Source organism: Erithacus rubecula (genome assembly GCF_903797595.1).
Source record: "Erithacus rubecula genome assembly, chromosome: 5".
Classification (NCBI taxonomy): Eukaryota; Metazoa; Chordata; class Aves; order Passeriformes; family Muscicapidae; genus Erithacus; species Erithacus rubecula.
In genome coordinates this window covers 7,473,450-7,595,436 of record NC_136687.1, presented here as the reverse complement: position 1 = coordinate 7,595,436, position 121,987 = coordinate 7,473,450, and the positions used below count along the sequence as shown (strand labels likewise).

At 39.3% G+C, this 121,987-nt stretch overlaps 2 protein-coding genes across 4 annotated transcripts in view; one reads left to right on the top strand and one right to left on the bottom strand.

Annotated features, from left to right (window-relative positions):
• TNIP2 (TNFAIP3 interacting protein 2) overlaps window positions 1–4,499 on the top strand; it is a 7,391-nt gene extending 2,892 nt beyond the window's left edge. The window contains exons 3-7 of one of the 2 annotated variants that reach the window (XM_079305887.1): window positions 1,608–1,691; window positions 2,235–2,516; window positions 2,891–3,010; window positions 3,494–3,793; window positions 4,179–4,499. In XM_079305887.1, coding sequence (XP_079162013.1) covers window positions 1,608–1,691; window positions 2,235–2,516; window positions 2,891–3,010; window positions 3,494–3,775 — 768 coding nt within the window. In that variant the 3' untranslated portion in view covers window positions 3,776–3,793; window positions 4,179–4,499. Of the gene's footprint in view, window positions 1–1,607; window positions 1,692–2,234; window positions 2,517–2,890; window positions 3,011–3,493 lie in introns of both variants that reach the window. The other variant, XM_079305886.1, reaches the window with a different exon arrangement.
• Window positions 4,500–43,248: 38,749 nt separating this feature from the next.
• FAM193A (family with sequence similarity 193 member A) lies at window positions 43,249–119,900 on the bottom strand. Of its 2 annotated transcripts, XM_079305851.1 has the most exons (23): window positions 119,405–119,900; window positions 88,480–88,545; window positions 85,628–85,873; window positions 83,213–83,379; window positions 82,785–82,952; window positions 80,468–80,702; window positions 77,125–77,249; window positions 72,834–72,978; window positions 68,141–68,218; window positions 66,841–66,921; window positions 66,441–66,553; window positions 66,045–66,287; window positions 63,977–64,130; window positions 63,689–63,868; window positions 60,607–60,858; window positions 58,443–58,641; window positions 56,927–57,199; window positions 56,296–56,578; window positions 54,220–54,406; window positions 52,481–52,711; window positions 49,793–50,636; window positions 46,806–46,887; window positions 43,249–44,129 (listed from the first exon to the last, which is right to left on the bottom strand). In XM_079305851.1, the coding sequence occupies exons 1-23, from the start codon at window positions 119,636–119,638 to the stop codon at window positions 44,036–44,038; spliced, it is 4,680 nt and encodes a 1,559-aa protein (XP_079161977.1). In that variant the 5' UTR covers window positions 119,639–119,900; the 3' UTR covers window positions 43,249–44,035. The 2 variants fall into 2 exon arrangements, with proteins under 2 accessions (XP_079161977.1, XP_079161978.1); XM_079305852.1 differs by lacking the exon at window positions 66,841–66,921 and having other exon boundaries at window positions 119,405–119,898.
• Window positions 119,901–121,987: the final 2,087 nt, after the last annotated feature.

The following is a 121,987-nucleotide window of genomic DNA, read 5'->3' as shown; positions in this document are numbered from 1 at the left end:
GAAACAGCCCTTTAAATAATTTCATGTAGGGTGTTAAGAGTGCCATGGCAATGGTAAATCATTCTGCATATCTGAAATTTAGGATGGAAGCAGTTGTCTACAACTTCAGTTTTGGCCATCTCATCATCAGAGGCTTTTTTTGGAGAGAAGATCTCTTGAGAGATTTCTCCTCTCAAGAAACCTCTTAAGAGGTTTAGTCCAAGCTCAGCAATTCCATGATTACAGTTCTTCCCTCAATACCCAGGAGTCAGAACCTATCTTATACCACCCCTGCTTCTATGCAGCACTAGATGGTGCTGTGATTTTGAAACTGATCTCTCCTAATTACTTAAGTATCAAAATCACAAAACAAGGTAGAGATATTTCCAAGTAGTATTTATATTAAGAACTCTGTAACATGTGGTCGTCTCTGCTCAGGATTTGACTTTGCACATGTAGTGCAGACCTACAGAAAGTTGGCTGGGGAATATGACTCAAGGTGTCATACCTTTTTTTTTTTTTTGCTCTGGGATTCCCCCTGGCATCTGAGTGCAGGGCAGTGCTTCTCTTCAGGAGGGACGTTAAAAAAAAAAAAAATCATAATAGGACAGTGTCAGAAATGCTACTGCAGGGCACAATGAAACACCTGGATCTTGGTGTACTTTGCCAGTGGCTGTTGAGGCTTCAGTTAAAGTTCTCATCATGGGGCAAAGGTAGATCATTGTTCTATTGTTCCAGAAGTCCTGATGGCTGAGAGTCATTAGGTAATTCATTAAAACACCATAAGGACTGCCTCTAGTAAGAGGTCAGAGCATTGAGCAGGGTGCTACAGACAGTTCTCATGAAAAAGAGTAATTCTGACTTTTGCTCTTACTGCTACACCGTGGTAATGCTGCTTTTCACATGACCACTCATCTGTGCTGTTGTGATGAACTGTATACATACTCATGTCTGCTTTGTCAAACATCCCAGAAGTGTTTCCAAAGAAAACTTATATTAAAGTTACTTGTAAGAAATAGGAGTTGAGTAGATAGAAGAAAAAAGGACTTTTTAAGCATTTGGCATTACCATATTTAACGTAAAATTGATAGACAGGAAACTTGATTGACTTTGATATATGCAATAAGAAGCTAACCTTATACAGTGGGGACTTCCCTGTTGAAGAGGAGAAATTTCAGATGCCAGTACTAGCTGATTCTAGGGAATTTTGCACAAAAGTGTTCTATATTACTCATGTACACGGGGGTTTTTTTAAGCAGATGTCACAACTATAAAAAAGAGGTATCATTTTAGTCAATTATTTAGCAAGCAGGGTTTTTTCCCCTCCGTAATTTCTTCCTAGTACTGGCCAAAATTGACAGTAATAACAAAGCAAGATGAAGGCATATCTGTGCCCTTGTCATGCATTCTCCCACTCCAGAAAAGCAGTTTTGCAAGGAGTTTGTGTAAACTCTTAAATTCTGTTGTCATGAGGTCCATTTAATAGCAGTACCAAGGCCATAAAAACCTAGATGTATGTCATTACACATCACTTGAAAAAAAGAGATTACTTCCAGTTAACAGCACAGCCAGACAGAATCTGAGATTTTTATGTTAAAGTAACACCTGTCTTTATCTGAAAATTGCAGCTTTTAGACAATGAAACTTCACTTCAAACTCTTATTTGCAACCTACAAGAGGAAAACAGGATGTTAAAACAAAAAGTAGCTCACGTGAGTACTTTCATTTTGTTACAGTAGATTAGCATTTTTGAGTATTTTGTATTAGAGTAAATTTGGAATAGATAAGGTCTGGTTAATCTAATTATGGCAGTCTAAAGCAGGACAGTTTTTTTAAGTCCTTTCAACATGGCACATAGTTTTTGTTCCCTTAGCTAAGAAAAACTTACTACATATTTTTTAACATAACTGGATTTTTGTTGTGAAAAAGACAGTGCAGAAGAAAATTTTCTTATTCCTTCAATGGATCAGTATTCCACCCTAGAAGAGCAGCAGCAGGCCTAGGATGAGCACCAAGCCCTCCCTTCCCACGTTATTTAATACTGTCCCTTTGGACTGGGAGATGGGAAGGCTGCCCATGAAGAGGCTGCACCATCATCTCCTGCTCTCCTGGACAGTGACTTGCCACCTGCAGGGCTCAGTCAGCATGTTACACTATCCCCTAGAGAATTTTGGTCCTGCACATGTAGACACCCTATAAAAGCCTGGAAGTTTGTGTGTTCCTGTTCTTCATGCCTCTCCTGGATGACCTTTCAGGTGGAAGATCTAAATGCCAAGTGGCAGAAGTACGATGCCAGTAGGGACGAGTACGTGAAGCGGCTCCACTTGCAGCTGAAGGAGATGAAGTCACAGCTGGAGCAGCACCACAGCACAACTCCAGCACAGAGGAATTCTGACCTGATGCACAAGGAGATATTCCGGCTAAACAAACTGCTGGAAGAAAAAATGAATGAGTGTGTGAAAACCAAGAGAGAGCTGGAAGACATGAAGAAGGCTAGTGAAGGGGATAATGAGCGCATACAAATGCTGGAGCAACAGGTCATTAAGCTTCTTTTTCCTAGAAATGTGAATTCTTTGTCTCTTCCCAGATCACTGAAGTCCAAGGGGAAAAGGGAAAAGGGATTTATTTTTGGGACATTTGCCTGCCGATGCCCATTTGCTATATAGATACTTAAAAACACAGATTTAAAGGAAACTCACTACTTCAAGAACTCCATGCAGTTCTGCTAGCCTTAATACAGAATATGAAAGATCTGCAAAAGAAACACAAACACCTTTGAAATACAGATATGATAGAGAAGATAATACTGAGACTCTGGAAATAAATAACAAAGGAATCATAGTCTCAGCTTTTCAACCTAACCTGCCAATGTTCTAATTTATAAAATATTGACATAATAATTCTATTTCAGGTCCTGGTTTATAAAGATGACTTCACGTCTGAGAGATCAGACAGAGAACGAGCACAGAGTAAAATACAAGAACTTCAGGCAGAAATTGCATGTCTGCAACACCAGCTAGCAAGAAGACAGGTAAGAAAGCAGCATGCTTCTTTTTTAATTTAAACCTGTCAACAGAATTTGGGACTAAATTATACTTTCAAATATATTTTAAGCTACCTTATTATGTTTAGAACAGTTCCAGCTCAGTAAAGCTATCAAAAACTTAGATTGTTTCATAGTCAGTTCTGGTGGAGATGCTTCCCAGTTCAGATGTAATACCCCTTTCCAGTCCCTTTTTCTTCTACTTTTGGATCAACATAGGAAGGGTCAATTATTTGAAGGCAGAATCAGCCATGGCTCTTGGCATCTTAAAGTAGCACACTGGCTGTGTTCTGTGTTTTCTACAAACCTTCTTTATAACATTAATAACACTGCACTAACTGATTAATAATTAATTTACAAATCCTCAGATAAATATTTGAGTAGTGTTTCAGACTGAGTTGATAAAATATCACCCATCAAAGAATATATTTTTATTGCATCTTTTTCAAGAGCTCTTCTTTCTCTTTCTAGGACTCAAGAGACACAAGCAGTCATTTCAGAGTTCATGCTGGTAACCAAAATCATTTGTACGTTCAGACCAATGTTGAACACCTGCGAGGCAACAGCCCAGGCCAGACAGGCACCAGAAGAACAAACTCACAGTCTGAACAAGCTTCTCCTCCTGGGGACAATGGAAACTTGGGACCTGAAGGCAGGGCACAGGGTGAACTCAGATGCCCTCATTGCATGAGGTTTTTCAGTGATGAACTCAGTGATGAATTCCTCAAGCATGTTGCTGAATGTTGTCAGTGACCACAGGCGGTGAGGGGTGTAAGTCAACCACTACTTCTGTAACATAAAACTTGCTCTTTACATATCTCCTACAGTCCTAAAACAGAGTAATTCAAATGGAGAGCTCTGGGGAATTAGGAGGATGAACAATATCTACCTCTTGCTTGGTTTTGCCTTCTCTTGGACTGTGTGAAAGGCTTCAAGAGAAAGCAAAGTGTTTTTCCGAAGAATTATTTTTGACAGACTCAAGGAAGGCAAGTGTAATGGAGACTCTACTACAAACTAAACTGAAACTTATGGTGGTAGTTTAGCTTCAGAGTGCAGTTTGACTTTATTTGGGTCTAATTCTTTACCACAGTCTGATGGCTTGTGAAAAAAAAAATTACTGAAATTGAAATTTTCCTCCTCTTCCAAAAAAATTTAGGCTGAAGAACAGGAAGGAATATTTTGGCAGAAGATAGGAAAAATCTTACTGTGCTTTATGTGGATTAAAAGCGAAAGTATTTTCTTGACTCTTGAGGCTGAACTGTCAGACATCTCATCAGAAAATCCTTCTGTTTAACAGAAATCAGAAGTGAAGAAAACATAAAAGGGCTGGTTATTGACTAAAACTAGCCTGCCTTTTTTGCACAGAAACAAGGTACAGGGATATTTATATTTTCTGTGCCGTAAGTATCTATCTTACAGATTTGTAAATGTATGTTTGTGTAATTATTGATTGTATTCCTATTTGACCTAAGAATTATTTTTATAATAAAAGTGATTGTGCATTTGCTTTACTACATTAGTAAAGGGTTTGAAAAATCTCTTTTGGTGTAAGTATTTAAATGGAAATAGTAACTATACTAAGGATTAATTAAATGTCATGGTTTCAGATATGAGTTATTTCATTACTTTAGTTTTAACCAGCTGCTCAGACAATTTTCAAATATGTTCAAAAGAAAATCATCTCTGAGCAGAAGAATGACATTTCAGAGGCACAGGAGCACATTTAACCCCTCACCCTGCCACAGACATGTGACTGTCAATGCTAACTTAAACTTCTTATCCTGTCTGCACTGGAGAGAGCTTCAACAAACAGCAGGGGACTGTTTTGAGGAGTATCTGCAATTAAAGTGTACAAATATAAGAGTGACACAGGTTTTTGCAGCCTTAGCTCCAGGTGAAGCTGAAGTTGTTTTCTCACTGTGTCAGAGCAAGAGTTAAGGATGAGATAGAAAGTAAAGGTCTAATGCAACCATGACACTTCATAATTAAAGAAAACTTACTTTGTGTAACAACACTCCTGTCTTCTGCTTTGCTTCATTCCCTGTTCCACACTTCAAGAGGAATGTGGATATGTTTTGGATATTTCCTTTTTGGGATCCTGTTGTAGCCCCAAAAGAAGATGATGGTTTATGTCACTGTTGTCTTAGGTGGGATATTACCAAAGGCAATGCCTGGGCCATTGCATGCAGCAATGGTTACTGTTAATCTAATGTACAATAATTGCAATCCTGTGATTCACTACTAGCTTGTTCTTCCCACCACAACATGCACCAACATACAGAAAGTTTTATTTTTTCTTGTTTTTTTGTTTTGTAGTGACCATTTTTACATTGCCTTTTAAGGTCTCATAGATCAGATTCAGCCCAGAGAATATAAACTGAGAGACATGATTAAACTTCCTGTGGCATAAACTAATCTTACTTTTTTTGAGTGTTCTCATTAGTCAAGCTTGGTTACAGCTTCAGTGTGCATCAATATGATAATGCCAGTGATTGACACAGCAAAGCAGGGACTTGATTTTTGTACTGATTTACACTAGAAGACACTTAAGAAAACAAACATAGCAGTAAAGTAAGTTAGGTCTGGGCAGTACCTTTTTTAAATTGCATTGAGATGATTACTGCTTTAATATATATCAGAAGCTGAAGTCTGCTATAAGTTTCCATTTTTGTTAATTCCTGTGGGTATAGTTGGATAGACTGACCAACAATAAGAAATAATAATTTCTAATAAGAAATAGATGCAGGAGTTAGGAGAATATGCAGTACACAGAAATTAATAGTGCCTGTTCTTATGGATTTAAATTCTGTGAATTAGTCCTTAGTCAAAGCAGAGGTTAGTTTCACACTAATCCTGGGAAAGGAGAGCACTTCAGTGCTGTGAAACTGGATATGCCTCCAGCACTGGACCAACAAACAAAAACAAGTGAAGTTACAGATCAAGAACAGATTACAGCTACCACATATAGCAAGAAGTGCAATAAATGATAACTGGCATTTGACTACCTGTGGCAGAAATCTAGGACAAATCTGCTGGGTTTTTTTTGCAAAAATGCCTCTCTTCAGAGCTGTTTGACTTCACCTCACTGAGGCTTTTGGGTTTTTTTCCCCAGCTGATAAAAAACATGACTGTTTCTTGCTCTGCCTTAACCAAGAAATGTTATGCTATGCAGAACTACCACTGTCTTATATGCAAATGTTTGTTTCAGATGATGGGCCACAAACTATTACTGAGAAAAGTTGTCTGTTATGCAGTGCTTTGACTTTTATACCAAAGTCACTGGTAGATCTCTTGATAAAAAACTACAAAATCTTTACCTACCCTCCTCACCAGGCAAAGCACACACACCAAGGCATCCCCAGCAACTGCCAACACCCCCCACCTTCACAAGTCACACCTCTAACTTGTGGACCAGAATGCATAAAACCTGTCAGCTCCACTATCCCAACACTGAAGTGAAAGTGGCTGTGAGTTTCCAGCTTTTTTGAACCCTTTAAATTAAGAAAAGCTCCTTCTGGCCTCACACTGGTGCTCTCTTCTTGGTTGATGGTTGTCCAAACAGAGTGTCTTGCCTGGTTGAATGAGCAACCCAGCTCCTTTCCTAAAAGAAAGCAATAAAGGCAGAGTGAGTAAGAAAGTAACTGCCTGCAGTGAAAGGAACTTCAGTAGCACAAACTTTGTGAACTTTCGTTATCCATTTGTACTACACTCATTCACTGAAACACATATCATCTGTAAAACTGCAGAAAGACATCCTCACACAAGAGACTCTTGAAATCATACAGAAAAACTCTCTGACTGTATGGATGGGGCTCATTTCCTTTTTTGCTGTCTTGGTAACAAAAGGTATCCAAGAGAAATGAACCCTGTTTTCAGGCAAAGTTAATTCCTGTTTAGGCTCCTGTAGATCCCTCATCCAGCACTGCCTGTTCTGCAGTGAGATGCCAATACCAGACAGAAGGCAGACAGACACTGCAGCTCCACAGAGGCTGAGAGCAGCCAGGACAACTGCCTCTTCTTGTAGGAATGTGTCTTAACATATTAAAAGCTGCCAAGATGGATTTGTCCATTTACCTTCATGATTGGTCCCTTCTTCTAAAATTTCTCCTTCACCAAATGACTGTTCCTCAGTTTTGCTCTCCAAAACAACCTGAGTCCAGATCTAGGGCAGCTCAGCTCCTGAGGATCTGTCTCACCTCACCAGCAATGAGATTCTCAGACTGTACAATCTCCAGCTGCTGGCAAGCTTGTTCTCATTTCTCCTGGACATAATTACAACACACTTTGCAAGGGATTTTAAAGCAAAGGCTGTTTACTAATAACCATGCTGGTTGCCATGCAGAAGTGGGCCCTTAGCACACAATCACAGCAGCAGCTGTAGGCAACACTGACTCACTGCATCTTAGAAAATATAATTGCAACAAGCCTCAGAAGTTGGTCCCTACCCCAAAAGCCCCAAGGGAGAAAAAGGCTCCTTTTAAAAAAGGCTCTTTCCTGTAGCATGGGCAGTACAGACCCTAAAAGGTTTCTCAAATAATGTGCAACACCAATGTCTGCTTCAGGCTTCAATGATTTAGGATGTCACATATTTTAAAATAAATCTTAAATGATGCCTTAAGATAAGGTGCTCACTAATAATAAAACCAGCTACAAGAATAAAAATTGTTAGAGGCAGATACCTATGCTTTTTGCTTTTTTTTTTTAAAACTTCCATTTCCTGTGGCTTTGCTGCATGTGTATATATAGAAAGCAAGGGAAATTCCAAACAAGATGCCACACCATTATACTCAGAACAGCAGTGCTTCTCATTCTAAAAAAGGGAAGTCTCAAATGCTTTTTCTACAAAATCTATGTGAATTCAAAGTATGTTGTAGTAATATTTCAAAGTACCGTGCTCCAGCAGCAATCAGCTGGGACACAGAGGGTGTTTCAGCTGAAATCCTAAAGTGTAAGAAATGTTTTGAAGCACTAGGTCAGCCCAGCAGGACCTCAGCAGAGCAATGGGATTTAATGCTAAGCACTCCTGCCTTCTTACCTGATGCCTCAAATTCTCCTCTGAGGGCAGAGCACAGCCCAGCATCCTCACTGAAGCATTCCCTGAAGCAGCCAGCCCTGGGAGTCAGGGCTCCAGCAAGGTCAGTGGGGATTTACAGGAGCTCCTGGAAGCACCAGCCATCCCAAGTGGCACAGCACTTATGTCTCCACTCCTACTGCTGCTCAGTGCATTACTCCCCTTTCCTAGTAGTCCACTTTTTACCCCTCCTTTTACACTTATTAGTGAGAAGCTGCTGGTGCAGGAACACTCCACAGAATGTGAAGGGTGTATAGTGTCAGCAGAGGCCAACTGCCTCCCTTAGGAGCTTGAGACATCATTGCACAAGAGGCTCTGGTATGGAGAACACTGAATCAGATGGGGAGCTAAGAGACAGCTGATTTCTAATGGGTGTTTTTGGTGCCTTCTAGAAGTGTGTACTTAACCACACTCATTGCCTCACCACCCTTCTCCAGACCAACCCTCCAGCACATCATCTGGAGAGCTGGTGATGGCTGGGCCAAGCAGGGCAGCTGGCTGCTCATGCTGATCTTCACCTCCTCAGGGAAACAGGAACTCACCTTGTCTGAGGCTTTCAGCCTCTCATTTCTGAAGGAGTGGGAGGGAGCAAAGAGCAGTGGGACCCTCCTCTCCCATCCTGCACTCATCAAATCTTTGTCAAATCTGTCTTCATATAAAAATATTTTCTTTTTTTTTTTTTTTTCTTTTTTTGTTTACTCATAGGCAGATACTGTGGTTACACACAAATATCACAGACCATTTATACAGGAGGGGCACCAGCCTGGACTGTGCCCAGCAGCTCTTTGGCCAGCACTGGAACACCCCATACCTTGCTTAGCTTCTTGGTTGCTGCTGCAGCTAGGCTTCCTTCAGCCACATCCCAAAACTCCCCTGCACAGCCCAAAATGACACATCTGGACAGAACAGAGTTTCTCAGCTCCACAGCTGTCTGTGATACCCCGTTACTGGGTGATAGGCAGTTACCTTCTCTGCTGAGATAAGATCCCACACTATGGGAACAGTGCCTTGCTGGCACCAAGGCAGGGTGATGAGCTGTCATCTCCCTCCAGCTGTGCCCCCACAGCCCTCCCTGGGCTGTACCAGCTGCAATTTCAACCAGCCAGCCACCTGCACCTACCACCTGGGCCTCAGGCACAGACCAGCTCTGGGAGCAGCCCCACTGTGGCTGGTCCTGCTCACAAAACCCTGCTTCTTTCCTGCCCAGTGCAAAGCAGGAAGGTCTCAGACCATGCTGCAACAGGGCATGGACTCTCTCTCCATCTCTTTTGGGACTCACAGGTGGGGAAGCAAGAGATGCTCAGATCTTGGACTAATTGAGCCCAGCTGATACAACAGGGAAAATGAGCAAAGGAAGGAACTCAGACACCCACAGAAGAACCAGCCCTCATTCTATCACTACCAAATCTCAAGGAAATCCAGACCTCCAGAGAGGCATGCAAAGGTCCACAGATACTCAAGGAAAAACATCACCTACCAAGAGAAAGTGGGACCTGGAGGAATATAAAGAGACTCAGGCACACACAGCTGAGCACAGTCTAATAGAGCATCCTACTCCTCTTTCCCACCAGCTGAGCTTGTTCTCAGTGATGGAGATCTAATTTAGTGATTCTTAGCTCCTCTTCTGACCTCAGCACTGAGCACCTGCTCCACCTTCTGCAAAGCCTGTTCTTACCTCCCCAGGTGGAAGGACAGAGCCTGTGTCACTGCCAATGACAGCAGGCAGATGGGAAGCAGACATCTCTGGAGCAAAAAGCATCTTCCTTTAATCCTGGCTGCTGTCATAAGGGGTGTCTCTATCCTCCAGTCTCTCTCTCCTGAGCAGTCCACTTACTGATTACCAGAGCTCACTTTTGCCCTATTCCAATCCCAGCCAAACACAAAAATGATTCTTGGGGTATCAGTTCAATGTCACCCAGAGCCTGTGACACTGACCAGCCCAGTTGAGCGCCTCTAATCACCAAGCTTGGCCCCAAAAGCACCAATGCAATTGCCCTTCTTGCTACTTCAAGTGCCTCTTCTATTAAAGCAATGAGTGGTTATTGAAAAGCGTTTCAGCTCCAGCAGTAACATCATCACTTTCCCCTGTGGCACTTTTTCAGGGCCAGTCTTCCTGCAAGAGAGACACTCCAAAATAAACAGGGCACAGGTGCTTAGCCCAGGGGAGAGAGGACTCTGACAGCCCAGGAGGTTTCTGCCAAGTGCAAGCCAGGAATGGAGAGGATGGTTCTGGAGCAGTCACTGGAGCACTGAGCAGAGAGGGTCTGGAAAGGGGAATAAGACACAATTTGTTTTAAAGAAACACCAAGGCAAAGATACGGACTAGACCAGGGTGTTTTACAGAATAAAGTCTGTGGCTGAGACCAAGAACCAATGTGGGGTGCAGGGAGGCTTTCCCCTCCCACACAAGACCCATCCTTTGATAACCAGGTACGGAATCCCCTAAACTCTCAGCATGGTGACAGCTCCTGGGGACAGTGGAAAAAATTGATGAGCACAACTACGTCGTCACCCCAAGAATGAGCGACAGCTTGTTTGGTGAAGTGTTTTTAGGCTTTGTTTTGTTGCACCTACACACACCAGTTGCAAGGCATCACACCTCCTCCTTCAAAATGTCAGTCTTCAACTCCTAACAATAACCACTGCAGGGGAAAATAGTGTGTGCTGGCCAGGGTAACTCCTGTACAGTGGGGACTGCACTGCTCTGGCCTTTCTCCTCAACTCAGGTTGCCCCCACCTTGTCCTAAGTTTTCTCCTGGTGGCAGCTCTTTTGATAGGCAGGGGGCAAATATTAATTTTTGCTTCTGTGGTTTCCAGGTGACTCTCTCAGGGAAAGTTTACTGGAGCTTTAATCTTCCTGAAATGGCAGCAAGACTGAATAACCACTTCCTCTTAGCACAGCTGAGGAACTTGAAACGTGCAGTTGTTGCAAAACTGTATGAGGACACTCTCCCTCCTGCATGCACCAGTGCCACTTGTTACACACACTGGGCAGTAACAAGGTTGGGAAACACTTGGGCAGTAAAAGCCACTCTGACAGCCTGGAAAGGCAGGCAAGTGCTACCTTTTACTCTTCCCTGCAGTCAGCTTGTGCCTCTGCACTCCCAGCAAACAACCTTGACCAGGCAGTCACCAGACCTTTTTCACAGTCTGGGCAGCTGAATAATTTTGAGCCAAGCCCCAAAAGGATGTCTGCACTATAGGTACTTGCAAACACTTCTGTTTTGCTGCAACAATGCAAAAACAAGGAGCAAGAACAGACAATAACTTGCAACATGTGTTCACAAAACTGATCTCTTAGGTTGCTTCTATAACCAGAGGGGCACATAATGTGCCCAGCACCCACAGAAAAGGACCCCAATAGGGTCCTATAAAAGGAGCTAGACTTGTGTAACTCTTCAGCAGTTCTTCTGAATTTTTGAGTAATCTTCTACAAGCTGAGGTTCATGTTCTTGAAAGAGTTAATATTAAAATGGCTCATGTTTGACTGACTTGCAAAGTTCCAGCCTCCTCTATGCAACTTTCCACTTAAGGAAGGCAGAGGGCTGTGACTTGTTTAAGTTCTCCTTGTCACTTGTTAAGTGACAACACAGGGCAACCCTGAAGTGTTTCTAGAGATGGTGCTAGCACAAACCAGAACAAGCTTTGTGCAAACAGTGCAACTGTTTTGACATCATTCCAGTGAGACAGCCCTGTAATTTAATGGAAAAAGCCCTGAGACTGATACACTTGAAATCTCAGCCTCAGGTCACCTGTACAAATACCTTGTATTGTCACAGGATACAGACTCCATTGAGGCTCTTCTTTCCACATTATTGAACTGTTCCCTCCACTTGCATTTTTTGGCAGCCAGATTTGAAATGCCCAGGCTGAAGAGGCTACTCTGAGGCTTGATGCACAGTTGCAGTTTAAGGCTGTACCCACATTCAGAGATAGCACACTTAAACAATTACAGTGATCATGCAAGTTTTTAAGTGCACTATATAAATAACAAAACACAACCCCCCACCACCTTTGAAAGCTATAGTGACTAAAAATCCCAGCTACAGAACACAGAGCAAGTCTCCACTACACCCAGCCCCATCCTATCACTTGCTGTCCACTAACAGGATGTGGTTCAAGACATGCCTTAATATATATCAACACTTCATTAGCACCTGTTCCCAAGCAGGCATGGTTTGAATAGTGAAAGTTCAGCTACAAACGAGTTTAGGGAGCACCTGCAGTGGCAACACAGCCTGCAAGTCACCAACAAGCTGCTGAAAGCTTCAATGCACCAAACCAGTACAACCTGTAGCTACAGTTGTTTATCCTGGTGCAATTACTGCAATTCCTGATGCAATGGCTTATGAGTCAAGATGAGGCTGATCTACACAAGAGCCTGACAGACAAAGTAACAAATTCAGACTCCAGAGTAAGCAAATCCTTCCCATTTAAAAGCCAGAATCTCTTCCAAGTAATATCTGTGGACTACAGATTTGGAAAACACCTCTTTGTGTGTCCTGGAGTTTGGGATTTCCACTCCAGCTCTGCAAGTGAGAGGTCAAAGAGGGAAAAGAAGAATATAAACACAACAAAAGGCTATAAAAGCTTATGGATTTGGAAGCCAAGACTGGCCATAAAGGAAGGGACTTATAAACAGCAGAATATCTTTTAGGCATCCTTTAAATCAATAATGGAAAATTCTGTATGCATGCAAGAGTACTTCAGAGAAAAGGACAAGGGCATGGAGCCAGTACCCAAAGGAAACACAGAAAGAAACTTACTGGAACTTCTGAACAAAGACAACAGGTCTAGGCAAGAATTATTTGCCTAAGCCAAATTTATGACTGTCACACTCAATGGAAACTTCTCAAAATCCACAGAATAGCTGAGCTTGGGAAGAGGAAGGTTTGAAGATCATGCAGTACTGCATCCCCTACTCAAAGCAGGGTCAGCTAGAGCATGTTGCCTGGGGCTGTGGCCAGTTAAGGTTTTGACCACCTCAAGGATGAAGAGTCTACAGTGTCTCTACTCAACCTACTCCTGGTTCAATCACCCTCACAGTAGAAAAGGTTTTCGTTTTGTTTAAATGGAATTATATATTTCAACTTGTATCCCCTTGCTCTCTTGCTTTGCCATTGGATACCACTGAGAAAATTCTGGATCCATCTTCCATACTGCCCCCACATCAGGTATTTACACACATTTGGAAGATCCCTCTGAGTCTTCTCTTCTACAGGTTGGGCAGTCCCAGCTCTCACTTCTTGTTTGATGGATGCTCCAAGGCCAGAATTATCCTGGTGGTTCTTTGCTGGACTCTATCCATGTCTATCTCATGCTGGGGAGTCCAGAACCAGGCTGCTCCAGATGTGTCTCACTGGGGCTGACCAGAGGGGAAGGATCATCTTCCCATGGTGGCAATGCTCTGCCCAACAGCTGCCACCTTTAGTACAAGGGACACAACACTGGCTCATGTTCAGCTTCCCTTCCAAGACTCCTGGGTTAACTTGAGCTTGAGCTATTTGGCACTAGTCAAGAAAGGCAGAAATTAATCTGCTTTTTATCTTGCCTCTCCTCTCTGACCCAAATCCTGAGACAGATTTGATGTATTTATTTATTAACTATCACATTCACAGTATTCAAGATGTATATGTAAATTAAAAATGGAGATACAGAGGAGACACTAAAACCTCAGAAAAAACACTAGACAAAGACCATTTTCTCAGGAATCGGTGCTGAATAATCAGAAAAACATCACACTCAGCATGGCTTTTGAAACAAGCACTTCTGGAAGTATTAAATTCTTTCTTAGAAAACAGAGTCCATTGTTGGCAGGGATGGATGGTGAAGAGGAAGGAAAGTAATCTTCCACTTAATTTTGGCAGACTACAGAAATTCCTCAATTCAAATGAACAGGCTTAGTTTGAAAACTCAGCCAGAAGACTGATAGAAAATGAGAGAGCCTTGAAAACCTGGGAGGTCTAATGCAGGATCCCATTTTATAGCCAAGGTCCCCTAAAGCACAGCAAGTTAAAATCCTGACAGAAGGATTCACTACACATACATTAGAACATGTCCTTCTGAAACTCACATGTGTCCACATCACATTTAGGACCCTGGTATTAAACTGAGAGATGAAAACAAAAGGAAGGACTCTAAAGGACTGAAACCTGATAGAAGTGCAGAGTTCCTGCTGTTGTTACCAAAGTTAGCTGCAACAGAGCAGAAAACACAATAAGCACAAGTGATAACAAGGAACTATAAATTTAAACTAGGGATTCATTGGAAATATGAGGCTTTTCAAAGTAATTAGGCTGCTGCTAATCATCAGTAAATTTATAATAAAAAAAAAAAACTACATAAATTTTTTAAATTCCCAAAGAGACTCAGTCTTGTTTGGGAAGTAATGGATGAAATTCCACAAGCCCAGAAAGTACAAACACCTTAAAAATGACAACAAAATAACTTCAATCTCCTCTCAAAAGAACAAGCAGATGATTTTTAGTTGCCTACCTGACAATAAGGAGGTGATTTATTCTTGACAAATTCATGTTGGCTGCTATTCATGGTTGAACTGCTGACTGTTTGTTTCCTCCTTTTGCAGTATAACAACAGCCCTGGTGAGCAGAAGAAAAATAGTAGATACCATAAAATATAATGAGAGTTTCAATGCCTTTTTCACATGACATTTCAGTAAGTAAACTCTAAAAAAAAATCATCTTCAGGGATGCAAAAACTGATGTGGGAGAATATACCAGCAAGGCTCCTTAAACATTGGTCCTGAACATAACAATGAGATACTTTCATTACTGTTTGGGGATGGGACAGACATGTATTAAATGCACATGCAGACCCCAAATGCAAATGATGTGCCAGTGCACAGGTGAAAGGAATCAGAATGGCTTAGGCTAACAGATGGTTTGGAAAAAGCTGGCAATTCAGCAGGTACAGACACAAGTTTATACTGTTTGAGGATAGTAAACTGCCAATTATGTGACAAGGAATCATTAATGGGCTAATTCCTCAAAGAGGATCAGAGGCTGGATTGAGCCACAAGCTGCTGTGAATAAGCCAGACATGAAAGAGAATAAGGAGAAGAGCTGTCAGCTGAATGTGAAGAAATCCCTCTGCTCTGCTTGGGGTTAACAAAGCACAGCTGAAGTACCACACTGTGCTTTGAAAATTGTACATAAAAAAATTCTGGGGAAATTAATAATAATAATAATAATAATAATAATAATAATAATAATAATAATAATAATAATAATAATAAGTCACAGAACTTCAACAAAATAGTATAAAATATGACAACAGAGCAGAAGACTGAGGGAAGTCTGGCTACATCATTGTAGGAGGCAAGGAAATCATGCAATCCACCTCTTGTTTTTTTAGTACAACAAATGTAATTTGTTTCCCTGACTACCCTGAACAGAAAACTCCATGCAGTGTCCAGTTGGTCCCTAAAAAATACTCCATTTTCCTGCTCCTGTGCAGGGTACTTCCCTCCTCCAAGGAGCCTTTGCAGCCTGTGGAGCCTGCAGCTCTCTGCCAGCCCTGCCCTGCTCTGGGGGAGCATCTCCAGGCCAAGCACAGGCATTCCAGGGATGGAGCAATCCCTCCCTCCATTGGGAGGACCAAGGAGGAACTGAGGAAAATGTACATGAGCAGCTGCCTCCTGCCATCCTGCCCTCCTCAGACACAACTTTTGGTGTGCATCACAACCTTTGCAACAAATCAAAGAGAAGCTGTGCCATGCACTCCCTGCCACAGCTGCCTGCAAAGAATCTCCAAAACCCATGTGTATATACGTAGCAGGAGAGTGTATATGGGATTAAATCATGAGCATCTCGTGGTAGGAACCCTTCCTGCTGCAGGGCTGTTCAGGGATGCCTCCTCCATTCTGTCTTGATCAAGATTTTCCACTACATTCAGAAATCCTGACAGGGGCTCAGAGTACCTAGAAGGAGACCTGAAACTCACCTGACCTGCAGATGGGCCCACTCTTTACTGGTTCATACAGCCTCTTTCCTCTCTCTCTTATCTCCCCTGGTAGAATCAACAGTTCAACTGAGGTTGAGTTTCAAAAAAAGTTTTTTGGTTCTGCTAAGTTAGCTTGCTCCAAAACCACCAGATTTTCAAAACTCCCAGCTATCTCCAGACCATGTACTTTCACTTCTTTCAAAAATCTCATCCTGATTTCATGGATTCCTCAAATATTTTTATTTGCAAATCACTTGGTTCCATGTTTTGTGAAGTACATGTCTGGGAGCTGCATATATCCTCTAATCCAAAGACACAAAAGACAGACAAAAAGTTTAGCATCCTCATTACAATAGTCAGGACCAGAGCAATTAGAAAAGCCATGATTCTTCCAGCTTCCTAAATCCTACAGCTATACACATCCATATTGTGCTGCCAGCTCCTCAGTTCCTCTTTTTGCCCACCTCCTCCCTTCTCCACCCTTCCAGGGTTAACCTTTTGTTCTTTGTTTCCTTGGTTCCTGCACAAGCCTTTCCACAAAGCACCACCACCTTAGGGATGACTGAAATATGGGCTCCCATTTTTGGGCTCATAATTGTGTCATTTGATCAGTTTATATCTTCCTGCTCCTTGACACAGTGGTAATGAAGTCACCTCAATATTTAATCTGGGCTGGGCTTTAATCAGCACCAGTGACTAATGTAAAACAATTGGAAACTAGAAAGAGAAAAGAAAAAAAAAAGTACACTCCCTGTGCTACCCCTGGTATCTGGAACAAAAAAATTCCTGATCCCAGTGAGCAAAGTTCCTGGATTTTTAATTCTCAGGCTCCACTTTCTAGATATAAGCCTCACAGCAGCAGGCTTTAATAGGAGTCTCATAGTGCTTAAAGCTCCTAGTGCTGCCTTAAACACAGCTGAGACTGGAGTAACAACATCCAAGAAGCTTCCACTGCCAGGAGCTGCTGAGCAGCTCCAGCAGAGCAGCAGTGGGGCTCCACCACCCACAGTGTGGGGAAATGGGTCAGCATGCAGCAGCACACAGGCAGGTCTGCAACAGCAGAATATGGGCCAGTTTAGAGCTCCCAGTAACCCCAGCCTGCCCAGTTTGGTAAGGCTAAATACCAGCACGTATCATTGACCTTTAAAGTTTCTTTTTGTTTCTACATTCCCCCAAACCCACAAGTAGTTCAAACTAGTAAAGTCAAAGATTAAACTCCTCAGTTGCTGCAAAAATCACAGCATTTTCTACTCCTTAAGTGTAATTTAGGGAAGTATTTTGAAATCAAATTCCATGCATGCAAAACAGATTGGACTGTCAGGATCAATTTCCTGCTTTTTTTCAGCTCCTCTTACAATCAGAAGAAGAAAGTGATTTGCTTTTGCAATACTGGGAATTATTGATATTCTGAAGCAGAGCTTGGGTGTTTTCCTTTGGAATCAGAAAAGAAACAAAAACAACTTTAGTGAAGATTTTCCTTTCCATTTCTTAAGAGTTTGGAAGGGGAGAAAGGGAAGGAAGAAAAACAGGCATGGAGAGGACCAGTATAATAACAACAACAATATAAACCCATCCTCTCCCTCTCTGAAAAGTCAGCTTCTGTAAAAATCACAGGTCCTTGTCTTAACTGATATGGATTGGCACGCCACAACAAACAGAGCCTGAGCTGGTGCTTATAGGCAGAGTATCTCTTGTGAGTCATTCAGCAAACATCAAGTCTTTGGCTGTATCCAGGTTAGTTTTAAGCTCCCTGGAAAACCAGGGCAGGGATCAAGTGCCATGAAAAAGACAAAAAGCAGCTGGGAATAGGAGAGAGAAAGCAAAGACATTGTACTAACTTATAAATCCACATCTCATCAGCACCGTACAGCTGGGGTTGCCTTCTAATAAATTACATAAAGACAACATGCATCAGAAGGGGACCAAATAGATGCAGAAAGACTTTAACATAAGGAAAGATTAAATAAGCTCAAACTTCTTAAGTAGGAATTAAAATGACTGATGAGTGAAGTTTACCAAATCAGGACTGAGCAATGTGGTGAATGGAAGATTAGTACATGCTGCTTTTCATAATGCAGGGATTCAGTATCAAGTGAAAAGAAATTCCCAAACAAACCCAACCCAAAAGTTCATTTCATAGAAAAAGGTATAATCAGACTTGGGAACTCTCTGCCATGGGATGTTTTGGATGGCAAAAGGGTAAATGGATTAAAAAATGACCAGATGAATTGAAGGAAGAAAGGTCTATTTGCTTTTAGCACAAGTGTGGATGACAGGATCTGGCTCAGGAAGTCCTTAAATCACTAACTGACGAAAGCCAACAGGGAATCTTTAGGGAAATAAAATTAGAAAAAGAACAAATACACACTCATCAGTATATTACTCATTTTTGTTTTGCCCTCTGTCAGAGGCTGCTCCTAGATCCTTTATCAGTTTTTATATTCTGGCATACACAAAAAGGGAACAAAGCTCTGTACCTCTTCTTGTTCTGGGAGATTCCTACAGAAATTCCATCCTGGCCTGGGGTTTGTATAATTGATTTTAGTCCTGTTCATTCTAGCTGTATCTGGGGAACTGACATGAGAGATAGGAAACCAGATTCATAGATAATACAATTCCCTTTGATGACTGTAAATCACCTGCTGGTACTCATGTAACACCACTACAGCCCAACTACCTGAAGGACACTGTGAAATTACAAAGTGTCCAACAATGTGTAATGCTCTTCTGGATCCAGAGGCTCCTTTACCCAACTTATTTCTGTGAAACATACCAAAAGGTCTAATCCAATGGAAAGGATAGACATACCTATGGTACAAAACAAGCAGAAATAGCTGGTTTCAGGCCATTCATCTACCTTTCCTCCTTCCTTTAAAATCCCTTAAAGAATTCTAATATTTATTATAAAAAAACAAACATCTGAAAAATTACCAGTTATATTTTCCTTATTGCAAGCAACTTTCAGATAGTTTGTCCAGCAGAAGAAACATTTTGGTTAATGTTTCAGCATAGTGGTTCCTGGCACTATCAGCACAAAGCAAGGAGTCCAAAACCCTCCAGTTTTGTACCACTGCTTTTAAAATGGACTTTTTTGAGGAATTAATTGTAATAGCTTTGCTATAAATATATCCTTTGGTGAAGGTGCTTGGAAGTAGTGTCCTTTACAACAAGTATGCTTTGACTACAGCCTAACTATCATGGAGTGGTTTGGGTTGCAAGAGATCTTAAAGCCCATACAGTTCCAATGCCCTGCCACAGGGATCACCACCACAAGACCAGGTTGGTCAAAGCCCCATCCAGCCTTGAAGACTCTCAGGGAGGGGACACTCCTCTGGCCAATTATCTATCTTGATATCTCTAAAAAAAAAACCAAACAAAAAACCAAAACAGGAGAGTTCAAAGATACCTGTGGCACAACACCATATAACAGAGCTGTGCAGAATCTCTGATGGAATAGGGGAACCTAAACCTGAAATTTTTAGTATGTTCCTCACATCCTACTCCCCCCAGGATTTTTTCTGTGAATGCCCACTGAACAACCTGGAGGAAGACACACGTATTGTGGTTTCCCATCTCTGCAGCAAAGTGAAATTCCCTTTGGTTAACCAGCTGTGTAACGCGACGTTTGCTTCACAGTGAGCCGTAACCAACAGGCACACAGACACCACAGCTGTGCTGGGCTCACAAAACTCAGCCACTGGAGATTCTTGATGATGGAAATGCAGGGATTTGCTTGAGAACAGGAGCTGTTTCCTGCAGCTCTCTAAAGCTGCCCTCACTTCACCCCAGCTGTTTTACCCGGGTGTTTTTGGCCATGGCACACACAGAACCTTCACTTCCTTCTCGGGCCGGCTGAAATTCCCTGATTTCACCAGCGCTGCTCTCTGTGGCAGCCAGGACAGAGCGCAGGAAGCTGAGAAGCTCCCTTGCTAACGACAGCCCCAGCACAGCCAGCTGCCTGGGAAAGCACAACCAGCACTTGAATTTATTCAAACAGGATTTGCAAACAGCCGTGCACGTGCGTCTGCATAGAACACACGTATTTATCATGAAACCTGAGGGGACTGATAGAAGTGTTTACTGCCACAGCTACAAGCTTTTCCTAGAACATTGTGTTCTCAAACTTCCCACGTCACAAAAACTCGCTGGAATGGGGAGCTCTCACCCCATCCAGCTTCATTTTTATTTGACCATGGGTTTTCAAACAATCCCAGGAATGAAACTGCAGCACTAGAATCCCATTAGTGACTTCAAAACTATAATGCCTCCATTTTACTTAAATTGACATATATTGTATCTGTAATAAATAGGTTAAAAAAATTCCTTCTAGAGATTAGAATAATCACCTCAAGTGATGCATTTCACCAATAACATTAGGAACTGAAATACTGAACTGGGGCTGAGGAAACCTAAGAGTTGGGGTGGGTTTTTTTTGTAATTTTATTGTTGTTGGGGGTGGGGGGGGATGTCAGTCCCATTTAAACACATCTGCACAGTGAGTCAGAAGAGCAGGAGGCAGTCCTGAGGTGTTCACCTTTAAAAAGCAAACTACCAGCCACAGGAACCTCGTGCAGAAACACCATCTGATTGTGATATTACCCTGCTATCTACTGCTGAGCAGCTCTGCTCATGTCTGCTTAGAGAAACCAGGAACCAAATCTCAGCTGCTTGACTGGGAACACAGAAGCCATACACAGCTGTTCATTCCTGGAAGATAAAGTGCACCTCTGGAAGTGTTCCAATGAGCATCTCTAAACACACCAAGAAAATATAACATTGCAGGGGCATTTTCATTCACCCAGAGAGCTAACCAAGGCTCCTCCTCTCACCAACCCCCTCTGATTATACAGGAACAGGAGAGGATCTCCCACATTTCCTGCCAAGGAATGTGGAACATCACTCAAATCTGCTGCCAAGGTGTTCAAAATAAAATCCCTGTATGTTAAAGGCTGTTACAAAACCATCAACATTCATGTAACCCCAAAGGGCTGGCGTCACTCTGTATAAGCAAGGGGACTCACAAGCAATGTGGAAATTCCATCCTTAAGTCACTGACTGCGACATCCTCTGGCAGTTTTCATCACTGGTACCTCACTCATCTCACAGTGGCCTCTTTTATGGCTTGTTACTTGAACTCTTACATGTACAGGTTTTTTTCAGGTTCAGTGTGCAAACAGAGGGTCAAGAGGTTTCTTTTTTTTTCCGTTTAAGCAGATTTTAAAATTCTTCTGGGTTTTTCCCCCAGTGTCCCCATCCAGAAACTGAATTATGTACCTGCAGTCAGAGCTGCCTTGTGCCAGACATTGTCTTGCAGTCACATGGCTGTGTGGTTATGTCACCTCTCCTGAACAGATTTCTGGTGCTGCCTCTCCACTCTCTGTGACCAGGGAATGCTTGTTGAAAAATGCAGGACCACATATAGCAGAAGTACAAACCATGAATGGGCTTCAGATTATCTGAGATCATATTCAGACCATCTTTCTGAGCCCCAGACAGAGGTGTGAAGGCTGTAGAGATGTAGGGCAGTGAAAAAATTACAGACCATGGCTGCTACATTCACTACATCAAATCACACTTCTCCCACACAAATCTCTTCCTTCTGCTGCCTTGGGATTCTCATACGGTTTCCTTTATCACTATGGTATGAACTACTAGTCCAAGACAGAAATGCACCTTTAACTCTGCAGAAAGTCAAGGGGAAGGATTAGGGAGAAAAAAAAAAAAAGGAAACTTTGTGTTTTCTCTTCATACATGCACCACACATGTTAAGCTTCTTTGCTCCATGAGTGTTAAATCCAATTGTTTCGGTCATTTTCCTTACCAGCACAAGAGAAAATGAGACTTTGGAGCCTGTGGAACACACTCATGTTTCCACCAGAGCAAACATGACACAGAGGTGAGCTCCCACCTGCTGCCACAGTGACACAGGAGAGAGGAGAGGTTGCAGCCACTGTGTGTGGAGAACACTGATCTCCAAAGGTGCTGCAGCCCTGAGACAGTGAGGGTTGAAAGGTGTGCTCCAGCTCAGCAAGGTTTGGCCATGGGCTCACAGCTCATCACTGCTCATTCCTGCCCTGGGAGGCAAACCAAACCACCACCCCACCTCAGATTCTGCCTGTGACAAGCACCAGCAGGAAAGGCAGCCCTGCAACACCCACACAGCTGCTTTCCATCTCCTGGAGTGAAAGGAGAAAAGTTATGGTTCCAAGAAGGTACAGAGAAACAATAGAATAGACTGAGGAGAGGAAATAAACCCCTTCATGGAAATGGAAATTATTCAGCACACCAGAAAAAAATGCAGCATCATAGTGATCAGGCCTTAAGAGATTACAGAAAAGATATTAGTTATTATTGGAAATAAATACTAATTAAAAAAGGGTAGGAAAAGTGATTTGTTATGTGGTCAAGAAAAGAAGCAGAATTTGGCCTTCCATTAACTCTCTACAGATCTTGAGAACAGAGGGTGTCACCAGCTCAGAAAATGAGCTGTGAGTATTGGATAAATCAGAGGAAAGTTGGAAAATTCAGATAAAGTTGAAAAGTCAAAGAAAACCAAATTGATTAACGTGACAGCACAGGAAAAGAGACTTTCAATGGATAAGCTGGAGTGTCATGCAAAGCCAGCTTCTTAAAACCTCACTGTATTATCAGAAAAAAAGTTGTCTTACTGTTCCATGAGGATGTTGTAATTTCTGTAAAAATATTCCTGAATGCAAGAGAGAGGGGGAAAAAAAAGAAGGTGCTTGTTAACTTCTGGATAAGTCAGGATAGACATGTTTTATGTAACTCTTAGTTCCAGTTCTGACTTGGTGCTAACTTACTATGGTACCTCTTTTGGGTTTTGTTCAAATGGTTCCTTATATAATGAAAGGGTTCTTTAAGTGAAAAGGGATCTAATAAGTGGTTATAATCCTTTAGTAACCTAAAGAGTGAATACAACACAACTTTCTATGGGACAGGGAAAAGAGAAACTTTTGTTACTCCTGGTCCCATGGAGATTATCACTAACATCAGTGATGAATGTCTTTTTGTTAAAAAATATTATTTAAAATGAAATTATTTAATCAAATACGAAACTCACCATTAATGAAAAAGATATTTTCAGTGATCTTTTATTTGTGCTCAGTACATTACTAGCCAATAGAGCAGCATTATCTAAAATCAGAAGCAGCATGTTAAAAGGTAGCATTACCTTTCAGCAGAAAAAACCCCATCCAACCATAAAGGCTTGTGGAGGACAAAGATGAATAGAGAACATAAGCATGGATACCTGGCACACTCCCAAAGCAGGGCACCACTACTGTAAGTGGAAGGAATCCCCAGTTCTGCACTGATGTTAGATGAGCTGACATCCTAACAAATATAAAAGAGCCACCAGGCATGGGAAAGAAAAAGATGATGATAGTAGACAACAAATAGCAACTTCAAAAAGGTTCCAGATGGCAGATGAATTTTTGTCCACTCTAATCAAATCCCAGCATGATCAACATGTGATCTCTTCAGCACACACACAACCTGAACAAGAACTCCTGCCCTTTTGGAGCTCACTCTTAGGAAGGTAGAAGCAAAACCTCTTCTCTCCTCACCCCAGAAAAAGCATCTACCTCAGAGGAATTGACATGAGCCTAGAGAGCACAGGCCCTTTTTGAGGCAGAGATAGTGGAACATCTTGGGATTTCCTACCCACCGTGTGCATTCCCACTGCAAAGCACTGAAATTCTTAGGGCTGTGAAACTGTGCCACCTATGTGATCTCTGAGATGGTTTGGGGAGGGGGTGTGTGATAATTCTGCCACTGTGGTTTGGTTAAAGATGGTTTCCTGTGAGGCTGAGCCTTCAGCATACGAGTTTCAAGAGAGGAGAAGAAAAAGAAAACCAAAAAAACCCATAAAACTGACAAGCAAGCAAGACGCAAGTTTGGACTCTCCAGGAAACCACAAAATAACCCCTCTGAAGACTGCATGAAGTGCTATTTCTGTGCCTTTATTATCTTTTAAGGAGACAAGAATGGAGGAGGAACAGCTAGAGAGGAGAGCTGAACATGAAACCAGAGCTGAACACATGTTGAGCAACCATAGGCACTAAGGAAAGAACAACTGGGGAATGCCAAACCCTACTGAAACCATTGGGAACTTCAGCAGCAGCTTCATGGTGCTGGGGCCACATAGAGGGATGAAAATCCTTCTAGACAGGAACAAAGACAGACACTGACTGTCAGCATTGCAGCCATGCATGGGAATGCCCCTGTTGAGATGAGCAAGCAATGCATGAACGGTGTGCTGGAATTACCAAGGTGGTTTGAGTGACTGCAGGGTTAGGCCACCACAACCAGACTGTGGTTGAGGGATGCTGTTATTTTAATCAGGGAAGACAAATGAGGTGTGGAAATTGTCAGTGGGATACCATTTGTGCATTAGCTATACAAGCCATCACCACAAGGGGTTGGAAACCAAATGGTCAGAGATTGTCCTCAACCCTGCAGAGATGTTCTGTATCTACTCCAGCTCAAAAGCTGCCACTGGGAGACACATACCTTGAAAATGCAATATGGGAGTATGGCTCATTTTTTAATTTGGTTTTAATACTTAAATCTGAGCAATATTTCTAACAAAGATCATCTAGAAGAGGGAAAGTATTTATATGAGACTGATGGCTCTTAAATGACAACGACCTGACCTTTGTCTCTGCCGTGCCTCATAGTTCAAATTAATTTTCTAGCAGTGAAAAAAACCAAAGAATACTGCATTCATTAGGCTGAATTCCAGCTTTAAATTATACCTATGCTTCTGGAAACCACAGGCATCTAACAGTCTTCAAATTATGTTTGTTCTACTAAGCACTGGAGCAGAATCCAACCTTAATAATTGAGAGATGTCTGTTTAAAGATCATCTGACCAAGGTAAAACAATGCCTTGCTGGAACTTATGAGAAAGCTTTTCCCCATAATTTTCAAAATATTAAACAAGAAAAGCTCACCTAAAGAATGAAGTCAGAAAGTCCTCTGTAGCTGGTGACAGATCCGTGCTGTAAAAAATGAAGTGTAGAGCATTTTTCACCATAACTAACACTTCCTAATCATCTGTTTTGAACATCATCGTCTTTCAGTTAAATGACTGCAGTTCCAAATAGATTCACATTTTGCATTTGAATCACATGAAGTTTGTTTTAAACTTATATTCACAACCGTATTATTGGTAGCAAGGTAACTTCTGCTTTTTAAAAAATCTTTTGGTTCCAAGTGAAACAAAGCTATGGGGGGAGAGAAAGAAAAGCATCTTTTCTTAACAGGAAAACCCTCCTTAGGAATAATGATTAGCCCATATTAACACAGTCACCACTAACTTGATAGATGAGCAACCTCTGTGTTTCACTATTGTTACAAAATTATTTAGTCTGTGTTCAAATGGGTCTCTGGTTTGAACACAGGAATCCATTGATAAGACAGGGATGCTCTGACACTGACTACTGCTTTCAGCTAGTCATATACCTCTGTTTACTCTCCTGCTGACGTTACAAATGTCATGCATGCCCTCAGCGCCAATGTGTATGTGGAAAGTGCAATCTAAGAACAAAACAGTCTTATCAGACCACTTATTTTTTTGGTGCTTATTTACTAGCATGAACTACACTGAAAGGTTATTAGGGTTCCAAGTACAAGCCCTTTACAAGTTAAGAAATGACTCTTCAGCAAAGCATCAGTTCAGCTCTTTGACACCCATGCTATGGCTGCATTTTTATAACCATATCCAAACCAGGAGATTCTTGCTTCACTGGAAGTGTAATTGGACTTAGCTGGGGCCAAGACTACTGCAGTGAAGGAGACATTAGTACACCAGACAATCCCCACATGGAGGCATGCTACAGAGAAATAAGAAATCCTAGGAAAAATCCTTTCTCTCTGCTGGTTTTCATCTCCTGAAATAAAGAATTTGTATTTGTCTCAACTGAGGAAGACTGAATCAAGGCTGAAGCACAGGTACATTGGGCCTGCAGCAGAGAAGCCAACTGGGTTTGGGCTGCCTCTTGATTGCTTTGGCCTCTCACTCTTCCCATGGCACTGATATGTTCCCTGGCAGCTGTGCCTCCTTGGCCTCTGAGGAGGGGTCATAAGAGACAGGACAAAGCAGGCTCTACCTCTGTGCTCCTCTGCAGAGACCAGTGTGCCAGGTGGGATCAGACATACACAACAAATGCACCCCAAGTGCCAGGCAGGAGTGGAGGCACTCATGAGATATCCAGCTAATGCTCCAGGAGATCAGAGAATGCAGTGTAGCTCACAGGGTGAAGCTGGCTGGGCAGTGGAGGACATAAAGCTTAACTTGGCAGTGGGTGTGGAAGGGTAAGTCTGCACAAGAATGAATGAAGCCAAAGCTTGCTTTGATGGACCTGGGTATTTAAAGTTACTTTGGAACAAATACCCTGTTACCACAATATTGTCACCATTAATGCACATTGACTTCTCAGGTCATATTTTAAGGAGTCAGAAGATTAGTAAAATAGATAAAAAAATATTACTCAAAGAAGAGGAAAGGAAACAATGGTTTGCATGTGAAGTCTCAGTGCCTGTATAGAACATGACACAAACAGATAAAGACAGAGCATTGTTTACACCACAGATCAGAAAATGACCCCAAAACACTACTCTGGGAATCCTTAACAACAGAAAGAAGAAAAAAAACCAATTATGATTTCATCAAAACATACATGCCTTTAGATAAGTGGTAAACGGAGGAAATTACAGTAAGATATTCTTGTCCTGCCAAAGCATGTGAAAAGCTGTACTCCTTGTTAAAAAGGCTTTCACTAATAACATCTTCATGTGTGCCTAGTGAAAGACTGCATACAATAACATGGCACAGCAAGGCACTCCTTCCCAAGCTTTAACAGCTGCCACCAGATTCTGATCTATTTTATTGCAATGTTTTCACCACCATCAAGCCTTGTAAGACACACTCTGCTGGATATAGGCAGGTACAGTAAAGGAGAGAAAAAAGCTGAGCAATCTGCTCACAGCAGATAGCCCAGGGACTTAGCACAGCTCTCAAACTAAGGACAGTAAAATCCCCTCCAAGAGAAGTTACTAAGACACCCTGGCCAATGAGCACATGGTAACTTCCACAGCTATGGAGAAGTGCTCAGGGGAAGTGTGCACTGAGCTCCTAGCAATTGTTCTAGGATAGTTCCTCTTCAGATAGTTTTGGAGCTATCACAGCCTGGGTGGAATTCACCTGAAGAACCTTGGACATGAAAAAAAATTACTTCTAATCATCAATAGCTGCACGCATCTGAGTAGAGATGAGGATGTGGGAGGAGGGAACTGCAATCTTCCAGTTTCTGAGAAAAGGAGGAGGAAGTGCAGGGCCAATGCCAGCTGATTCTGCTCCCTTACTAGGAGAGAGGAAGGTTACTTCCATTCTCCCTCACTGAGGACTAAATCTCAAATCCACTGTGGGACATTCATAACCCACTGTATGGAAAAAGGCTGAAGAAAAGCAAACACTGCTTGAAGAAGGCTGAACAGAAATTATTGTAGAGACAGAATGTGTGTTTGGGCAAGTGCATTAAGTAGGTGAAAGAACATATTAAAGTAAATCATCCGGAATTCAGAATATTTGAAAACAATCATAAATAGTGACCAATCTCCAAGAGGCAGACGAGCATTGTTTTACAGGTACACAAACCTATGTCACTGAAGTTGAGTATCAAAGAGCTGGATTAGAAATGCCTGTGTCTCCTACTGTGTGCCTCACTCATCCCAGAAAGGGGTTATGAAATTTTTTTTCTCAGGATTCACAGTACCCAGGAATTACATTCCTGACATTTCCTATAAACGTGGAACAGCTTCTTTGCTTCACAAAAAACCCAAAAACATGACACCAGAACCTGTTCCACAGAAAAAGAAAATTAAGGAATAAACAGTAGTCAGTGCCCCTACTCTCTTTCCAAGTACGTAAAAAGTACTGCAAAACAGAAGAAGCTGGAAGTCTGTGTGCAGGCACAAAGCTGTGATAATTTTAAGAGCTGAGATGTGGTGGGGTAGTTTACGTGATTGCATTGCTGGGGTGGGTGGGTGGGTGGATGGATGGATGTCCAGGAAGGTAAAAAGACAGAGACCTTGGGGCCATGTTTTTGGCAAAGAAGCGACCTTAGTGTGCAGAGCTCTGCAAAGCAATAAGTGACACTGATCAAAAGCTAGGGTCAGGATGAAAAATGAGACCAACAAGAATAACAGCACAATCAGTCTGCTACAGGCCACCAAAACCAGGAGAAAGTTGATGAAATCAGCTGTCATCAGCTGGGAGGAGAAACCTTTTGACTGTAGGCCCTGGTTCTCTCAGAGACAGGATAAGTGGACAGAACCTCAAGGTGTGCCAGGCTGGGCATCAGGAAGAATTCCTTCACTGGAAGAGGGGTTAAGCACTGGAACAGGCTGCCCGGGGAGATGGTGGAGTCAACATTTGTGAAAGCATTCAAGAAATGACTGGATGTGGCACTTAGTGCTGTGGCTTAGTTGATGGTGGTGTTCAGTCATAGGTTGTACTCTGATCTTGGAGGTCTTTTCCTACCTTAATGATTCTATGATTCTCTCTGGGGGTTTTCACCATGCGAGCATCTGCCTGGGAGGGTAACAAGGAAGAGTGCAAGTAATCCCAGAGAGCTATCCTGAAGGGTACCTTCTCCATAAAAGTTATTGACAAGTCAGTTAGGAGAGGCAGCCCCTGCTCAATCTGCTGCTCATTAATGTTGAAGCTGTGAAAGCTGATGACAGCCTTGGCTGCAGCAGTCACACAGGTGATTTAAAGATCCTGAAAGCAGTGGGGTAGGTGGGTGGCAGAATAGAGATCTTGCACTTTGGAACAGTAGATCTATGCTTGTGCAGGGAACTGGCAGGCAGGATCCCACTGGAGCTAAGGCAATGGAACCTAGGAGACCAGCTGATCTCCTAGAACAACCACTTAAAGCAGAACAGACCGTTCTGATGGGCAGGAAGTCAAGCAAAGGTGGCAGGCAGCCAGCTCCGCCCAAGGGGGAATTCCTGACTGAGCTCAAACTAGTAGGAAGTGTATAGGGAGGTAGAAGTGAGGACAGGCTACTTGTAGTATTTGGACAATGCCTGAGCACATAGGAAGGCAGGAAAACAAGTTTATCTGGAGTTGAAACATGGAAGGTGTGCAGAATGCAGCAAGAAATATTTCATCAGTAAGAAAAACACTGATCCAAGGGAAAAGAACACAAAAAACCCCATCAAGGTATAAAACATGTACTTGGCTGGGAAAGCCTGCTTTCAGATTTCCCTGAAAACAAGGGCAGAGCCTATGCAAGTGCAGCATGACCCAGAGTAGAGAAAAAGTGCATTAGGGGCCACTTCAGCAAATGAAGCAGCACAAAAGGTAGCAGGAGGCTGAGCTAAATGATCTGTGGACAATCTCTTCCAACCTGAATTAGTTGTGATTAAAATTCCCAGGGATCACCATTAACTCTTTTGCTATGCAAAGAAGAAACAAGGTAAAAGTGTCATTTCAGTTATAATCTTAACCACAACTATGTCAAAGATAAAAAACCGTTGTATTTCAAGACAGAGGACATAACACTGCATACACAAAATGGTGATTTTAATTTCACTGGCAGTTCTTATCTGTATACACTACTGTCAGATGCTGACATCTCTAGAGTTGTTTTCAGACAGGTGAGAACAAGATGGGGCCAAACATAGTGCTGCCCTCTAAACCACACCAGAAAAGCTGATAAGATCATTGCTTCTATTACCGAGGGGTTGACATCAGAGATTTGGTGGCTGAAGTTTAATCCTATTATACTCTAATATTGAAAGGTCCCCAAGTGCTTACAGTACATCAGAGTAACCATTAGAACAAAATAGAGGGAGAAAGGCACCTACAGGGGCACATCCCAGTGGAGCACAGTAACAGCCAATTCAAAGGGAAAACACCGACACTTATATTAGCCCTATGAAGAGAACAAACCAGAAAAATATTAGAAATTTAAGTAAAGCATCAGTATATTATTAGGTCTCTGTAAAGGTTCCTTCAGTGAAATATCAGCCAGGCAAGTTCTTTTACATGTTCCAAATTCATTGTTACCTTGCAAACACAGAAAGCCACCATTCTAATTACAGTTTTTAAATACAGCAAGGTCAAGCACTTAGGCAAGCCTGCTGCAACAATCAAATATCAACTACACAATTAGTCCCAGAGCTACAGCAGGAGGGAGCTGAGCACTAACAGTCTGTGCCTTTGGACTGCAAAGCTTTTGAAGTTCAAGTCTTTTTCAGTCCCTTCTTAGAAGCTGAAACATTCTCAGCTGAGCACATGCTCTCATAGATGTTCACATTAACGAACTGAAAGTGTCAACTTCCCATTGGTGCGTCAGATGGACTTTTTCTCAAGCAGTGGAAACAATTGTCTAGGCAGCCCTTGAGTGGGGCTGCAGACACCACCGAGCTGCTAAAGTACCTTTCATAATAAATTTGAAACTGTGAGGAGAGACCATTCATTCTTTACCTCTGAATCAGGAAGTCCACTCATTCAAGCAGTCACCAGCTCCTGGAGCAAAACACATAACATTCACACCATCTCCACCACTCCTCCTCCAAACATGAACTCACAAAAAGTCACTCAGAGGCTTCCTCAAGCCCACCTGGAAAACTAGCAGGGGCTTTTTGCAGATGCAGTTTATGGTACTCTAAGGTCAATAGCTAATTTCAGCTAAGGAAAGCCCATTGCCATTTATTTATTATTTCCTTAATGTAACTTACACAGAGTGAGTAGGTTATAAAGGGAAAGACCTGACACGACTATGATGCAGCCAAAATGAAACAAGGCTCCCCATCAACAAACCAGTCTGAAACAGTATTAACAAACATATCACATCACATGCCAGCTTAATACAATATTCCACCACAAACAAACACCATAGGTACAATGCCTACACCATTATCATCACATAGTGGAAAAATTTGCCACAGAAACACGAACTCTAGGCTGATGTAAACCAGGTACTTCACAATGGCAATGCTGTTTTGTTTCACTTTGAAACTCTTGAAATGCATGGGTTAATCCCCACTCCCTCCCCAGAACTTCCTTAGAGGCCATAAATAAGTTTTCTGTCTCCACTGGTAAAAACAGAGACATGAAAGATGAGTCTAAAGGCTAGAAAGTAAATGAACAGTAATAGCAAATAAAATGCCATCTTACTAAAACCAATAAATCAATGAACAGATTGCCCAGAGATGTTTCACTCTCTCTTGTGAAAGGTTTTCAAGGTCACACCAGATAAAGACCAGAGTAACCTCATCCTACTTCAAAGTTGATCCTGCTTAGAACAGGAGACTGGACTAGTGAATTTTCCAAATACCTTTTGCCCTGAATTATTGATTTGCATTCCTGCTACACAGCTTTCTTGGGTTCAGCCTCTGACTTAAGAGACTGAATCTCTTCAAGTCTGGCAACACAGCCATACTCACATGCAGTCTTCAGAACCAAAACTGCCCTTGCAGGCTCTCCAGCCTTTAAGTATTCAAGTGAGAAAGTCATTAACCCTTCAGCCCAGTAAAATCTATCAACTCCATGATCACCTATGGCCAGAAGCACAGCAGCTTTGAGAATGCACCAGCAAGCTGAGCCCTTGAAACAGCATGGCAAAGGTGCTAGAGAGTATTTAGGAGGATAGCCAGGCTGTAACACATGTACTAGATTGCACTACCCTGCCAGACTTCAGGGCTCACTAGAAACCACAATCCTGGTGAAGTTTGCAACCCACACTTGATGTCTGTCCTTGGGCTGATGTACCAGCACAGCAGCAGGGTGGTATCTTGCAACTGGTGTGGCCTCAGTCTGCCTCCTGGAGTGTCAAACTAGACTGAGTCACACAGAATCAAAATTGGAAAGGGAAGCCAAAAACCTCTGCAAAATGCCTGATTACTGGGTGCAGCTAGCAGGGTGGCTAGCCCTCCACTGGGTGCAGACCTCCTTCCCTGACTGCCACCTCGTGTCTTCTGAAAGCACTGCCACCAGGAGCAGGATGCTGCATCAGCACTTCTCTGGAGCTATCAACCTTTACTCTGCCAAACATTCATTTTTGTAACCAACACAGGGAGCAGTGTGATTAAAATTTAAGCCAGACTTGTAAAACAAATCTGTCATCTGGTTTTTTAATCAGTTCCTGGCTACCCCCAACTAATTGCCTTAATGAATCAGAACTCTCTTTGAGGATCCATTGGTTGTCACATTTATTTTGACAAGAACAGTATCAAAATATATTTGCACTTTTATTGGTATACAATTTTTTTTTTTCTTTGTGGAGAGTACAGCTAAGTTCTGCTCAAAACCTCATCTGTCCTTTGAGGTATGTCCACTGAAACACCACCCACAACATGCCAGGGACAAAGAACTGGAAATTATGCAAAATTTGGACAATATTTATGGTATTCCTGATGCTGATTCCTAAACATCTAGTGTTAGCAATGGAAAACAGCAGTGGAAGGCTACAATGAACATAAAACAGGAAGCCCACTTGGCCACAAAGCACAAACCTCTGTAGTGGCCACACCACTCTCACAGGCAGAGTACTTCCTTTCCTGGGTGGCTTTTCCAACAAGGTGGATGCCACCATAAAAGGGAGCAAGGGTGTTTCAGTGACTCACCCTAGAGGAAAAGCAGGCCATAACTTCCACACTCCAAAAGAACAAGAATCACACAAATTATTTTTGTTTCCAAGCAGTGAAATTCAGATGTAGTATGTTTTGAAAGCTGGATATCCAATGTAACCAAGTTGCCACCTTGGCTACACAGACAAGGGCAAACCAAATTGCACCTAGCTGAATACTACTCTGAAAAGGCAATTTAGCCTTTCAAGTTAAACTTTGGGTCTCATCGTCACTAAAAATCATTACATCTTTTACAATCCTGGCAAAGATCACTTTCAGCTGAAACACAGCAAGTGATATGACTGATAATCTTCTGCACAGATAATGGCAACTCTTCAGTGATCCAAAAGTACCACAAACTCCTTGCAGAAATCTGGCATCCAATATTTTTTGCTGTTGGTTAAAAGGAGGATTATTTTCTCACCTGAAGACCAAAACATGAGAAAACTGATAATTTTCTTTTCCAGTGTCAAATTTCATAGTGAATTCTCATAAACAGCTTTAAGAGGAAACTTTTCATTCTATCAGAAGTTATCTCACCTGACCAAGATGTTAAAACATACTCAGCCAAGCTCTTCACATATACCTGTTATCCCTTCTCTGTGTTTGCACAGATTATTTCAGTTTCCTCTACACTTCTCAGCAGGAAGTGGCATGTACTAGCTCAATTAGCTGAACCCATTCTGAGCTGATCATTGGAAATTAGCCCACTCCCATGCAAATAAGCACATCTGCTATGAGACAAAGATCCTCATTCGATGCAAAACTTGCTGTTGCTGATGAAAGTTCTCAGTTTCTTTCTATTAGCAAAAGTAAAGTGAACCAAGTAAGTCATGTGCTTTCCTGGAAATTCATTTCTAGCGGGTAGAAACCATTGCAATTCTACACAGTCCACAATCACTGCTCATTTATACCATAGCTGAACCACCTGAGGTCTTTCACATTTAGATTCTTTTAGGCATAAAATGTGTAAGCCATATGATTCACTTCCTCATGTATTGGATGGTGATACTGCACCAGGTAGCCAGTCCATGCAATAGTGACCTCAAAATGCAACCTACACCATTAATTAGCATTTAGTGTTCCCATCACTTCACTGATTAAATCTTTCTGCTAAACTTCTACATGACACCTTTCAGATGAAAATTCCCCCATCAGCCTGTTCCATGATCTAAAGACCAAACACCTTCCAGGGGTACAAAAGAAGTATTTCATAACAACTGTCATTATTTTAGAAGTACAAAAGTGATATTCAGTTTTAGGGTCACTTCACAGTTACTATTCCCAGCAAGAAATGTGGTCATGTACAATGGAAAACAGCAACCAGATTAACCCAATACCCTAATATGCCAAAACAAAAGGCTGATATATTTAAGCCAGGAGAAAGAGGTGAGACCATAGAAAACTGAGCACTAAGGGTTTGGATTGCTGTCTGGCTGCAGCTGTGACATACATGCTTCTTGGTTTATGAGAATGAGAAACCAGAAGATTAATACAGATTAGGAAATCCACAGGTCCTATCCATTCTGGTGACTGCCTCCTCCAGCAGAGGACATACTGTATTGCAGCAGGAATGAATGAGATAACAGAGGAACACCAGACCCCTCCCTTTCTCTCACCAAATGCTGTTTAGAGAACAAAGAGCAGTTTTACTTTATTCTGACCCCATGGAGGTTACTGACACCAAGGTGTGACTGCAGTACAGGGCACTCCATCACTTTGCAGTGATGTCACTGCTCACACATGGGAAGAAACACTACAGCACAATGCTGGCACTTAAAATATTATTTCTTGCATGCTTCAACTGAACAAATTAAGCCATATAGGATAAACTCTGAAGTTGTGCTGTCAAAAAGCCTGAGGAGAACATTACTGCTTACACAACCCAATAGCTCTTTAGGTATTTCCAGGGAACCTCAGTACAAGGTCTGCAGGAGCAAGAAGGACCAGTATGATGATGTGGGAGGTGGTGAGAGTAAACAGATGAGAACACACTGTGCAGAGAACACAACAAAGCATGAGTATAATGCTTCACAGTGCTTCTCCTCTCTTTTATCCAGTGACAGCTCTTGTCTAAATCCTCGTGACATAGGGACAGGCTTGTGATTCAGCCATAGACTGAGATCTTTGAATGTCAACGTTCAATTTCCAACTCCATTTCAGAGGTGCACTGAGCTGAGGTAGCTGCAAGGCAAAGCTGTTTCATCTCTGTGCTAATGTCTCTTCTGTAAAATGGAGTCAAGCTGTAGTTGCACCTCATCTTTTCTGCCTCACCTGTTCCAGTTGTACAGCAATGTGGGACAGCCTGGAGACATCTCCACCACAGTTCAGATTTTCATCAATAATACTCCTAGGAAAGACCAATTCTCAGTGCAGTGATGGAGCTACTGGATTGCATGGACCACAATAAACCAGAAATACTGTCAGCTGCTTAGGACAAAAACCATTTAAGAAAGTTTTTAAGTTGGAGTCCTTCACCAAAAGTAAGTAATAAAATTCCAAAGAGTCAAAGACAAAACCTTGTAAAAAAATTCACAACAATCTTTTCTGCATGCTTTACAAATCAAGTTAAAATGCAAAAAGGAATTGCTAAAAACTTTACAATGAAAAAAACAAAATATTTTTTAAAAGTTACTTCAAGATAGCAATTTTTTTCTTCTTCATTTACCCTCAGCTACCTAATTCCAGTTATCATACAAGATACAGCATCTAAAGATGTGCAGAGCACAATTCTTGCTCAGCATAGCCATGAAATGACACATCTTATGAAGTTAAGCCTATGAAATGCTGCCACAGAAAAAGAAATATTAAAGAGGAAGTAGGTCATCTTTGTGCAATGCATAACCCTTACACAGTTAAAACAATGGTATCTTTAAGGCCAAAACTAGATCATTACATTAAAACAGTGCATCAATATTTACACATGCAACTGAAGTAATATGCTTGTTTTACATACTTATACTGCATTATCTCCTGCAATCTAACACACAGAATGCATTCCAGGCTATTCCCCAGAAGAATTAGGTTGTGGTGGTGTTTTTTTCTCCTCTCACAGTAATTTCAAAACACTATCACTTCCACAATTTCTCAACCAGCTGCACTGCTTCCTTATTGGACAACTTTTGTTTGGGTGATTGTGTATTACAGCAACACTCAAGATTGCTTAAGCCACCAACAGCCAAACATTATGAAGTGTCAACTGACATCAAAACCAAATCCAAAGTAGAGAGGATAACTCCCCATCTAAATACATATGGGGTGCTGGGTTTGTTTTTTTAAAAGAAACTGCAAGAAACAAAGCCAGCCAGCCCGCCTGGAGACTGCCATTTGCAACTGTATTTGGGTTCCAACTGGTTTTAGTAAATGCTTCACCCACATCATCAGAGTGTCATGCTCATATACTGCTGGTATGAGAAAAGGGAACTGGCAGCAGGTCATGCCAGAACTCCTCTCTCCCTACACCACATCTTAAAGGATTCTAACCCAAGGACAAACATACCTTTGTATGGAAATGACTTCAACTTTTTAAGGCTTCTCTTCCATGTTTATTCTATCTGCATGTATGGTACAGATTAGCATGTCCTAGTCCAAGACACTGCCAAAATTTATTGCCAATGCCTAATCCTTTCAAGTCCCTGACTCCTACGCCTAAAAGGTTCCAAGGCACGCAGCAATGACACTCCTGTTGCACAAGTGTAGATTAGTGTCCAAGAAGGCATCTGCATGAAGAAAGAGAGAAAAAAAAAATAAATCAGGCTATACTGGTTAACAGTGACAAAAAAAAAGACACAAAGTTCAGACCACATGAGAACATGCCAACTCTCTCCAGTAACTCAGCTGTGACCAGTCTAGATTGAACAATTGGTAAGATGGCCTAAAAATGGATTTCAGAAGAGTGATTACAGTAATGATCACAATTGGTGGTCTCTATGTGAAATGAAGAAATATCTTGGAAGAGATTAAGAGTTCTGATGTGGCAAGATGATTGACACTCACACTGCACAATCAGTACACACTGACCTGCTTAACTCTTGCATTTCCACTCACCTCCTTATTTAGCATTACATCCCCAGTTGTAGCTGTGCAGCAAATTTAATAAACATCCGAAACCTCTTATGACTTTATACATGCATTTACATAACTCTTCCACCAGTTCTCAACTGCCTGTTCTGCTTTTGTACCACTTAAAAAAGCAGCAGAAGACAGTATGGAGAAGCTGAGTGATGTACTCAGAGCTTTCTCTGGGTGGCTGTTCAATTAATTACTTTGTTTCATGCTAAACAAAAGCTCTCTGTTAGAAAAATGAGCATCACATAACAGATTAAGCCCTTTACCTTGCAATTATATTATCACCCGTTCAGATTACTAAACCAGCTCCTCCCAGAATTACACTTCAATACTGCAGGCAGTCCCAAATCTTTTATTACTATTATTATTATTATTTTATAAACCCTCCCCCTGTGAATACACAATTTCATATCTTTTGACTCAAGGAGCATAACTCATGAGACAGAAAGAGTAAGACTTGCTGCAAGACTGCCTTCAGAAAGCTTCCCCATCTAGGGAAATATGCAAGTATGACCAATGTAAATGACAAAAAAGGCTCATAGGCAGCTGGGGAGAATGAATAAAAAAGAATTTCACTCTAGACCACAAAATGGCTTGGGCAAGTGACATGCACCACAATTACATTACTGAAAAGGTTCATTACTTCTTCAAATGGACTTTTCAAACATGAACTCAGTCTAAGGAAGAAAGAGACATCACCTTAAAGCTTTTAAGGCAGATTGATGGCAAAAAAATAAAAAAGGTAGAAGGTCCATATAAGATAAATGCCAGCATTTTCATTGCTCTCTTCAAATGGAAATGTTTTGGATTTTTTTCACTTGCTAAATAGAACACAATGCCTTTATCTACAGACTGTTACAAAAAGTAAGAGTATACCCAATTAAGAAATCTCAGAGGTGACCCTGCATTAAAGGATAAAGGCAAAAGTATTGTTGCTATGTTAGGCATTAGGCTACCAGGGTGCACTTCCCCTCCCATTTTCAATACTTCAGCCATCCCATCTTTCACTCAGCAAGTCTACATAACTCTGGCTCTGCTTCCAGCCTTGAAATTTCACTCAGAAGAGCAAAGAGCTCAAAGCCTGATACAAACAACATATATAAATGAAGAGGCTGATGAAATGTTACTTAAAACTTGGCTTTTCCTATTATTCTGTTAAGACTGGCCAAAGAAGACCTCTCTTTAAAGCTGGTTATATCTAATTGCCCTCAACTTATACAAAACAAACCATGCAAAAAACCATGAAAAAGCTCATTTTAACTGCACCTTTAACAATACTGTGGAATTTATTTAGTGGTCAAGCAATAGTTAGACAAAAACTTGTGTCAGGCCTTGAAGATAGACTGTATGAGACAAGGTATGTAAGGTTAAATATTTTACTTCAAGCGACTTGATTCTTATGTCTATTCCCTTTTGGAAGAAGAGGGCTTTGCTGTTTATAGATTTCCAGCTGAACCACTCTCCCAAGAGCTGACACAGATGAGAGGATTGAAGCATGAAGTCTGTTGAAGCAACAGCAGACAGCAATACACTCATCTGGTCTGATGACTTTGGCATTGCAGCTTTTCTACTCCAAACCCCTGGATTCAAATCTGGTGTTTCAGCCACAAGCAAAACAACCTCGGACAACATCATGATGCTTGCATGCAACTCCTCCACTCCCCCTAAACCAACAGGAGCCATTGTAACAACTTGATTTGAGTCAACAGCCTGTTCAAGGGAAACCAGAATGGGAAAATAGGTCCAGACATCTTTCCCTCAGAAAAAACAAACTTGTGTAAGCTGGTTGAGTGACATACTTGGTGTGGAATTCATGCTAGTTTATGCAGTGCCAGTGATAACTAATTGTGAGTACATAAGTATAGATTTTTATTTACTCTTCCATTTAATACTACATGCCTCTTTCTTCACAGACATTGCACCTGCCACTGCCTCCTGTCTCCATTGACAGCTAGCTGGATGTAAGTATTATTGACAGTGAAAACATTGCATTGTCATGTATTCCTTGCCAGCTAATGAATCTGAAATTGTCAGCCTATGAGCATTACAGCACTGTTTGAGATCTTCATTGTACTTTTCTGTTCAGCTTCTAGAAACAAATGGACAAGAAAAGGGGGGTTAAGAGTTGATATGAGATTCTCAAATGCTCCTCACTGGCAGAGTGTTTGTCTTTGGGCAATTTCTAGAAAATAAGTGTCCAGTAGGTCCCTCTATGCAGATCTGTGGACTGCTGTACTTCTGCAACACAGACATACTGGAAAAAAAAGGTAGGTTAAAGAAACATCCAGACTACACACCTCTGCTCTCCTGGCAACTCTGCCCAAGGAGCCATTAACAACACAAAAAAAGACTGCATATTTCTCATGAAAGAGAAATGTTAAAGGCTTTCAAGTATGAAAACCCACTTCAAGCTGTTCTAAAATGAGACATTCCAACTAATAGAAGGTTTTAAAACACTATTGAGAAGAACCTATCAGAGACAACACAAACAATATAACTTTTGGTTTTCCAGAGAGACAGAAATTGACACCATCCATTTTAAAATTCCATTTATAAGTATCTCTATAAGCAAACCAGTAAAAAACTCAAAAGTAGTTACAGGAAAGCACAGGTTTACCTGGCACATTCTTCAACATGGATATAGTAGATCCAGAGTGCACCAATGACTTTCTTTCACATTTCTGGGCACTGAGCTAGGAGAGACCCAACTCTCTTAAAAGCAGCAGCAAAGCTGAAACTAAATACACAGACCTGTGAAAAAAAGAAATTAGCCCCCCCTCCATCCCCCCAAAAAGGGCTAGCATTGCTATTTCTTTGTTCAGTGGAGAAAACAGAAGAGAAAAATCATCTTATTTCAGTGATAGTTAACTTACATCAGGTGCTTATAGAAGCAGTACAATACAATATTTTTATGATTAACAAAATGACAGGGTAACAGCTGACAGACATGCTGTTGGCCAGTAGGAACGCACTGAAAATCTGGAAAACTGGAATTCTTCTGAGTAGTCTTTTCTGGTGGGCAGGAAGAAGAATGTCAAATCAACACTTCTGTGACTTCATTTCAGAGAATTCCCCTATCAAAGGTTTGAGTTTCAGATTTCCTGAAGGTTTAAGTAGAAAGAGCCAAAGACAACAAAGATACTACACACCTAATCTTGCTCAGATGTACATTACAATAGAGCAAGCAGAGATTTTTTTTTTTTTTTTTTTTTTAAGAATAGCTTCTGAAATTACAGGTCTCACACCTTCATTTGTACTGGGAGATGTGTGAAATTGTGAATATTAATGTAAACATTTGCTCCAGTTACCATTAGATTTCTCCATTATGATAGAACATATTACAGAGAAGGCAAGCTAATATTTCTTTGCAATCAAAAGCAACTTGCAAAGCCTTTTTGAATAGCAGTGAGCACAACAAATGCCTACACACTCAATAGTCACTATATGAATTAATTTTTAACACATGAATCTTCTTTGCAGACTATGGTGAGATCTGTGTTGCCAGCAGACTGAACCTCAGCTACACAGTTTTATGTACCAATGATGCCACATCAAAAAGACATGCTGAAGATTTTTGAACTCTGTTACATTACCTCAGAAAGCAGCAGTAGTGAATGCCAAGCAGAAATCAGTCATCCCTCTTTAAGAGTTGTCTTAGAGCATCCAAAATCAACACTGTTCAAGATACACACATTTTGTGCAGTTATGCCCCTCTTCCATTAAGGTGCCTGACAGTACCACACCCTTGGATTCAGCAGCAGCACTGGTATCAGCAGACAGGCATCAAATAGACACCAACCACCTCCAGAACCTAGATTCCAACTTTCATACAGGCTAAAGTGAGTAAGGAATTAGGGGCATAAGCTACACCACAGCTATCAAAGTAGGCCACTCCCAAACTTGGAATTACTTCCGTTTTCAATTCTCATGAGAACTCAGTCACAATGTATGATTTACAGAGGCCTCCTCTACTCAAAGTCAGCTTGAAACTTATTTTATCTGAACTACACAAATACCAATGAGGTTGATTTATGCTTCCAGTAAGTTGTACCTCAACAGACTTCACATAGGTACTTACCTAATTTAGGCATTAAGAAATAAGCTGATAATTCAGCAAATCCTTAATAAAACCATTTAATGAATGGAGTAACAGTAACTCATTTGCCCAAGATCACAAAGTGGTAGAATTGAAGCCAAAGACTTTTCAGACTCATAGAATTATTTCAGTAGGAAAAGATCACAGAAAAGACCAAGTCCAACCTTGACCCAACCATTGCCATGTTACCACTAAACCATGTTCCCAAGTGCAACATCCATGTATTTTTTTAATACTTCCAGGGATGGTAATTCCATCATCTCCTTGACAGCCTGTTCCAATGCCTGACCACACTTTCAGTGAACAAATATTTCCTAGCATTGAACCTAAACTTTCCTGGTGCAGCTTTTGGCCATTACCTCTTACCACATCACTGGTTACTTGGGAGAAAAGATCAACTCCCACCTGGCTACTACCTCCCCTCAAACCTCCCAGATCCTCATCTTCTCTTAATGAAGAAATTATTATAAAAAAGGATGATCTGCCTTTAACTTCTCATCAAGGTGCACAACATCAGATCCACAGAGACTCATTCTTGGTGCTTTCTGTTTAGAATGTGGGAGGACATTACATGTACCAAAACACCACAATGGAGCACATGGCAAATATCTTTGAAGGATATTACAAATGCATACATACTTTCCTCAAATGCAAAAAGTACAACTTCTGATGTCTTCACTCAGGATCTCAAAAAAAAGGAAAAGCAGTCATATTCATGCATCAGTCTTTAAACTGCTTTGTTAATAGGGAATAAAGCCAACTTTCTTACCATTTCCTAGTGAAAACAAATGCTATGAGATTTCTAGAACCATTAAAAATCTCACTACTTTCAAAGCATTCCAACTCTAGAGAAGGTATGATCTGCAACAATATTCCCCCACGTGACATCAGTCAGGTTCCCCAAGCCAGGTCTCAATTTGTTGAGATCCTTGCCATATTGATGACATGCACTGCCACCTTGTGTTATGGTTTAGAATTGAAACCATAACAGAAGAAGCTGGGTTTCACACATGCTTCCAGCTCCCACTGTTTTAACTGTAATTTCTTCCCCAGCCACTGTTCCACATGAGAATTCTCTCCAGTAACACTTTATATATATATACCTACATGTGTGTGTGTCTTAAAAGCTAAGGCTGCAACAAACCCAAGCCTCCATGATCCCAAGGAACAAAGTTAATTCTTTTCCACTAACTGATACAGGTGTTTTCAAGAATATCTTTTTTAGTTTTGCTGGGACAGCTGGTGCTGAGTGGCATAGATATCATCTTTTAGGTTTGAGCTGATATTCCTCCAACACAAGCAAACAAATCCATTGGCAAAAGATGTGAATCTGAGTTATTAATCCCTTCCTCAACTTTAATCTGAAGCAGAATAATAGAAGATGTCCCTTTTATGTCTCTGAATTATATTTTGAAAACAGATATTGTTCTCAAAATCTCCTCTGCAAGAGGAGACAGAGTTCATTTACCCAAAACGGGTATAAGCTGAGCAACCATATTCTGTACCAGAAGCATACACTGGGATAGGAGCTCCAGAAGCATACATTGGGATGTGAAGTTGTAGATATTTCCAGTGGTCTGCAGCCAACCCAATCCTGCTACATCCATGTCTCACAGGAGACATGAAAGCAATCATCTGTCAAACTTCCCAAGTCCAAAGCTGAATGTAATTACATTGCAACTTGCAATTCAATTCCAAGTCCAGGGTGGATCACAGAAAAAATGTGTTAACAAGTAGAAGAAAGAAAACCGTGCAACAGTTCTGGGAAAGGACATTAATGGGCTTTGAAGCTGTATTGTACTTTTAAATATGTGATGAGTGAAAAATCTGTTTTCTTGGGGGGAAAAAAAAAAAAAGGAAGACTGTCTTACAATTTGGGTGTGGTAATCTAGAAGTAAAAAAGCTTCTGTTGTCTCTATTCTGAACACAGTATCAGAGAATTTCTGTACGTGCGCAATCTTTACACAGCTCAAACTCCTTGTTCTTTGTCACTGGGCATAGTATGGAACTGCAAACCACGACTGCATTGTTAACCACTTACCTGACAGAAGTGTTGAACCTACCTACTTCACTACTGCACTATTAAACTGGAAATCTTTGTATTACCTTGTTTCTCACACATTATCTACTGAAATAGAAACATTACAGTCATTCACAGAAACTTAGTTTCAGCAATTTCAGGAGGCTTTTTTTTTTTTTTTTTTTGCTAGTTTTTCCTATCATGTGAGTTGGCAAACAGGTATTGAATATTGAGGTTGATAAGCGTTCATTGACCAATTTTGACACAAGCTGAAATTCAGTTTATGACATTTTTTGTTTCTTTCTTCCCTTTTCCCACCCATGCAGAAAAAAGCAAGACGCAAGTCATCTGCCATACTAATGTATTCCATCTTTCAAAAAGAAAGACATGATTTTAATATTACTTAACAATATGTTAAAAAAGTAGCCAGTTAGGCTTCAGTGTTAATACAATTATACACTCTATAACAGATTTGATAGTGTGAGTACTGTTCTTTTTTAAATTTTCTCATTCTGCAAGTATTCTTACACAAGCTGGCTACAAGTCAGGAAGAAAAAAATCAAAACACAAATAGCGTAACTTGTACACTCTTAAACAGTAGATTGTGAAAGAACTGAGGGAATACTTGTCCCATAAGAGCCTCTTTTTCATGAAGTCATGTCAGGAGAATTCTGGAGCAGATGAAAGCACAACTGACTAGGTCCATTCCTTTGTCAGGAGTCAGAATGACAAAACATAGCTAGATGCAGAAGTGACAGGAGCCACTGCAGATGATGCAACCTAGTATTTTGGCCTCCACCCAAGCCTAAGCAATTTAAAGTCTCTGAGGCCAAGGCATTCAGAAGGAGATGGAAAAGAGCTATTGTTCCAACTCCCAACGGCATACAGCTACAATCAAGTAAGTCTCACTCACAGACTACAAGCACACAAGCTAACAAATTCAGGTAGAAAGTGGCAATTTTTCAGTCCGCAAGAATTATCAGGCCAAAGGGTTCAGTGCAGATCCACACAGCACTGGGGACAAGGCAAGGCAGCACTGGCTCAAGACCAGATAAGCTCTCAGCACAGCAGGACAGGTAAGTGGAGCTGTTGTTCATTGATTCCTGCAGGGTTCCCTCCCTGTATTGTGTCATTTCAATGTGCAGCAAAGGTGGTTTTTTTTAAGCTAAAATTGGACCAGTTGATGGAAAGTCTCTGCCTTGTCTGTCTGGCAGAATCCAAGCAGAATCTGAAAAGAAAAAAAGCAATAATTTGAAACCAATATACTTAAAATCAAGCCACAAGTGTTATCCCTCTTTTGGAGAGAAGCTCTCATTCAGAAAGCAAAAACCTCTTAACAAAACCATACATAAAAATAAAAATCCCTTGTCCATCACTCAAAGACATCATAAACCAGTTACTTTTAACAACACTGAATTATCAGGATTAAGTGAAGGAGGTAGCAAAGAATGCTGCACATTCAGCAGCACAGAAGCAAGTTAAATGTCAACTAGAAATAGAAATGGCATTGCTATATTCATCAAAAATTTCAGAAGCGTAAGAATGAGTGGTAGATGGTGTGTAAAGCAGCATCACCAATGGCATGGGATACTGCTGCTTCTCTTCTTAATACAGCAAAGCTACACTGGAGACAAAAGCCTAGAGAAAGGAGGTTTCTTTGTAATACAGCAGAGAAGTCATCCACATGCCTGGAAAAAACACTCCTAGAACAAAAATCCTCTTCTTTGCTTCCACTGACCACAGTTCATGGAATAACTCTGGAAAAAGTTGCCACATGCAGGCCTTTCCAGGACTGTTAATCTGAGCTGACAACTAAGCTACACCTTGCTGAGGTTAAAGGTTGCATGACTGCATCAAAGCCATGCAAACATCTCTCTCTGAAGGGTTACATTGCTTCTGTAACAACTGAAAGCTAACAGAAGGAATAAATAAAACAGGTACAGTGGAAAGTTAGAATCACTTATTTTGTTCTTTCTGTGCTAATGTTAGAAGCAGCGTGTTGTATTAATCACGATGTCAGGGTGTAATTAAAGTATCCATCTATTATACCACTACAAAGCAGGAAGACAAAATTAATAAACTAAAAGTGAAAAATATTAATTCAGTTGGCCTATGCAGCTTCTTGCCATCCAGGGTTATTAAAACAAGCCATGCTACTAGCCTTCCAAGTACTATGCTGGGAATCATCAAATGGTAGAGAACCTAGGAACTAAAGGTGTCTTAATGGCATTAAGTAGCTGGTTTTCTCCTCTAAAACAGCACCTATCAGGGCATTTCAGACACCTTTTCTTAACAGGTATCTATCAAAAACTAGACAATTACACATACTTCCTAACAGATGACAGTGAAGGAGTAGAATTCACCAATTAGTGAATGGATTATAAAACAGCACACTTTGAAGTGCTAACTCTTCAGCTGGAATCACATTTGACAAATATAGCCCCTAAACTCAACTGCACCTCTACAAATGTTTCATCCTGATGTTTCATACACTGTTTCATCCATCCTATTGAGAGTAAATAAATGAACAGAACTTCTCTATTTACTGCAGACACTGCAAACTTGATGAAATCTAAGAATATTCCATAATGAAGGCTTTGCTATATCAACACTAGCAGTATCTAACACATGCCATATTTCACCTGTAAAACCTACGTTTTGATTAAAAAAATCCTTTAATTGGCACCACTCAAAAATAATTTTTAAGACTAGAGACCATGTACCTGTGACAATTCCACTGTCGTGCACATTGTAACTCCATAAATAATCATACATATGTTTTTGTAGCAATAATAAACAGCAGTTGTACTCAGTACTTTGCAAGACCCAGATGTATATTACATCCCAGGCCTGTAGGCTATAAAAACTATATAAATTTAGAAAAGAAGTCCATATTGGAAGTCTTCTCTTGTAACAGATGGCTTGTGTTGCTTTGTGAAATACCACTGCTGAGTCATAAATTATTTAATTGCAGGGAACAGAGTTATTTGTGACATTAAAGATTTGGTTACCATAATGAAAGGCTCACTAGATGTATTCATGGGGAACCAGCACATCTAGACACCACTGAAGAACAAATTTAAACAGATTTCAGTACTATGGAAGAATGTGCTATACTATTTAAACATGAGCTGGCTCCTCATATTTGAGGAATTTAGAGGTAACTAATATCACAGAATACTCTGAGTTGGAAGGGACCCACAAGGATCATTGAGGCCAACTCTCAATATGACGCACAAATCCCAAAATCTACCAAAAAGTACAGAAAAAAAAACCCCTTGCACGAGCACAGGTTTATATTATTCTTTTACTGTCACTATACTAGGTCAGAATGAGGCTTTGAGCAACTTGTTCTAATGGAAGGTGTCCCTGCCCATGACAGGCAGATTGGGATGAGAGGGTCTTTAATGTTCCTTCCAATTAAAATCATTCCATGATTCTAAGATAAGTATCTCCTCTTAAAGACTGGCATAAGACACTATCCCACAGTTACACACCTCTACTTCATGTACAGTATAAAATTCCCAACAACTTCTGTAAATAAGGAAGACCTGTGTGGCTAATAAAGGAAATATTCACACAAACTTTGCTTATAAATAATGGTAATTGAGAATATTCTGAAGGCCTTGATGAGAACATGGGGGTCACACAGATAATTCTGGAACTCACTTTTGAATTTGTGCTATTCAGCTACCAGCTGTGTTCACAGATCACAGCTTTGTGACTGTTACAGTGCTCAGAATGTCAGCTGCAACAGAATCTGATGTGCTACAACAAAGGCTTTTCTGCCAGGAGTTAGCTATTAACTTGTGGGTTGGTGTGGTGTTGTTTTTGCTTGTTTTACAACCATGACATATGGAAAGATCCAACAACAGCTTTATGCACAGGGATTACAGCACTTTACCTTTTAAAATACTCCACTTCTCGTTCTGTTTCATCCATTTCCACGCTGTCTAGATCAATGTCTTTGGGTAGAAACACATCATCTACAAAGGAAAAAATGATGACACTATGTTAGATTCCATGAGGAAGGGGAAAGGAGAGAAGTAGAAGCTGCATTAAAAGTGTCTTTGGAGAACTGACCGAACCTCGTGGACAATTCATTATTGATACTTATGCTGAATTGATACAGACTTATAATTAAAAAGACACTTCTTAAAACCCCTATACTAGTATCTCTGCCAGACTTGAAGGAGTTACACTGGTAAAAAAGAAGGGATGATTTAACAGTAAATGTACTGATTGCGTGGGGTGCAAAAGATACCATAAACCTGGAATACACATAAGACTAACCAAATTATATAGAGGGCTTGATGAATCAGAAAGCTGTTTAATGCCTGAAATTTTTGGTCTTGCTACTAAAAAGGTAGCTCTAGAAACATTTTTAAAACAGTATTTATAAAGAAAAATATTTTGAAACTTCTGGGTTGTAGAGTTGCTGTACTCTCTCTGGGACACGATGATCAGGCTGCGTCTGCAAGAGTTTAAGTCATGCTAGAAACCATTAGACTATTTAAAAACACCCACAAATCCAAATACTTAACACATTGATGTATTACTTGAATTGTTTGGCCTCAGCTATAGCAAAGAAGTCACCATAGAGCCTGTTGGTATACTGTACTGTCTCAGCATATGGTTCTTCTTTGGGCTTGAAAAAGAAATGCATCAGAAACCACACATTTTTGTTGAAACCAATCTGAGGAAACATTTTCCTCCTGAAATTTCTTTCTCCCTGCATATACACTCCAGTCTCATTTCTGAAGCAGCTTTACAACACATTCCAAAAAACAGGTGAGACAAAAAGTAACCAAAACCACCAAGTACACACATGGATTACAGAATCCTTGAGATTATGAGAATACACAACTCATGGTAAAGACACTCATGGCTTTACCAGTTGTATAGATTTGCAACTTACTTCTGAGGAAGCAGAAAAACCTACAAACACAGGGCTTCCCTAACACTCCTGGCTTTCTTCAGCCTTTTTAAAACAAGGAGTGAAGAATACTCTGCCAGAAGAAAATTCTTTAGGAAAGAGATCTCACCAAAAGCAGTAATATTCACTGCTTTAACACCTCATTTGAAAACTCAGTTAAAAACTCCTAGCTTTGTTTCCCTCTTTCATGTTCTCTCAATTATGCTAGTTCTACTTGCTTTTTTTTTTTCCTCAGTTCAACTTCTGTGTCTTGGTTAATTTGTACATCAGCCCCATATGTTAAAAAACTGTAACTACATGAAAAATCAAGTATTACAGTATCTTTCTTGTAGCTCTCAAGTCAGAAGTACTTAAAGCAAAAATCCAGTCCCAAGTCTACAGAGAACAGCACGTTTTTTTCTTGACAAATTCAGAAGGAAGTCCCTGTATTTTTTCATATTTAAACATGAACTTTTGGAAATTGTAAGAACACTTCTCTTAAGCAGGAGAAAAAAAAAGGGGGCAGTGAGGATGACAAGATGCAGGAAGGTACCTGCACTCTCCTACAGTAAACAACCTCCTCCATATTTTTTCCTTCAAATGTCTCTAATCTTCTCTTTCTGATCCCAGTTCTGGAGTTCTGTCTTGCTCCAATCATTGGAGTACATTCTTCAAAGTAAATTAAAAGAGCCAAACCCCAAACACACCACAACAGGGTATGTACAAGAACCAAGATGCCAGAGAAAATGATTCCATATTGTATTGCTGCTAAACTGACATAGAATGGAAACATTAGGAAACAGATTTAAAAACAGAGTGGGCTGACCCAATCCAACCAGGGATCCACTAGCACTTCCTGCAACCAGGAATTAGCTTGACATTTTTGTAACAAAGCCTAACAAATATAAGTATTCTGAAACACTGGTAGAGACTACCAAGACATGAAGGTCTCCTGTCTTGTTGTGCTTACCAGACAGAATGGCAGGGAGAACTCAATTTATGCAACATTACCACTGAGCTACCAGGTGATCCCAGGGGAATGACAGGGTGCTCCCAGAAGACAGATGTCCCTATCACAAAACTGCCATCCCAAATTGGTAGTTCCAGTAGGGACCAAAGATGTGCAGGAATAAGGAGGTGCTTGAGACCAGCAGTTTGATTATTGTGCTGACAAAGCCAATGGGCCAGAACTGTGTGCGCTTCTCAGCTCTGGTATTAAATGTTGGATATGTTCAGGAAAACAAAAAAATAAGTTGGAAATAAAATTATTCAAGTGCACCTTGCTTCACTTAACCCAATCTTCTACAGTTTTATTATTTCTGAGAAACAAAAAAAATTCTGTTTACTGGAATAAGCTAATATGGAGAACACACTCAACTTTATCAACTAATTAACATCCCACTATAACTTTTCACTCTGGCAAATAAAAAATAATTAATTAATTTCTGTATTTATTCACTTACCTGTTCATGTAACTAATATAAGAAAAGAATTATTTCCACTGAAAAAAATGCGTATTTATGCATAAATGGCCAGTCTTTGACTGCAGAATCCCCTTATTTCCCTCGCCAAAAGAGTAAGACCAAATTCATACTATACTCATAATGCTATGAGAAACAATCTTGCTTTTAAAGAAATTCAAAATGGATTTCAAAATACTATTGAATTAAACAATATATTTATTTTAAGCAAGAAAAGAAAGCCAGTCTTCTGGAAAGCCTAACTGACAACCCCCTCTATAAAACCTAGAGCATATGCTTATTCTTTTTTTTTAAGGCATCCTACACTTCCTTACTAAAATGCTATCCATCTCTTAATTGTTGTAATTCCTATGACTTGAGTTTTCCTGACACTAGTTTTTCAGTTTCTCTAATTTACAATGGCAGGAATGCCTGAAGATAAATATGTCAGACTTGTGGAATTAAACAGTAAGGAGAGAAAATAACCCAAGTTCTTAAACTTTCATACACACTTACCAATGGAATTGTTGACTTTGTCTCCTTTCTTCTTCTTGTTTTTCTTGTTCTTGCCTTTTGGTTGAGGAGAATCTGCAAGTATTAGCTTATTATTTTGCTGCTGTTCACTTGGTGATGGGGATTCACTTGTTACAGGTGCTTTCTCTTCCTTTACATGGTTCAACTGTTTTTTGTTGTTGTTGTTTAACTTCTTCTCATCTTTTTTAGGTTCTGCAAGTGTTGGGAGCTCTGCTGCTTTTGCTTTGGATTCTATTTGGTTTCTGGTTTTAGTCTGAATCTCAGCTGCTTTGGGGGATTCAACAGGCTTTTTCACTTGTTCAACACACTGTTTGTTCATCTGTTTTAGTTTCTGTTTGCTGTTTCCTTCTTTATGTTGATTCATAATATCAAGCAGAAAAGAGAGGGGCTCATGCTGCTTTACATTGCCCTCTTTTTGATAAAGCAGCTTTGAGTCTCTAGTGTTTACAGGATTGGACAGTTCACAGCCCGTCTCTAGAACTGGCCTCTGTTCTGTGTGATTCACATGCCTTGACAGTGAACCAGCTGAGGTTTCTATCTTTTCTGATTGCTCAAGGGTACCATTCTGAATGTCTTCAGGTGCATTTGGGACAGGTTCCTTCACTGCCTGGCAGTTCCTAGTGAGCAGGTCTGCCTTTGGACAGTCCTTACTTGTTCTCTCTTTCTTCTTTTTCTTTACAGCCCGCAACTGCTGAAGCTCTTGGAGCCGCTGTAATTCCTGCTTCAGTCTCTCTTCTTCCTCCTCCTCACGCCGCCTCTGCTCCTCAAGCAACTGGTGATGCTCCCTCTCTCTGGCTTCAGCCTCCAGTCGAGCTTTTTCTTCAAGCTGCAGAGTAACAACAGGTTTATTGAAAGTGACAAGTATTTTGGAAATTAAGAGCTTTAGGGATTATTACTACTTTTCTTTATGAACGTTATAAACCCTAGGGTGTGAACATATGAACATGCTTAATCTGTAAGTCTGTAGAACAAGCAAATAAGTATACAAAGGCTGCCCTTTAAAGCACATTATAATCCTTTCTCTATTCACATTTTCTATTGTTAATACCAACTGTTGATCTTTTCTTCCCTACTGCTAAGCCTAACTTCATGTCAAAGTTTTCTATAGCCACAACACATTCAGCTTTCTTCTCAAAGACTGCATGTATTTCTAAGATAACTCAAGTTTGCATCAGGTAGTATCATTTACCTGTTATCTTGCTATGGTAGCAGAGTTGCTCTGTTTCAGAGACTGGGAATGTTAGGAAGAAAAATCATCAAAAATATTCTGCACCAAAACACTAAGCAAGTAACAGTTGCATTAAAAGTTGTCAAAAATTCTAAAGATGGCAGTTTTCCATTGTCAGCCATCAGTTAATTAACCAAAAAAAAGACACAAGGGATTTTGCCACCCATTACTGCCAATGCCTAAAACTTTACTGTGCAGCATTGATTTTGTGTCATTAGCAAAATGAAACAGTCATACAATGAGAACAACCATGACCATTTGTTTCCTTGCACATATAGAGGCACCTGCACAGCATTGCTTTTTCACAGTTACAGAAGTCATTCCAAAAATGAGAATTACTCATAGGAATGACCCTATGGGTATTTTCCACTTCTTACGCTCAACTGAACTCTAAGAACAAAGTGAATTTTGCATTGCAAATTTTACAAAGTTAATTTCATTTATAAATAATCCACTAAATCCTCAAGATGTTGAATAGTGCCACAACATGAACATAAAGAACTTAACTTGTAAACATTAGGTCTTCCAAACCCATGGAAGCACTTAAAGAATGCATAAGTAGTGCCAGAAGAAAATTCACAAACATGAAAATATTTACAGTGTGATCACAACACATTTACTAGAAATCAAAAAACATTTAACAATTAATCACATTGTGCCTTGAACTTTCTATTTATGGCTGATACTTGAAATGCTCTAAGAAAAGGTTTCCTGCCTGTTCCAACTGACAAGAAAAGCATATTTCCTCTGATATTCCTCCTTCGTATTTCCTCTGTATTATCCTCAGCAAAAACTGTTTTCAAAAAATAATTTCACTGTTACACATTGGAGTATTTAGAAATCTTTTTTGCCATTTCTCATTTGAAAGCAACCTATAATTTTTTCTTCCCTGTCCCCTCTGTGCAGCTTGCCACTCCAGATTGGGATAACTCTTTGTGTCACTGTGAGGCACAGCACCTAACCTCTGTCAATCAGGACAGCAAGATGCTCAGTGCAATTATTCTAAAAATACCAAATCACAACTCTTCCCCTCTCATAAAAGCACTGACCTATGTTTCCTGGCTTACTACAGAGATACTTTGTCAAAACCATTATTCCAGTAAAGAAACTCTGACTTTCTAACTTCCCTGCTTTTAAATGTCAATGCAACAAAACAATGACATTTGTAACATTTCTGATACTCAAAAATAACCTCCTGAAGTGTGGGAAATTCCACGATAAAGCTGACTTGCACCAAAACACATGACAGTGGCATTTTGAGGAATCCTCCCAGACTAGTACACAACTCCTCAGGAAGCACCATAACAGGTAAGCCAGCTGTATAAAAACAAACTGGCAGTGTAGCACAAAGTACACAGAAAACAATTACAGCATTAGGATAAATCAGTATACAGTGGCATACTTAAGGGCAGTGCACAGATAAACATACTTTTATGTCTTACCTTTCTTTGCTTATGCCTGGCTCGCTTGGCTGCACGAGAACTGCTTACTGGTTTGGTTTCAGAGCTGTTTATAAATTGTAGCAAGTCTTCCACCTTTCGATGGTCAACAACACTTTCCCTTTCAGAGATCTGATCTGGTTTCTTCGGCTGCTCCTCTTTTCTTTTTGTTAAACGTAAACGAAGCTTTTCTCGCATCTCTGCATAATTTCTACTGGTTGGTGCAGCTGGAGGCTGAAGGACACACAACAAAAACTTAGTGACTAAATAGAAAAAAGTTACTGACTTCATGCTTTTGAAATTTTGAAATTTCAAACTCCCTTCAAACAACATGGGAGGTCCAAACCTGACTATCAAACTCATTGCTTGTATGTGAACCTAAGGTGTATTTAACAGGCAACAGACCTGCCAGACTGGTGCTGGTTTCTGAACTACATTTTACAACTGAAAGAACAGCTGATCTTGAGGAAGATGGCATGAGTGAGAAGACAAAGAAATAACCTCTAAAAGCAAGAAAAAAATACTGTGACTTTTATTTCCATATTCTCATGTGACTGGTATGCTGCTTTTGAAAATATCAAAGGAGCAGACATTGGCTCTGTTTTTATTTCCTACGAAATCTGTTCAGAGTTTGGGCTACACAGGCCTCTGGGTTGTACCTGTGAAGGGCTGATTATCCTGCACTGACACCTGCCAGCACAACCTCCAGCAGAGTCCCATCAATAACTTAACACTGCTGCAAGTGGAATCCTTGTATCATGTTCCATATATCTATATTCCCAACTCTGCTCCTGCCTCTCAACTCCTCATTCCTTACCCCCTCTGCTCCTGTACCAGACCTGGTGCCCATCTGTTTGCAGCTACACCAGTTCAACTCACAAAACCAGCAAAACAAAGCCTATTAACTTAAAAATCCTGTCGCGTTCTGCCACTTCAGCCAAATGAGTAACTTACTGTGCAGTCAGGTCACTATCAAACACAAATCAAGCATGGACATGGTGGGAACACACAAGGAGAAATGGGATCCCCTCCCTGGCCCCTTTAAGTCACAGGGCCCTTGCTTTCAATTCACTTGAAGAACTAAGATGAAACTGATATAATCAAAACATGGCAAATAAACTGAGCTTTTACTTCAAATAGGGAAAATGCCAGTGACTCAAATTGTACCAGTGAAATGATTATTAAAACAGGCCATACATAGATCTGCAAGTTAAGAAAAGAATAATGTGTTATATTTAAGCTAAGAATCTTGAGGGTTTTTTTCCTCCTTTTTAAAAAATTGTATTAAACTGAATACTTTTGAGGATTGCTATTTTTACAGATCGCAAACTAGCTGATAAATTGCCATAAAGATTCAAATTAACACCCCATATAAAGCGTACTTTTACCCAACCTCATCACATTAATTGTAACTACAGTACCACAGAGGAGTGAAAGAATTTTGTGAAGTTATTTACATGGTTCAATTCCCCTGTTTGCAGTTGCAGTCAACACAGCATCTATTATCCAAGTCAGTTGCTTCCTAATCTTTGTCATTTTTATTGTTCTTAAATGCTTTGAACTGTAAAGGTTTATTTCAATCCTTCATTTCAAAGAGGAAAATTACTTTTTAACTCCTTTTACAACTTCTTGAGTGAGTTCCAATGCCATCCCCTAAGATAAAATTTGATAAATCACATGCAACCAATGATGAGTAAGTGACATAAAGACAAACAAAAGCAATGTAAAATACAAAAACTTACTCCTCCGTGGCCGAAGAACTCACAGTAACAGCAGTCACAGTATTTTCCTTCCTTCTGATTTGTGGAAGTTGAGGTACTGGAGCTATGCTCTGAACAGCTATCTTCATCCTGGCTCTCCTCTCCATCATACTGCTGATGATCATAGGTGTTACTGTTCTCACAGCGATGGCCCTCACAATCAGGATCACTACGTTAAATAAAAAAAAAAGATTATAAAACCCTAATGATAACAAACAAGGTAAATAAAAATAAAATAATAACAATAACAATAATAATAATAATAACAAACGTTTTTAATATATAAATATACACATGTTCCTGCCTCTACCAGGAACCATGGCTCTCAAACTGGGATATCAGCCACCAGTGATGCATCAAATGCCAAAGCCTTCATCTACTAGCTTGCAAATGGAGACATTAAAAACCAAGCATTAGGATAAAGTGATACAAAGGGAAGTGATCTACAAAAAATTAATTTAATGACTCCTTGAACAAGCAGCCTAGAGAGTGAGTTCTGGAACTGTTCTTCCTGGCTTTAAACAGGTAAAATATTTTAGAAGCAGTGACTCTAGCTTTTTTAAATGGAATAGTTTTAAAACTGCTGCCCATCTCATCACTTGTGGCATCAAGGAGATTTCAAATGCAGTTGCAAATCTTCTGGTCTTAAGACAGATTTTCAAGCTCTTGACTTAAATAAAAAATCCAAGGTCAGCTAAAACCTAAAAGTTCCCATTACCCTGACTGCAACTTGATTTTGAAGGGGAAATACCAGCACATCTCTTCAATAAGCAGGCACATGGCAGTTGATTCCCCCAGAGCTCTGTGTAACTGAACATGTTTCTACTGCCCAGGTCTTCTGAAACTGAGGTGATTTTGCTTCAAAAGAAAGCAGTATTTAAAAAAATCCCCTCTCTTGTCTATCAATAGTATTTCTTTGTTCTTATGTTAGAAAGGTGAAAACAGGCCATAGTCTGCCTTATCTACAGAATATGTATAAATCTTCTTTCCAATCTCTCTCTCCCCAGAATGCAATCACTGCTTCTGGGTCTCTCCCAGTTATTTTTTTTTTCTTACAAACTAAAAATACCACATTAGCACTTGGAAACAATAATTAAAAATTGGATTCTACTCTGTCCATATTCAATTATCTCCCTGCACTAGGTAAGAAAACTTCTTTACAAAACTGCATTAATTTCTCAAGTATGAAAGAACAGTTACTTGAGATATCATCAATAAAACCAGTTGATAATAGAAATTAGGGCATTTTCAGAAGCATTTACCAAACTCTACCTAAATCTCACATCATCTTCCAAAAACTTACAGTAGCCAGGAGACTACATTCATAGCATCCATGATCACAGCCCTACAGGTCACAGAGAGCTTAGAGCAATGACTCAACTGCTTTTCTGTTGTCTCCACCCTTCAGACACATCAAAGGGTTGGCACCATTGTCAGCCTGCCACAGTATATAAAATTACCAGAAGACAGCTCCACCAAAGTCCTTCCCACCTCCAAGACCTTTGAAAACCTTCAGAAATCACAAAATCCTTCCATGCTAAAACCACTGTATAAATGGTAGGACTAATATCTAAGAAGTCTTAAGTGTAGTCAGGAAAATGTGTCACTACATGGCAGGTTTCAAGACCATGTGTGACCTCTTCATATTTTGAGCTAAATTACAGAGTAAGTTTTTTACATCTTCCCATTCCTGCTTGCCATGTAATGACAACATGACAGAAAATTATACAAGAGGTTTGTGTCTTAGCAGCAGCAATCATTAACCAGTAATCAGTAAGAAAGAACAGTTTGACTTGTATATCCCAGATAACATTTCTAGAAGTGAGCAAACATCTCACTGAGGCTTGCAAGCCTCTAAATTCAGGAACTGGACTTCACAATGGAAATCATATTTGTGAAGTCTCACACCAAGTTACATACTAAGTATCTGCACTCGGTTTCATTTGCTGAACACAAACACAGCTTTTAACTACAACCAGTGGCAAAGGAGAAGAGGCATCTGTATTTTAATTTCCTTTCTGATGTAAAAAGGAATGGCAAGAATAACAACAAACTTACCTGCAGACACTTGGTGGGGCACTTACAGAGCTGTCTGTGGTTGAAGTAGGAGGTGCAACTGTAGTAGGACAAAGACCTGAATGAGGATCCACAAATCCAGGGGCTGTTGCAGCAGTTTTGGGGAAAGAAGGAGCAGCAAGATTTGGAAGATGTGGTGTGGAGGCTGGAGACAGTGCTGCAGGAGACAGTGAAGGAAGGGATGCTAAACTGGTAGGACTATTTCGTGGTGCAACTGGCGCAGAATGTCTATGGTCCTCTTTATTAATATTGTGGAACACTTCACCTAAATTGGGGAAAAAATGAAAAAAACGAAACCACTTACGGTTAAAAATAATTAGTAAGTCCCCATAAATTATCCACAAAATCATATAAAGTACTGTATATTCTCAGCTTCTATAAAAATCAGCAGTATTTAAACTCATTTCTATTACCAGTTTCAAACCCTAACATCAAGGTCTTTCACCAAGTTCCTCAATCCAGAATTACAGAGACTAACTCAAGTGTAATAACAGCAATTAACAAAAATCATCAAGATGCATGTTACTAAATTAAACATTTACCTAAATCCTTATGGTTAGCTAAAGGTACTTGAGCCAGTTACTGAAGCTGGATGAGAGTTACAAATCCTTACCTATTGATGAAGGTCTCTTGGATGATACTTTGAACTGGTTGCTGCTTGACTGCACTGTAGTTGCTGTGCAGGAGACAGAAGAAGTGGCAGAAGAGGTTGCCATGACAACTTTATTAGCATCCATAAAGGCATCCTGGAAATTGTACAGACATTTCTTCTTGGCAGCATTTTTTTTCTCTTTGCTGTCAGTAACTGCTGTTGTTTCATTGCTAGATGTAGTAGGAAGTGCTTCAGGTCTTATTTCTGAGAGTGCTGGTGCTAATATATCACTCCCTTCAATTGAAAGACAGAGTAATTAAGAATCACATAATGACTGAAGTGTCTTTATAGGGTTTAGAACTACACATTCAATAATCCAGATGGAGACACAGGATATATTGTTAATGTTGCCTTAGCAGGATTAGTGAAGGGAATCCTCCTTTTCCTCTCCATCCTCCCAAATAATATAGTTGTAACAAAAAGCACTGGGAAGGTAGAATTCTAAGAATGTTACTAAAATTGTTAACAAGTAGCAAATATGCTACAGAAACCCTATCCATTTATAATTTAAAAATTTTAATTGGACAACATTTTACATGCTAAACATATGATCTCCATTATCTGAAAGCCAGGTTCCATTGTAAGATGGAACAACATATCCTTTTACCAATACAAAATGATAAGTCATTTATTTATTTGAAATTCCAGTTAACAGAAACACCTTTGTGATAGACCTGCCAGGTGAGTCTGACACCAACTATTTGCTTGAACAGCTACCCACAACTACATTTGTAAATGGATGAGCTGTCCTACTGGGGAAGTTTCCTGGACATTTTAAATGCCTTTCAAGTATCACAGCAGTAGCTCAAATAACTTAGCAGCAGAGGAGTCTGAAAAAGAAAGCCAACACACAAAACCCCCAAGCCTCCTTTTTTAATACAAACTGAATTTTAAAAAAAAAAAAAAAAAAAAAAAAAAAGCTTTTTAGTAGTTACTAGGATGTGAATGAAATGATTTTTCTCTAATTTTCCTTTTTTTCATCTTTCACTTTAACCATTAGGATTTCCAAATGCTTCCTGGCTTAAACTAATATTTTTTTATATATCTCTCTTTCTGAATGATAATGCAGTTATCTGTGTGCACTGTAAGAAGGAGGACACCTCCACTCCAATGAGTGCCTCATTATCAGTGCTCTTACTACCCTGTAGAAATAAGACAGGCTTTTGTGGAGAAGTCTAAAAGTCATTTAAGTTTTCCTTTACTTGCTATTTCTTTACAATATTAACTTCTGAAGACAAACATAATTCTACAGTGACCATGGACAAAAACCAGCATGCTATTTGTTTCCCTACAGCATCTTCTCCCCAGGAGGTAAGAATTTATTTTTTAATTTTCAGTCCAACTGAAGCAGAAGTGGAAACAAATCTGCCAGAACCCCATTTTATAAAACCATGGTGATAAAATGCACCATTCCTGAAAAGGAACATAAAACATAAGGCTTTTAACTAGTCAGTGTGAAGTAGTAACAAACCCTCACCAGGAATTGTGTCAGGCAAAAATGTAGCAGGATTCCAGTTCTTGTCATTCATCACCTCTGAACCCCAAAGACTTATAAATTTAGAACTATTCCAATCTGGAGTGCTCCCAAAACAGCTTGGATAAATATGATCTTGGAGAGATGCATTGAATACTTGATGCTTGTTTGTATGGTTCTGAACTGGAGATGGTGGTAATGCCTACAACAAAAACAAAGAGTATTTTCCCCATTAACATTCTGTTTGCTTACACAGTCACTCCAACAGCAATATTCAAATCACAGTGTTTTAACTGGGAAAAGCATTATCAAAAGCTTAACAGACAGGATTTCCCAGTATGCTAAAAAGACTGATTAATTGATAATTAATGCATGTATCCCACAAACTGTATACATATGTATATATTTTGCACTCACAAAGCATTGCTTTTTGTATCAACTAACTGATGAACACAAAATACCCAAATCTCAAAGAATAGTTGTGTTAATATATAACTAAAAGCTGTATTTGTATGAATTTAGAACTTGCTAGGAATTACTACCTTTCAAAGCACAAGCTGCCTAAACAAACTAATCTTCTCTGATATGACAATCATTACCATAGAAGACAATTGTGGAAAAGGGATTACAAACACTTGAGCGTTGAAAATAAGGGCAAGAGAAAAAAATAAAACACGTAAAACAGAAGTTGATTATTTTCTTCCTTTTTTAACTTTCAAGTATTAAGTAGTTCCTAAGTAAAAATTAACAGGCAAGGAATACACCCTTTCCTTTTAACAATCAACTGGGGGGGCGAAGCAAAGCACATACTTTTTTTTTGTTTTATAGAGATAAGTTTGGGCTCATCCCATTTCTTCTGGATGAAATTGTTTATACACATTCTAAAATGACCTTTCTCCCAGAGACCTCATGCAACATAAACATTATATTCAATTACTGCCACCTTTAAAAAGGTCAAGGAAAAGCAGGTTTGTTCTCTTTTTATACTAGATTTGGTGCAAATTAAAAACTATGCAGTTGTAGATATAGATATTAAAAACATCAGTTGAGTCCAATGGCATTTCAGACATTAAGCTCATGGTCAAATAAACAACTTATATACCTAGTCTAGCTTTTTTATAAAGAAGGATTTCCATTATCTGCCTAATGGTGAAGGTGGGAAGAGCTGGAATAACCTGCATTAAAGAAAACTTGTATACATGGGTGCAAAGAATCACTTAACATGGTTTAAAAAAAAACAGCCATGGGATGTCCCTGGTACACTGCTGCAACAGAAGTAAAGAAGACACTCAAGACAGGAAACTCCAAAGTGGATGTTAAGAAGGACAAAAAGAGCAAGTAAGATTCATCTTGGTGGATTATTCTATTCTCCTTGCAATCTTGATCACTGATCAGACCAGGAGATGACAAAGAAGTATCTAATGACAAAGGCTTTGCCCTTCTCAGCAGCACCCACAGTTCAGCTGCTTTAAACATACATGAAACAACATCCCCATTAACAGGAATGCTTGGTTTTGACTCATATTCCTGAAAAGCTATCACTTGATCCCAATTCTTGTTCTACACCTTTCTCTTATTTCTTACTTGTGAGTTTAAGGTTAGAAGAATTTAGCAGAACCTGTTGAAATGCAAGTCCTCTTGAACGACAAAAAATTCTTTACAAACATGAAGACTCCCGTGCCCGTTTTTTCAAAAAAACCCAACAAACCCAACCAAAAAAAGAAGAATTCACAAAAAAAATTTAACTACAAATCTCAGAATACTATTACCAAAATGGAATACTAAATCTTTCCAATATATTATTGAAATGAAGATTCAATAGTTCTCTTACAGTGACCAAAGTCCCATCACTGCTTCCACCATGCAAAACTCATTTGACTCAATGGGCTTTCTAATCACAGTGAAGACATTGTCAGTCTTCCTGACAAAGAAATACCCTCAGCCATTCTGTACAAATCTCCCAGTAGTTCTGAATCTGTCTTACTCCCTGCCCCTCACCATTCCTTGGAACGATGAATATATAATCAAATATTATAGGAATACTATAACCAAGCCACAGTTTAAAGCAACTGTTCCTGTTTCACAGATACTCAATCATGCTGGTTTATACAGCTGTACAGAATTTTTTCTGGCATGGGGATGCATCCATCTCCTTGGTCAGGCTTACCTTATTGTGTGTGAAGGGAGAAGCAGTGTACAAGGTGGGATGGATAAGTGGACGAGGCAGATGAGGAATCGTATGCAATGGTATATGTCCATGGATGTGAGGATAAAGATGAAGTGCAGGATGTGCAGGTTTTTCAGGATTCATAAACTGGTGCCCAGCAGGCAGGCGTCCAGTTGCAAGTGCAGAGACTGCTAGTCCTGAGGCTTCTTGTTTGCAAACGTGACATTCACAAGCATTTGGACCTTGGTCAGCCTATAAAAAGCCCAACAAAGCCATTAAAAATTCAATATACTCAACACACATAAAATCTTAGTAGTAGAATTATTTCATTTTGCATACATCAATTAATATTTTCAGAGCACCCACTGATTTTTTTTCTAGTACCAATAGAAAAGCCTCATAGTGAAGCAAAAGCACTAGTGAAGAATCTTTATCTTCATTAAAAGAATACCCTAAAAACTGAGAGACTTCATTCTATACAGAGATTTCACATCCACTATCAGTGACGACAAAATACTGATACAAACCTTGACAGCATTTGATCATTACTAGGCAATCACCCCAGTATAAAAGAAAAAATAGAACTAGATTAATATTTGCTACAATTTTCCAAGCACATGGAAAAAAATAGGTGTAGGAAGTAGTGGTAAGAGTTAATTAGCTGATAAAATTGGAAGCAGTCCTCAGCTGCATTAGGCAGAGCACAAACAGCACGTCAAAGGACACAATCTTTCCACTCTGCCCATCACTGGTGAGACCAGTGCCAGGCTCAGTTCTAGGGTCCCCAGTATGAGAGACATGGACACTACTGTCAGACCACTGAAGGACCATAAAGATGGGAGCATCTGTCAAGGAGCAAATGAGAGCACTAGGACTGCTCAGCCTCAGAGGAGACTCAGTGGGATCTTACCAGTGTGTGTTCCCCGACTGGATGGGAAAGGGAAGAACAGAGAAGACAGCACCAAGCTCCTCTCAGTGATATCCAGTGACAGGATAGAGGAAATGGACATAGACTGAAATACAGGAAATTCCACTCAAACCACCCATTTATGAGAGTGGCTGAACACTGGAACATATCATCTGCAGCAGTTCTAGAGCCTTCACTCGTGGTGGGACTCAAAACCCAACTGGACACTGTGCTGATCAGCTCTCCCTAGATGATCTTGCTTTCACTAAGAAGGCTGGTCTGGATTATCTGCACAAGCCCCTTCCAAGTTCAACTACTCTGTAAACTTGTGAAGTTGACATTTCTCATAAAAATTTCACAATCGCACCAACCATGAAAAGTCCACACTTCAGCAACTTGTACTGATCTCAAGGTATTAGTCTCTTTTGTCTCAAAAGAACTCAAGACTTCAGAAGAAAATGAGCCTGGGAAAGAGGAACTCCATTTCCCTTTCAGCTCATTACTTTTTCCTGCCACTGTAACTTGACATTTCATTGGTAGATAATTTTACCAGAAGCAATACCAAGAATACTTCCCAATTTCTCCTTTTTCCCACCAATGTGGCAGTTCACATTTTCCCAAAAATTTAAGATTAAGTATTAGCTTTCTAGAGAAGAACTGACAGGTGATGGTTTTAAATATCCCTTCCTCTCAGAAACAAGTAACTCATCATTATTACTTAACAGCACTACAGCTTTTAACATAAGGTATATTTTAACAAAAAGAGATTTCATAAACTGAATACGACTGAATTAATTTAATGTATAAAGAAAGCAAAAAAAAACCCCAACTTTATAATAAAATAGTACTATCCAGAAACCAGCACTAATTTACTAACGAACGAAGAGAGAAAAAATATTTCAAACAAACTCATGAGACTCTCAAAACCCAATTCTGACAAATTGGGTAGTGAAAAGGAATCCAAGAGAAACAGAGATACTGAGTAAAGTGGCAAACTCAAGAGGTAATGCCAAAACATCTCAAATCCACATGACATGTACCAGTGAAATTGATCACTTAAATACAACACTACACTATTCTTATACCTCTAAGAAAAGAAAAAAAAAAGGGGCTAAATCTGGCAAGGCTATCTTGCATTCTAGTTTGCTTCCCTAAGACAAGCAGACTTATATAATCTCATTTGATTTTCCAGAACAAATACTGAATCTCTTCACCAGTTTCAAACTAGTCTGACAGAGGTCTCACCCCATGTCATTTTTAAGGCATTGGTCAGCCATAGAAAGAAAAATCCCTTAACATACTTGCTGAAAAGAAATTAGTTTAATACTTAACACATTAGAAAATAATGGAAGTGGAAGGTCCTAAAATGTCCTAACCAGAGGATAACGTCTGCTGGGAGATGATTGTTGTCTAAGCTCTCAAAGGTGCACCAATATGGACTCTCTTATGCAATAAGAAGAAATAAAAGTGACAGTCTCTCAAAGCTAGGAGCCTGTCTTGTAATTGCAGGGCAACTCAGATTGAAATCTACGTGGTTCCAAAGGCAAATCCATTGGATACTTTGCTTTGGTGCTCATTTGTTAAACCAAACATCACTACTTGCAGAGCAGATAGTCTAGGCATGGTTCTCTAGGTGGTCTGTTAACTTTAGAGTCAAGAACTTCATAATCTTAAACCATTAAAAACAAATAAACAAACAAACCAAATAAACATCCCAAGACCCCTGATGTTAAGTCATGCAACTGATTTAAATACACAGGATTGACACAGGGAAAGGTAATCCTCAAAGAGGATATGAAAGAAATATATGTTAACTAAGTATGCATAACATCCACTCCCCACTCTAATTAATTTCAAATAACACTAATATTTAGCAAAGCAGGTTGATCTTCCAAACAGAAATTTTTCTTAGTTTATGTTTCTCATTCATACAGGTAGGAATAAGCTTTTCCCCTTTTCCTGAAGCAACTTTCAATATAACTAACATATTTCAGGTTTTGACTAAAAGATTATTTGACAAGACAATGTAACAATCAGTTGTTTTAGGTGTCACACTTACCTACTGAGAACTTCATATTTTAAGTTTAAAAATTAATTGATGATCTAAATGTCTTTGCATTCAACAGCCACATTTCAGATATTTATCTACTAGAAGATGCTTTTAGATGACTGTACCTGCTGACTGGGGTAAGAAGGTGGTGGACTATCCATTTTTGTTTCATCTTTCCTTAATGCCCTTTTTCCTAGAGACATTTCCTCCTTTTGAGTCCCCGGTGGTTCACCACTGCTCTCCCCATCTGCTTCTTCATCATCTGCTTCTGAGGAACTGCTGCTAGTACTGCTCACCTGAGGAGACTGGACAACATTAACTCATTAACATTAATGGGGACATGAACAAGGACAAGCATCTCTCCAGTGAGCACATCCAAAAAGCAGAAAAAACTAGGACACTAAAGGTTGTACCTCATCTTTCAATGCCATGTTTTCGCCGCCGCCGTTTAGCTCGCTGTGGATTCCATTCATGTTGGCTACAACCTCTGCATCGTCATAATTATTCAGTGGGTAGATATCAGCAAATTTTGCTGATAATGGTGCAACATCATCATCATCACTACCACTGAGGGGAAAAGAGGTTTAGATAAATCACAGTTATAGTGCAAGCAGCTAGAATACCAAGATGAAATAAAGTTGAGGGCAGCCCTTGTATAAATGTTCCAATTAGGAGCCAATGGATGGTCTTCCAAGTTGTTCAACTGAATTTACTTTTTCATGCAAGTAAAATCAAAAAACCTGCCATACAATCCTACTGAATGTAGCAGTCACATGCCTGAAGGACAGACTTGACTGAAAATAAGATTCTCTGCTGGTTTTGAGCAAAATATTTTTCAAACACTGTTTCCTGACCAAAAATCTACGGCATTAATAATTCCAGGATATTCATGACCTTTAATTTGATGAAAAAAAGCCTTATGCCAATGTCTTCACAGAAACTGCAAAGTGGAAAAACCCATAACATAAAATTTGTGTTTTTCCACACATTAAATGTCACACCAGTAAAAAGGGAACACTGAACACATCACAGTAACTCTTAAATTTCTCAATAGCAATTAGTTTGAAGATAACTCCACATCTGGAAGCCTCTCAGAATCTGCTCTAAAATACTTAGTGGATTTTTTTTTGCCTTACAGACAGATAGTAAAAGGACGTGCATGTTTAATTACTCACTCCAGGGAAGTGTTGCAAAGATTGGTTAGCTCATGTTGTTACAATAATCCAGAGCTCTTAAACTGTGCACTTTTATCTTGTTGCATTCCATAAAATACTGAACCAAAATTTAATTACATGATGGTACCATTAGGCATATTTCAAATGTGCAAAGAAGAAACAAAACACAGCAGATAATATGAGACATAAAATGGCACTTCCCTGAGGAGCAGTGGTATTTCCCTAAAAATAGGCTTCTTAAAGTAAATAATACTTGGATTCAACTGAACTAGTTTCTGAAGAGACAAATTGAACAATTTTTGACATTTCAGCACCAAAATTAGTGAGAGTTTATGGAAATGGCAAAGAACACATTTAAGAACATGTAGCTGTTTTCAAGTGCTACCCAAATGGGTTCAGAAACTACAGCTCTGTAACAAAATATAAAACCATTGGTGGTAGTAGATAAATGTTTAGAGGAAATGGAACTTAGTGACTGACAGTCACCAGAAACATCCCACACATCTGTACTATCCTCATTCATCACAGCATACAAGCATGGAACACCACAGCAAATTCCCTTGACTCTACCTACAGAAGGTATTTCATTATTTCAGTGTTCCCACCACACAACTCAAGTTGGGTTTTTTTTAAATATTTCTTTAGAATATCACATAACAGAGGAAACTCTTGGTTAGCTGTACCCATACTGAGTACAAAAGCCAGCCCACCAAGAGCTTAAACTCTCTGGAATTATGAAGGGGGGTGGAAGTCCACCATTAGTCTAATGTATCAAATCTGGTAATGACTTTGACTCTTGTATAAGCAATTGGGGAGCAGATCATTCTGATAGGGACAAAAATTTTTGATGCAAGACATTAACACAAGTTCAACAATCCTAAAAGCCATATAATAAAGGCTTTTTTAGGAACTAAAGAAATAAATATGAAATAATGAACCTTCAAAGAAAAGAATGCCAGTGTCCTTGCTCAGTTTAGGAAAATGTGACATTTTAACATGATGTTCTAAAGCAGATCAATATCTGATGTCCTTGTAATTGCAAAGCAGAAAACCACACACTATAAAAACTTCTAGCAAAACTGGCAACACAGTATGCTCAGAAATCTTCAGAGATTTGACAGCATCTTTTTTAATACATGTATGTTTACACAACGTACAGCTGGAGTTGTGGCCAGCTGAATACAGTACCATTATTAAAGAACTTTCTGAAGCAAAACTAGCATTACATAATGATAGCCTGCAAATGTCATTTGTCTGCCTAAGTTCGATTCACTATAAAAAATTTAAAACAGAAAAAGGAACTTACAAAGTTGGTGCAGAACCATTATCTGCAAGGATGAGTCTGGGATGTTGCTGAATTGTGATAGGTGAGCTGGAACCCGACCCTGAGCTCGCTGAAGACATGCTGGGTGGGCGGATCTCAGATAAATAATCCGGAGCAGAATCAATTTGCAGTGGTAACTGGTTAATGTGGATATCATCCGTTATGGGAGAATCCATGATGCCACACGTTAGAATGTGTGAAAGGCTGCAGTCATCACAAGTACATCTGTTCAAGAAGGAAATTACAGATTTTTATGACCTTGTTTAACCAGTATTTACTTAAAATAACCACACTCTTTGTTCCAATAATGTATTTCTTTTTTCCTTGAACAGGAAAGTAATGATTTATTATGATTTCATACTAAAAACATCGGCTCACCTTCTTCTATAATTACAGTTGGGACAGTCAGGCATGCTCAAACGTGATGACAGCATATGTCTCATTGTGTCTGTGAAGTTGTTCTCCCCAGATAGTGCTTTCTTGTTATTAAGCTGAAGTAAATGGTAAAAGGCAGTGTTTTAGTAGTGCAAGTCTTCCCGTTAAAAATTCAATGGCACATAATGACAAGCTACATAACCAAAAAGGGGTTTTTGGGAAAAATAATTTTAAAACAGTGTAATTCAGAATAATTTCATTATGGTGGCATTTTGATCACAAAAAAATGAAGTGCAAAGTTAAAATGACAAACATTTGGCATCAATACTCTTCAAATACAGTATGTCTTTACTATGAAATAGGAAAGTGGACAAGTACATCTCCTTGACTCATTCATACGTACATCTTGCATGCTATCTCTGCTGATGCATTCTGAACTTGAGCAATTTTTGTCTTGTTTCATGATATGCACAAAAGGACACTGCTGACAAATGGAGAAAGCAAACTGACCCTTAACTTGAAAATAAAAAAAAAAAATAGGACTAATTTGGTAGCTACAAATATAGAGTCAAGAGTAGCTGCCCAAAACAGGACTCGACTGCATTACTGAAAAAATACAATCCAAATAATCTCCACCTGGCAGAGGCCTAATCCCGAAAGCACCTAATTTCATTAGATACCTACAAGCCTTAGGTTAAACAAGGATGTGCCTAAGCTCCCACTTCTATAGACACCCAGACCTGATCCTTACCTAAGCAGCCATGGTCTTACAGCTCACTTAAGGCCAATTAGGATCAAGGAAAAATAGGATTCTTCCTCAAGTCCTCTGAGGAGACCTGTATACCAGATGTTCTGAAGACATGGTTAACACAGGCTTATGTTCCTTATAGGAAAAAGTACTTACTGATGACTGCTTTGAGACATTGCCAATTTAAGCTTAAGTTTAAGTTTATTAAAATGTACTATCATACTCTCTCTGGCTCATGACTAGTGTTTCTTTCTGCATACTGGTACAGGAACGGAGAGGTTCTCCATCCAGAGTTGACTCTAGCCGAAGCCCACTGTACTCTTATGGAAAGCATGATGCACACTTGAACACTTCTAGGCTGCAGGAAAGAGTACTGAGTCTTAAACAGCAGTTTTACAATAAGGTAGAAATTTCTACTGGCCCCTCTCTGGTTACAGCTTAAAAAAAGGAACACAGTTCTGCTCAGCCCTTTCCCCCAAAAACAGATGCAGGAGCTATCTCTGGATCTCAGCAGGTGGAATCACCTGTCCTGATACTGAGGCTCATACTCCTGCAGACACATAGGCATAAGTTAAACTCTTGAGCACAATATTCCATACCATGTACCTCCAGACAGCTCCACACTCGATGTATTGACTGTTTTGGATCCTAACCTAAGGCAACAAAAATTCCCCTGTATTTTGGGGTTTTTTTGCACAAAGATTTTCAACACCTGGCATTTGGTCCTAAGATGACAGTGTTTATGTTTTACCTTGCAGTAAATGAGATTACATACTTGTACCTGCTCTTCTTGGATCTCACTTTTCTGTATTTTAGCTGATCAAATTTCGTGCCTGGCATAGTTGCAGAATTAGATTGCACAGAAGTAGTACAACATACTGTACCTATTTTTGCATCTTACAAATACATGTGTAGCATTAGTATAACTTAGAATGGTATGAAAACAAAATCCTACCTGCTCTTCAATAAAACGCCTCTGTTTAAAAAATTCCCAGTCTTCCTTTAGCATGCGTTGTTTTGTTTTCATTGCCATCTAAAACAGAATTTGAGGAAAACTCATTGATTTAACAATAGAAAACCTACTTTGTTGTCAATTGGTCTGCTTCATTAAATCTAGCTTAGCTATACTAGTTTGCAAGTAATTATACACTTAGTGAATATGAAATGTGGTTTATTTTCTAATAGTTTGAGTCACATAGACAAAAGATTTTATATTTATTTACATGATTTTTTCCCTTGTATTTTCCACTTGCATTTTTCCACTGTTACTCCTTATGTTAAATATTTATTTTCATTAAATAGTTTCATAATACTTTCAATAAACAGCAATTGGTATTAAATACTCAACAACTCCAATTCACTACAATCCATTAAAATCTAGAGATACTGGACTTATGGCAAGGTCTCAATGCAGGCTCAAGTGTAAACTCTAAAGTTCTTCATGTGGAACTGATCAGCCAAAGAGTCAAAAGAATCAAAAGTAGTGACCTAGACAAACACGATGTATTCCTCAGTCTTTCATGCCCCTTGATTTATCTAAGGCTGGAAAAATACAATTATTTGCCTCTCAAATCATAACGCCATTAATGCATGTAGAGTCCATAAATTTTTGTACACAAATGATATTTTTCTGATTTAGTAAATAAATTGACACTGAGGAAAAAAAAAGCTTTCATGAACTGTAACACAACAAAATGCAAGAACAAAACTCCTCCTGTTGTATCTTAAAACATCCTAACAGCATTACTTAATCAGTGAGGAAAAACAGCTACCTGGGTTATCTTTTACAGCACTTTTTTTAGTTATCTAAATTACAATCATCATAATAATTTATCATCTTATATAATATAAAAAAATTGCTTCATAAATTTGGCTAGTGAGCCAAAGACCAGTAGGTTACACTATTAACAACATTATTTTTATCTTCAAAAGCATGCCTCCAGAAATTCATACTTGATAAAAAGTAAGCTAAGTAAATTATTGCTATTATCATTATTTAACTTAGGAAGACGAAATTTTAAGCTGGGGATCTGAAGCAGTGTTAGGTAAAAAAATTTTGCTCCAGTGAGAACACTAACACCAAAAACTGAGTTTACCATGTCCATTTGTGTTTAAAAAAAATTAAGAAAAAAAGGTACCCATGAAATATTCTTAAATCACTCATACAATTTCTCAGACACTCTGAAAGGTACTGCAGAGTCTGTGGCAAGCAACATCAGAAATTCCATCCTGGATGAACCATCAGCTCCTGAAAACCCTTGAGCTATATTTAAATCCAGCAATACTCACTGGTTTGGGTGCCCTGACACCTGAACCCTCAGCATCCAAGTCAGCCACCTCCATTCACTACACTTTGTAAGAGAAGACTTGTAATGCCAGAGAATGACATTTAAAACAGCCAGTGCATTAACTGGGAGCTGCCTACCCAAGCCTGCCAAGAAACTCCACAGCAAACAGCATGGGATAAGCCCTGGTACCTGAGCACTAACAGGAACAGGAGCTGACACTCAAGTTTTCCTATTTCCACCTTTGCAGCCTTTCCAATACTCCACATCTATGAGCATTTTAAGTTATTGATTCCATAAATAATAGAGACCCACTTCTCTCCCTCCTTTCTTTTCCCCAGTGAATAGTCATTTCAAAAGGGTAAAGCAGCTGCAATACAAATTACATCTCCTAAGGAGTGAGATATAAATCCAAATGCCATCAGAAGAAAAAATTTACACTTCAGTCTTGTGCATCTGGACTGAATATGCTATTACTGCTGCCCAATGGAGAAGAGATGGCCACTACCACCCTCTTCCTTCCTTCCTATTTATTTGAGGCTAAGAAGTTTTTCAGCTCCATCAGACAAGCAAAAGACAAGTGAACAAGTACTTTTCCATTCTGAAATAGATCTAATCATGAAATGAAGCCAACAGTTTGGTCAGAGCAGAAACATAACATTACATCATCTGTGAAAACTGATGTCCATACATATATCACAGGATGCATGTTCCTTCCAAATTTTAAAGTCTGGATCAAATGTAAATTGCACATTGAGCTTCCCAAATTTCATGTGTGAATTAATTTTCTTAGACTATTTCACTAGAAATAATAAAAATAATTCCTCCTATCACAAATTCTCAGCACACAAAAATACCAACTGCTTCAATTATCTACACAGCCACCATAAAGACAAAAAACAATTTATGCCCATGCTATTTTGTCTATTAAGTTGACCAGGAGTGTAAAAAAAAATTTAAATCACACATTAATATGGAGAGACAAGCAAGAAGCTCTGCCTGGACAAAAGCTTTTCAGTTTGAAAAAAGAAAAAAAAAAAAAAAAAAAGAAAAAAGGAAAAAAACACCCTTTGGCACAAAGCACACATGACTGTCTAGCCACTACCTGTTGAAATAACTCAGGACCTCCTCAGGTAAATGTAGTCTAAGTCTGGTAAAGAAATTAGGATCAGGATGTACAGGCTGCATACACTGAAAACTCTTCTGTACTCAAGATCCTCCAAAGATTTGCCTCAGATTTAACATGATTAATACAGGCACTGACATAGACAATTCCTTATTCTAAACTTTATCCCAGTATACAAACATGGTCCAGCAGTGTATTAAGTTATGTCTGTGCATGACACAGCTATCTTACACTGTCTTAAATAATTAATATTTGTATTGCTTGCAAGAGCTATTCTCTTTTTTTACCAACAAGCAACATAACATACTGTAGAAGAGGGTTCATTCCTTATCTTTGCTGATGCCTTGTTTTGGGTATAGTTCCATAATATATAAATGAGAACCATTCTAAATCTCCTTTGCTTTTTAACCTTTCAAACACTACCAATAAAACCTCACAATTTTGTTGAGCCAAGAAGCAAGCTACTAATAAACATGCATTCACTGTTAAGATCCACAGTTTCTATAGTAGCAAGGTTTTCTGATTTCTACCTTGTTGAGAAAAATAGCACTGCAAATTCAGGTATGATGGTTATACTGAATAATTTTTGGTCAAAAGAGTATAACCACAGGTTATCACCAACATAGGGTTTCAGGCACGACTGTGAAAATGCTTTTTCCTACAAATTAATATCAATATAAATATCAGTATCTTCTTTAAAATTTGATGGTTAAAGTTTTACAATTGTTTCCCCTACATGCCCCCCTCCCCCCCCCCACTTTTGGCCATTAGGAAATAAGTCATCACATTAAATTGACCCAACTGGGAGAAGAGTGCCTGTTTGTACAGGATACTGGCTTCACTGAGCAAATTAAAAAAATGCTACAAGACAGGACTTGTAGCAGCTGGATGGTCACTTGATAAAAAGAAATACAGAAAAGTCAGTTAAGAGCTGATTATCAAGTGGTGCAGAACAAACAGTCAGAAACCAAATAAAATATGACTCCACAGAAATGCCATTAAAAAAAATTAGCTGAATGGTGGCAGTGGACTCCTTTCTTACTAAAGAGGCAATATCAGACAGCCATGACACCCTGACACCATGGGAAAGATGACCTCTAATAGCATAAAATGTGAGATGATGACATTTTACTCCACTGCAATCAAATATATAGGTACACAAAAGCAGCCAGACTGAGAGAAAACTTTTTAACTCAAAGCTCACAGATGCAGTCCCCAAATATAGTGCTAACTCTAAAAATAAAATTAGTTATATCCTGTCTCCATCATTAAGGCACTGGAATTAATGGTAAAAGTTCATATAAATCTTCAAGACAGGGAACAACTTCTAAAGGACATTTACAGTGTATCATAAGACTAAAGTATGCTTGTCCTCTATAGAAGGAACTTAGCATTACTTAATCTCAAACTAGTTCTCCATATTCCTATTGCTCATAAAACTTCAAAACAGAAGGAAAGTTCTATAAAATTCTTTATCTTCAGTTATTTCCACGACATTTTTTCTTCTAGATTGAACTAACTGGATTTTCACTCTTTTCATAAGGTGTTTTAAAAAAATTAAGCTTTTTGAGCATGAGACAAAAGCCACAGGAGAAATTTTTGAAGAGTATAAACAACCACTTACAAAAAAACCCAGCTATTTTTCTGAAAATTAAGCTCTCAGCAATGTAGGAGTCAGCACAATAACATGATTATTTCCTGAAACATAGCACAAATTCAGAAGAATAAGCTTGATATACTTGATTAAAGGACTGCTTCAGAGGTCCAAATATTTAAGCATTGAGACAAGCTGCAGTTCCCATTTTGACAACTGCACAATGATCATCATCACACTGTGGCACATGCCATAATTTTTAAAAGCTACCTCTTCCTCTGAATTTCATTTAGCACATTCATTATTTTGGAAGCTTAGAGGGTTTTGTGGAATGGGTTATTTTTATTTCCAGTGGCTCATTTACTGGCTAACATAATTATAAAATGTTCAAAGACCATCTCTAAACAAGAACACAACAATCTGCTTCAACAATTTAAATATGCCATCATACAAAATCACCACTAAGTCTTGGTAAGTTAATGCTTTTCTATTGTGAATGACTAACATGAATGAAAAAAGTTACATTTTCTTGTTTCAACACCCTGGATAAAAAAACCCAAAAAAATTATTATTCACTGAAGGCACAGTCCTGCATGGGCTGCTCCTACATAATCAGTCTTGAGACTGTTTGCATAACTCTTACCTGTTCATCAACATAATCATCTATTCTTTTCTGGCATTCAAGCCATGCTTCAGCAACTTGGCCCATTTCCTGTTCCAGCTGATGATACCTTTGTAGCAAGGTACTATACATATCTTCACTACAGGAATCTTGTGTTGTTCCAAGCCTAAAAGTTCAAACAGCACTTGTTATGGAAGAGACATTTCACTGAAAAATCATGCTTTTAAGTTCTGCCAGCCAAAAAGAATGTTGTGAAAATGTGATTATTCACACACCTAGGCCAACTAAGCTTTTTGTAACACAAAAATTGTGTATTTTTAGTAGTTTTCCAAAAACTGTTCAAACCCTGCTTATTCCAATCTTCTGTAACCAACAATAGCAAGAATGTGGGAAGTGTCACATTGCTAGAGCCTCTTTCCACGAACAGCCAGATGACAAACTTGTTTGTTCAAATTTTGTTGCTTGATATATTTATCCTTTCAAATTCTATGGGCTAAATATATGTGTTGATTATCCTCTGCAGAGCTACATAACAAAAATAATGCCAGAAGCTTGTTAAGCAGAACTCTCACGACCAGTGCTAAAAAATTACTAGATGAGTTGGAGTTCCAGGTGGGAAATGTGCTGTAGAATGAGGCAAGTGAGACACAAGCAGTAATCTACAATCACTTGAGTAGCATGGAATTCAAAACATGGGTATGCCAGTCACTGCTGACTGTCTCTGTGAGGAGCCCCGGAAACAGGAGACAGACTTACCTCCCTTCCCACTGCTGCATCTTTGCACAGAATAATGCTTCTTAAGTAAATATGCCAACTCACAATACATTGACTTTATAAATAACAAGACAAAATTCTACTCAGTAATACGTGTTTAAACCACACTGAATTGTAATGACCTGTCAATTGACACAAATAAACTCAAGCTTTACAACATTTTTCTACTCAGTAATTAAACTGTGTGATAATTAATTAGTCATAGAGGTTGTGCAGCAAATCAAAGGACCAAAAAAACAAAATTGAAGCATCTCAAAACATGGCATTTTTCCAGTTCCAGCAGTTCAGAGAGGTTTGTTAGATTTTCATTGCAATAGGATGTCAACTCAGCCTCAGAACCACATAGTCCTGGCACCTGGCAAAGAACTAAGCCCTTAATTTCAACTTGGCAATTAATTAATGAAGAGCTGAGCAAGCAGACAACTCAGTAAGTACCAGGTTACAGCTGATAGCGTGAATTTGCCAATAAATTCAGATTTTCTTCACTGTTTTTGCCCAGAACCTGCAACACAACCACTTAAGAAGGATGCACAAGCAACTCTGCACATTAAAACTTGGGCTGTCCATGGGTTGAAGAGTACAAAAAGAAGTTTCAAGGGATACAGTGCCTTTAGGATACAAGACCTCCCAAGTATTAGGGCAAACACTGTCAACTCCTGTTACCAGACCACAATTTACTACTTTTTTTGGAACCTCTGTTTCTAGTATTATGTAATTATGTGAAAATCATATCCCTATTATATAAAAACCAGCAGTTTGTCCTCATAACTGCTCCCGACTACTACTACTCTTTCACACAGTAGTTGTGCACAAAATATTTTTAAAAATATGCTCAGGTTAGAAGCAAAATAACTCAATTTTTAAAAATTCGTATTTGCAATGCAACAGCATTTACACTTTAATTTTTATTGTAACTCTGAGTAATGCTAACTTGATTCTAGTAAATTTTCTTACAATCCCCAATGCAAGTATAAAGCAACAATTTTGTTATTATTTCAGTCCTCTAAACAGAGGTAGAGTATGCTCCTTGACTGCAATAAAAAAAATAATAAAAAGGATAATACATGCATAAAATTTTACAATAATTGCTCACTTTAAAGTAACTGAGACTTCCAAGTAATACCTATTGGCAAACTGTGTGCCTACGTATTTTGATCAGGAACACAACTTTTTGGACAATGGCATTTAACCTAAGCTCTACAAATATCCTCACCACTGTCCTATCCCATATTGGGAAGTAAAGGGGACAGAGAAGCCCCAGATATCACTTCATTGGTCACCACATCCCAATAAAGCAGTGTGGTGAATGCAGAAGGCATATCAGAAGCTGCATGTAATCACAAGCACTTAACCCAATCAATACTATTTAACCTCTAAGAAACTCTTCATATTGACACATTCATCAGGAAGTACTACCCACTTACCTTTGAAAGGACTGGATTTCCTCAACTACTCATTATGAAAACACATCCTTATGAAATGCTGTGTCTGACCCAGAAGTCCTGCAGACTGACTCTTGCTAAGCCATGGGCAGCCCCTACAGCTGGTCTGCAGACTGTGCAGCTGAGCTGCCTCCTAAACAAGCCACAGATGCTGACTCTGGAGCCAAATAAGCTCCAACACATTAAGATCCTGGTAGTTTACCCCAGCAGATGTCCCCTGTCAGCTGTGGAATACTGACTGACACAGCTGATCTTGTACTAGCTAAGCAAACTCCATCTTCAAAAGATTGCTGTTTAAACCTCCCTATGTGAACACCAATTCTAGTCTGACATCTGATAAGCATCCTTGGAACTAACCACAGAACTCTAACTACATAGTTTGAAAAAGCCAGAGATAGACAAAAAATGTAGTGTTTTAAATAAAGGATGAAAGAAAGAACAAATACCCAAAATCTAAGTGAAGCTGAGGTGTCAAAATGCCATTTCATATTTCTCTTCAGGAAGAGAAAATATTGAGGCCAATGCTCTTTTCTAAAGAGCCTCTGGCACTACTTTCTCTACTGCACATAAGTTGATCAATTGTCCAGAGGGCCAGACTGATTCCTGCTTTTCCATATGAGGATTCTGTGATGGAACATTTCTCCACAAATTTCCAGTGGATGTCAGAAACATATGCTTCCCAGAGAAATCAAATTCTGTCACTTTAAGACAGAGAGAACTCAGCAATAAAATCCTAAGAGTTCCATGAATACAAATAAAATCTATGTCTATAAAAAATAAAAAAACAAAAAACCCAGACATACACTATGTAATCTAGAAATGGGAAGCTTGTGCTGAATCTTTCCTATCAAAAAATGATTCATGTCAATCAAACTAGGTAAAACCATAAGTTCAATGCTATTTCACATAAACTACCTAGCAAACACAAATGCACTGGAAAAGAAACTCCTGAAGAAAGAGATTCTGATTCCATTCTATTTGTAAGATTTGAAGGTGGTTGTCACCCCAGTGACAGCAGAAAAACAACTTCTGTTGCTCTGACTTTAATTGCAGTAGCACAGAACAGGTGAATGAAATGAAAAATGCTTTTGCTAAGAAATAACCATAAAGTTCACCAAGACCATTCTCATCTCTGCAGATAAAGGCAATATAAAGTCAGGACTGCTGGATTAAAGAGACACAGAAAGGCCTCATCAAAAAGCATGATGAAGGATAGTCACAGAAAAAGAAGCCACAGATCACTGGAAAAATACACAATTAAACTGTTGCTGTTGAACACAGCAACAAAATAACCTGTTGGGGCAGGGGGAGAAAGGCTTTCAATACCAGTTTCATCTACACAAATCGTGTAACTTATGAGGGACCTCAGTCTTCTTGCTGAGCCTGGCAACAATTCAACTTCTTTGTCTCTTCTTTTTTCCTTTCTAGTATCTACTAGCAAAAGGAGGACTTAAAATACTTTCTTTTTTTATTCACTATGTGCAGTGTATCTTGTAACAGAATTAGTCAAACTCTCTGGCACCATGGAAAGCTACCCAAGACAATACCTTTAAAACACGTGTACACAGATGATAAACGTATCTTCATCACAAACAAGACTAAGAGGTCAAACACAAATTACAAGCAGAGCAACCCTACTAACAAAATACACAATTTAATGCCTCAGGAGCTTTAAAGTCATGAGAACTACAAGCACACAGCAAGGGGGTTTCTCCAATGAAAAGATGGCTTAAAACTCCAAATTCAGTTCTGTGCACTATGGAAAGTAGAAGTTAATGAGGCTTTAATTTGCTTATAGAGCTGTAAAAACAGCAGCAATGTCTGATAATTGAAAACAGTACTATTTAGTCATACCATCAGTATTTACACAGGATGTTGTCATTTTACTGGGTAACCTACAACTAAGCAAATGAGGGTTGTAATTCTTCTGACGAGCAAGTCATGACAGCAGCCTGCTCAATCAACAAGACTTTTCAAGAGAGATCCACAAAGATTTTTACCAATTAGATTGCAGCAGCACATTTTTTTTAATGCTGAGGTTGCAAACATGGGTATTCATTTCTTCTTGAAACCACAAAACGAAAGTTATATTCTACCTTAGCTGTGACACCAGTGTTGGCAAGCTATTCTGCAGGAGTGGCTCAGAAAATACCAGATTTTCAAACAGATGCTTGTTGTGCAATTCCCATGTCACCTGAAATTTCTTCAAATGTTCATTTTCCTATAATGATAAAACAACCAGAAATAAACCAGGGTTAAGGAAGAAATGCAAAATTTTGTACATGGCAAGAATTTTTTTAGAAGTCTGATGTCCAACCTACAGGCTGTATGAAAAGCTCAGATTTTATGCAGTTTTAATACCCAAACACTCAGAATTGAAGCAATTTTTAATGACTTCAATAACCATAGCATGATTCCTTCAAAATTGTCATGAACTTAAGAAAAAACCAGTTAATTAAAAAAAAAAAAAGCCTACATTATTTGAAGCTTCCATTCATTTCTTCACCAAAAGACACATTTGATGATCTGAACCTGTAATTCTCAGATTGTCTTGTCAAACAATTGACTATTTATTATTATTTTTCAGTTTTTTGAACTTACCTAGTACAAGACACATATGCAATGTTAACCAACAATCTTTATTTCAAACTGTCATAAAATCAAAGAAAGAGTTCACCTCAACTACAGCTTAAATAATTAAGTTCTCTAAACAGATGAGACCAACAGCTTACTTCTCTAGTAAGCAGAACATTTTTGTATTTGAGGTTATTTAACACATAATTGTATGTGATTTAAAGAGCTAAACTTTAAAACTATTATCATTAAAACACAAGAATTCAAAACACATATAATATACTTTTCAAGGCAGCAAGTTTTCCTACACATAGCCAGCAGTATGCAGGCTTTCTATACCAGGACTCACCCACACAGCAGAATTACATGCAGGCATTCTGCCTCTCAGATCAGCAAATAGGCCTTAAGCACTATAACCCCAAGCACCCAGAAACACCATTATACTCTGAAATTTTGAAGTTTTGTTAATAACAGTGGGTTAAAAAATAACCCAACCAAACACATTTGTATCAGACCTGGAGACAAGACTATTAGCATTTTAAAAAAAACAATTAAGTTCCAAGTATTACTATTAAAAATAGTGGGTGGTGGGGTTTTTTTTAATTGGACAAGACATGTGTACTTGTAAATTTTGAGTATCATGTCTTCAAAATATTTTAAATTTCTATAAAATGTTAATTTCTCAAGGTTCACTGAGGTTGATTTCTTAAGGAATTTTCCTATCACCCTGTGAACAAAACAATCAACACTTATCTACAAACTTGTGTATCAGTTTGTGCAGATTATGGTTTATGAGGTCATTCTCACAAAGAAATATCAAGCAAATTTTTTTCTCTAGTCTGTATGCTGTATGCTTGAGGGCCTTTCTGTACTGACCAGAGTCTTTCCCAATTGCTGTCAGTAAAAGTTTTCATGCCCTGCACTGGTAGGGCACAAAGCTTTAGCTCCTGATGTTGAAAACAGAAGGATTCCTTTGAAAGAAAGGACAACTGTTCAAAATTTCATTGAGAAATCAGTTTCTTACAGGTGGAGGTTCAAGGCATTATATACCTTTCTACAGTACACTACATGCAAAGCTTTCATCCTTAAATGAAAGGCAGTACTAAGTTTAGAGATCTTGGCTGCCTGTTACATGTTTGAACTGAAAAGATTGCTTCTTCTATAGTGTACTGGTATCTTGAGAGGAAACATCCATGCACACTGAAAAAACTAGTAACCCTGCTACCTGTACTGAAAGCTCTGACATATGACTCCATTTAATAAAAAAGTTATTCAATAAATCTAAGAAATCTATGACAAGAGACAGCATCCAACATTCTCACATTTCAGTTTCTCAAGGTCACAGCTTGGTAGAAAGATGTTTTCAGTACTGACTGGGATGCAGAAGGAAAAAGACCAGAAAGATAAGGCATATTTTGTGTTTTCTTACGTTTTATTTTTAAAAGCGGAGAAGAATTTTATTTTACTTTTAATTTTGTCAGGAAAGGGGTTGACTGGGGAGTTCAAGCATCTTCTGTTTTCTCATGGCCATTATTTCCATCTCCTATACCTACTAGCTTTCATGACCACTAGTTTACAGTAATTGCCAGGAAAAAGGTATAAAATGGTTATTTTCTGTTCGGCTGTGTAATTCTGGCACTAATGGGTTTATTATTGGTAGATGTACTTTAAGAAAGCTAAGGGGCACTGCAAACCATTCACTTTACAGCTGAACAAACTGCAACACAAATCAACCTCAAGAGCAACCTTCTCTCAAGCACCTTGTTAGAAACTTAATGACTGTTAAAAGCAGCCAGTAAACAGGAGATAGCAGTGACCTCACATCTGTATCTAAGTGATAAAGCCCAGGAAAGATAATACAGACAGCAGCAAATACAGAGCACTGACAACAAAAAAAACCCATCTGATATGCTCAAGTTTCTTACAAGAAACATCTTCCTGCTTAGCCAATTCAATTTTATTGCCAGACCTACCTCTAATGAAACCTTGCTTCCTCTCCACTTTAGATCCTCACCTATGGCCATCACAGTGTATGTTCCATCTTTTTTTCCCCTCTCTTTACCCATCCAATCACTTTCACCTAACTGGCAATAAAATCCAAATTCCCCATTTTAAGCCACCTTTTTTTTTTATCTCCTTGCACAAAGCTTACACAAGAAAAGGGAAGGACAGGATAAAGACAGTAATCAAAGACACACAAGAAAGAATTAATAACAAGATTAACAACCCTCTAAGACCTTAAACAAACAGAATTACAGAACTTGTTTAGGGTATTACTCACCCAATGGACAGTTACCCAAGAGCAAATTTTTAGAGGTTACTGCCTATTTTATACACAGAAATGTAATCCCATGTCTAACATCATAACCAGTTGACAAAAACAGCATTTAAGGAAGAACTTTAGAAATAATAAATTACATTGCAGATTAAGTCTGAGGCAACACAAACTCTTCCCAGATAGTGAGTGAGAAGTTGAACACGGAAGCAACATAAGTGCTACACACAGAAGTTGCTGTCACAATCATAGTTGTCAAGAGACCATAAAAGATTAACAGAGAAGTGTTTTCCACATTAGGATATCTAATATTTTGCAAGTCTGCTTAAAGATTTGTTTCACAGTCAGTGCCACAAACAACATCCTGCCTTTTACTTTGTGGAAAAAAAATAATTTCATCAAGCCACTGTAAGAGACTCCACACTTCTGAATATTTAACTGTATTTTCACAATCTCCCTGTCCCTAAGGATGAACACAAAAACAACCTTACAAATAACAGCCACAGAAGACACCTGAAAAAGCCCAGAAACAACTCTGTCAGCATCAGCCCTGGCAAGCAGGAGCACAAAGGCAGTTTATTCAGTCTTACCAGAGTAACTAGGAAGGCGCTGATTGTACAGGCTGCCTGACAGAGTGCACTGTACTCTTCAAGTAGGAGAGAGATGAACTGCTGTGCCTGGGGTGGCCCTTCTGTTGCCAGTGTTGATGCAACCTTAGATCCCAGGGACAGGTGTCTGAGCAGACGAACTTTCATTTCAAGCACATATTCCCTAGCTTGCTGTTCCAATCGTTGGTAAAGCTGGTATGGATCTCTTTCACAAAGCCTTTAATTTTGGAATATTTGTGACAAAAAAGAAAAAAAAAAAAAAACCAAGAGAGAGAGAGAGAATAAGCAACAGTTTTCATTTTCCTAGAAGTATTTACCAGTTACCATTATCTTAATCAAAAAGAACCTCAACTGGCTCAGGTTTAGAGAACTACTTTAAATCTCAGACAACACAGTCCAGTCCCTTATTTCTACACTTCTAGGACTGAGCTCCTGTGTACCTTCAGGACTAGGATACCTGCACACCTGAGGAGCAAACTGATTTAGGACTTTACAATTTCGCTTCAACTTGTGAGTCCAAAATCTTAATTCCATTTACATCCTGTAGGCACCCAGACTCCAGATAAGCTTCATCACAACTTCTCTATGTTCTTAACAAGTTACATATTTGCATCTATAGAAGAAAACTGAACACAATGACAGATTTGAACCACTTTAAATAATTCAATTTAATTCTAAAATCCTGTGCATGGAGTTTAAGCATGCACAGAATGCTTTGTGTTTTTTACAGCACAGGGAGGCGAGAAGAAGAAATGAATGGGGTAAGTACTTAAGAGTTAGGTGAAGAGAAGTCTGCAGTCTGCAACTATCCAATCCATGCTTTTCCCTCACCACTCACAAAACAGTCCTATCATACTGCCATCAAGTATTCCAACTTACAACAGGAACATTACTTGGCACCACTACTTATTCCAACAAAGATGACCAGACACTCCATTTTTCACCAGCTGCGTCTGACAAGAGCTAAGCACAGAAGTAGGAATTTCTGCCTTTAAACAGAGTTACTCATCCACAGCATGGTCTTCTGCATGCTACCTAAATGGAGGGGTTTTTTTTAATGCATTCAATACCTGCATTGACTACCTTTGTAAAAAATTCTGCATGATATTAGCACTACAGACTGGACACACTGGTGCCTGCCCAAACCTCATCCTTTTTTATTTTACATTTTATAGACCATAACGAACTCAAGTGAAAAAAAAATCCAACTGGCATTTAAGGTTCCCTCCTTTGAGATCCTGGTTCTGTCTTGGTATTTTAATTTTCTCTCTCAAAAGTGAAAAACAGTTCTGAGTAATGAAAGCGCCTGAGCACATAAGTTAGTTATACAGTGTATGTTCTGATTTCCAAAATTTTTCCATTAAGGAGATGCATAACATCAATAATCATTTTAGCTGTGATTCAGTTTTAATTACCAACACACTACGCAACATTTAAACATCTTTGATTTCCAAGCCTATATTGCATGTTTTGATCACTTAAATAAATAAAGTGTGACTAATAGGGAGGGACACTATATTACTCTGCTTGTACACAACTCACGTTTGAAACCAAACAGTTTTTCTATAAGCAAAGTGCAATATGCTTATTTAATTATCTATTAAAGCCAGTTTGGGTGTACAGTCATTAAGAGCAGCACTAGATGAATTTCTCTTTCAAATGTGTCTTTACCTCACCAGAATTTAGGTTCAACTAGAAATTGCACGTGAGAACTATAATTGGTCAGACTGCTCAGATCTCAGTATATTAAACACATATGGAACCAAGGAGAACAAAAACTCCTTGACCAAACATTAAATTCGAGAGAAAGTGAGATGATCCTAATGGAGCCCTTTAAGGTTTGCCACACTATTCTTAAAAGCAAAAATCCCACCACTGAGGATCTCATCAGGCCCATTTTCACTTCAACAGCTACAAAAGTTACAATTGTGACTTCTAAAACGAGAATGAAATTGGAATCCACCTCATCTAGTGATCCATGTCCAATATAACTTTTTTTTTACTTTTATAAAATTTCTTCCAGGTGTTACAATCACAGTAAGGGGCAAAGACAAACTACTACCACTAACTCAGGCTAGCTCCACAAGGCAAGATTTTCACGTGGGGCAATTCAAACTTAACACTGTCTTATGAATAAGGCCTTTTGAAGATCAACATTCTGAGACCCTCTCATAATTATACATTTATATTACTATTGCAAACAACAACAAAAAAAATGGATTTAATACCTTCCCATACATTCAAACTAGTATAAAAAATCATGAATAAAACAGAAATAACAATCTTTGAAGTAATATACCTATCAACCAGCTCTTTCATTCCTTCTTTATCTGGTACCAATGATTGGTCTTGGTCATCTGCCAAAGGGGTCCCAGCCTGACGATAAATACACCGAACCATGTATCTGACTTCGGACCAGTAATTCTGAAGCTGCTGAGGTTCACGTTCAGGCTCTGCTGAATTTTCTCTGCATGTCAAGACAAAAATAATTATCCTCTATTTGCATGCATCACATAGGTGTATTGATTCCTATTATTCCAGAAAAAGAAGTACATCTGGAAATGCCTAAAATAAAGTATGAAACTGGGTGAATATTGCCATCCAGAAATTACTGTTACTGTCAGACAACCTGTTTCAAGAGTTTAAGCACACACCTACAAACAAGCTACAACACTGCCAAAATCTGACACCAACCACAGTGCTGCTGAGGTTGAGTTCAGCTCTTACCTGCGTTCATTACAGGCCTCACAGTTGCAAGCTATGTCTGAAGGAGAGGAATTGCTCAGATCTGCAGCAGGCACTGTCTGTGCACCAACAGTTATTCTTCCTCCTCCTACAGATTCCTGCTGTGATCCACTGTTTCCAAGAGGCATGTGCAAAAGGAAATCTTGGCTCTGGAAAAAAAAAGAAAAACAAAAAGGTAGCCTTCAGTTTGGAAGGTCTGAGATGTTATTAGGTAGGCAAATATTAAAGTGGTAATTCTTAGTGCTGCATATATTCTGGGAAGAGTCAATCAGGCACAAAGAACTGGTCTTCCAAAAGCCTAATAAATGCAAGAGATGGACAGAGACAACCAATGATGCAGAGCTTCATTTCTAATGACCAAAGTGCACTGGTTATAATTATCACTTTCACATACTTCAGCATAAACGATGAACTAAGCTAAAAGAAGGCTTGCATCATCCTCACTTAAATCATGAAGCAGCACTATTTCTTCAGTCTCCATCTAACAGTATGTTTGGCTTCTGGAGTTTAACAATCCCTTCTAGTAAAAATCATAACATCTCCTTGTTTGTAACAGCCAGACATAGTATTTCATAGCAATGGATGTCAGAAAGCTGCACCATTGGAAATGGATCTCCTGTGCACAGTGCTGTTCAATTCTAGCAGATGACACAGACACTCGCCCAAGACTGCTGCTATTTTCATCTCCAGTTTCTCTCCCTTCTCTGTGCTCCAGCCCCAGCACATGCCATGTTTCCCTCCTGCACCCTCACAAGTCTGCCACCACATTTGCCTGGCACCAGGCAGAGACCTCTCTCACATCAGTACCACGACTGAAGGCAGTTTCTTTGTGCCCCAAATCCTGGATCAGGGTGCACACAGATAAGAACAAACCTGCATGCAGTTGCTACCAAGCAAGCTAATGAGAGCAATAGCAGCTTGAACACAGGAACATCTACAGCAAACCACCTGTACTCTGACTTGCAGTCACTGGTAACAATTTTTGGGGTTTTTTTAGCTAATTTTGGCTTTTTACCCAGCTTGCTTCTCTAATTTGACTAGTAACCTAATTCATATAGTTACATTTTTAAGTCAAGCTTCCAATCTTGGAAAATCTATTTGCTGTCTACTTTTAAAAACTCTGCTTAAAAAGAGAACAGTTGCCAAATTAAAAAAAAAAAAAAAAAAAAGTTGGTTTTTTTTTCACACCTGAAGTATCTGTAATTTAATAAAAAATGTGTAGGAAGCAAATCCTGCCTTCCATGCACACCTAAGGCACTAATTTTCTTTACTAAGTAGTTTCTGAAAGAGAGCTTAAATTTATCTAAAAATTTAACTCAACTGAACCATAATGTGCCTCTGTCTTGCTGTGCTTTGAACTCTCTAGGATGTGTTTACCACCATACTACCACTATAATTCCCTGAGATGCAACCTCTTTTGTAACCCTTGTTACTAGTACCATGATCCATAAACACAAGTTGTATACAAGTGATCTACTTTCAAGTTTTCCTCACAAAAATAGGTCCTTAACTATACTTTTAACACAGGCTTAACAACACCCTCTATACAATCTTTCTTGACAGTGACTTACTGAAATAAAAATGTCTATGTGCCTATGGGTGTGTGCACAGCCTGTTTGCTCTCTGCAAGGAGATGTCAGCTGCAATCTACAGTGCTTCCAATTATCCCAAATGTGTGACTTCCCAGGTCAGTCATGAAGATTTGGTTCTGCAGTATAACATAGTTTACTTCTAATGAGGTTTTACTGGACCTGTCAATGAACTTGCAGTGTCTTCCTGCAACACTAAGCACAGCTCTAACATGAGGCTGAATTCACAACTTAAATTAAATTGGTGTATTAAATTGGTGCATGCAGGGCTACCAACACTAGGAAACTGTTACATTTGTGCTATGCAAAGTTGTGCTTCTTTATTAAAAAATACAGGAAAGAAAAGACAGCAAAACTCAAATCTGCAGGGAGGTGTCAGTACAAGTGCAGTGATTCAAGAAGCCCACTGAAAGAACAAGGAAAATTCAGATATTTTACTTCATGAAGAGAGGAAAATGCAATACGAGCAGACAAAACAGAAAAATGTCCAATAAGTAAGGTCATGCTGGTAAAAGTAGAAGAAATTGTATTCAAGTTCAGGGAATAAGGAAAAAGCTTGAGATCCAATGAATTAAAAGCAAAAACCTCTGTAAAAAACAGATCCAAACCTTGCCCTCCTTAAAACGCCACAACACAGAACCAGAACTCCTTACTTTCAGAACAACTTCTCTGTTCAGTTTAAATAAAACCAACTCAAAATTGCCTACAGTGTTTTTTATATATTTACACTTCCAGCAGTTCCAAAGCACAAAGTGACATGCAGCCCATAACTCAGCCTCTCCTCAGTCTACAGAGGTACTTAACTTACCACGAGAGACTGCTCTATTGTAGCGTGCCTCTCCTCCTTTTCAACTGTTCTTCGACAGTCTGGACACACCCACAGTGGAAGATGCAGCATATTGTTTGCTTTTGGAGATGTGGAAAGTGCTGTTTTGCTAGAATTTTTTATTCCGCTCTCTGAAAGCGAAGTATCTTTTCGTTCACTTCTACAAAGAAGACAATGCTCGCCAGTTGTATACGGTGCCCTTTGGCCCAAGCCAAAGGTAAATGGTGTCTACAAACAAATGTTTGGATAGACAACTGGTTATTCACAGAATAGATATCAGAACATGTATTCTGATATTTGAAACAAACAACAAAACCTCCAAAAAATAACATGCATATTTTACTTGTCATTATAAAATGGTGAATACTTGGAGTGCCCCAAAATCAAACACAGCAATCTCAATATCCATGAGGCAAACAAATCTGACTATTAATACACTTCTCTTTTGAAAGAAATATTTTCAAGGAGCATGGTCTACAGTCTTTCTCTCTAAAATATTTTGGCATAGATGCAATAATCTAGTAAGTAAAATTAAAAAGGGATATTTACTTTTATTGTCACTATTTACAGATAAAAAAGAAAAACATCTCCTCTTTGGAGCTCTGTGACACCACCTTTTCTAATACCACCTGAAACAAAGTCACTTTCAGCTGAGCTTACTACAAAAAAAGAATTTAAATCAGTTTCAACAAAACAAATCAGTAGGGTCCTAAAATCCTAAATCAAGTAGACTTGGCAACTTACAAGGACAGAGGTACTTCAAAATCTAAATTCTTTTCCAAGATGCTACTGTGAGTGAAACTATGGTTCAGCCATGCAAGTGCTGATTCTTCACCAAGGTTGATAGCCAAAAGCAACTCAAGCAGCACAAGACAAAGAGAACCAAACTTTATGGGACATAAGATTACTGTAACAAAATATCATGTAATGGCAGTCATAGATTTGCCCAATTTTACTACAACTACTAACTCTGCCTTAATTAGCAACATCTTCTATATAATCATCAAAATATTTTAATTCTTTCTCAAAAATAAAGCAAATTTTTAAGTAATTCAAGCATTGCTCTCAATGCTGCTCCAGTCTCAATATTAACAATAAATATAGCTTTAATGAACTTGTAAGTCTGAACAGCACAAGTACAGGTGAACAGGTCTTTAGGGCAAAGGATCAGCTCAAGCTAAACCATAATTCCCTCTCTTGTCTTCACAGCAACAACAAATCAGTTCTCTTCTGCTCACATCTAAAGAAAAACAGCAAAGCATCACAAACTCTGATTTTTGTGTTCTTTGCATTTGTAAAACTGACAGACTCAGCAATATGGAAAGGAGAAGTAAGAATTCTAGACATAAATCCAAAAGACACAATGATTTCATCTCCACAAATACCTTCCTATCTTTCAAAAGTCCATGAGAAATTTAACAGATTTAGTAAGAACAGCTCACCTTTACTCACTACAGCCACTTCTAGAATTTGTATCTAGGCAGGAAAAAGAAGATAATCGCTCCAGGAGTCTACTGCAGGTTATTAGAAAAACTCATACAGGAAGACTCCCTCTGCCAGTTGAAAGGTTGGGACTGACCAACTCTACAAGCACCAACAGATCTCCCAAGTTAGACATTCCTCCTGGCTGACCTGCACTCAACTGAAGATCTCATTTATGCCTAAAACCCCTGCATGCAGGAGGCATGGCTGCTTATCCCTTAGTCTGGAGTTTCCTCCTTAAATTAATTGTTTCTGAAGCCAGATGAAGTCCCTATCAGAATGATGACATCTTCATAGCTATTTTGCAGGCAAGTCCTTATGCACATCATTTGTTGGACATCTTCCAACAAGCAGGAAAAGAAGAGGACAAAAATGTAAAAGGTTCAGAAGCTAAGACAACCTGACACTCTCTTGCAAACACACCTCAGCCACTCTGCAGGGACTTCTAGAAGTTGAGGTGTGTGTGTGTAACTTGCTTAAAGCTGCACCACAATCATTAAAAAGCCATGGCAAACACAGCAGGAACAACAACTTTTGTTCTGGCCAGGCTCAGTGAAACCCTAACAATCTCCCACTGGGCCCATATTTACAAAAGATGTGAAACCTCACATTAAAGCCCTTGTTCCTAGAGCACAATGCAAACCAAGACTGCAACTTTGACAAAAATCTAGACCATAAGCATCTCTGATACCGGTTATGACTCTGTCCTACTAAAATGAAGCTATAAATTGCAGTTTCTTATTTATTTAAGACATGAATGCAGTGACTGTTCATGTGACCATTTCAACAGGAGCAGTAAACTCTTGCTGGATTAGGAGAGGGCACAATTAGGTTGCATTTATATGTCTCTTCTGTGTCATCAAAGTGCATATTTTGTGAAAAGCAAGATATTTCTTCACTAGTCAAGCTTCAAAAAATGTGGGATGCATCTCTACAAGAAAACACCAAGGCACACTTTCTCTCTGAAACATATTCAGATTTAACATTCATAAATGAAAGCTGGAAGTAGGACAAGCTGGAACAGAAATAACTGCATCTCTGCTATGTATTTAGATTTATTTCCAAGAATAACTCTATTACCATAGAACTGCATAGATTTTTTTTAACATCCATGTCCAATTTCAAGCATACTATAACAATAAAATTTTACTTTAAAAAAAGTTTCCACTGCTTTTTAAAGCTTGAATAGGAAATCATCAGAAACTGACTTCAATTAGCAATATCCCATTCTCAAACAGCACTCTTTTTGAAGAGCTTTAGTAGATTTAGTACCTTTAATACTGCTTAATACATTCTCCCATTAGCAAATAATTCTGCTTTTATATATACCCACAAAATTTGACTGCACATACCTGAGAAACACCTGTGAATTCTGATCCAACAGAACTGTCTGTAAACTGTGTACCATTTAGCGAAACCTGGAAAAAAAGTAACAACAGATTGGTGATAATAGCCGAGTTTATTGCTAAAGACTTTATAAAAATTAAAAACTTCCTCAATATCTGAAGATTGATACAACAGCTTTTGAAATTTGAACCATTGTTCAACTGTGGAGATGGGGAAAATGCCTTTTCTTTTGTAAGAAAGTGTTACAGAAGCAAAAGTTTGGATTTTAAACTTTTGCACTCTAACTCTTCCAGTAATAACTCTGAGCTGAAAGAAGCAATACAGGAAAACAGAAAAGTCATAAGCAAAAATACATTTTCCCTTCAGTATTCATTGTTTGCATTTAGCTTTTAAACTTGTACTGTAAATCAAAACAATCAACAAAGATTCTTGCTTTTTGAAAGTTGAATACCAAACTGCTTAGGAAAATATGCAGTGTTAACCAGAAGAATATTCCACAGGAATTCTCCTGGTGGCATTCAGCTATTCCAGAGCAGCAGCTTCCCTCCTGCCCTGGGTTTTACTCATACAGAAACCCCTGAGATCTCTCCTACACAAGTGCTACACAGACTACACCAGACAGCAATGAACTGCCCTTGACAAGCCCCAAGTGTTCTCCCACAGCATTATTTGAGGACACTAAATCAAGAGTAAAGTCAAGACAATGTAAGAATTCAAGTCAGTGACAATGAAGAGCTCTAGATCATACCAACTTGAAGAAAAGGCATTTCTAAAATGGAAAAGGAGAAACAAAGTCAGTCAATTATTTTAGTCTCTCCTTCTTAAGCCCTGGTTGAGGTTTTGAATTTCAGATTTTCTCAATTATCTCATACCTCTGTTCTGCCTTTAACATGTTTTTGCTCAACTTTTTTTTGCCCTCCAGTTTCCCACCTATTGCTGTTGGATATTTGTGTTTCTAAGACTACTCTAAAGACAACAGGAAAACGAGTCAGTCTGACCAACACACATCTTGTGTGTTGAATTGACAGGATTCAGAAAACATTTCTGCCCTGTGCCCAAACCATAAACTCTGACTGGAACTGTCCTCAGTGCAAAGGAGCATCCTTCAGTTTTATACATCTCCCAGCATTCCCAACCACTCAGTTTAGAGACAGGGAGATTATTGCAAAGCCACTGCCTTCAACTGAGTTTGTCCTAAGGCAAAGTGGGGGATTGTCAAATCACTGCTAGAAAAAACACAAATAAGAAATCACACAGCTTCACTTCCATACCCTATGCTATCTTTCCAGAGTAGATATTTAAGGAAAAAACCCTCATATGCAAGTCAAGAATCTCAGGTCTAAAATTATGGGAACAAAAATACTGATGTGGAACAAGTTCCCTATTTTTATTTTGGCACCTACCAAAAGTATATATATAAAAAAATAAGGGTTGATTGATTAAAAGAAGTCTTCTTCATCAAGAAAAGATATCCTTTAGTCTGGAAGTTGACTGGTTATTGGCATGCATAGGCATTCAAAAATAAAGAAACCAGTATGAAAGTTTAGAATTAAATAGTTATGTGCAGTTAAAAAGACATTTTTGGAGAAAATTAATAAACAGAAAAATGTATCCAAAGACATTACTTATTCATTAAGGGAGTACATTTTCCTTCTTTACATTCAAGACAATAAATAGAAATAGATGAGCCATCACATTGAAACATGAAGGCATTGAGTGATCAAGCTAAAGGTAATCAGAAATGTTACAAAAGTAAAGACAAAAACAATGGGAGGTTTTTGTCATCCACTAAATGTCACAGGAAGCCAAGACAAAATACTGAATATCAGGAATGTCTGCTACATGGAACAAGCTGTCAGAAAAGACATCTCTTGATCCTAAGCACTGTGCAGAATTTGCTTAAAAATATTACTGTAACCCTCCCCCAGAATTTAATAGTGACCTAAATATCTGCAGGAGGAACAAACACCAAGGAATTTAAAAAGAAAAATTAGACAAATAGGAGGACACAAAGAGAATCATCAAAAACTAAGTGTCTGTAGGCAATGAGATATAAGACATTGTATGTGAGGCCTAGAGGAAACATAAAAATCACAAAAAGAGAAAGACTTAAGTGGGGATGAATGACATGACAGGCAAGGAAGGAGGTGGCTAAATGTATTAGAGAAAATATTAGAAAAATCTTGTAGAAGTTGTCCAAATGAGACTCAAACAATAGCAAGTTAAAAAAACAAATTATGGGACAGTCTCATAAATAATTCAGGGAAGGAAAAAAAAAGTATAAAAACTACAACTAAATCCTTTCTGGAGGCACATGAGAAACAAGGAGCCTGTCAGGATCCATAAGACTACAGTAAGTATACAAAGAGAAGCATTTAAAAAAACAAAAAAACAAACAAAAAAAAGAGCCTTAAATAACCTAAAGTCACCAGAATGATTTTTTTGTATGTTCAATAGGGAGGAACTTAAAAATATTCTCACAGGGAAAGCCTTTATGGAATATGCTTTAGAGAATCTGTTACAAAGCAAAGCACTGCTAGAAAAAAAACAATACAGAGAAAATGGACAAGTGAAAAATTAGCAAACCACCAAGAGTGGATGACTCAGCCAAGAGTCCTAAGGAAGCTTAAGGAGCTCAGAGTTGCACTAAGAATTTCAGTATGTTAATGCTGGCTTTGTGCTTCACTAGTACTAGAGGAGCAAATGATTTTTAAAATTTATTTATTGAGCTTTCAAAAGACAAATTGCAGTTATCCCAACCCTTTAAAAATAAGGTGGCTGAGATGACAAAGTTAGCTAATAGCACTAAACTCTTCATGTAACTAAAGAGAGTGAAGAATGGCAGAAGGACCTTCCAATATCTAGTTACTGTGCCATATGCAGACAGATATAACTCTGTGGGCAAAGAATTCAAGTGGAAGTGACAAGCTAGACAGCTGTCACTTCTGGGTTACTCTAACTTTTTCTATTTAATTTAAAAAGCCGCATTTTTAAACTCCTGATTATTCTTTTTAAAGAATTATTTTAATGATTTGTATTTTAAAAAGTTATTTTGTGAAGGTAAATGCCATAAGAAAGGTTGACATGGATGATGAAGAACACCTGAATCTCCACAAGCATTCTTTACCATAATGAAAAGTGTGTGTATGTGCAGTATTTCTGTTCTTACTATGAATTTTATTTACAATGGAAAATAAATAGGGAAATATATCTTGTGTTTCTCTGAAGTTACAGTCACACTAACCCACCTTCTCCAAAACATTTTCCTGAAGAATAAGGCATGTAACATCTTGGCACAGCATAATTCATGCCAGAAAGCACAAAGAAGAGGGAATCACAATTTAAACAATACTGCCTGATTACACCGGAATGACCTTGAAGAACCAGTTGAGCAATTAGAAAATAAGCACTCAGAGACTGCCATAATTTGCTCTAATAGCCTGTCACTACTGAAATCAGACCTTCAGGAGGCTGAGTGACACATTACTAGACAACACACCCCCATCTGTCTCACAAGTGAAGCCTTGTGAAGCCACACAAACATCATGAAAGTGAGAGTGATGCAAGATCTCAGGAGAGCTCAGAAAAAGAAAAGCACAGGAAGGAAATTTAGATTCAATTCACCATCACTGAATCCTAAACTGTTAAAAAAAAAAAAAAAAAAAAAAAAAAAAAAAAAAAGCAAGAGCGAATCAAATTTCTCCCAGAGAAAAACCGCAAGGATAAATTGCACTGATTTTCCCAGGTGCAGTAGGAAAGACAGATCAGGAAAAAAAAAAAAAAAAAAGATGTTACCAAGAGAAATTACAGCTACACTTATTTCTACAAGGTCCTAGTATAATAACTGTATTCCATACCACTTGAATCAATTATTTCTATATAGGGAGGTGAAAAATTAGATTTGTTGAAATATCTGTCAGTATCTGAGTAACCCTAAACAAATCTCAGCCTGCTGCTCCTCCCAGAACCCACACAGATGTCTTGTCCATGCCACTTGTTCTCCTGCCTGCATTTTCAAGCCAAAATCCATTTGCCACAGCTCTCCTGTGCTCAGGCTTGCCTCAGGCACTTTGAGCAGTGCCTGGAGCAGCTCTGCCTCACTCCCACTGCTGTCACCCACCACCCTTTGGTGGCAGCACTCTTGAGTCCCACTCTCTGCTCAGAACCTCCCTCCCTGCAGCCCCCAGTGAAGCTCTGGCTTGGGCACACTCCAGTTACAGCCTGAGCTGTTTCTTCTCCCAGACACAGCTAAATTGGTGACAGAACTGCTGCTGGCAGCTGAGTGATGCTTCCAAAATCCTAAGTGACTTGAAGATAAGAAGAATGATTTCTTTACGCCTTTAGTTCAACAGATAGCAAATGATCTGATTTCAAAAAGTGAAAATGTAGGATCCTTTTCCTCTAACCCAAACTGATTTAATGATAAGCCATTGTAAAAGTCAAATGTCTGGTGGATGAGAGGAAAGAATGATGATAAACGTATCAGAGAGACATTCAACAGTAGATAACAAACAAAATCTGATGCAGGACACCCGGGACTGTGAAGGCACACAGGAGGAACATTATTTCACACATACACTGTTATTCTCTTTATTCTCTAGCAGCAAGCACTGTCAGACAGAACAATAGACTGGCCAGACCTCTAGCACAGCAAGGCTTTGGAGTTTGCTTTAAACACTGCTCCTAAACACAGGCAGAGTGACTGCAGCCTCTGCAAAACATGTATTGCAGCACTGAAGAGATAATATGATGTAAAACACAGCAAGTGAACTATCAACACTTATCCCTTCCTTAATCCTCTTCTAAGTCCACATCATACCCAGTTAACATCTGGTACAACCATGTTTTTCAGGGGAAGAGCAAACTGAAATCATTTTACTTGGCAGTCATCACTCTTGCCTATGAGATTTATTTCAATATACTGATTATTGTTCATTTGCTTTAAGAAACCCATGACCATTTTTAAAGTTATTGGAAGTACACTACCATGAGTATGCAAAACACTGCCTGGTTTCTCACAAAAAAGGTTTTTTTGGCCATACTCACCAGTACCATGCACCACCTGAAAGCAAGCAAGAACTCCTGCACCAAAATGCCATAAGCCTTGCAAGATATCAACTACTGCAAAACTGAAGCAAACCAAAGCATATACCCAATAAAGCAGAAGATACTCTAGAAAAATTGGTGTATTACATTATTTTTTCATCAAAGTACTCGTTAAAGGTGGTCTAATATTGACAGAAACAGCCCAGGGATGTCTTGGGATCAGATGAACGACTACCCAGAACTACACTCAGGAATCCTCTTGGAGAGGATGCCCACATGCAAATACTTGTGGTCAATAACATGGCCAAGAACTGCAGAAGTGTCCTGTATCACAGCATGTCTGGGTCAGCTGATGATCCTTGTCCACAGTCATGAAAGTCTGACACTCAAGTAGAGATGAACAGGTAACTTCACTAATGGGAGGGAAGACATAAGTCTGCAGAGTTCTTATTTTTCATTTTTTAATAACCCCCAAAAGTACAAGAGCTTTTGTAGCAGGAGAGCATGACCTCTAGCAAAAGCATACTAAAATGGTGTTTTAAAAAAGATTAAAGGTAAGAGTTTTCTTCCAAGCACTGGAGCAAGGAGAATGCTAAATTAGCATGCCCAAGAGCAGACAGGAAAATAATCAGTAATATGCAACACATTTCCAGACTCATTGGCATAGCAACATTCAAGCAGCTATCAGAGTCTATTATTATTGATTTAGAGGGAAAAATAGTCTTTTGCCATCAGTTTTACAAAACTTAATTTCAAAGACTTTTGAATCAGTAGCTTGAAAATGGGTAAGTGTTTGATGGGTAAAAGGGGAAAGTTTGAAGGTTCCTACTCTATAGGTAGCTATGGTTTATCATGAAGCAGTAGTGAAACATGTCTCAGTGGGGGAGGAATGAATCAAAACCACTAATTAGCTTTATTAACTATAAAGATAAAAGATGAACAAACAACCATAGTATCTTTCCTTGCTCTAGAAGCAGGAGTGTTTTGCTTAAGAAACGAGCAAATATCTAAATGTTTCATGCCATAATCACCCATCTCTGGTGACACTGAATGTAGCTGTACATCCTAACACAGACGTGCTTGCCAGGGAGTCTCAGGATTATAGGACAGACACTGACAGATGAAGTGGTTACTGATTATCTGCAACAGTCATCAACAGGGGAAGTTGTGAAGGCTTCCTATCCAAAAAGATCCTTAATTTTACTAAGAGTGCCAAAGTACCAAATAAAAGCCAGCACAAGGAAAGGCAAGGTGCTAATTTAATCTAAAATACTCCTATTAAGGCAGCCAACATTTGATCTGGCCAAATAATAACTTTGTAGACTACCATTTCAGACTAATGCATTTTGCCTAGCACTATCCTTTCCCAGTTTAGTCCACACTCTTGAGACTGGAAATGTTTTAATGAAAAAAAAAAATACTAAAAAAGCAAGTCAGTGATGCCACAAGTCAGCCCTTGGTACTCCTTTGAAAAGCTACTGGACTACACAATTTCAGATAACCTTTAAATCTTTATGTCAATTATCAGGGATATATAATAGTGAAAGCTAAGAAAGAACTAGCATTTCAAGGAGAATTACAAGGATTTTCTGACTCTCCTGATACTTAGATTTTTTTAAATTATAGATAAACCAGTTTTTAGATATTAAATAATTTAGAAGCAGGAGAAACAGAAGTTGCCAGAAGCTGAACAACAGTCAAGAGTAAAGAGCTCACGAGAAGCTTGTCAGCACTGCAGAGGACAACAGCTCTGCAGATGAATACAGCCAGCATGCTGGCTCAACCCTTCCTTACACTGGTACCTAGTGCACAGCACAGCTATGTCCAATAGCTACAGTACTCAGCAGAAATCATTAAGAAGCAGATTTGCTGCAGAACACCACATGAGACATCAGAGACTAGCTCTGAAAACCAGCATGTCAGTGATCCATGTACCATCTTGTGTACATGCATTTATTTGGATGGGGCAGGCTGGAAATCCTGTGACTGTAGAGGCCACCAGCCCTTTGTACCACGCTCCCACCATCATGCTTAGCCAGAGGGAATTACACAGCCAAGGGCTAAACACAGGGAATGACCTATGAAGACAGAAGGAGGAAGAGAAACAATGCTGAGTCTAAGAAAGATGGATCATCTAACTTGATAACTCACACTTGCTTTGTCAAGATAAGCAAGAGACAGAAACATGCAGGGCAGAGAGCCAGTGTTACACTCTACTGCAAACCCAGATACTTGCAAGGAGCTAACAAGGCTGTTGTTGAAATCACTCAGTTTAGCCCTCCAACAGGCAAATAATGGTATTTCTTCATATTAGGGACAATATATTAAAATAAAGATATATTTGGCAATAGACACTCATCATATTAAACCAAAATCAGGTACTACCTATCTCAGCATCTTCACAGAAAATGCTTATGAGTAAAACTATTTCTCTGTCTTTTGAACTGTGCTACTGCCATAATAAACTCTGTAAGACCCCCGGTTAAATCCTCTTTAGCCAATATAACTAACCATCTTCTTCTGCAAATAATGAGAAAAAAATACATATAAAATCAATATTATGAGATTTCAGTAATTTTAGTGACACTTTCCATTGCAATTTTCATCTCTTTTATGTAATAACATTGCCTTTCAGTATTTTCCTTAAGTAAAATCACACCATTTACAAATCTGACTAACCTGCAAGACAGGTTCTCTGAAGGCTTCCTTCTTCAACGAGTCATATTATTAAAACTTATCACTTAGTTTAAGTAAACATAACACTATTTTCATAGTTCAGTAAAAGCTAGTTCTAAAGTAAATTGCTGATGTCAAGCAAGGCAACAAGATGAGGGTGGGGAGGCTTAATCTAGAAAGCTCCACTACCTTGCATGTAGGTTATGAAGCAAGTGTACCAGAAAAGGCTCAAATCCCCAAGATTATTCCTCTCCCCACATCCCCAAGATCTGAAATCTGCATTGCTCCTTTTCCAACAGTGATACCTTTAAGACCTTTGATACTAAGTCACAATGTTGATGGAGTTTAACAGAAACTGAAATTATTTCAAATTATGCTTTTTCCAGTTTAAGTCTTTGCTTTTATAGAAGCTCAATCAACAGAGAGGATTTGGTTGAAAACACCAATAATAACTGTTGCTAAACCAGAAAGGAGTTAAGAGTGAGGTCAGGGTGGGTGGGGAAACTGTGCCCACCACACCCACTTGGGAAGCTATGCTAAATGACAAGATATCCAAGATGACAAATGCCAACTACCTCCTGCTAAAACCAAGATACTTGGCCAACAAGACTTTTTCCCAAAGAATTTTTGTAAGAGATAAGTATTTACAGGCCTATCACAGGGGTGGGGAAGGAAGGATAATAAATCCCTTGTACACAGAGGTGTTTTTCAAAGTGAGGCATATTAGTAGTCTGAGAAAGTTAAAGGCATCTTTTCCTCCACAGTTTGCAAAAGTCTTCATCATGCACTGTCAGCTTCTGTAGAATCAAATGCATGGGATGGCTTTTTAAAGTCTGCACAAAAAGTATACATAATTAAGTTTTTGTTTTGTTCTTGTTTACCCAGACATACACAAAACCTTCAAAAATAGAGCAGGGAGGAAGGAAATTAGACAGCATTGGACAATGGAGAATTGAAACAAAATCAGTTCTCTCTCTACTTCAGTTCTGTAAGACTCAATTCCTCTGAAAATTAAGTAAAATCACCACTTCTGGTAGATTTACACAGAACTGGTTATTTACCTGCTGCATTTATTTTTCCTTTGGATCCTCAGTGCCAAAATAAAACAATTCTACTGCAGGACAGTAATCAGACTGAAGTCTAAATAGCTATTTAAAATTCACAAACCCATTAAACCTGGACTGACAAAAATTTGTATTCAGAAACACAACCATCTTAAATGACATGATCTACACAGCAAAGAAAGGTGCATGAAACTCCCCAGTGAAAGTTTTTTTCCTCAGTCCTACCTCAGGGAGACAACTTGAAAGTAGTACTTTGAAAAGAACACAGATACTAATACTCACCCAGATACTGTTACTCTGTAATGAGTTTTAAGGAAACAACATGTATATTCTCTGCCATTCCTCCCACACATTCTTCAATAGCACATTCAGTTTTCTTTTAGCTGAATCAACCTAGACATCATCCTTCAGGAAATGAACACCTCTTAGGAAATAAGGAGTTCACAGGTTATAGTGCCACAACGTGAAAATGTTAGCACATACAAGAAAGCCATGGTCTCTACAGGAACTGGGAAGAATTCACAATCCAAAATTAAGAAGATGAAGCACTGATTTGTATCCTCTTATAAGACAGAACAATTTACATTGACATAACTGTTTAAATGGAAGTTCAAGCAAGGTTGTACTCAAGTAAGTTTTTCTTCTCTATTCCGCTTTATTGAACAAAGTCAAACAACTTCCTTGGTTGTTAATCTGAATTATGGCAACTTTAACTATTCTATGAAACTTTTAGACAGGTATATTCATCCCTGCCTCAGCCACTGCCATAGAATCCACCTCCCCTGTTTTTTTTTATTTTAAAAAGAAGTCTCATATGACAACTGACCACTATTAAATAGTATCCGAAGGGAAAAAGTTAATAAATAAAGAGTTGTTTTACAGAAGTCCCTGCTTATCTCCATAGATAGTTGTGAGTTGAATTCCACTGCTAAAACCAAACCTACATAAACTGTGATTAAGAAATGCATCTAAGCACTGCCTGGCACATGATCTCATGAAATTTGTTTTGACAAAGGCCAAAGATGTTCTTGAACTAATTACTACTGTTGGGTGCTTATTCCATAAGATATGATCTGGCATAACTCCTATTTAAAAACTGCAAGTAGCAAACCATCTCTAACAGAAATCATCTAGGCTCAGAATCAAACATCAAGCAATGCTCTTCATCCTCCCTTTTCTTCTGTTACATATTCAGATGCTTTTATCTGATGAGCCATTTTCTCCTTATGTTCCCAGAAACTGGGAAGGGTTAGACAAAAGGCCCTTGGAAGTGAGGGACACAGACAATTACATCATTCTTCCTATAAAGTACTCACAAGAACTGGCAATTCTGGAAGAAATACCTACCAGACCTCCCACTTGACACCACTGTGAAGAGATAAAAGGACCAGGATAATCTGATAATATTTTTTTTTTAATTCATAGAATACTGTGCACCCAGAGGCCACCAGCACAGCCACCCTAAAGGTCACTCTACTGAAGTCACATGAAATTTGGCAACACTTCCATGAATACTGTTTGCAGCATATGAACAAATACTAGGTTTTGTCAGGCTCAGTGTTCTGATTATCCCTCCCTAAACTGCTATATCCCCTAGAAGCTCTATCAATATAATCCCATGTTTTCTTCCAACACTGCAAAAAAAAAAAAAAAAAAATTTAAAAAAAAAAAAGGCATTACCACAATTCCCTATAACCCACTAGCAAACCCATTACTGAAGGATTTCCATGACAAAAAGCTGGAAGATCCATGTCATCTGGGAACAAAAACACTCTTATTGCATTTGAAATCTAACAAGATGAAGTCCCCCTTGCTTTTTCAAAAGCAATGAACAGTAGGTGCAGCACTGGCCCACCCTGCAGGCAGAACTGCCCAGCTGTCTCCATGGCCCTTCTCAAGGAAGACATACGTGTCCAAGAAAGGGTTAATAACACCACAGTGAATCAGCTGCAGTCTGATGGTTAATGGTTAATTGCCTTCCAGCAGAGAAGGATCACTACAGGAGAAAGCAACAGACCCCTGATGCCATGAAAAGGGCCCATCCTTGCAAATCCCAACTTGTCATTTTATCTTCCTTTGAACCTTAAACCATCTGTCTTATCTTACAAAAATTGAGAAGTATCAGAATCACAATTTCTACCAACATTTATAAACATATATTAGAAAAATATATAACAACATCTACCATACAGAAATACCTCTTGCATTGCAAGAAAGGAGAGATTTTGTCCTTGGGAAGCAGGAAGGGGAAGAAAAACCTGAACCTACACTTTTGCCCAACTATCAAGCTTTTCTTTGCAAACTGCATCATCACTATTTGTACAAATGGCAGCTGTATCTGATGAGCCATCTTGTCATACCATCATAAATAGAGAAAAAATTCACTTCCACTAAAGCAAAATTATTTTGGTCATAAAAAGTTTTTTTTTTTTTTAAAAATCTACGTTTAAGCTCAAGGAAGTTAAGTTAAAACAAAACTTAGTATAATAAATAATGAAAAAGAAAAGAAATTATGAAGACAGCAAGAATCAAAGCCCACATTTTGAAGTAAAATTCAAATACCAGTCAAAAAGCTGCAACCCATAACATAAGCTTGTGTTCATCTTTTTATGTCTTCGTTTTTCTCAAAGAAAAATGTTTTTAAGCAGAACAAAACTCAACCAACTACAATAAGCATGAGGCTATCAGCTCTTAAATTGTGTGAAACCAAGAAAATACAGCAAGACTATACTTGTGAATACTTGGCTAAAGAAGACCATCTATTCAGATTAAAGCCAATAGAATTAATACTCTTATCTTCTTTGTATTTTGCATTGCACTGATCTGAGGTACAGCATGTAAATTAAGAACACCTTACTAAAAAATGATAATTTTTAAAGAAGTATAATCGTGCGGATGTATATTTAATTATTTGTATTGGTGATTCCGTAATTTTTTCTGTTTCCTTATATTCAACTCATTATTATTAGTTTACATGTCCAACTGTCAGAATTTTTCAATTCCCACTTTGTAATCAAAAAATTGCACATCTCAAAGGTGCATTGACACTGAAAAACATGTTGCTCCATATTTGCAACCAAAAAGCCTTTCTCAGATTAATTCTCCATCAGCACTGGGAAATGAACAGGGATTTTGTTATACCAGTGGCTGATTTTCATCACTACAACTGTGAAAAGGAAACACAATTATAAGATGCATCACGCTGTTTTCAAGAGACACTGGGAAGGAAGTATTAGTGCTGCTTCACAGCCCTCTGGAGGAGACCTCATTTGGTCAAACACCCTCAAGAAATGCCTAACTGGAACAGACATGGTGACAGCCAAACTGGGACAGCAGCAAGAGGCCAGCCTCGTTTAGCTTAGCAAAGCAAGGCAGCTCTCTGAGAGGGTACTGGGGATGGGCAGAAAACAACACTAAACTGAAGACAGGGAGGCACAGTCAAGTGTCCTGGAATACACTTCAACTGAAGGACAAGTCTATCACTCACAGCACGAAGGATATCAAGTAGAATTGAAGATATGGACAGTGAAGATCTGTTTCAAATGGAGTTGAATCAGCTAGTGAAAGGCATTTTACATATTTCTAAAGCTAGACAGAATCACAACAGCTGCCCCAATCCCTTCACATTTTTATCACCATTCACGTGAAAAAGCTTGCTTTGCAGTCACACAAATACATCTGCAACTCAGTTGTAATAGAAGAGCTGCCTTTGTCTTCTGGGTGGTTTTTGCAGCAGCAGGGGAGAGGAAGAGAAATTTGTCTACAAGAGGTCTTATAAAGCTCTTACATATCTTTTAAAACTGCTCTTAAAAAGAAAAAAAAACCCCAGTATTTTGTGTAAAGATATGGACAATTTGCAAAGTAAAGCAAACTTGAAACGAAAATAAAATCACAGGGGAAGGAAATCAGGTCTTTCACTGGTGGATGTGCAGGAATTAATTGTATTTAATGAGTTTCAGAACAGCATTAAATGCCATCTCCCCTAGCAGACAAGTGAAATGGCAGCAAGTATACAAAATAACAGAACTCACGTGCACACAAGCTTGAACTTCAGTGAAAACATACTTGTATCTGTAATACTCACATGTGGAGCTACCAAGAACCCAGACTTTCGAGTAGAAAATGGGAGGGAAGGCAATTTTGTTTTAATTACACACATTACAAATTCTTTAGAAGCACATGCCCCTTCCCACATGCAATACTTCCCTTCTTTGTAGCTAAAAATGACACAGCAAAACACAGCCAAACCACCTCCTACCAGGATTTTGCCTTTTCTGTTCTAGGAATATGTTCAACATTTTCCCAATGATTTTGCAGCCATGTGCTAAAAAAACTGAATCAAAAGCTAATAATGAACACAATTCAAGCACTCATTTTCCCAAGTACAATGAGAAAAGTATTCTGAGCAGGTAGTTAAAACACCCCAAAATTCTCTCAACTAGCCCTGACAGGTAACAACCACACGTACAATTTCTTTTCCTGGTAAGAGTTGTTAGAGCTTTAATCTGTTGCTGCAACTTCAATCTTGAACAGAAATACATAAAATTAATAGGATTATATAAAACCAACCCCAAGCAGTTTCCAGCAGTTTCCTTATAAACAGTAGAAAGCACTCATCCAAAGGCAAGCTTAAGACCTGTAAGACAACATCTAGGAAGAAGCTACCTGATTATGTAACTTCAGTGCTACAGCTGCAGAAGCTCTACTCCAGGAATAATGTTACAAGAAAATTACCTCACTTGTTAAATTAACTGTTAAAGGGTTAAACATACATCTTCCTGACAGCAAAATCTCATAAAGCATTAAGTAAAGCCACTTCTGGACACAGGAGAGGCTGTTTTCAGAATGATCCACCAAATGCAATTTCTAAAACTAGCTATGTTTTCCCCTCAACAGAAAAAAAAGCAATGTCAGGCAAATTACATGCACTGTACTAGGATATGACACTGACAGTACAAGCCAAAGAAATAATCCTCTATTTCTAAGCCATTTCAATTCTGCAAAAAAATAGCATCAGTAAGAAACAGTCCTAGATTTAATAGTTAAGAGCAATCTGCAAAATTACAGAAGATGCATCAAGTAAGCTTTACCATCAGAACTGCATTCAAAGGCTGTGCTTCTAACAAATCATTCCAAAGTTAATAAAACACCAAGTTAAGCTAATATCCACATAAGATTACCTCAGCCCTTGTACTTCATTACCCTCAAACTGCCAAGCTCTCAGTGCTCACCATACACACACATATCACATCACATCACTCATTATTTCTTATGGCCACGTGAAATACACTACTGCAACACAAGTGGCTTGCTTCAAGTACCACTATGGGAGGGAGGAGACATTTACTGAATCAAATGAGGAAACATGGAAAGCTTTAAGTCCTTTGACCCAAATTTACTGCTGAAACTCAAGAATCAGAGACCAGAGTGCCCAGGAGTCTATTCAGTTGCCCCTCACCAAAATGCAAGGCTGAAAATGGCAGGAAGACAACCATGATTCCACATACATTATTAAAATAAATAAATAAATAAATAAAATAAAAAAGTGGCATCTCTAAAACCTTCATCTGGAATGTTCCCTGACCCAAGGATGAAAAAATTATAATGGGATAGTGAGATAAATTCATGTCCCACATTTGCCTGCATTTCCTATACTGAGGAAGATTACAAGGAAAACATACAGTGCCCATAGTTCTACATTACAGATTCTAAGAAAGAGGTTTTGAGATTTGGATTGTGAGGTTTGTTTCTGGGGGGGTGAGGCATTAAAGAGTAGCAGAAGACAGCTGAGCCAAGACATCTGTGACTGCAAATTCTTTAAAGCAATTCAAGGGGAAGACTGCAAAAGACAAAGCCAAATAAACAGAAAAAACCACCCTGAAGAACAAGCTGTATATATACTGGCCCTACTTTGGTGCATACTGCTCCAGATGTTCTTTGCCTCTTTTAGACCCAAGAAAACAAAAGCTGTTCAATGGTCATTCACCACACCAACTACTCTTCATGGATACTCCTAAGAAGAATTGAGAACAAATAAGCAGTTCCCAATCAGCTCTCAACACCCCAACACTGTCAGGAACAAACTCTCTTTGCTGACAACCCCATGAATTTGAAAATGCTATCAAAGGACAGCTTTGACTTCTCCAACTATGTGATGAGGCTCTGCATGCTGGTAGGTGAAAATGCAGAAGATTACAAGGAATTAAAACACAAAAAACAAAAAGCCTTTCCTGGTTGTCAGCTTGAGGGAAGACTACTTTTCACTAGGACCATGAGCAAAACATCAAGAGTTCAAAGATGATACCAGGGCAAGAGCCTAGAAGTAAGTACAAGTAATTATTCACAAAAGTTCATAAAATCCGAGTAACCAATCCATCAGTCTTAGACAAATGCATATTAATGCATAAAGCATAAGAAAAGCAGTTAGAATTCTCTGGATGGGATTAACACTATGATCTACTTCATAAGAGTCCCTTTCCCACTGGAATACTAACAGAAAAAGGATCCAGTCAGTTCACCACAAAACACAACAAAAACTTAAACATGCAAACAAAAACCCAAACCAAACAAATCAAAGTGCTGAGGAGTGTTATGCCCTACACCCAAAGGATAAAAGCATTACAAATGCAGAGAGGTATCCTGCAAGTCTGCAAATAATAAAATGAGGAAAGCACATTAATGCTATCAAACTGCAAGATTACCACAGACTATCAAAAAAGGCCAACAGACAGATGTTATGCTTTCTGAAAGGGGAAAAAAAATCCTAAGACTTTTTGTTACAGGGAGATAAGAAGAACCTAGGCACCTACTGGGAATGGCTTGAAGAACATGCATCTTTAAAACACAGAAAGCAACTGAAGACACTTCCTTTAACCGTGGCAGCAAGAAAAAAACAGTTGACAGTAAACAATAAGAGATAGTTGCACTGGAAGTGAACCATCAATTCAATGGTTACTGAAGAGGGAAAGGAAGGAAGAACACCAAGGGATAGATTTCACATCATTAAATAAAAGCTCACAGATGACAAGTCTATGGCAAGGAAAAGTTAATTCTCAAATGACACAATAGAAACAAACAAATTCAAGAAAACCAAGCACAGCAAGAAAATAGAAAACATAGAAAGAGAATAATGACTCAGAAAAAGCACACATGAAGGGAGTAAAGCATAACAATGGAAAGAGAGTAAGAGGGACAAATATGAAAGACTAAAGGCACAAAATGAAAGAATTCTTATAAAACAGCTTGAGGCCACTAAGAAATCATTATATCAGTATACTACTACTAGAATTTCTCCATTACTGAATGAAAACCGAAAACAAATTGATGAAGAACAAAGAGATCAACTACAAGCAGGTGACCAGCATAATTAGCACAAGTAAATGAGCACAAATATCCACCAAGAATCAGCTGACTATTGGAAAGAGATGTATTTTTTCCAAGTAGGCTAGATCTGATAACATTCAAGAAACTTCCTCAGGAAATCCTTTGAGCCACCTCAAAAATCAATAATCCTATCTTCGAAAACCCATGGAGGATGTCTTAGATAATCAGCAGCTCAGAAAAAAAGTGAACTATTTAAACCCTTTATTTAAAACAAAGAAATAATCTCAATCCTCAAAGAAAACCCAACCCTCCACCCAATTTTTTTTTTTTAAAAAGCCCAAAAACTGAGGGAGAAAAAAAGGACAGAAGGTAGAAACATCTGAGGAATGGATTGTTTTAAGCTCCCAAAATAGTTAAATATACCCAAACAATCTCTTCAAGTACTTAGATGATATGGAGAGCAGGAACAGCCACCTTCATTATGTCAAACCAGTAAAATTCTCTTCAATGAAAGATTTACTTAGGGGAGGAAGAATAAATGTCATGATTTACTTGATTAATGTCTTTGACAGCCTTAAGTACTGAAACTGTCTCATGACCAAATTAAATATCAAGATCTTGACATTACCACAAATTTCCAAATAGATTGAAGTGACTACATGCAGAAGAAGAGTCAACAAGGTCAGACTGATGGAAAAACTAATGCTACCTTGGGATGCATAGCTTATGTGACACAGGACATAATCCTTTCACCTAACACTGCTCCAGTAAGTCTCAAAGGGACAACTGCAACTCATTCTGAACACAGGTCTTTGAGCCAGGTCTTGAGGAACAGCTGGAGAAAAGCCACAACAGAACTACCACCAGACACAGACAATATTACCTGCCAGTAAGGGCTGAGAGCACTGGGGGCACCAACCTTACAGATCAGAATACTGAGGGGAGAGGAAGAGTCAGTTCTCTCTATCAATAGCAAACAGAATAAGCAACAAAATGTTGGAAGCACAGCAAGGGAGAATTCTGTACAATAGAGAATTAATAGCAAAGTAGTTGAGAGTAAAAACAGGCTGCTTGGTGAGGTTGTGGAGTCTCCATCAAATAGGGAATATTAAGAGCAGGTTAAACAAACAAGTAACAAAAGTAGAATCAGTACTGTCTCCACTGGCCAGAAGACAGATGAATGAGAGAAAAATAAGCATGGAAAAAACTTTTAAGACTTTAGAACACTGATAAGAGATTCTGGAATATTCCAATCAACTTTGTTGTCATATTTAAGGAGCTGGTTTACACAGATGGTTGCTTGGATTTTTGTCTACTTCCTAGAATGCAATAAAAAAAACCCCTCAAAACAACAATCAACAAAAACCCACAACATAAAACTATCTTAAAGAAAATCAATTGTATTCTCAAGACAATTCATCCACCTTTTAATATGTATATCAGGGTATATAATTACAAATACTAAGGTGCTTCAATATCTTAAAAGAAAATGAAAAGATCAAGGATTAGTGGAATCTACCTGATATGATTCACAGAGGGGAAAAAACAGGGCCAAAAAGCTCAACTCCCCTGGAAGCTACCCAGCTCCTGATACACTGTGCTGGTCAGACTACCTGTCTGCTCAGCAGTTATCCACACACTCCCTCTTACAGATGCACAAGTAAAAGTGTGATTAGGAAAATGGAAAAAAAAGCCTAATTAGAAGGATAAATTCACATAGCAGCAGTGGGACACAGACATCCTTTTTGCCTCTCCCACCTCTATTCATGGTAATACAGGGGATTTGTGAGCCTATCCAGTATAATTTCCAACTAGCCAGGCCAACTAGCTCAGGAGGTCTAACCACAAGGACTGGTTTTCTACAAACAGGAGCTACCAACATTCTTCCTGCTCAGTAGTGTCAGTCAAATTTTGCTTAAGAGGAAAAGAACCCCAACAGCATATTGGAAGGGCAGACACAACAGGCACCAGGAAGACATCTTCCAGTGATCCTCTCATGCTTTAATGACAGGGATTTGTGCTCCACTAAAGCCCACTAAGCACAGACACCTACAAAAGAAATAATTATCAGACCTAACACCTTTCTCATCATGTAGTAACACTCACTAATAGATTACTGCTATAGCTATGTAAACTCTCATGTCACAAACATCACCCTACACAATATCCATTTTGGTGAAAAAATTAAGACAAGGACAATTTCTAGTCATAAATAAAGTCTTAAAAGATTCAATAAAGGCAGTCCATTGCATCAACTCTTTTTTGCTGAACGTGAATTATTACCAACACTAAAAAAATTTTGCCTGTAACCTTGAAAAGTTAAACTACTCAAGCACATTATATAAAGAATATATTTGTGGCAGAAGTGTCAGAGACAGGACAATGCAAGCAAAACAAAACAGTGAAGACTAACTTCCTGTTATAAAAAAGAAGGAAATACATGAGTAACAAAGAAACCATAGAATTTTTTTTTTTACATCAGACAAATTCATCCCTAACTTGGAAAAACAATTAAAATGTAAAAATACAATTATCTGGGAATTACTTTTTAATGTTAGGGCAATACCTCACATACTGAGGGTTGGAGTAGGAGGTGTTGATCTGTTGGAAGGCAAAAAGATTGCAGAGCAATCTGGACAGGCTGGATCAGTGGGCCAAGGTCAGTGACCTGAGGTTAAACAGTGCTGGGTCTGCCCCTGGGTCACAACAACCCCTGCAGTGCTACAGGCTGGGACAGAGGGGCTGGAAAGGGCCCAGTGGAAAAGGACCTGGGGGTGCTGGTGGAGAGTGGCTGAACATGAGCCAGGTGTGCCCAGGTGGCCAAGAAGGCCAGTGGCACCTGGCCTGGATCAGCAACAGTGTGGCCAGCAGGACCAGGGCAGAGACTGTCACACTCAGCACTGTTGAGGAGGCCTCACCTCAAGTCCTCACATTCAGCCCTCAACCATTTTCTACAAAGTCACTGAGGTCCAGAGGACATGCAGCTGGTGAGGTGTCTAAAGGATAAATCCCATGAAAAGTGGCTGAGGGTGCTGGGAGTGTTTAGCCTGGAGAAAAGGTGGTTTGGGGTGATGTTACTGGATTCTACAACTCCCTGACAGGAGGCTAAAGCCAGCTGGGGCTCAGTCTCTTCTCCCAGGCAAACAGCAACAGGACAAGAGGAAATGGCCTCAAGCTGTGCCAGGTAAGGTACAGGCTGGACATTAAAAGGAATTTCTTCAAGAAAACAGTCGTTAAACATTAGAATGGACTGCCCATGGAAGTGGTAGAGTCACCAGCCCTGAAGGTGTTCAAGAAATGACTGGACATGGCACTTAGTGCTATGGTTTGGTTGACACGGTAGTGATCAGTCAAGGCTTGACTCCCAATCTCAGAAATCTTTTCCAACTTCACTGACCATGAGACTCTGTATCCTCCACTTAGTAACATTGTAGACTATTTATATGCTATTCCACCAAGTTAAGACTTCATGGGAAAAGTTCATAAAGATACTGAGTTTCTCTGGATTATCACAAATATAAACAGGGCTGGGAATAAATGTCTTTATTTTTTTTTTAGTATTTTCAGTGCAAGGGAGGTCTAACACCAGTTAGGATCCTCTAGGCTTTAGCAGAGGAGACAGACTACCATGAACTTTTGCAGCTTAGCTGTCAAATCATCTACAGTAACACCTGACTGAGAGATAAGCCAGTCTCACCAACAGGTAACATCTAGTGCAACCTGCTGACTTCAGAGTTTGTTTCAAAACTGCCTGCACATTTAGACAAACACACGTTTCTGTGACCTTAGGTAAAAGACACAAAGGCAAGCACACATTCAGACTTCTGTCAGAATGTTCTACTTAAAGAATAAAACATCACAGGCCATTTCTAGCAACGCTTTAACAATTTTCTAGGGATCAGAACAATCCCCTAAACCTTACACAACCACTAGGTCTTCCCCTGAATAAAAATGAAAACATAGGCTCAGAAGTACTTTAAATATTGACAGAAAAATTTTCCTCTTCATTTTTTAAACATGCAGCTACCAGATTTATAAAAAACATACAAGAAGCAGTCTAAATAATATTAAATGTGTGATTGTCATAATTTCCACATAATTCTGAAAAGCAGTAAGCTAGGTCACCAATGACAGCACTTCCGAAAGCATTAAATAATAATTAATATTTAACTTAGTTACTATGCAATGTTTCTCAGTACAAAGTTCCATATCCTCCTACATAAGATTTCAAGTCTGTAACTAGTGGATACTGTCTAAGTATGGCAGCCTATTTTTCAGACAGAAAGGTAACTGTATTTTTTTCCTTTGAAAGCATAAGAATCTTTTTGAAAGCTTTTTTTTTTTTAATATCTAAAAATTATGGAACTTTAATTTCGTCCACTTTTATTCTTGTGGTTTAGATTTGTATGATGCTAAAAAAACCCCAACCTAGTCATCTTCAGGCTGCTGCTGCAAGCAGTCTCAAATCACAACAGACACCAGTACAATTCCCTGCAGACTCCCTGAAAAGAAGTGCAGAATGACAGTATAGTGGAGACAAATCTTGGGAGTAGCCAGGGAAAAATGTGAAGATAAAATAAAGATGATCACAGAGGTAAAACTGCAAAGTTTCTTCGACAGTAAAGGAGAGTTCTATATCTGGCTGGGTGACAAACTAAAACCTGAATTCATCTGAGGCCTATTCCAGGGAAGATCTGGGTTTCAACTACACATTAGCCACAGCCACATAGATAAGTTAAGGCCATTAAAACAAATTTGTGAAAAACTTCTAGTGAACCTCAGCTAAACCACTAGCTTGCCATCTGTTGTGGCAGCAGCTTATTGAAGATAAGCAGCCTGGAAGCATTATGGCAATTAAGAAATCTTTTGGTCATTAACTCCACACCAATTAAACACTAAAGGCTGGCAGAACCACACTGTGGCTCAGAACTGCTTTTTAAGGTGAACTCTTCTGTTCCTAAGGACTGGTTAGATGATGAGACAAAGCATGGCAAAGAACTTTTAAACCTTTACTCAAGTGCTTCTTCATCCATTGGTAGCCCACCTATGTGTGTGTTCTACTCAAAAATAATTGCCATGCACACATATCAAGTATTTATTTTATTCCTACACTTACATAGCAAATTCTTTAACCCACATTGAAAAACATGTTTCAACAAGTCTCAGTACATGCACACACACATTCTCACTCATGCAACCGTCCATGAAAGTGTCTCTGGGCTTGCATCACCATTAGTCTTATCCAAATTCAGAGTGTCCTATCTACCTCAATGAAATATTCCCTACATCACATTTGAAATGGTCAAGTGTTGAGTTTAATATGGTTATAGAACTTGGAAGAGGTTCCCCAATTCCCTTTAATACTTATAAACTAACAAAAGTCTGCCTATGACAACATGTTCTACTCAAGGCATTTTTAAATTAAACTACTGATCTCAGTGGAAAAAAACAACTAATATTAGAAATATCTGAACTACCTGTTCAGCCTCAAGAAGAAGAGAAAACAAGAGAGTCCATCTTATCAATGTCTATAAGCATCTGAAAGGAGGGTATCAAGCAGATGGAGCCAGTTTCTACTCAGTAATGCCGGGCAATGGACAAGAGGTGGAAACCGATGCACAGAAGTTTCACTTGAACATGGGAAAGAACTTCCTCACTGTGCAGGAACACTGTGGATTCTTCCTCACTGAAGATATTCAAGAACTGTCTGGAAACCATCTGGAGCAATGTGCTCTACAAAAACCTTACTGGAGCAGACAGGTTGGACCACAGACCCCACAAGTGGTCCCATCCAACTTCAACAATTCTGTGTACAATTCAATGGTATTGTCATTCAGGAAGTTTAGGAAGACCTTCTTTGAGAGCTAAAGTTTCTATATTTGAGCACAGGGAAATAAACTAACCCAAAACTACCAAAACACAAGAAAACACACTTTGGCATTAAAAAAAAAAAAAAAAACAACTTAGTTTAAAACTTTAATTATTTTAGCCCCAATATACAGAAGAAATCAAAGTTTGCAGTGCTCACAGTTACTGCACTGACTTCAACCACATACAGCTGTTTGTGCTAGTCCTCTCTCTTTGAAAAGAGCCTCAAAGAGAGAAGTGGGTGGCAGCGTATTCAAGTCTGGCACCCCTGCCTAAAGCCACATATTTGGCTTCTAAGGAGCTATCATTGATGCAGTTTGACAGCACCAAGCTGAAAGCAGAATAGGAATCAAGGTAGAGCCTCACAGCTCTACTTTGCAGCACTACATGTACATTACATTTAACACAGTTTCCAACATATTTCAACACTACACATAATGAGATATCCCCTAATACACAGACTTTAGAGTCCTGGCATTAATTAACAGACTGGTTTCAGAAAAATTATTCTAGTGCCTGCCTTGTTTTCCTTCCCTCACTTTACAATCCTGGTACCATGACAGACATTCAAAACCTGAGGCACAGGACCAAAACTTCTCAGTCAAATTCAAAACACAAGTCTACATCATGTCATGCTTAGCCAGTGCACTCAACAGTCTGTTTTTCTTTCTTGAACTCACTTGCCCATTCAAAAGGCCAAGCATATTTCACTACTACTGATAATGCATTCTCTTTTACAGCTTTCTCACCTCATTCACATTAACTCATCTCCTACTTCATTCAAAAGGGAAAAAAAAAGTTTAGTCTTATTCTGTCCTTTCAAAGACCCCACCCTCATTCACTGCCCACAGACTTCTGTTAACTTACCAAGCCTGTAACTACCACCTGTTTCTTCTGACAGGAGGAGAACAAAAGCAGATCAAAAAAGACCAGCACCCATGAAAACAGTCTTTTTCTACATAAAAAGGTGCTGCTTCGGGGCCTTGTTCAGATGTCAGTCTAGTTGGCAAATATCTGTGTTTAGAGCTCCAGAATGATTGCTGGTGGGCAGGGCTCAAGACTAACAATGAATTATCCTGCACTAGCTCTGGCAGCAGCCACCCCTGCCAACACACAACTGTGCTAAACCCACCTGAGAGGCAGATTACTGCCCTAAATTCCAGATCATATATTAGCTTATATGACCAATTTTTTATAAAAGCTGGCCCAGGAGATAGAGGGTCCTTACACAACATGACATGCATTTCCCCCTTCTCAATAGCCTTATGAGTGTTATAACTGATTCCCAGTACTGCAAAACCTCCTTCAGCTCCTGATGCTATAGAGAAACATGACTACTACTCTACTCCTTACTTCCCAGTAGCCCTTCTGAGGACTCATTTCTGAGGTTACTTCTGCTATGCCTGCAAAAGGTGAAACCTTAAGGGGGAAGTAAAAAGGTAACTACACAAAAATATACCTTGATTAATTCACTGTTGTCCATAGTAGCGGACAAGTAGCGTAAAACCTTTTGATTAGTAAAACCTTTTGAGTGGACTTCATTTTCTTTTAGTTTCTATTCCTAATTCAGAAAATTACAAATAGTTATGGGTCTAAGGAGCCCTTTAAATTTTAAAAGAACAACTGCTAGAGTTAATTACTACAGCTAACTTATCAATCATATTTAATAAAACAGGTATCAATCACTTGTTTTATATTCTAGAGTTTTATATTCTAGTGAGTATGCATATGTTTATACCCCATCTTTAGAAAGCTCATGTCTATAGCACATGTACAGGTTTGTGACACACTAAATGCTGCCCAGCTCTCTAGACAGAGAGAGCTTGGTCTTGCTTTAAGTAGAGAAGCTACTATTTTCAAAAAGAGCAACAACTGACTAAGGAATCAAAGTGAGCAAAGCTGACATGGCAGCACAAGCCATGACTAAACAACCACTTTTGATATTGTAAGCATAAATAATATCTAGAAGAACAAAGATGGGCATCTGAAAATTTACATCTAGAGCAGTGAAGACCCCTGTGCTGCCAGCCAGACACTTCTATCCAGTGGGCTACCTTTCCCTGGAGAAGACAAGAAACAGCTATTTAGAGCAGCAAACACTGCCCCAACAGCTGATCACATCCTCCATCTGTCTGCAGCTCAACACAGACCACTGAACTGCTGCCAAAGCAGTTAAAGGAAAAAAAAAAAAAAAAAAAAAAAAAAGCTAGCAGCTTTTTCCTAAGAGCAACTGCCATCCATGATTCCCCCCCCCCCACCAAAGAAATTAGTCCTCACTGCCTATTGTGGCCCCTCCTGGACCACAATTCACCTCCCACAGCCACATTCTACCAGGAGTACGAGATGACACTATAAGAGAAGTCCTGAAGTTCAGGTGCCATAAATAACAAGTTTGCTTAAGATCCAAGCAGTCCACAGCTCCAGACTTCAATCACATTTGTGACTTTGTCAAAACCTAATTATTTACCTGGATGACTGTGGTCCCATCTTTTTGAACATCATTCACAAGTAACCACCTGACAAAGCTACTACAAGCCAGTTCAACAGATTAGTTGTGTGAAAGGAGGACTAATGTAAAGATCTACTGTGCATGAGGACTTTGTGATGTTCCACAGGAAGCAACAATACAGAGGTACCTACAACCTACTGTGGTTTGTTCTTCTAGGCCCGAGGAGAGACTATGCACAGGAATTTTTCATGGAAGCACACAGATTGTCTTCTAAAAATGTACAATTAAGTAAATCTTTTGTTTCCTCCTTATAAATGAGCAAAGTTACTCTTAAAAATTTAAGATATGACCCCAGGGTGCAAGTATCATAACCTATTTGAGCTCCAACTTTTTTTGTTTTTTAAGAGGAAGGAACCATAACTGAGTGGGCAGATAGAGGCTAAGCATGGCCTCCTACACAGGTTTTTCACTTTATCCAACTTGAGGCACTCAGTTTGTACCAAAATCTCTCCAGGCTTCCTTTAATAAAGATTGGAGAGAGATGGTCACTCTACAGAGTGATGCAGAACAGGAATGCCATCCTCTCAGATGCCTCAGCAGGTTCTATCATTACTAGGAATTTTCAGATGGAGAGAATTTCCTTTGTGGCCTTTGCAAAAGAAGGGGAGTTGATTATTTAAGAACATGGTTAAAGTTCCTACCCCAAGGAAGTTTTTCACCAGTGCTATCACCAATCCAACAACTTCAGTTCAACAGCTTGGAAGAGCACACAGACAGCCCCATTAATTTCCCCTTAAAATCCATTCTGCAGACCAGTGCCTGGACTAGCTTATGCATCACTAAAGCAGCTGTATATTCTCTGTTAAAAAAAGTAAACAAGAAAATATTTAGGAAAAAATATTTACCTCAGGTAAATGCTATGTTGCTCAGATGTATCTTTAATAGTATTTCTGGTGTGTTTCCTCGCAGGCAAGGAGGTGAAGTATTGTTATAGGCTGCCTCAAATTTTTACAACATAAAATTAAGTAATTGTAGTGTCAAAAGAAAAAAAAAGGCAAATTTATTCTACTGCATTCTCAGAAAAACTTTAATTTGGGCAGTTCTTGCAATGCCATTAAGAGTAACATCATAAAAGTAATTTTCCTGTTGAACTCTTCATTTGCAGCAAAGGAACTGAACTGCAGTATTCTTCTAGACACTTAACTCAAATGTTTCATTATGTTTATTCTAGGAAAATTCCACATATGGAATATTCTTTTTCAATACAGACCAGTCCACTGCTACCTTGGTCACTATTAAAAAAAAAAAAAAAACAGCAGAAGAAAGGAAAATGTAGGGACTTTTTCCATTGCCTTAATAAAAGGGGATATCTGACCTCCTTTCCCATCAGTGAAGGAGCCCCCAAAAATTATTAAACCTTTGATTACTCAGATCTATACAAACCCAGAACTGCCTAGCACATCCATGGAATCCTGTACACCCTATGCAAAGCAGGTTTATTTCCCAGTTCTCCCCAGTCACTTCTCCACAACATGTCTTCAGTAGGTCTGTATTTGCTCAGGACCACCCTTGCTAAACACACATACCAGAGTCTGAATAGTCTCATAGGCACTAAGCATCCACTCAGCTCTCCTTGCCAGGCCAGAAGAGAGGCTGACTGATCTCTCACTGTTAAGGAGAAAGGATCCAAAGATTCCCCCCAAAATGGGATACTGCAACAGGATAAATGCCATAACCAAGAAAATAATGTAATGTTAAATACTTAAATAAAGCTTCAGGTACTGTTTGGGGTGAAAAACTTGCAGGAGAAGAACCGGACAAGAACCCTGAATATTTCAGAACTAATTTTTCAAACTAATCTAGTTCCAAATTAAATCAACAGGGTTTTGCTTACACAGTCAAGAAACAAAAAGAAGGAGAGGAAGGGAGTCACTATGTTTTTTAGGGTAAAAAATTTCTCTCTCTCCATCTTTCACATTTTGCAAGCAATACAGCAAGGGGAAAAAAATCCTGTGCCTTCACACCCGGAACTGAATGTCTCCTAACAAAGCCAAAGGAGAATCCTTAGCTTACATGGATTAGATGCCTTTTTTTTGGGCACATTTTTGGTATGTTTCATTTAACAATTCACAACCAATTATTCTTATTATCAGCTGACCATGATTTTGCAGGTGCAGGAGGAGGGGGAGAAATGGAAAGCTCAGGGATTGGATACACCTCAAGGTCATGAGTACACACAGGCACACACTTCCCAGGAGCAGCATTATGAGATCTGACCCAGTCACTGGTACTGTGCCTCTGGTCCCAGGTCTATTAGCTGAAAAATGCCTTAACTGAGCATGGGAAGAACTATGAAAGAGCTAATAATGTGAATGTTATGCAACCACTAAGCTTGTTTTAAAGTTGGAAATGCTCTGTTTAGATTCTGCTTCTAAATTAGCGAGTTAACTCAACCATACCATCTAAAGCAAATCCTAATAGTTTTATCCCATTGTGTCTCCTTTTGTTATAAAAAGCAGAGCATAAGCTCTTCAGGGCAGGCACTGCATGTCTATTACCAAAAAAACAAAAACAACAAAAAAAGAGAACTACCTCCTTTAATCAGAGGAGCAAATTTACTACCTGACTGTCACAAAGGCTTGCTTTTCTTCAAGTCAGTGTTAAGTGTTTATAAGTACTGACTGTCTCAGCCTGAGGAGCAGAGGTTATAATACTGTTCTATTAATTGGAGTTTATCTAGTTTACCTGAGCCTTGGCAAAAATTGGCCAAAATAAGTTTGCTTTTGGAGAGAAGGCCCTACATGAAAGCACAAAAGTGAGCTATTTGCTGAACTTCTGAGCTCCTGACAAAGCTCCTCTTTTGAATGTTTCCTTCCTTTTGAATGTCTGAATCATGGAAGGGGAAGAGGGAACAGGGAAAATCTGAAATCACAAATCAAACAGATATCACTAAAATGCAATGAGCTACAAAGCTGCTGAAGAAATTGGCAATGTACATTCTGCTATGTATAGAATCTCTATTGAAAAAGCAATACCCCATAATAAAAAAATAGTCTGCTGAAGTATTTTATGAAATTCTAAAGCAGCTCTCAAAAATATAAGAGGATCCAATACATTACTACACTTCACATACAATACTTTGAAAAATGCAAGTGAGAGAATTGTAAAATGGCTACTAAATTATTCCCGTTAATCACACAAGATTGGTCAGACCTGTAACAAAAAGTATTTCTGTAGCTGATCAGCTGCTGACATACCACTCTTCACTCCAAAATACCTGAATATACTAACGAATAGCCAATTTTGCTATACCATATGTATGAATTATGCAGTGGTTGCTAGAGATAATCAAATGCCTCTCACATCAATAATACAACTGTCCGTCAAAAATTTATAGGATCAGATTAAGAAAGCCTGATGCAATGCACTACTGAATTAGAACAGAAAGCAAGATCTATTTCCATAAATATGCATATTAAAAAGAAAAAAAATCCTAGACAAGTCCTGCAACAGCACTGGACAACTAGGTAACTTGGTTTCCAGTTCCATGTACATGGGATAACACACCTTCCAGGAAGATCCCGTTAGGATTTGCCTACTTGCATCCCAGAACAAGACTCAGCATGTACTCTAATGCAGAATTTAGCCTACAGTCTTAAAAAACCCTCCAGATAAGATGTATAAAAACCTCAGTTCAAATGTATTTGTTAGCTCTAACAAGGTTAGCTTGAATTTCAATATTGGCACATAAGCTTTTAGTCTGAACCATAAATATGTTCATTTTTAAACTACAGTCAACCTATTTCATAAAGTAGGTTCAAAGTATATGTTATTCTGAACAATTACTGACACACAAGAATGTGGACCACACACAGGATCATTCCTTTAGCATCCTGTTTCATTCTGTCTTTTAGACAAGTTTTGGAAGAAACACCTGACAGAACACTAGTAGAAGGATGTGCCCACCCCATTCAGAATGGTTGCCCTAAAACCAGTTGAGGGACAAAAGTTGGAAAGTGCATGAGAACAAGTAGAACACACTATGATTTGCAGCAAACACTAAATTTTTGGGGAGCTGGTGGTTGTATTTTACACCTTTTCAAAGATTAAATACCTAAGTTTGTTCAGCAGAGAGCTAGCTGATGATTTCTCTTGCCCACCAAAGGGAACTTCACATTATTCAGGGTAAGATGAAAGTAAAGAAAGCCTGGTTACTACTTTACAGCTATTAGTATGTTGCTTATTCTCTATCTAGCCAAAACAAACATTGTACCTAATTTAGACATGATATGTCATGTAAAATACAGTTTTTTTCTCAATTTCATCCAGAAAAAACATCTGCTAGTGTTTCACTCAAAAAACCAAGTCTTGTTTTGATCATGTACACTAAACTATCAAATTTTTACATACCACTAAGGCAATCTTATTTTCACATCAGCAAGAGTAATGCAATGATTCTTTAAGATTTCACCTTTGCAACAAGATTACCAGTGAATTTTTAAGTACTGGCAATTTTCACATCATAACTATTGGAAAGTTATTGAAAGTGTCATGAAAGAAGTCACTGAAAGCACTATGGAGGAAGCAACATCAGCTTTAAAGGAGCATCATGGGCTATAAGCAAAAACCTTTCAAAAAACTGAGCACAGGCATCTACCTAGCCTCAAAATTTCATTCCAATATGCTTACTGTTCAATTGATCAAGGCTTTTGCTGCAGTTTTATTCTAGTTTAACTAACTGATCTGTTTGTTTAACTGACTTAACTTCCCACTTGCCCATCAGTCTTCAGAATCACCTGCATCATACCACAAATGGAAACAGAAACATTTGACAAATCACATACACAACTAAGAGTAGAGGCAAAAAAAAGACCAATTAAGACAAAGTCCAAAATGCATTAAATCATGTGTTGTGTACACTAACAGAAGTATGAATAACACGTAAGTGTAATAGACAGATGCATTATCCCAAAAATTTAGTGTTGAAACACTAAACTTTCACACATTACATACTTCCAGAGGGACTGAGAAATTTTATTAGGAACTATACAGCCTGAAAGAAATAAGGAACACAGAGTAGGTAGACTAGCAATGATTCTGGGTTTTAAGATAAATTTCAAAAAGATCCCATATTGCCTGATGAGAACCAAAGTTCTAGACTACATATAACCACACAAGACATAAACATCAAAATACTGGGGGTAGTGGAGCCACATCGATGTCCCATTCTAAGCATCACTTTGCTGCTGGTTTTATTTCCCTTGGCATAATGATGTTTAGCAACATTTAGGAACCTGTGCCTGTAAAGGCTTGTGATCTAAGATGTAAAACAAAACAAGATGCATCTTCTTGCTACAGGTTTAGATAGAATACTGTTGAGTGATGACTTGCAAAGCTGCAAATAAAAACTTGCCCACCTCTTTGCCATTAGGCACATCATTCTTCCGGATATCTAAGTCACATACAGGCTACTGTCCCACAAGGAAATTAGGTGTGAAGTATCAGATTAGGAGAGACATACAGAAACAGTTTATCTAAAGCATGGCAGCCAAGTATGAAAGTGTGTGAATCCAACTTTTAGAGAGAGGAGAAAAAAAAGTTAACTTACAATCATCAGATTGTTAACCCAGCAAAATAGATGAGCACAAAACTACATGGAAAACAAAATAAACCTATTTGCTATACCATGGTATTTCAGACACGCTACATCACAAAAGCCAATTCTTTAATTTCCCCTTCACGTGCTCAACAAGTTTATGAGAGCAAGAGGAAACGGAGCAGGTGGTATGACATGCACATGGAAGTCTGAAGATGCTGTCAGCAGGAAATGCTGCTGTAAATATGATACCTGAACACAAGCTCTGTGCTGATAACAAAAACTTGAGGCAACCTTTACCAGAAAAAGGAACATGAACTTATTTGCTATTTTGCTACTTGAACCAACAGGACACCTTTTTAAGGGCTTAATCCTTGAGTATTTTTTCTTGGAAAAAAAAAAAAAAAAAACAGGTAAACGACACAATCTTCTCTCTAGTGGTTTTGGTTCGTCAATTTCAGATAAATTTTACCATAATATAAAATAGTGTAACAGATGTGAATTATTCAAAGGCACCAGAGTGCCAACCAGAGTCTAAGCTACAATGAGCCTCCTATGCTTAATAACGAAGTTAGCTACTGCAAAAAGGGCGTAATGGAGGTGTCTTTTTGCTTTCCCAAGGCCTGCCCGCCTGTTTCTTACAGCTCCTCCATTAAGGTGAGACCCCGCGGATGGGGACGCCGGAGCGGATTTCAGGACAAACCCCGGGCGGACACGGCCCGGCGCAGCCCTTCCCCCACAAAGGGTGGGGAGCTGCGGACGCTGCCCAGCCCCGCCGCCCCCTCCCCGAGCCGGGCCCGGCCCCGAGCCCCCGCCGGGCCCGAGCGGCCCCGGGGGATGTGGCGGCGCAGCCCCCGGCTGCCAGCGCGGGTGTGCGGTGTCACCGCGCCCGGCCCGGCCCCGCTCACCTCGCCGTGTCCCGCCGCGGCCCCGGCGCCGCCCGGGGCTCCGCTGCCGCCGCCCGGAGCTGTCAGCAGGGCGCCCACCGCGCCCGGCGGGGCGGGGGCCGCTGCCGCCGCACCCCCGGCCTTGCCCAGCCCGCCGGTGCCGCCGCTGGGTCCCGGCCCGCCGGTGCTGCCGAGGCCGCCGCCCCGCTTGTTCTTCCGGCGCTTCGCTCCGCGCTTGGCGTCGGCCGGACTCATGGTGCTGACACCCGGGCACGGGAGGAGGGAGCGCCGGGGAGGAGGAGGAGGTGGGGGGAAGGGGCGCGGGGTCGCGCCAAGCGCCCGGGGGTGGCGAGGCCGGACGGGGCCGGGCGGGGCCGGGGCTCCCCGGGCGGCGCGGACGAAGCGAGGCTGTCACGGCCACGGGGACTCGCTCGGCCCCGGCGCCGCTGGGCAGAGTTACCGTCCAATATGGCGGACACAAGGGGAAAGTGATCCCCCTTTACGTTGGGGGGCTCCCCCTCGGCGCTGACGGGAACCTGCCGCGCGCGACACGCTGGGAGGCGTAGTTCCGTGTCGTTCCATAACCCATCACTGGTACTGATACCGAACTACAGTTCCCAGCGCACATCGCGACGCCCGCCTGGGCGCGGCGGATGAGCTCATCCGTCGCCGCGATGGCTGCTGGGAGTTGTAGTCTCCCGGTGCGCCGTTAGCCGCGTCGACCGGCGTTGCCACCCCGGTCAAGGGACTACAGCGCCGCCCAAGAGCCACGTGACTTCTTAAAGGGGCCGCAGCGCTCGGGAATAAGGCGTGAGGGGATGTTTTAGGCAAAGCTCCGCGTAAGGGGCCGCAGCCCGCTCGCCGTTCCGCTTAACTCAGCCCTTGAGCGTACGGCTGTTTTGTCATTCTGTCTCTGTACAACCATCCCTCAGAATGACATCACCGTCCCCAAATCCGACGCAAGGCAGGCTGAAAATGGAGGTTACACCATGCGCTTTGGGGCTGAGGGCACTGCTGTACCCTGAAGTGCCATGAGGTCACTGCCTGAGTCACCATCCCTGGAGGTTTTCAATAGACGTGTAGATGTGGTGCTTTGTGATGGTTTATTAGCCTGCCACGTGGTCTAGTGTGGGCTTGGCAGTGCTGCTCTCAGAGGTCTTTAACAGCCTGAAAGATTCCATGATTCTGTGTTGTTCCTCACAGTGTGCACTCACACACAGGCCCAGGAAAGGAGAAATGCTGTAGCTCTGTGCTTTGACACAATGGGTGACACAATGCAAAAGTCATAGAGGTGAGCACATTAAAATTGGTGATAACTTCATAGGATCATGGAATCCATTAGGTCAGAAAAGACTTCTGTGTTCGAGTCCAACCTATGACCAAACATCACCGTGTCAATTAGACCATGACACTGAGTGCCACGTCCAGTCTGTCCTTAAACACCTCCAGGGCTGTGACTCCACCACCTCTCTGGGCAGCCCGTTCCAGTGTCTAATCACCCTGTCTATGAAGAAACTCGTCCTGATGTCCAACCTAAACCTCCCCTGGCACAGTCTAAGACTGTGTCCTCTCATCCTGCCATTTCCCCCACCCGGCCACATCCTCCTTCCCTGTAGCAGGGATGGATAAGGTCACCCCTGAGCCTGCTTTTCTCCAGGCTGAACATCCCCAGTTCCCTCAGCTGCTCCTCCTCAGACCTGTGCTCCAGACCCTCCACCAGCTCCATTGCCCATTTCTGGATGCAATTAAATTATTTAACTTTGGGTGCTGTAATGCAAAAACCATAGGTGTGAGCACACATGGTGTTTAATAGGGAAATCTAAAATCTCTTTCCATCACTAAAATTGTGACAGTATTGAGTGGTTGTGGCAGGTCAGAGGATAGTTCAGGAGCAGCAGCATATTTTCCTTTCTTTCACCAATGACCATAGACTCTTAACAGATCATGGGAAAGACATCTTGAGGAGCTGTGGGAGAGCGATGGAAGAAGGCACTAACCTCAGCACGTCCTGATGAGTGTTGGCTGTGCCAGTAGAAGCTGCCATCCACACTGAAACTGTTCCAGGTTTAGTTTGCCTTGGTACACATAGAGGAGCTTTGCTTTTATGTGCAGACAGCTGTGAAACCAGGAGAACACGTTTGTTCATTCTCTGGTCTAGTAAATGGAAAGGGTTTTTTATGGCAGGGCTCCGGTCTTCATAAATGCATTCAATGCTCAGCACACACAGCCCTGCATAAACTGCAAATAGCAGTGGCACACATAGCTGTGTGCACTTCTGTGTGTGTGGCCTTTTGCAACAAACAAATAAATTCCAGACCCTAAAGTACAAATTTGATATTGACTTATGTTTGTAATATATGGCATTATTTTCAGAGCTAACATCTTTCACTTGAAATGGTGACACAGTCTTACATAGGGCCGTCCTTATCATCCTTTCCAAATTATATTTTCACTTGAACCCTCTTTATTTAACACCGTGCTTCTGAAAGAAAGATTACAGCTCTGTCAGTCTCTCCATCCCCTATGTATTACAGATAAAAGGCATTATTATGAGAAACTATTATAGTAAAATCACTCAACCGTACAGGAGCTAAAGTAATGCTA

Bases quoted from the DNA above. Each gene is read 5' to 3' on its own strand.
- FAM193A (XM_079305851.1), bottom strand. From the start codon at position 119,638: ATGAGTCCGGCCGACGCCAAGCGCGGAGCGAAGCGCCGGAAGAACAAG. The intron at 66,288-66,440 runs GTGAGCCGATGT...CTTCTTGAACAG, and splicing joins AACTGTAATTATAGAAGAAG to ATGTACTTGTGATGACTGCA. The intron at 46,888-49,792 runs GTAAGTGTGTAT...TTTCCTTTGTAG, and splicing joins CAAAGTCAACAATTCCATTG to ATGATGTGTTTCTACCCAAA.